The sequence below is a fragment of the Hyperoodon ampullatus genome (assembly GCF_949752795.1).
Source record: "Hyperoodon ampullatus genome assembly, chromosome: 7".
Classification (NCBI taxonomy): domain Eukaryota; kingdom Metazoa; phylum Chordata; class Mammalia; order Artiodactyla; family Ziphiidae; genus Hyperoodon; species Hyperoodon ampullatus.
This window is the reverse complement of record NC_136920.1, coordinates 28,926,886-29,071,064: the sequence shown is the minus strand read 5'-3', so window position 1 is coordinate 29,071,064 and position 144,179 is coordinate 28,926,886. Positions and strand designations below refer to the sequence as shown.

At 36.4% G+C, this 144,179-nt stretch overlaps 2 protein-coding genes across 2 annotated transcripts; one reads left to right on the top strand and one right to left on the bottom strand.

Moving 5' to 3' along the window:
* Nucleotides 1-26,191: 26,191 nt before the first annotated feature.
* EIF3M (eukaryotic translation initiation factor 3 subunit M) lies at nt 26,192-42,750 on the top strand. The gene is made up of 11 exons (XM_079708543.1): nt 26,192-26,275; nt 28,721-28,853; nt 29,672-29,810; nt 30,095-30,218; nt 30,375-30,469; nt 35,295-35,378; nt 36,504-36,603; nt 37,231-37,312; nt 41,083-41,226; nt 42,041-42,101; nt 42,556-42,750. The coding sequence occupies exons 1-11, from the start codon at nt 26,234-26,236 to the stop codon at nt 42,674-42,676; spliced, it is 1,125 nt and encodes a 374-aa protein (XP_079564669.1). The 5' UTR covers nt 26,192-26,233; the 3' UTR covers nt 42,677-42,750.
* A 410-nt stretch (nt 42,751-43,160) lies between these two features.
* Nucleotides 43,161-143,831, bottom strand: CCDC73 (coiled-coil domain containing 73; the record flags this gene model as incomplete). Its single annotated transcript, XM_079707917.1, has 16 exons — nt 43,161-43,379; nt 48,224-48,357; nt 51,389-52,891; nt 53,974-54,160; nt 58,294-58,428; nt 63,036-63,146; nt 80,275-80,358; nt 81,758-81,817; nt 82,332-82,463; nt 95,567-95,646; nt 95,891-96,026; nt 102,019-102,057; nt 114,434-114,508; nt 117,140-117,211; nt 127,207-127,278; nt 143,694-143,831. The coding sequence occupies 16 exons, from the start codon at nt 143,829-143,831 to the stop codon at nt 43,161-43,163; spliced, it is 3,177 nt and encodes a 1,058-aa protein (XP_079564043.1).
* Nucleotides 143,832-144,179: the final 348 nt, after the last annotated feature.

Below are 144,179 nucleotides of genomic sequence, written 5' to 3'. Positions count from 1 at the left end.
TCCACGCCGTATTTCAGTATATGCTACTCCCCCTTCTGTTTGAAGACCCATCACGTTCCCCTTCTAGCTTTTCGAACTTTGGATTTTCACAAGATTCTAAACTCTGCTGTCTCTCCTGGTTCTGGTCTCCCCCCTAGTTTCAAATGAGACATTCCACCTGCACAGAATCTAACAGGGACCAACCAGTCCAATCTCCCAGCAAAAAGGTGGTAGAATTCACATAGGAAGAATCTTACCTTCAACACTAGTAATTGTCATATAATAATTTGTTATGTAATGGCTTACTTAGATTCAATTTTCCTGGGACAACCTGAGAAATAATTCTTTTATTCTGTAAGACTGTTAACCCCATTTAACCAACCTCATGCGATGCCAGAAACAGGACATATTCTTACATGTCTTAAATAGAATGTATATGTAAAATATACCATGGTATGGTATTTTATGCCTCACACTTAACTCCAGGAGGCTGTCAACTGAAAAAAAAAGTGCAACGTGAGAGTTGTGAGTTAAGTTTTATCTGGGGCAAAATGAGGACTATAGCCTGGGAGACAGCATTTCGGATAGCTCTGAGAAACCGCTCCAAAGAGGTTACAGGGAAAGGTTAATACATATGTGATTTTGGTGAAGGGGGAGTACATGAAATCAAGCACATATTTTTTGCAGAAGGTTTCTGCTAGTCACGGGGAGCAGACTTCACCATGAAGGATTTTAGTGCTTTTCTAAATATGAGGAGATGAAAGAATTGGGCTCATAAAATCTTCTCCTGAAAGTCTCTAACTATCTGAAGACTTGTTCTGCCAGTTTTTCCCAGATCACAGAGTGCCTCATTCTCAATCTCCACCCTGAACTCCTTTCAGGGGGTGATGAAAGTCAGCAGCTACAGCAGCTCATAATTTAACCCTTGTAGAGGTAGATGGTAAGGGCCAATTTGTAGTTGGCAAGGCATATTGTTTGTCATGTGCCATCAAAGGCCGCTATGCATACAGCAGTGAAAATATAATAATACCCAAGATTTTTTTTTACAAAAGAATATACCTCCTGATACTTCATAAATCAAGATAAATTCATCCAATTTATACTTGGCCCAAGATTCTTTACACAGGCAACATTTTTAAAGGAAAAGGAAGGACAATGCTATTGGCATTGTACTTTATGTGTGCTTGGTTGGTGTGAGTGCATTAAGGGCATATATATGAGGGCTGGATCCATGGATTTACAAATGCAAACAAGATGGTTTGAATTTACCTATCACCAAGCAGACATGCTCAGAAGAAGCATGATCCACGTAATTTCTGTTTCCTAGTGGTAAACATGGTAGATTAGCACTCAGCAACCATCCAGCCTTCTTCTAGTAGTGTTCTTATATGGCAGGCTGGAAAACTGAAGTGAAGGACACTTCCTAGAGTCACTTGAAGCTAGGTATATTATTTCCTAGGGTTGCCGTTAACATATTACTACAAATTGGATGGCTTAATACAACAGAAGTATACTTTCTGGAAGCCAGAATTCCAAAATCGAGGTTTTGGCAGGGCTGTGCTCTTTCTGGAGGCTCTGGGACAGAATCCCTCTTCCAGCTTTTGATGGCTCCAGGCATCCCTTGGTTTGTGGCTGCATCACTCCACTTTTGTCTCTGCCTTTATCTTCACATGGCCTTCTCTTCTTTCTGTGTCTTCTCCCGTCTCTTACAAGGATATTTGTCATTGGATTTAGTGCCCACCCAGATAGTCCAAGATGATCTTATCCCAAGACATAATTATTTCTGCAATGACGTTTTTTCCAACTAATGTAATATCCTCAGGTTCTGGGTCGACATATCTTTGGGGGAGCCACCATTCAGCCTACTACACTAGGTTTCTGGATGCGAACTTGGTTCTGTCCATTGGATGCACTGCTTGAGAGTTGGAAGGCAGAAGTGAGGAGGGGGCTAGTTTTCTACTACCTTGGCTGAAGCTATTGGCAATCACAGTTATTAAGATCTTGGGATTTTCTGCAGCAAGTTAGCAAGGGCAGCTTTTAAATTTGTAAAGAGCAAGGGCAGTTGCAGGACTTCCTGATCTCTAGAAGGCAGCTCCAAACCTGTCTTATTGAAGCCAAAAGAGTCCTCCTGATTCCCACCTTCCCAAATGCAGCAAAGGTAGCAGCTCTCCTGGCAGGTCAGTTCTTTGGTGGTGTTTTTGGAGTAATTCTGGAGATCCAACCTAGAATCCTAATTAAATCACTTTCTGCTTAAATAGCAAGTTAGTTAACTAAACCCTACCAATACCTTATGGCAACTAAAAAGAAAATTTTAGTATTTAAAATAGTATAGTTTTAGCTTGAGCTCCATACTGTTTCTTATGTCTGACTCATGGTGACTAGACCAAAACTCATTTGAACAGTGAAGCACAGGGCAATTTTTTTAGGGTAGTGAAACTATTCTGTATGATACAGTAATGGTGGATAATTGATGCTATACATTTGCCAAAACCCGTAGAATTTCACAGCACAAAAGGTGAACCGTAATGTATGATGATTTTTAAAAACTCATTTAGGAGGCTGGGGGATCCTCCTGAAGAATGTGGCAAAATAGTCAACTCTATTACAATTGTATGAAACAACCTGTCTGAAGGTGCACCTTTGGAAGTAAGTAGTCTGTGAGATTAAAGGCCAAAAGAACTTTTTTTTTTTTTAAGTATCATTTAAGATTTCCTTTTTAAGTGATTATTTTCCTTCTTCATTCTTACCTGGGACATTATCTATAGAAGATATAAGGGAACCCCAGCCTTTTCTTACAAATAACCAACATGTTCTTGAAAATGCAAAATTTGTTCTTAAGCTAATGTGAAATGGTGACCCAAGGCTCAATTCAGCTTACAGACACAATTTGCTTAGTCTGCGTTGTGTTTTAAGAACAGGGCAAGTAGTTGATTATATTTCAAAATCAGGGGATTGCATATAGAAATTTGGATTTCCAGATTTTTGGAAAAATCAGAAGGTCTAGCAAGACTGAGCCCATACTTGCACCTGCAATGTGCATGGCAACAACGGACTGCAGCTAAGAAGATGCTGACCTCTTTAGACAAGACCTGCTATCCAGTTTCCCATGGTTTTCACTACTTACCTAACTTACCTTGTAACTTAAGATGCCTCACAGATATCTGAGCTAATATGCCCCATAGACATGTGAGTTTGCATCCCCTGAGATAATGGGAAGATTCAGGGCATCCTATGAAAGATTGTGAAGAGGAGGCAGCTTGTCCTTTCAGCCTACATCTCCCCTATCAACACCCTTTCCCCACCTTTCAACTTCACTTTACCCCTATTTCCCAAGGCTTCCTAACATCCTCCCTGTTTTCCCAGCGAAAAGTAATCTGACAATGTGTGACTTAACATAGCGTCCTTTGCGTTTGCAGAGAAGAGAGTCTAGAAAAGGCTTTTTCACTGAAAGCAGTGGATTTTTAATGACAACATTCTAGGCACCATGAGGCATATTCCAGACCACAAGCCTTTACATCACTAGTCTTCCTATTCATGAGACAGGTCTTGGGCACATCCTCTATGTTAAAGCTTGAGAGGTGTGTCCATTAGAATCGAGATTCTTTTTTTCTTAACATGGGCATAGTAATAGTGAAACATACTAGCTAGTGAGCCTTTAGTGTTGAAAACTACTCATTAAATATATTGGTTCTTTGATGTCCAACTCATAGCAAACTCTCACGGTTATTTTGCCAAAGGAAGTCAAAATTATCAAGTTGTGTTTTTTAATGGGGATTGATACACTTTTATGAAAGGGACTTTGCAGAATTTTAAAGCAACATTCATTTCCCTTCTTCCTAAGTACAGTAACCTTGCCGTGGCCCCGTGAGGCTGCTCGACACCAGTGTGAACTTGCTGCTCCCTCGTGAATTTCACAACCCATCCAACAAAGTACTCTGACTTTTTCACCTAAATATCAAAAACTTTCAGTTAGCCAAGAGAAGAAAACATCATTATCAAAAGCCTTTCTCATACTTGATTCTATGGAAACCGCTGACCATATATAGGAAAAATAGCAGGCCTCTGAGATTTAGATGGGGGCATTCATCTTTCCTTTGTGATAAAAAGTTCGGCTGGTGACTTGGGAACTCACTACACGCTTCATTGACAGAAATGCTCTCTTTCTGCTTGAAAGCGTGGGCACTTCAGAAGTGCCTCCCCTCGCAGGATGAGTAAAAACAATATCATTTTCCCTGATAGCTGCTGAATTGAAGTGAAGGATTATTTATTTAAACTTTTGAAGCATGAAGCAAAATGCAGCCAGTATGTACTGTGTCTGTCTTAGAAACCATAAGTCAGAGGGAAGAGTTTACGAAGCATTCGGTCAGGGGGCTGATTCCCACTTTCTCGTGTAAACCACACAGACCGTAAGGTCGCAGCACCAGCCTCTGAACGCCTATTAACGAAGCGATCGTTTTCAGCTCCCTGGTTCCTACTACGGCGCAATCCCATTACCTCCTCTTTCCTCACAAAAATATGTTTCGAATTATTCCACGGCTGGTGGTTGATGAAAAGCTCTTTTATTACTTGCTAACAGTCACTGTTATTACCAAGAACCGTGGGTCTGAGTGCCTTTGCTGTCCCGCCTCCCATCCTGCTGCCAGTCCCATCTAACCCATCACATCAGCACCTAACTGCTCCTGTGAGTTTCACACATTCCTGAAAACCTGGTGTGGCTACCTGCAGTCAGGCCTCCTGCAAATCACCTCCATTGCTGCTTGAGCCTAAGTTCAAGATGCTAAAACAGATGTGGAAAGTGAAGTTTAACAACTACGCTGTTAACTAGTCCTTTTACTTTCTTTCATCTAAATACGAGCCTCTCAACAGATCCCAGAGGACCCCTAAGGCACAACTTTTGGGTTTTTTTTCTTCTCATTTTTAAGGTATTATTAGACACTTACACCTGAGAGTGAATGAGTTTATCAGCTCGTTCCTGAGAACAGCGGGAGGGGAGCACCAAAGCATTCAGGGCTTGGTCGGAGCAGCAGGTCAGAGACGTTGAGGGAGAACAAAGCAGGGGACGAGGCCCGGAAGACAACACGACTCCCCCAGCCTGGCAGAACAGGTCTGGGGACAAACGGGGTGGACAGGACCTCCGAGAGGTCCACAGAGACACCTACTGGGTGCAGATCAGACAGGTGACCCTGGGGTTCTTGCGGGACAGCATCGCCCTGTCCCTGGAAGGGAGCTGGGAGGGGGAGCCGTCTCTGGACTGGACGCCGAGGCCCAAGGTGCAGATGAGAGCAGAAAAGCAGAAAAACTCCAAAATATATTGCCCTCCTTCCTATCTCTCATTTTAGAGTAAGTCTTTGTATTAGTTTTCTGCTGTTGCTTTAATAAATTACCACAAATTTAATGGCTTAAAACACAGACATTTATTCTCTTACAATTCTGGAAGACGAAAGTCCAAAATAAGTTTTCTGGGGCTAAAATCAGTGTCGGCAGGGCCAGTTCTTTCTGGAGGCTCCACAGGAGAATCTATTATCTGCCTCTTCCAGCTTCTGGTGGCTGCTGGCATTACCTGGCTTGTGGTCACATCACTTCCATCTCTGCTTCTGTTGTCATATCACCTTCTCCTCTTCTGTAGTCAAATCTCACTCTGCTTCCCTCTTACAAGGACACTTGGGATTACATTTAGGACCCACTTGGATAACTCAGGGTAATTTCCCCATCTCAACATCTTTAATTTAATCACAGAATTATGAAGTTTCTTTTGTCATATCAGGTAACATCTTTGGAGGCGGGATGGCGGTAACACACATTCAGCCTACCATAGGTGCCAAGTATGAAGTAATTATATTGTATTATTATTTCCTTCTAAATTTTAAACTTGGATGTTCCAAGAACACAGTGCTTTATCTAAGTAGTAACTCTCTATGGGAAAAAAATCTTCAGGAATCTTGAGAGCCCCTCTAAATGAATGGTGCTTTAAATATTGACAGGTTTTGATATTTGGATCCAGAATTTTTTTTAATTCAAACAAGTCCTAGTCCCCCTAGTCTTCAGATTGTGGTTTCTTAGTACCATTTCCCTCTAAATGACTGGATAAATAGCTGATTCCAGGTCTAGGGTAGGAAATCTACAATATGAGCCTAAAACATCTCTCTGTGAAAGTTAGAAGGTCAAGAGACAACTTGCAAAAGATCCCACTGGCCAATAATTATAATGGATTGAAATATATCAAATATATATAAGTCCATGAGTTTGAACTGATTCCTCAACATCTTTGGAGGATGCTGGGGAATCAATTTATTATTTTAAAATCTGGTAAATAAAGGGAAAGAATCATGAATTTGTCCTGCTTTTTTCATATGAACTATATCCTAGGGAAATCAAGTAGTTGATGAGAGCAATTTTCTCTTTATAGAATTATTTCAGCTGTAAACATTTAGGGAATTCTAGAATTAGAAAAATCAAGGTAACCCCTAATGAATCAGTGAATTGTGCAACTCCTAATGAATTAATGGATCTAGGCAATGATGATCCGTGGCTGCTAATGTCATAAAAATTAAAATAACCAGGTATAGATGCCTGTTGATAGAAGTACACACCTCTGAACCACTACTAATAAAACATCTTGCTAAAATGAATCTAATCAAAACTCTAGAGCTAATAACCAATTCACAGGACATACGAAGCAGAAAGGAACATGCTAAAAAAAAATACTTGTTTAGGTACAATTTGTAAAATCCACCTGTGAGGTACTCTTCAGAACCAAAATTACAAGGAAAAAAAAGAGATGAAGGCGGAACCTATAAATTAACAGAGACTCAGTGGACATTACAATCAATCACAAGGTATAGAATCTAGCTGTATCCTTATTCAAGCAAACTACAAAAATCTAACAATAAGACAATCAGGGAGACTTGAACTCTGACTAGATATTTGATGTTAAAGAAGTATGGTTAATTCCGTAGGTCTGGTAAGTTTAAGAAAGGAGTTTTTATCATTTAGAGCTACAATGATATGGTGTTTGGGTGTTTGGAATTTGCTTCAAATTAATCTGGAATGGAGTAAGGACCAATGGATGAAACAAGATTGGCCACAAATTACTAACTGTTGAAAGTGGATGATAGGTACATAAGAACTGATTATACTATTCTCTCCATTTCTGTCTACATTTGAATCTTTTCATATTTGTCTTTTGGTTTTGAGGTAAAATCTTGCTTTTGCTCTTGGCTTAAACCTAACAACAACAATAATATCAATACTACTAAACACAGATTATTCAGGGCATTTTATTTTAAGCTGAACACAGTGAAATGTCTTTAGCTGCAGTGCATTAGTAGTCCAAAATTCCCCGTGGACTTGTTAGTAAGGAACAGAAGTTTCAAGTTCAGGCATTGGGGCACTAGCTAGCTATTCCATGCACCTTGCATTCTACATAAATTTTACTTGAATGTCCCACTGTGTTTTGTTATATATTAGGGCTAGACACAAGACTTAAACATGCTATAAATCCTACCAAGTTCATAGATTGCTCTTATTACCTGTTCTTAAATATCTTGATAATATACTAGTTTATAAATCTCAGATTGGTTCCTGCCTATCGTACCTTGGCATTGGAGAGAAAATTGCAAGCAAAATTCAGCCCATTTCCTAATGCAGACTTTTCTAGGAAGAAAAGCTGAAAAATATATAAATTGTTCAAAATAACAGTATGCTTATTAGGCTGTAAGGATCTTCCACCTAAAGAGTTAGCTCTCTCTCAGTAGCAACATCCTTCTCTCAGCAAACCAGACTCAACACTTTGGAGTCATCACTGATGTGTCCCATGTGCTCTTTTGGGTAAATATTTCTGAGTGGTTGCTGTGTGCTTATGTGCTGGGCACTGTGCTTGGCACTGTGGATACAGAGAAAATACAACACATTCCAGTCCATGAAGAAATCAGTCTGGTGGGTGGGAGAGGTACATGGATGAAAATATCTGGCAAATGCTCTGATGGAAGTTCCTAAGTTCTCCAGCTTTTGTATGTTCTCTTTCCCTCCGAGTCTCAATGGATGCTGCCTGAACCACCATGCTGTGTGTCTGCAGATGGCATGCATGATCCCTTTCCAAGAGACTAGAGTTAAGTGGTTAAGAGCACAGATTTGAGTCTCCACTACTTCCTAGATATCTTTGATTTGTTTAACTTCTCTGTGCCTCTGTTTCCTCATCTATAAGGTTGGTTGTTGCTGGGATTAAAGGAATTCACATCTGTAGAGGTCTCAGAATAGTACGTACCTGACGTAATAAGGATTTTATCCATGTGTCTTAAGTGTCTTATTCATTTCTTCAGGATGCTATGTTCCCATAAGTCTACAGAACTTATAGCTGTTATAGTTGCTTCCTTTAATTCTGCAAAGCACTGCTGATAAATACTCTAGTGTTTATGAAAGCATTGCTAGAACCTAGAGTTCATTAATGACTCCCCTTTTGAAGGAAGTCAGTTACAGGGCATCTCTCTGCTCAGCCCTCAGCCTACTTTCGTATTGCAGGAGTCAGCTCATAAACCTCAAGAGGCCTGTTCTCAGGCCCCACCCAAGTCAAGCACCCCAAAATCTCTCCTTTGTCCCCCCAAGTAAAAGTCCTGTTTAAATAATAATTTCTACAGAAACACTCCCTGATCACAGCCTGACTGTCTTTTACGTTGTTATGTAAAGCAATTGAGCACCTCACCCTGAACTGCTTTATCCCAAAGCAGGATTTGCTTTTCCCTTTGCAGAACTCAAAAGGCACATTATAAGTTGTTTCGCTTACAAATAAAAGAGCAATCCTCCTTTAAAGAATTCTGCAGCACTCCGAGAACAACTGACATTACATTAATTTCATTTGGTTTAAAATTATTTTGGGCTCCTGCTACATATGTACAAAATATTATAAGCACAGAGAATGAATCCTGCATGGAAATCCAAGAAGGCTTCCCAGAAGAGTGACATATAAGGTTTATATCATCTTTATTTCAAAATTCTCCCCAAATGTCTATTAGGCGTAATGAATGTGGAGGGACTCAGAAAAAAATATGACAAAACATAAGCAATGAGTATCTCAGGGTGAAGGACTTTTGATAATTATTTTCTTCTTTTGATTTTGTGTACTTCCTGACTTGCTGCAATGCACGTGTTACATTTAGTATAAGAAGACAAAATGGTGTTTTTATTTTTTTTGTGGTACGCGGGCCTCTCACCGTTGTGGCCTCTCCCGTTGCGGAGCACAGGCTCCAGACGCGCAGGCTCAGCGGCCATGGCTCACGGGCCCAGCCGCTCCGCGGCATGTGGGACCTTCCCGGAGCGGGGCACGAACCCGTGTCCCCTGCATCGGCAGGCGGACTCTCAACCACTGCGCCACCAGGGAAGCCCCCAAAATGGTGTTTTTAAACGTCTCATATCTGCTTTTTCCCTTCCATGCCCATCTCCCCCAACCTCTCCATGTTCCATCACTTTTATCTTGACACTCCCTTGCTCAAGACCTACCAGTGGCCTCCTATTGCTTTTCTCCTCAAGCCTTAATAACTCTGCCTGACTTTCAAGCTTCTTCATAATCCATCCCACCCTACCTATCCAGTTGTACTTCCTACTACACACTCTCTGTGGGGAGACATTATCCTAAATTTCAATAGGAAAATGACTATCTTTTCCTTGTTTTGGAGGGTTCTCAGGAAAATACCCCACACTAGCTAATTTTGGGGTAGGTGGTAAGAGGCAGAACTAAATACAAAGATGCTGACATATTACTCTTCTTTCTAGAAATTGCCATTATTTATTTACAAGAGTCATGATTGCTAGTATTAATAGCTGTATTTCAGGAATTCCCTGGAGGTCCAGTGGTTAGGACTCCGCCATTTCACTGCCGGGGGTTCAATCCCTGGTCAAGGAACTAAGATCCCGCAAGCCATGTGGCATGGCCAAAAAAAATTTTTTTTAATAGGAAATAATTTTTTATAAATAGCTGCATTGCATGGATGAGGCTAAATAATTTGCTCAAGGCCATAAGGCTAGAAGGTATCAGAGCCTGGATTAGGACCCAGGTCGGCTGGATGCCAAAGCCACACTCTTTCCATTGCACCAGGCCCTTGGCAAGGGGAACAGTCATATTTATATTCACTATCAGTTGCATTTGTTGATAGATCAGCATCAAAACTAAAAAATTGTTTCTAACCAAGCTAATCACTCTCATAGCTCTTTTAGCTTATGCCTCATAATTTAGCACATTTTATACTATAGTGTATTTTTGATAACTCTTTTTAATTTAATTTATTTATTTTTAATTTTTGGCTGCGTTGGGTCTTCGTTGCTGTGCACAGGCTTTCCCTAGTTGTGGTGAGCAGGGGCTATTCTTCGTTGCCATGCACAGGCTTCTCATTGCAGTGGCTTCTCTTGTTGCAGAGCACGGGCTCTAGGTGTGCTGGCTCCAGTAATTGTGGCCCATGGGCTCAGTAGTTGTGGCGCTTGGGCTTAGTTGTTCCACAGCATGTGGGATCTTCCTGGACCAGGGCTTGAACCCGTGTCCCCTGCATTGGCAGGCGGATTCTCAACGACTGCACCACCAGGGAAGCCCTGATAATTGTTTCTTATGTGTAAATTTTGTCTCCTTAATCAGGTTATTGGTTTAATGAGGTGATGACCATGTGCTAAGTACATACTTAGAACTAACTATAGCACATTCTAAGTACATACTAAGAACTCACATAATGAGAACTCCATTTCAGTTGAATGCTTGCTCTATCAAAGTAGTATCTTAAAGATTATATAATTCCTAACTAAAAACCTTGAGTAAAAGGATAATTCACCAACTCAGAGGGTGTTTAATAAATGAAATAATGTTTATACAAAAGCTAGGGAGAAGCTAATATATCTCTTATTAAACTAATTATTACATCATCCTTTATCAATATCTCCAAAACACCAAGGATTCTGCCAGTCATACAAAGGTACACACCTTGTACCATCATCTACAAAAGAAAATACAGATGGACATAAAATTGTCAATGTAATATATTTATGGAACAACATGGGCTAGCAGGAGATAGAAAGGTAGAATTCAAAGGAGGAGACTTGCATTCAAGGAGCCTAGAGAAATATTTTAATATGCCTAGAATCTGTTTTTACCTAAAACATACTTGAGAAGGGAAAAGCAGTTGGTAGATGGACTCAAGATATTTCTGTAATGAGGTTTACTCAAATTTGTTATCAAGTAAGTCATAATTTTGAAAATGTCAAAATGTCATAATTTATTAGCATTGCTTTTGGAAAGATGATCTGTATGATGCAACCAATTATGAAATAAAATTTTCTCCTTGGTGAAATGTTTTCCTAGTTCCTCTACCCATTTCTGCCTCATCAGAGGGAGTAGAATAACAGAGATTTTGTTATTTATAAAATCATCATCTTCATTAGAGCAAATTACATGACTTCCGTTTCACATAGGGAGTCTCTCTAGACTCCTTCTATTTCTGTCCCCCTCCAGCATTTTCCTTTGGGATTGGATCATATTTTCATGTACTTGTTTTCATTTTCTAGAGGTACTATATCTCTCCAGTTAGACTATAAACTCCCTAGGGTTGGTTTTCTCCATTTTCTATAAAATCCCCTTAGCTCTTTGTACAGCAGAGGGCCGAAATAGGCATTTAATAAATTAATACTTGGGTTTTATTCTTTTAGGAAGACAGAAACGGGGTCGTCCCTCTGCTTCGCTCCTTGATTCCTTGGGCTTCTCTAAAATCACATTCCCAAATGCAGCACAGCTGAAATAACAGCAGCACCAGCTTGCATTTTTAAAGTACCATCTACTTTTCAAAATGTTTTTACATCTCTTATCTCATTTATTTCTCACCAAAATCCTATGAGGTAAGTAGAGCAGATATGGCTCGTCTCATGTGATAGATGGTAAAACAGAGGAAGGGAGAGGTTAAGTGACTTGCCCAGTCCCTCACCACTCCAGTCCATCTGCCAGAATTATCTTCCTAAAAATAAATATAAACATGACATTCCCCTGCATAAAATCATCAAAAGGACTCTGGCTGTCTACAGGGTAAAGTGCAAACTCTTTAGCAGGGCACACAAGTCCCTTCACATCTGGCCCCATGCTCCTCACCAGCTTCGTCTTCCACGGCTTGCGCCTGGTACGGCACCCTCCCCCAGCCACGCTGAACTCCCACCATTCACGTCAGCGGCTCTCAAGACCGCAGGCCTTTGCACGCGTTGCTTCCTCTGCCTGGAATGCTCTTTTGGGTTTAAACCTCTCACTACCACCTTCCACCTTAGAGATTCCTATTCAGTCCCCTATGTGTAGGTCAAGTGAAACTTCCCTTACAGTCTTGCTTCTGGCTTCCGGCCTGCGGGGTGAGTTGGCCACTCCTTTATAAACCACCGGCCCCTGCCTGCTTGCTACCTCTTATCCTGATCGGATTTTTTTTCTCAGTGGAACTTATCACCTTCCAGTATAGTATATCATTTGCTTGTTTATTAAGTCCTCTTGTCTGTCTCTCTGTGATGCAATGTAAGCCCCACAAGGGCATGGGCCTTTGTTGGTTTTGTTTGCTGGTGTGTCCCAGGTGCCCAGACAGTGTCTGACACACAATAAGTGTGCAGGAAATTCAGAAAGCATTAATTAAGCAACTGCGATTCTGGCACTGAGGCTACAGGGATGAGATACAGTCCTTCCGGCCCAGGAGAAGGAGAAAGGAACCAAAGCACCATGATGAGAGCAGGATGCTGAGTGCAGTGATAGTGGTATGTGCTGGGGGAGATGAGAGCACAGATAAGGAGGGGGCCGGGCCGGGTGTAGATGGAAACAGCCCCGACAGGAAAGGCTTAGGCTTCATCCAGAGGGCAATATGTAAAGAGAGACTTGACAGCCGTGCACAAGTTCACCGAGTTCAGAAGGAGGTGGGGAGAAATTACAAGGAATTTTTATAGCTTAATATTAGCGTGTATATGGGGGTGGGATATAAGGCCAGAGAAGTAAAATCTGTTTATATCCATATAGAAGAGGGAAACAGAGCTCCTGAGTGTGAAGGGCCAAGTCTCTGCCTCAGATTCAAATGTAATTAGGTTGTTTTTACCTCCAAAACAACTATGCTTCGCAACACCCTTTCTCTGTAATGAAAAATGCCAGAAATGATTAATTCTGATGTTAATAATTTAGAGAGGAAAAGTCTGGAGTCAGGGCATTAGACCTTGATCTCCTGAGACTTTAGAAGAAACTCCTAGAGAGCGTATCTTGAAATATTAATCCTGCTCATTCATGGAGCTTCTGGATCAGCAGAAATTTGATATGTTTTCCTTTATTAAGCTCTTTCTTTTGCCCTTTTATAGTTTGAAAAGAACTTTCATAGCTAGAGGTATATCTAGTTAGAGATGAATTGTGGTACTTGGCTTAATTTCAAGAGAGCAATATTTTTATTCTTTGAGCAGCTCAATGTTTTTAAGCCATCTGATGAGTATCAAGCACTGTGCTAGGCCCTTGCTACAAAGACCAGTAACCCAGGGCCATGGCTGTTGAGAGGCTCATAGACTATAGGGATAGGCAGACATATGAGTATAATGAAATGTTGTAGGGATCAAATATGGAAGTATGCAAGGGAAACAAAGTGCAGACAAAGAAGAGGGTGCTTCATTCCTCTGGGGAGACGGAGAGAGGGAAGTGTGCACACCACACAAGGTTTCCCAGGAGAGGTGATGCTTGATCAGAGTCTTGAAAGTTAGTGTGTGTTCATTGGTGGACAGTGGACATTCAGGGTAAAGGGAGAAGCACAAGCACAGGCTTGAGGTTATGAAACAGGCTGGTGAGTAAGGAAGTACAAACAATTCAGTGTGACTGGACCTGGGGAGTGTGTGTGTGTGTGTGCGTGCGCGCTGTGTGTGTGTGTGTGTGTGTGTGTGTGTGTGTGTAGGCGGTGAGGTACATGACCCTTTATATGCTATGTTAAGGAGTTGGGATTTCATTCAATCGGCCAGTGTTTCTCAAATTTTGATCCAAGGAACACTTGTCTCAGACTGTTTTAGAAGGTCCTCATTAAAATGCAGATCCCTGGGCTCTAATGATTCAGAATCTCAAGAAGAATGATGAGTGAGGTCAGAAAGACCAAGAGTCTGCAAAGCTGTCTAGGAGATCCCTAAGTTTGAAGACTGCTATTATAGGCAATGGGGAGACATTCAAAGTTTTAAATAGAGGACAACAATCAGATTTGCTTTTATGAGGATTTTGTTTTTAGTAGTATTGTGCAAGATCCTCATCCCAGATGCTTACATGGTCTAGGCATGTAAAATAAATGACTAAAGTAGGCTGCATGGAATGATCCGGGAGTGGTGGGCACTGAGGCAAACCAAAGAGCACAACCTTGGCTAAGGGAGTGGTCACTGTGTAGCCTCAGTCAATTACTGACAAGTAGGAATTGTAACCCAGTGCTGTCAGACTGTTCACTTTTTCAAAATAAAGTGATCATCTATATTTTCATGTAAAATCTCCCGGTATTTACATACTGGCTATATCAGTAAGGTTCTTAGTTACAAAGAACAGAAACAGATTCTGGATGATAAAGCAGAAATTACATTTATTACAAAGATGTTTAACCTAGGAAAGCTACTTAGAAAATTATTTGGCAAACATATGTATACCTCGTGTTCCAACAACCTCATCCCTAGATACATACCTAATTAAAAGGTATGTTCCCCAAAAGACATGTAGTAGGATATTCATAGGAGCGCTATGAATCTTACAAGAAATGGAAATGTCCCAAATGCCTATTAACAATAGAAAGGATAATACAGTATAATGCCTTTACACAGTGGAATACTGTGTACAATGAGAATGAATGATCTACAACTACATGCAGCAAATGATAAATCTCACAAACATAACATTGAGCAAAAGAAGCGAGAAACCAAAGAGTACATATTGTGTGATTCCATTTATATTTAACACAAAAACAGGCAAAACTAATCCATGCTGTTTGAAATCTAAATAGTGTTTACCACTATTCTGTTGTGATTGTTGTGTTAGGAGTGTTGTGATTGGAGAGGAACACAACAGGGTATTTTGAGGTTCTCACGGTGGTCTCTTAGTTTGGTTCTGGGTACATTGTTATGTTTGTTTGTGAAGATTTATTAAGCAATACATTTATGATATGTGCAGAGGTGTCCCTAGCATGTTTGTTTTTAAACACCTACTCGCTTACATGACAAAATAATTTTCAATGATAGTCATGAAATAAAACTAAAATAATAGTGGCCATAAAAGAAATGTAGATAGTGAAATCTTTCTTTACTTAAATTTTATATACACGCATATACCTATGCACACACACATATATATGTTTTTAAATAATTTACAATCTAAAAAAAAGAAATTTTGATTTTAAATATATTGTTCATATTCAGGAAAATATATTATGTATGAAGTAAAATTTACACTTACCATACAAAAATATTACATCTTGCAGTTTCCTCTCTGTTTCACTGTTTCATATTTTGAACACAAATAAAAACTTCAAGTACTCACATAGACTGATAGAACTGAAGTAATTCAAGTTCTGTTTCTTTGTTTTTACAACCACTGTACTACCAGTCATTTATTCTAAACCTCCTATTTAAATGCAAAAGTCTGTAGAACCATAATCTGTGCTGAAAGCCAGCTCAAAAGGTTTCAGGACTTTAAGATGTACTCTTGAAATGTATACATGTAACTGAGCCCACAGTTGTCAGGGCCTAACTGTATAACTGGGTGTCCTCCAAATTAACTTCTTTATAAAATACAATGCTTACTTAAGGATGGGAAATAAAACGGTGCTGATTCGACTCGTGTGTGTGCGTGTGTGTGTGTGTGTGTGTGAGTGTGTGTGTGTATAATGTATATACAGTTCTCTACATATTATATATGTGTATATATATAGTTACTTCTAAATATGTCAGTGATAAAATAGTCCTCCCTGAAAAAAATCTTTTCATGGTTAAGTTTTAAGCATTTGGTGCAGTTACTATTGAATTTTTTAATGAATATATTTATATTGATATTATATAGTTATATAATGTCATTATATTATGTTATATATAATAATATTTTAGAGAGATATATATTTTTTTAAATGATCCACAGACAAAGCACCTCATTATTGTGCCCTTTTCTGTATGCATATTATGTTTCAATAAAAGGGTAAAAAGAAGAAGAAAGAATATCTGGGGCAGCTCACACAAGTGTTGGGCAAACTGGACTAACAGGCTTGAGGCTATTTTTGTTTATTTTTTATTTTTTATTTTTTTGCGGTATGTGGGCCTCTCACTGTTGTGGCCTCTCCCATTGCGGAGCACAGGCTCCGGACGCACAGGCCCAGCGGCCATGGCTCACGGGCCCAGCCGCTCCGCGGCATGTGGGATCTTCCCAGACCGGGGCACGAACCCGTTTCCCCTGCATCGGCAGGCGGACTCTCAACCACTGCGCCACCAGGGAAGCCCGAGGCTATTTTTGAAACAACACTTCGGACCATGTGGCCCACCTGGCCTAACAGAACCATTTCTGCAGCTGCTGCTGCCCCAGGGAACGTAAGAGGAAGTCACCGCTGCCAGTGATGCCCCTGAAAGCCAGAGACCTCCACCACCACCTTTGCCCAGCAAACAGATATGCATAGAGCTTTCTTCTTCAATTGCCATATATTAGTTTCAAGTGGGTCTATCTAACTGATGGAGCCTAAGGTCAAATTTGGAGGAATTTGTCTTCTGGATTCCCCCTCAAGGGAGATGGGAATTAGAAGGCAGGAAATCATAACAAGTATGTCCAAAAAGTGATAGGTAGCCAAAAAATCTGAGAAAGTCCACTACAGCATACTTCTTTAGCTGTTCAACATTAATATGTCATTTTTATTTTTTTGCTCCAGACACGCAGGCTCAGTGGCCATGGCTCACGGGTCCAGCTGCTCCGCGGCATGTGGGATCCTCCCGGACTGGGGCACGAACCCGTGTCCCCTGAATCGGCAGGTGGACTCTCAACCACTGCGCCACCAGGGAAGCCCAATATGTCATTATTTTAAACTTAATAACAACACATGAACAATCACGATAAAATTCTCCTATTGATCACAGTGCAAATGTCCCTGATGCAAATAAAAACACTCTCCTCTGTCCCAAAGGGAGACAATCTAAAAAAAAATCTCATCCAAGTACGGTACCCAGCTGAGTCTTAGCACTCTGGATGATGTGCAGGTCCAGATATGACACCTCAGGGTCCCCTGACCTTAACACTAAAAGATAAGATAACTGCCCCCTATGTATTGAATACACAATAGAAAAGGAGCAGGAATGCAGTAGTAACTTCAGTTCAGGAAAGAGAATAGGAAACGTTGCAGCCACAGGAAATATCAAACCCTGTATTCTGGCAGTGAGAAGGAGGACTCCGTGCCTTGGTGGTGGTATAAGATCTGGTTCTGCCCTCTGGAGGAATCCTCCTGGTCCATTATTATGCATGGCCTCATGGATAATAGGCCATGGATAAGGGCTTTAAAAAGGATGCCCTTCCTGGGCACCTCACAGGACCCTCTCAGTCCACTTCTAATAGGTGTGAGTTTAGGAACCTGGGGTGGCTTAAGGCCTTGATTGAAGAATTATAGGCTGTTGCTAGACAAGTCTGGAATTTCTTTGACAACATACTGTTGTGAGACAATTTTCCTTGAGTTTCTTGTCTCTCTAATATCTTATATGCAGAGGCACTGATCACCCTTTGTCTCAGACTATCTTTTCAAGGGTGTTTGTGCAGAAAACAGCCTTGGAAGATAGAGATAGTGTTTCCCTCCAGAACAAAGGGCAAACATGCTTACAGTCCATTATAAACTATTTGGGGTCCCTAAGCTCAGGGTTACTTTCCTGTAACGTACACATCTGACACACATCTGGGCCCATCCACCCCATCTTTTGAGACTTTGCTGAAAGTGGCAAGGAGTAACCAGAATATGTCAACATGGATTATATCTACTCTTTCCCCCAACAACAACATAAAATATCATGGTTTATGTCCCAAGAAATAAAAGAAGACAGTTTTCCATGGAGAATGTTTTGACATCATTTAACAAGGTTCATGTTGTTTCTAAGCCTGAAAAATCTGGGTCCTCATTGTCAAATCCTTACTTCTTTCCGTAAGTCAGTACCATACTTTAGGTTCTCTTGTTGGAAGCACTCTACTTCTGGTACCAAATCTGCTTGGTTAAATTGGCTCCAAGTAACAAAATAACACTGACATATAGTGGCTTAGACAAATAAGGTGTGAATTTTCCCCACAAGGCTAGAAATCTAGAGTTCCCCAGGGCTGAGAGGGTGGTTCCATAGTGAACCAGGACCCAGGTTCCTTCTAGCTTTCTACTCCAGCCCTTTAGCAACTGAAATTCATCCTCAGCTTGCTACCTTGTGGTTGCAAAGTGGCTGCCCCACCTCCAGCTTCATGTCTACAACCAAGGTAGCAAGAAGGGGAAAGGCAGAAGTTAAGTATGCTTCCATTCAAAGAACTTTTGAAAAAGCCCATGTAGCAACTTTCCTGTCATTTTATCAGCCCAAAGATACCACATCCTCACCCCCAGCTGCAAAAGAGGCTGGGAAACACAATTCTTTAGGTAGGCATGATGCCATACTGAAGAAAAGACGGGTTCTGCTAGTAAAGTAAAAAGAGAAAACATGTATTGGATACGTTACCAGCAATGTCTGCCACAGCAATTAATTTTTTAAAAAGTTAAGTGCTACATAGGACAAATAAATATACCTTTAAGCTGTATCTGTGCTGCAGATTCTCTGAGTACAATCTCAGAGAATTCATGGCCAGATAGTGAAAGTGAAGGTAAGAGAATATATAGGAGACAACTTCAACAGTCCAGACAAGAAATGATGAGGGTCTGAATCGAAAAGTTAATCAAAAGGGTAGAAAAGCTGTTCAGAATTGGGGGAAAATAGTGCCTCCCTATTTCTGACGTTTCCTTCCAAGTGAAGAGAGCTCTACAGTGTCCATTTGGACACTTGTGGTTTCTCCATACCTTTACCTCCCTCTGCCCAATGGGCAGTTGAGTGATTTCTCTGACCAGTACCTGTGGGAAGAATAACTAGGAGCATTTCAGGTCCACCATTTTGCACTAGGGAGTGAACCTCCCCGTGGAGCGCAGCCTTGTGCTGGAAACTGGAGGTTTCTTTCCCTACTGGCCTTTTGTAGTGGGCAACCAGTCCATCACTGCCTTTTCTCCTCTTGGCCACAGACAGCATGAGTTCTATCCTCCTCCACTGTGTAAGTCTTACGTATCGGAGGCCTTCCTATCCAGGAGGCTAGGTGGATAAATCTTCCACATTCTGGAGTTGAGGTTTACCCAGCATATTTAGTTAACAGGTCAAAAGCCACACCATATGATCTATCTCTATCAACAATGAAGACGCTACTTCTTCCCCCATCTGCCTCTCTGTATATTATTTATTTCTTTTTAAAAACAGCTCTGTTGGTATAATTCACATACCATACACTTCACCCATTTAAAATCTACAATTCATTCGTTTTTAGTATATTCACAGCGTTGTGCAACCAGCACCACAATCAAGTTGGGAACATTTTCATCACTCCCTGAAGAAACCTCTTACCCTTTAGTTATCGTTCCCCCTTCTTCCCCTCCCAGCACACACACACACCACCAATAGAACCATACAATATGTGTTGCTTCTGGCCTCTTTCACTTAGCATAATATTTTCAAGATTCTTTCATGCTGTAGCATGTAGCAGTCCTCCATTCCTTTTTATTGCCAAATGATATTCCATTGTATAAATATACCACGTTTTGTTTATCCGTTCATCAACTGATGGACATGTGACTAATATGAATGTTTCTGGCTATTATGAATAATGCTGCTATGAACACTTTGTATATGTTTTTGCATGGACATATATTTTCAACTCTCTTGTATATATGCCTAGGAGTGGAAATTCTGCATCATATGATAACTCTGTGTTTAGCCTTTTAAGAAACTGCAGACTGTTTTCCAAAGTGGCTGTACCACTTTACATTCCCATCATCAGTGTATGAGCGTTCCAAATTCTCCACATCCTCATCAACACTTGTTATTGTCTACCTTTTATATCGTAGCCATTCTAGTGGGTGTGAAAGGGTATCTCATTTTGATTTCGATTTGCATTTCCCCAATGGCTAACGAATGCTCTTCTTCTGACCTGGATGATAGTTACATGTATATGTTCACTGTGATAATTCATCAAAGTATACACTTAGGATTGGTGCATTTTTCTGAACATGTTACACTTCAATAAAAAGTTTATTTTGAAAGCACATATTCCACATCAGGTAAGGACTTCTTATATTCTATTTTTAAAATGAAATCATTACCAAGCAACAAAAAAGGAGACAAGAGCAGCAGCTTTCAAGTGAGACAGACCTGGATAGGAATCCATGCTGACTGATGCTCTGTGTCTCAGGCTGGCAAAGCTGCCTAACTCCTCTGAGCCTCTGTTGCTTCATCTTTCAATAAAATTGTAAAAATAATAATACCTCACAGGATTGTGGTTAGTGCAGCTCATATAGGAGCTAAAAATCATGTTTTTTCCAAAAATTATTAGCTCATAAAACTACTATTGCATTCACATGGTTTGCAGTTGATACGCCTCTTGACTAGCGCGGTAAGATTTTCCCTCTGGTATAGACATGTCTTTCTGAAATCATTTTAAAAACATAAATGATGGGGCTTCCCTGGTGGTGCAGTGGTTGAGAGTCCGCCTGCCGATGCAGGGGACACGGGTTTGTGCCTTGGTCCGGGAAGATGCCACATGCCGCGGAGCGGCTGGGCCCGTGGGCCATGGCCGCTGGGCCTGCGCGTCAGAAGCCTGTGCTCTGTGACGGGAGGGGCTGCGGCGGCGAGAGGCCCGTGTACCGCAAATAAATAAATAAATGATGAATGTGTCTTCTTTGGATTCAACAGGTTTATGAATGTCTCAATAATCGGCTATGTCATGTGAAGAAGTTAACCTTATGAATTTGGGGAAGTTAATTGGGAAGATTAATGTTTTCTAACAGTCAAAGTGTTTGAGATTTAAAGCACTGTATTAGTTCCACTGCTGAATCTACAGCTCAGGTGCAATATATTTCAGTAAGCCACCAATTAACTGCTTAAACAGTAGTTGTTTCACCTGCAAAGTGACTATAATCATATGTTGTATCACTAGTATAAAATTTAATTATTAGTTATAAATCTCTGAGACCCTAAGATGATGGTTAGGGTCTTTGTAAATTCAGTGTTATACCACAACAGCACTAAGAGATATTCCAAGATTCCTACCATAAACACACATTACAAAAAATTGTTAACTTATACTTACATAAACTTTTTATTTACAAAATTATGACTTTAGATTTCAAACTTTTCTCTGTCAGTCAGGATTAGATTCAGTTGTATATGAGAGAAATCCTATATAATGGTAGATTAAATGAGATGGAGGTTTATTTTTTTCTTATGTAAAACAAGTCTAGAGGCAGGCAGTCATGGCCTATTAGTGCATCTTCCTGATGTCATCAGGGATATAGGCTCTAACATCTTTCCCTTCCATTATCTTGGCTTCTACCTTTAAGGCCACATCTTGGTTTTAGTTTGGTTACTGCAACTCCCACCATCAAGTACATGTGTTCTTAGGCAGCAAGAAAGAGAAAAGGACAAAAGAGGCTGGGTCTGCTCCTTTTATAGAACTTTCCCAGAAGCTCCTCCCAACATTTCCATTTACATCTCATTGGCTACCCCAGCCATAATAAAGCTGATAAATTTAGTTGCATGGAAGGGTTCATTGTCACATCTACACTATAGGGAGGACTTGCTACTAAGGAATAAGAGGATGGATAGCAGGCTGACAAGTAGCAGTCTGTGCCACACTTTTTTCCCCCACTCTTTTCCATGTCTTTCTAGAATGTTGTAATCATCTATTTTTCATTCAAAATTCAAAATTTAAAACAATGATCGGATATCATTGCTTTATATCTGACATATCAAATATATGTCAATTTAGTTAAATTTTATGATATCATTCACTAATATAACAAATATTTATTACTCCTTCTTTGTATCAGCCACTTCCATAAGCAAAGGAATGAAATAATGAACACATTCCCGCCTTCTCAAAGCTCCCAGGATATTGATTCAGTAAAAGGATGATGATTAAGTATTATAAATAATGCCTATTTCGAACGGGTTACCATTTAAAATATAGCATTACTATTTAGGTAATCAACTACATGTACTCTTTTAGTAGAAAAATATACTTTTATTTATCAGATGAATAATTCTATAGTTTTGAGATATTTGATATATACTTGAAGACAAATTTTGGATATCAATATCATGCAATGCATTCTTCTTGCAAAAAAATGTAGTTTTTGTCCAATGATAAAATTTCAGGTGAATATATTAATATGGTCCTTTCACATAAGACAATTAAAAATAGAGCTAAATCCAGGTTTTCCAGAATTTTTTTTTTTAATTAATTAATTATTTATTTATTTTTGGCTGTGTTGGGTCTTCATTTCTGTGCATGGGCTTTCTCTAGTTGCGGCGAGCGGGGGCCACTCTTCATCGCGGTGCACGGGCCTCTCACTGTCGCGGCGTCTCTTATTGTGGAGCACAAGCTCCAGACGCGCAGGCTCAGTAGTTGTGGCTCACAGGCCTAGCTGCTCCGCGGCATGTGGGATCTTCCCAGACCAGGGCTTGAACCCGTGTCCCCTGCATTGGTAGGCAGATTCTCAGCCACTGCGCCACCAGGGAAGCCCCTTTTCCAGAATTTTTAATCATAAAGAACAAGGAGATATTATTAGAGGGAAAGCAAAATAAATAGTAAAGAAAAACTATAAATATTTGGTTGTATTTTTCAGATTAAAAAAATCAGCTAGAGAATATTGTCTTTCAGAAGATAGGGGACCTGTTCAACATCTTGGTACTAATTCATTTTTTGAAAGTGCCTAAATATGTTTTTAAGAAACTCTAAGAATATGATACAACAATAACAGGTTGCTATTGTGGCAGTATAAATGACAACTCTTATTTTATTGCCTTTAACACACCAGTTGACCTGTATTTTATTTTGGGCATAGGATAAAGTTAAAATTGGCCAGCTCAAATTTCAACTGGCTCCAGATTTCTTCAATTGGCTCCAAACTTTTTTATCTGAAACATTTGGAACATATGGAACATGCCATATATAGAAGAATAGACAATATTTCTTGTACCACTTGTCTAAGTTAAGGGAGATTTGTCTCCTTTAAAAAGGAAAACAAAAGTCCACAGAACACTTATTTTGTTTAACAAAATAGAGCTAAAATTTTTTGACTCATTTAAAAATCAATTAGATCTGAGATATTATTTTTAAATGAATATTAGTCCCCCTCATCCAGGCAACGACAATAGTGTTGCCACTTAAGATTAGTTTGTATTTTCTAGAGATTTATATAAGTGGAATTATACAGAATGTCTGGCTTCTTTCACACAACAAATTATTTTGATTCATCCATATTGTTACATGTATCGATAGTTCATCCTTTTTTTATTGCACAGCAGTATTCCATTATGTGAATATATAACTATTTGTTTATCCATTCACTTGTGGGTTTTTTTTGTTTGTTTGTTTGTTTTTTGGCTAGGCTGCACGGCTTGCAGGATCTCAGTTCTCCGACTAGGGGACGAGGGATTGAACCCAGGGCCACTGTAGTGAAAGACTGGAATCCTAACCACTAGGCAACCAGGGAATTCTCTTCTTATTGAGTTGTTTTTTTTTTTTTGCGGTACGTGGGCCTCTCACTGCTGTGGCCTCTCCCGTTGCAGAGCAAGGCTCCGGGCGCACAGGCCCAGCGGCCATGGCTCACGGACCTAGCCGCTCCACGGCATGTGGGATCTTCCCGGACCGGGGCACAAACCCGTGTCCCCTGCATCAGCAGGCGGACTCCCAACCACTGCGCCACCAGGGAAGCCCTTCTTATTGAGTTTTGAAAGTGCTTTATATATTCTGGATACAAGTCCATACCAGATGTGTAATTTGCCAATGTTTCCTCTTAGTCTGTGGCTTGTCTTTTCATTCTCTTAAGTGTCTTTCAGAGAGCAGAAGTTCTTAATTTTGATGAAGTCCAATTTGCCAATTTCTTTTCATTCATGGATCATGTCCTTCAGAGATGTATCTAAAAAATCTTTGGTCACAAACCCAAGGTCACAAAAATTTTCTTCCGTGTTTTCTCCTAAAAGTTTAATTAAAAGTTTTAGATTTTATATTTAGGTCTAAGATTCATTTTAAGTTCATTTTTCCATATAGTAAAAGTATGGATTTAGTTTCATTTTTCTCAAATATGAATATACAATTGTTCCAGCACCATTTGTTTAAAAGATTAAACTGCCTTTGTATCTTAGGCAAAACTCAATTGACCACGTGTAAGTCTATTTCTGAGCTCTCTTTTCTCTTCCTTCGATCTAATTGTCTACCTTGATGTCAATATCACACTATCTTGATTACTATTACCATTTTGCATTCCTACCAGCAATTTATCAAAGTTCCAGTTGCTCCACATCCTCATTAGGACTTGGTATTTTTTTTTTTAATTAGCTTTTGTGGTAAGTGTGTAGTGGTATCTTATGGTTTTGATTTGCATTAAAACTGGGTTGTTCTCTTTCTATTGAGTTTCCCATCTTTTTTTTTTTAAACTTAATTTTCCCTAATTTTCTAAACAATACCCATCTTGGGTGCGTATTAAGGCCTCCATGTTGTTTTTCTTGCTTTTTCAAATAAGAAGCAAGCTTGTGATTACGGCAAGTAGACAGTCTGCCCCAGAATGTTAGAAGGCATTGGCTTGAATTCAGGCCAAATTTTGCAGTCCCCTTGAGTTCCTCTTTCTCTCACACCCCTTACCTGATCTGTCAGTAAATCTTATCAGTTTTACCATCGAGAATTCAATCAATTTCTCACCACCACTCCACCATCTTCTCTTGCTCTGTCTCTGTAATAGATTTCTAACCAGTTTCCCTACTTAGGCCCTTGCTCAACTTATATCATTTTGCAACACACCTGCCAGAGTGATCCTTTACAAAAAAAAGGTGTTTGACCTCCTCACTCCTCTGCTCAAAACCTGTTAGAGGCTTGTTAAAGTCAAAACCAAATATTTTATTATAGCCTACAAGACCATGATCTGGCCATGGCTATCTCATCTCCTATTCCTCTCCTCCTCAAATCCACCCCACAGGCTTCCTTGCACCTGCCTCGAGTACTTTCCTTGCTGTCTTCTGCATGAAAAGCTCTCCTGTAGATTTCTCCATTGGTACTTTCCTCATTTTCTTCACTTGTCAATGACACGTGAGCCATCTTCTTTGCTCACTCTATCTAAAATGGCATGCACGCACACTAATACACACACCACCCCTTTCTCTGTTGTTTTACTGGTGCTAATTAACATGTTATATCACTATTGAATAACAGCTAATACATCCAGAGTTCACCGTTTTTAATTGCTTTATATATTAATTTACTTAATTCTCAGAACAACACCATGAGTTAAGTACTTGATCTAATTTTTCCAGAGGAAGCTGGAACACAGCGGTTTAAGCAACTGCCCCAAATCACACATCCATCAAATGGTGCAGCAGGGATTCCACCCCAAGAAATTCGATTCTGGAGTCTGTGCTGTAAAACACTATGCCATTCAGGGCTGCGTTTCTAATTACTTTGTACTGTTTGTGTTCTGTGTACCTCCAATGGAATGTAAGCTGCACGTGGAGGAGCTTATTTTGAAAACTACTGCTATCCCCGGGGTAGAGAGCACTGCCTGCTTGCTAGCTAGTCCCTCAATAAAGGCTGAAATGTGGGTTAAATTATAACTCGAAAAAAAACCGCCCCCAAATTTCAAAAGGGTAGGTGGGCTCCGCAAGGCGCAAGCGGGGCGATAATACGGAACACAGACCACACCCCACCTACCGGAGTTCGAGGAGACGAGAGACCACGCAGGAAGGTAGCCCCTTGCACTCGTGCCTCCGCCTCCGCCGCGCCTCCGCCCCCGCCTCGCCCCCGCCCCCGCCCCGCCCCAGCCAGAGCGCGAGCTGCGATTGGTCTCCGTGGCTTCGCCCGTCCTGGTGACCCCGCCCCTCAAGGCCCGCGCAGGCTGACCCGGAAGCGGTTGTGAGGCGCCGGCGCGCGGCCCAGCCCCTTTTTCCGGTTGGCGTGGTTTGCGAGCCGAGTGTCCCAAGTGCTCCGACCTTCGCCATGAGCGTCCCGGCGTTCATCGACATCAGCGAGGAAGATCAGGTATGCTCCCGGACGGCGGATGCCGCCAGGGTCGGGTGTAGGGGAGGCTTAGGAGTGTGAGGTGTCGAGTCGGGGCCGAACCAGGGCCGGGCGAGCGGGACGCCGCCCCGCGGAGCCCTCCCCGGAGCCGAGAGCCGCGGTTCAGTCCTCCACACCCCAGAGTGGGGAGGCCGCGAGGCAGGGGCGCGCGTTCTCGGAGGCCTGGGGTTGCTCGCCGGCCAGCACTCCCAGTGCTGGGCCCGAGGCTTGACGGCCAACTTCCTGGTCGGCGTCGGGACTCTTCCAGCCTGGAGTCACTGCTGTCTGTCGACACGGTACTTTTTGACTCATTGCGAAGGGTATCTGCTTCCGTCCTCCAAATGCAGCCACATCCGGAGTGGGAGGTGGCGAATCTTTAGACGGCGTAAGCAGTTCAGGGAAAAATAATTTGGTACTAAAGATCAAAATGGTTTTATTATTATGTGACCACGAGGGCACAGGTGACGCCTATTTTATATGTAGGCCGTATTTTATATTTTTACTTGAGCAAGAGTGAGAGTTCTGTAACCTGAACGCATAACGTCAATTCCATCCTCATACTTTGAGGCATACACTTGGTGAACAATCTTAATATTTTTAAATTTTCTGTTTGTGGTTTGCTCTTTGGTTTGCATGGCTCATGCTTCTCATTTTCCCCATAACAAAAGTTAAACTTTAGTTGGTGGGAGTTAAACTAAACTTGAAATGATTTTCTCTAATTTTGCAGAACTGAAAATTATTCTGTGAAGTCGTTAAGGGTTGTCATTTTGTATTTTTCTGCTACTCCACTAACATGGAAATTTTGGTTTCGATAGAAGAGAAAATATCAATACTAGTGTAAGATAACTTTTAGAATTGCAGATGTGATTTTTTTTTTCCCCTTGGTAGAAATGCAGACCTTCAGTCCTGAAGAGCAAAGTAAGAAGGGGAGAGAAAAATGGGGGAACAAAAGGCTAGGGAACGAGTTGAGCATAATTGGAAAAGAAGATGTGGAAGGAAAAAAAAGCCTATCTGAGTAGGAATGGAATCACGTTATCAGCAATTGGCTATTAGGTGACTGAAAAAAAGTGTTTGGCTTTTTTTCCTAACATGGAAGAGGGTTTGTAGATGCAGGAAGTTCTTGTCATTGATTATATTAGTTTTAAAGTGTCATTTCCATTTAGGTTATGCTAATGTTCTTGTTTCACACTGGCCATTACTTTTGGGTAAATAGGTGACTGCTTTGGGAGTTAAACTTTGGTTATATTCTCTGATTAGAGTTAAGTGGCGTTCAGAGTCCTTGTTTCCTTTTCTTTGCTTCTACCACTCCATAACCACCTGTGGCCAGTAAGGTTGACAGATGAAAACAATAAACTGTTGATTGAATAGTTTGCTTTGTGGGTACAAAGCAGAAACTGAACAGATGCCTTTGGGGGTTAGGGGGGAACCATACCATGTTTCCTTCATAGAGAAATATGCGGTGATATTTTTGTGCACTCTGATATGGTGAGGTTTGTTTTATGAAACCTTGTCTATGATACCAACTCATGTGAAGTTACTATGTTATCTGAAAGGATAGCACCATCAGAGCAACAGCTTTAATACACTTAGGTAGCCAGACATATTTGTGGGTTTAGAAATGTGATGCCTACATATTTACTAATGGTATCCCTACATCTCCATTTCAGTATCTTAAACACTGTTTGCATTCATGTGTGGTTGCCATAAATACCAAGTCCTCAGAAGAATAAGTTGTTAAATATTATATATGCATTAGAGTAGAAAATATTTAAATACCTGGATGTAGTACTATAATTGTGTTTTTATAGGTCCAAAAGTGCTTTCTGATCCAGGTATGCATTTTAAAAGAGTAATTACATCGTAGATGCAATTTGATAGAAACATTTTATTCAAGGTGACATTCAAAGGCATCACCTTTTTATCTTTGTGTCTCCCACAGCGCTTATCTTAGATGGGTCCTCAAACATTTAATTAACAAATGATTACTCTCTTGCCAGGGTAATGTCTGTAACTTTTTAAAGTATTGTGTTATGTAGACCTGAGAGTGATAAAACTTCTTTAAAAGAAATCAGATCAGTTATTCCCTTCCTGCACTCCCCCCCCACCAAAAAAAAAGCTTTGTGTTATAGTAGAAAGGTTTGTGCTGTATACTGGAAGTCCAGCAGGATATATAGGTGATGTGAGAGAAATTTGACAGTGATCAGTGTGGGTCATAGTGGATCTGTGTAGCCACTTGTTGAGGAAAACCTGTGGGGCTGTGATGGTGGATGAGCTGGGGAAAAGGCACTTTAACATAATTTAAAGTTATCATTAAGTGCTGTGTTTACATTTTATTTTTTAGAAATACGTCAGAATGGTTTGAGATCTTGTGTTTTGTGATTCATAGTTCGTTTTATAGATATATAGCAACCCTATTTGATTCAACAGGCTGCTGAGCTTCGAGCTTATTTGAAATCTAAAGGAGCTGAAATTTCAGAAGAGAACTCAGAAGGTGGACTTCATGTAGATTTAGCTCAAATTATTGAAGCCTGTGATGTATGTCTGAAGGAAGATGATAAAGGTTTGTCTTTAATTTTTTGTAATATTATTTACTAATGATAGGGGACCTACTTTTAAAACTTTCATGTGAATTATATTTGTTTTGTTTTAGACCTTAGAACTTTTAAGCACTGTTGCTTTTAATCTTATCTTTGCACACACTTTCAGTTTATTCTCATCTGTTATGCTCATGAAATAAGCCTATTTTGATGAAACATCTTTTTTACATGTTTTTTGAGTGTTATTGCACACGGTAAGTATTGGTAATTTCAGAATGAACTGAAGGAAAAAATGAATCTCTTCTTTTCATAAGGTTTAGATTAATATGAGATGGAATACAATTTCACGTAATCTAAAAGCCGATTTAATTATTTGGCTGATTCCCTATTTATTGAGATAAAATGGGAAATTTTGAAAATTGGGAGTCCTAAAATCTCTGGTTAAGGTTTGAGATTAAACTTGGTGTACGATTAGTATCTTGCTAGTAAAAATTGAAACTGTATACTACATAGACATGTAAATCAGTCTTCTGTTTTACTGGTTGAAAACCAAATCTTGGGTAGTAACTTCCTCCTTCTTCAATAAAATGTGTGAGTTGCTTTCTGAATGATAACTATACAACAGAGCTGGTTTAGTTTGAATTTATGTGCACTACGTTTTTTAGTATAATGCACACCACTGAAGGAAAAGTGTTCTTTAGAACTGCTTTACAGTAGCCAGAGTACCTTGTAAGTGTTTTATGTTTAATGGTCTTTGGTGTATTATAACACTGGAAATACATGTTTAACAAGATACATTAAATATTATAGTATCACTGTTGTGTCATCCATACACGTGTAGATGTTGAAAGTGTGATGAACAGTGTGGTATCCCTCCTGTTGATCCTGGAACCAGATAAGCAAGAAGCTCTGATTGAAAGCCTGTGTGAGAAACTGGTCAAATTTCGGGAAGGTGAACGCCCATCTCTGAGACTGCAGTTGTAAGTTAAGAACTGGAAGAGGCTCAGTTTTTCAAGGGGCTCTTCATGTTACTGTCACTTAATGGTTAAAAGCAAGAATTCTAGAACTTGACTGTCACCTGTGACTTTTATTGGTGGTGTGTCTTTGGACAAGTCACTTAACTCTCCTGTGCACCATTTCCCTCCTTGTAATGTGACGTTCTTAATAGTATCCCTTTCAAGTTTGTTGTCAGAGCATATAATCTCAATTTAGTCACCATAGTTACTGATCTCCAGCATTGTTTTATTATTTGTTTGTTAACCAGGCTAAGCAACCTTTTCCATGGGATGGATAAGAATACTCCTGTAAGATATACAGTATATTGCAGCCTCATTAAAGTGGCAGCATCTTGTGGGGCCATCCAGTATATTCCAACTGAGCTGGATCAAGTGAGTTACCATGTGAAATACTTGTTCTGCTTATAAGAAGTATAATTTTAGAGCTCAAATAAGAAGGAAATATGTCTTCTAAATGTTATCTTTTAAATTGTGAAAATATGTTCACTGTGTCACTAAATTTTCTCCTTTTTGTCAATCTCATTGTAGGTTAGAAAGTGGATTTCTGACTGGAACCTCACCACTGAGAAAAAACACACCCTTTTAAGGCTACTCTATGAGGCACTTGTGGATTGTAAGAAAAGGTATTCAGAATTAATGTACTGACTTAAAACATAATGGCAATATAAGTAGTTGAGACTTTTTTAAGGACAGGTAGGGTAAGTGATTTTGCTCTACTACATTCTCTAAGGAGTTGCTATAAATCTCTTTCTGTAAATTTCACCTACTAAATTAAAGATAACTGCAAAGTTTAAAATAGTCTTTCCCATCTTTAAACTTTTTAAAAAGCAAAACTTGCTTTTGTTCTAAAAATGGTACAACTGTTAATCCCAAAGCTGTGTGTAACATTAGACTAAGTTATTTAATGGTGCTTTGATGTCTTAGTACAGGGTAGTGCTATCACTTTTGTTTAATGGTGGTGAGGGTCTATCAGTCAGAGTCATAGTCAAAGTCTCTTAATATAAACAGTGCCCCTGAGATGAAGCTTTGCAATAGACTGTACTAAATGGTACTTAGTTGTGCTTTTGCAAGGTCTTGAGTTTCTAAGGCTTGTATTCAGCCCAGCAAACTTCATGCCCAAAATATTTATTCTTCATCCAGTTTATGGGTGCTACCAAATGATATATTTGGCCCAGTTTTTAGAATTAGGGTTGAAGGAGAATCCTACCATTTTGACCTGGCTTTTCAATTTCTCTTTTCACATAGTGGTTAAAAACTTTTAGGAAAAGTAATCAGTCTTCAGTTTAGTTTTATTGCACAATTTTTGTAGTTGCTTTCAGTGCTAGGGTGTTTAATATATTAGAGACGATCAATAAGATTAATGTTTCTGTTATGTTAAAGTAATGTAAAGTTTTTGCACATTATTTACATTTAACAATACAAGAGGAAATTATATTTTTGTTGTGAAAGTTGCAGCGTTTTATTATAAAAGAAGTTAAGCAGGGAATCTTGCATTAATAGCCTATTTCATTTTGTATCAGTGGCTACTGTCTGTTACATGCTAGCACACTTGTGGCAGCATTCTAGCCAGTTGTCAGTAACTGTTAAGAGTAGGTAGTTTTATATCGGACAGTCTCAAATGGGGAGGGCATAAAAGCTATTGGAGAAAGAATCCATATTTTAATATATGCTATAAACGTGCAGGCTGTGGAATAAAACTACTGGGATTTCAAACCTTGGCTTTCCTACTTGTATATGACCCTAAATGAATCTCTATACCTCAGTTTCCAACTTCAGAGTGGAAATAATAGTAGTACTTACCTCATAAGGTTGTTGAAAAGATTAAATAAGCTAATGTACACATGAAGTTCTTAAAATAGTGGTTTCATTATTGAGAAAGCACTCAGTAAATATTGGATATTTTATTCCTATCATTATCCTTTTCATTTTTTCAAGCTCATCTTTAAAAAGTTAGTCTTTTCTGGTACAGTAATTTAAAATGATGAGTGTTACTGTTTCCCTTTGAATGTCTGGTGCTTATCAGAGATGATGACTACTCATTGGATGGTTTCTCTAATTGCTGTTTAGTAGATCCTCAGTCTTTTCTGTGTAAAAAGGAAATAACTAAGGTAACGGTCTAAAGAATTACAAAGCTAATTCTCAGAGAAATTGAGATAAGACATCATTACCCATCTTGTGCTCTCCTAGACATACCCTAATGTTAACATATTAGGAAGTATCTGTAGCATTTGTCACAGGTGATCACTCTTTCCTTCTTGAAACACTTGCTTCAGTTGGCTTTCGGGGCACCTGTCTAGATTCTTTGCTTCATTCACACCTCATTTGTGGCTCCCTCCCTTCTTTGAATCTGCTCAATTTTTACCTCATCAGAAAGGCCTTCTCTGGCTATCTGTAAAAATAACAGTATTCCCCTACCCTCGCATTGCTTTTTTCCCCTCATCCCTATTTTATTAGCGGCCCCACTACACTTATTACTAACTGACATACTATATTTTCATGTTTATTATCTGTCAGTCCCCTCTATAATGTAAGTTTCCCAAGGGCAGGAACTTTTTGTTCATTACTAGCACAGTGTCTGACACGAGTAGGAACTTAGTATATAAGTGCTAAATGAATATTTCTGAAAAATGAACATGTTGCAAAAGCAGTGGATGTAAGAAGCAGTGACTTAAGGCAGTATGAAGTGGTGGTTTATGGAACTAGAGTGTATGCTCTTCCCAGAAGCATTCAACCCGGGCTTCTCTTCTGAGCTTCAGACCCTTATGTCCAACTGCTTTCTACCTGATTCTACTTAGATGTGGCCCATAGTTGCCTCAAACTCAATGTGACCAAAATGAATTTTATCATTTTCTCCCTCTAAGTTAGTTTCTATTTTCCTAAGCAAGACATGTTGAAGTGGTCTTCTGTTTATTCTCTCTACAATGGTTTTGTGAAACAGAAATTTCAGCCTATCATTCTTTAGGTTTACATTTTTTTTAGCATACAGTACAGAATTCTTAGTTTGGCATATAAGTCCTTTCTGACATGGGCTCCTGTTTATTGCAGTAGCATGGGCTTGGTGAATGTGATGATAATACTCTTGCCATTTTTGTATGGTGCAGTGACAAACCACAAAAACTTTGTTTTCTTTATATGGATATTCCCTCCCTCCATTTCTCTCCCTCTTTCTCACATACACACAGCCCTATACCCTTCCTCTTGGTATATCATACCCTAGACATAGTGAACCTGTGTCAGCTGCAAAAGCATCCATGCTCTTTCCCAGTCTGAACCAGAGGCTGGTACCTATTTTTACATGGCCTACAAGCTAAGAATGGTATTTACATTTTTAAGTGGTTGACAAAAAAAATCAAAAGAAGGAGGATATTTCTTAGATTGTGACCATTACATGAAATGCAAATTTCAGTGTCCATAAAATTTCATTGGAATGCACCCATACTTATCATTTATGTATCATTTTTATAGAATGCACCCATACTTATCATTTATGTATCATCTGTGGCTGCTTTTGCCTAGACTTGAGTAGTTGCGGCAGAAACCAGGTGGCCTGCAAAGCCTAAAATAATCATTGCCTGGTGCTTCATGGAAAGTTTGCCTATGCTTGGTCTAGAACTACACTCAACTCCTTTTCTCTGCCTGAAATGCTCCTGCCATATTTACAGCATCCTCTACTTTATCATGGCAATTCACACGATTGGCTAAAAGGTTTATGAGGTTTTAGGCTCAGTGAAGGCTAGGAACCTTGAACCTTGTCTGTCAACCGTTGTATTCCCAGCCTGTTGGTAGTGATGGGCCCTGAGTCGATGAATGCTACCTGCACTTAAGGAACTAGGGAAGGATGGTTATTCAAATTTCTGTCATGCTGCTGATTTAAATTTTAAGATTTGGTTTTTGTCTAGTACACAGAAAATGGTCTTTTGTTGTTGTTGTTTGGTTTTTTGTTGGTTTGTTTGTTTCTGCTTCTAAATAGAATTCTGAGAGTTGCCTTGCCCTCTTAGTAAGAATGCTTACATTTATGGGTGCCCCCTTCATGATTTTGTTTATATTGGTGGTTGATGAGTGCAAATTGTGTAATATCTTCTGAGTCCTCATTATATGTCAGATATTGTGCACTTTAAATGGACCTGTTTATCTGATCTTTGTGAATTCAGATTTCTTTAACTGATAAGATGTATTAGAGTGAAGTATATATACTATGGTTGCTGAAACTGGAAAGTGTGCCTATGCTTGCAGTGTGGCACAAGATAATAATTTAATTGAATCCTGGCTTTGTGGGGAAGTTTTAGAGTATCATTTAAGTATTTAAAATAAATGGTATAGCTCTTACTGATTTTACCCAGGTTGAATCCAGATGTGGGGGGAAGAAGCGCTTTTAGAAAATGAAAAAAGGGGGTGGGGAACTGTTTCTCCTACTTAGCAAACTTAAGCTTTCTGTAACTGGCTGAAGATTCATCAGTTTAGAGGAAGAAATGAAGGGTGAAGATAAACATTTACAAAGAGTTCAGACTGAGAGAATGCATTTAAATATTTTGTACTTTTCACTGCAGTTAAAATTGATCATCTACATAATTCTAAGGATGATTCAATTGGAAGGATATCATTAGTAGAATTATTTAAATATCTGGTGTTGGCTCAACTTCAGCTGTACTATCCTAACAGTTTCTCAGACACAAAACCTTTTTCTCACCTAGGGCTTTTTTTTTTTTTTATTATTATTTTTTATTTTTGGCTGCGTTGGGTCTTCGTTGCTGCGCGCAGACTTTCTCTAGTTGTCACGAGCAGGGGCTACTCTTCGTTGTGGTGCGTGGGCTTCTCGTTGCAGTGGCTTCTCATTGCGGAGCACGTGCTCTACGTGGGCAGGCTTCAGTAGTTGTGGCACGCGGGCTCAGTAGTTGTGGCTCACAAGCTCAGTTGCTCTGCGGCATGTGGGATCTTCCCGGACCAGGGCTCGAACCCGTGTCCCCTGCATTGGCAGGCGGATTCTTAACCACTGTATCACCAGGGAAGTCCCTCACCTAGGGCTTTTATACCTGGTCTTCTCTCTGCCTGGAAACTCATCCAGCCCCCACCTTCTACCTCTAGTACGTTTCATGGCCAATTATTTTACATCCTTTAGATCTCAGCTTACATGTCATTTCCTCAGAGAGAGACTTTCCTTGCTCATTCTATATGAAGTAGCCTCCTCTTTCCTGTCTCTGCTCTTGTAACTCTATTACATCACCATTTATTTCCTTTATGGCACTTAACTTGTTAGTTGTTATTTTTCCTTAGTTGTCTCTCTTTCCTACTAGAAGGAAAGTTCCATGACTTTTTCCATAGTGGAGGACTGTGTCTCTGGGTCACCATTGTATGTATCATCAACACAGTACCTGGCACTTAGTAAATATTCTGAATGAATGGATAGCAGTAGTGATACTGTGAAATTCCTAAAGCTGTATTTCTTTTTAGTGATGCTGCATCAAAAGTCATGGTGGAATTGCTAGGAAGTTACACGGAGGACAATGCTTCCCAGGCTCGAGTTGATGCCCACAGGTAATGTTAAACACAGTGTTCCAGTGATGACTGTCAGCAGGGTAGAGGTGAGCTACACCGTTAAGTCATACAGCTGAAGTCATGTTTGCATCTACCAGTGATCCAAAGCCATTTGATACCATGTGTGCCATGAGGATTCTAATGTAGATACCAAAATTCAAGATTTGGTGTTGAAAGAAACCAAAGAATGCATGTGAAATAGCCACATGGTGTTTGCTGTTTGGGGTATTGCTGCAGTGGGGGTTCCCAACCTGAGTAGTAGAACCTAATCTTTGGTTGATTTTACCTTAATATTAAGGTACGTAGATGAGGAAAGGCTGGTGGCTTTCTGTAAAAATTAGCTCATTGCTAATGGGAATAACTGCTTCAAACAGTCCTAGATCTATTTAGTAGCAATAATAGTCAGTTTTTTAAATCTATGAAATGGAAATTATGATAACTTCTTTATAGGGTTATTCCATCGTTGATAAAATGGGTGTGATACTACTATATGTCTCTCAGGGTGCTGTGAGGATGAAATGAAGTAATACATGTTAAAGCACTTACCTTAGTGTCTGGCATAAATAGTAAAATACTGCTGCTGTTTTATTCTTTGATTACTTCGGTGGTACTTTCTCTCCAGCTGTGTTTTTGTCTACGAGTAACTATTATTTTAATTTTATTTTATTTTTGGCTGCGTCGGCTCTTATTTGTGGCACGTGGGATCTTTGTTGCCGCATGTGGGATCTTTTGTTGTGGCGCATGGGCTTCTCTCTAGTTGTGGCGCATGGGCTCTGTAGTTTGCGGCACACAGGCTCTCTAGTTGAGGGCACAGGCTTAGTTGCCCCATAGCATGTGGGATCTTAGTTCCCCGACCAGGGATCAAACCCACAGCCCCTGCATTGGAAGGCGGATTCTTAGCCACTGGACCACCAGGGAAGTCCCTCTACGAGTAATTTTATTAAAATGGACATCACTGTTAGATGTATTGGCCTGTTGTAAGCCCAGTTTTGTAGCTTTTTTAATGCAGTGTATATTGAACTCATAGATATTTTACTTAATTGAATATATTTTGCAGTCTGCAAAGGCAGTGAAAAGTACCTAAATTTCAAGACTCTGAGCTTGGATTTTTGTTTTCTAATTAAGGTGTATTGTGCGAGCATTGAAAGACCCAAATGCATTTCTTTTTGACCATCTTCTTACTTTAAAACCAGTCAAGTTTTTGGAAGGCGAGCTTATTCATGATGTAAGTAGTTTATCCTTAATGTTAAAAATATTTTCTCCTAAATCTAACATACTGAACCATAACTCTACTTTGTATTAGTGAACATGACTCTTAGAGAAATATAGAAAGAGAAGAACTATATTCATTTTTGTATCAGGAACAGACTGAAATTTAGGACTAGAATTTAGCTTTTCTCCAACCACCAAACACATGCCTGCTGTCCTTTCTCCCTTTCCTTCATCTCACTTGCCTGGCCATTATGAACTTAGAGAATACAAATTTCTTCTTAGTATATAGTGTCAACTATACCCAATTAGAAAGATAAATCTGATATTTAAAAAACAGATGAATGTACTTTTCAAGTGCAATTATAAATACATTTTGGATTATTTCTATTTGTACTGTGTCATTTTCACCATCTTTTGGGGTAGATCGTTTAGAGGACACTGTATTTACTGATTCTTTCATCTAAGTGAGTTTTAATGAAAGGAAATTTAGATGGTAATTTGATCAAACAGATTGAAATTTCTGCTTGAAGGAAATGTGGAGTCTTGTTGCTGGGAGTCAATGTCTTAAAAGTACCTTAAGTATAAATCTTAATTCTATATTGAATATTGTATCTTTGTCTTTTTGTGTTTATCTGTATAGCTTTTAACCATTTTTGTGAGTGCTAAATTGGCATCATATGTCAAGTTTTATCAGAATAATAAAGACTTCATTGATTCACTTGGTAAGTTGTGGGGATTTTTCTTTGGAGGGGTAGAGAGAGATAGGAATGAAAGATCCAGCAAATATGATCGTGGCCTTATGTGTAGGTTACCCTAACCAGTGGTGTAAAAGATCTTATTCCTTAGATGCTCGGTGATTTACATTTTTGGTACTTCTTTTAAAAAGCCATAGTCACATTTGTAGCAAATAGCTTTTTTCCTTCTAATATAGTCTTTTATACTTGGTTCTCCCCCTCCCCCCATTAACAAATTATAGAAGTATATATATACTGTGTTGCTAAGCACATCTACATGAAGCTGAAGATAGAGTTAGAAATGGAGTTGTGATTTTGTGTGATAGGAGAAATTTTCCTAACTACAGTTTGTTGAAGACAGCATAGTAAGTTTAAGGTTTATGATTTTTATCTTGGAGTTTTCTTTCTAGACCAACAGAGTTCAGTAAATGTTGCCGAATTGAATCTTATCCTCATTGAGCAAACTGCATAGTATATATTCAGTATTTTCCTTCTGGAGCATGTTTTTATCATGCTAAAATTAAAAAGGGAAAACTTAGAAAATCTGTAGTTGAACAGGTTTAAATTGTTCTAAAACTGCCCATTTTTTGAGAGTGAAGTCAACTGAAGCTAAGGTGCTTTGTTTTTCTACGGGGCAATAATCAGAACACATTAGAGGCTAGTTATATTTTCCATATTAAAATTGAATTTAGTTTTCCTGGTTGGTTGAAGTGTAGATAAAGAATACATTTATAATCTACTTTGATTATACTATTAGTCCTCAATTTGGTAATCATTAATTCCTGTCACCTGTAAATTTTGTGCAGCCATTGGAATTGGGAAGATTGAATTATTCTGAACATAAGGCGTTTGAAATACACCAAGATAAAGTAGATGCAAGCGTGTTTGTGTTGAATGCTTTGCCAGGTGCACTAGACCCAGAAAACCACATTCTGTCCCAGTTAATTTGTTTCCTGGCATGAAGCTATGTGATGGAATGTTAATGTCAGCAAGCTCTTTATTTACGCACCAAAGAAAAAGGAGTAGTAATTAACACTTTGACACTCCCCCATTGATGTGTAATTGACTGTTTCAAAGGAGCACTGGTTCATAAGCTATTGCATGCATTAAAATTACGTTTTCTATATTGCAGCATTTTAAGACAGGGGTCAGTGACAATGCAGAAATTGCTCAGTGATGCACATTTTTTTATTACTGCATTAAGGTTTTGACATATTAGTAATGAATAAATGTTTCCATAAAATTAGATTTTTTTATAACTTTAAAATTGAAATATGACAGAACACTGTGACTTCCTCTTTGAAGGTAATATTCTACTTTCATGAAACAAAGCACAGCTTCCTACGAGTCTAAACTCAGACTTCACTAGCTTAATATAAGTTTGATTTTGAGAACAAGAGTCCTAAAGGCTTTAAGTTTGGTTCTTTGTTTTACTTTAAACATCAGTTTGAAATGTTTTTAAATGCAGGTTTCTATGTGTTAGATCATGGTTTTACATAATTCATTCTAGAAACAATCTTCATTCCTCTTAAGTTTTTTGATTTACGGTAAGCTTGTCACTGCACAGGGCGTAGCAGTGAAACAAATCTAATTTCTAAAGTATTTTAAATTATATATTAAAAATTTTAGGAGTTTCTATCATTTTATCATATTAAAAGAGGACTAAATATGTCCATTGAACTGGTAATGTTAAGGAACTTTCTTATATTGCCACATATTGAGACAAATCTTTAGTATTCTCTGTGATAGAAAAAACATAATAGAATTTCTGTGCAAACCAGAAATCAGATTCCCTATTTTGCCTTTTGTTTCTCGCAATCTGTGCAAATTAGCAACCATTTATTGGAAATTTGTTTTTGAAAGATGTTTCCGGGAAAACATCTTACTAAAAGTTTATTTTTGTTTTTTAGATGTATTAAATATTTATTACAGCTGAAAGTCTGGTTACAAATGTCTAGGTTCCACAGGTGGCATCAGTTTATCTCACAACACTTTATTAACACTGACAACTTGGGCCAACAGTAGCACTATCTTGTGTCAACTGAATTGCCCTAACATGTCCACATGTAATCTGGTGTTATCCAGTTGCTACCTTCTTGCTTCGGAAAGTTAATCAGCATCTAATTTGCATTTGTTAATTAGGGTTAATGTGCACTAATTGATTTTTTGATGCTTGTAGATTTCCATTAAACCTGGTTAGCAGTACTTACTTGGGTACCTCATTCATTTGAGTTATGGTGATCATGTTTTTGTTGAATCTGTGCCAAATAGAAAGCCTGCATCATAATTACAGCTAATTAACAGACAATTATGTCCTATATTAATGGGTTTCCCTAGTCTTCTGCTAATATTCTGAATGTTATAAATTTCAAATATATTTATGGAGTGCTTAGAACTTTTTTTTAACAGTACAAACTTGAGGCTCTTAATTACTAGGGGGTACGTGATTGGTCATTTGCTGAGTTTACAGAAGTTGAAAGTTTAGAGAAAAGGAACGTGTTACGTATTTCTAAATTAACTTTAGAAATTTGTTTTTTTTTTTTTTTTTTTTTTTTTTTTTGCGGTAGGCGGGCCTCTCACTGTTGTGGTCTCTCCCACTGCGGAGCACAGGCTCCCGACGCGCAGGCTCAGCGGCCATGGCTCACGGGCCCAGCCGCTCCGCGGCATGTGGGATCTTCCCGGACCGGGGCACGAACCCGCGTCCCCTGCATCGGCAGGCGGACTCCCAACCACTGCGCCACCAGGGAAGCCCTAGAAATTTGTTTTTATAATTAAGAAATAGCATCAAATCAAGTGTGTTTGTGTGTTATAATTCAGCTTCTATTTAGGAATAGGTAATTTGGATATTCAGGATTTGTAGGTATTTGTATTTCTAGTTATTGATTTTATAAATGGACTTATTTTCTAGGCCTAGTACTGCCACCTTGTTATTAAAAAGTAAATCACTTAATCTCTTTACTCCTCAGTTTTATTGTTTTTTTAAAGTGAAAGGATCGGGACTAGGTAATTCATTGTTCCTTTAAGGTTTAACAGTTTGTGATCTGAATAATTGTAGCAGAATGTTTTATTAGAAATTATAAGGCAAAATTTGATTATTTGTACAGTTTTTCTACTTTTGCCTTAAAAAGAACAGGTATCACTGTTAATTTTATCTAGTACTAATCATTTAAAACCTATAAATGTTAAATACGCTTTTGCAGTTTTGATTTTTAAGTATTAAGTCCAAAGTGGCCTAAAGGGAAATGGAATATTTTCATAAGTGAATGTATATTAAAATATTTTAAAACTCCATGTTTGCCAGTAACATGGACACAGAACAAAGAGTAAGTAGATAAGGAATCTTGTGTTTAAATGGAGAGCTATTAGTAAAAGTAAGTTTAATTCAATTAAATAAGAATGTTTTTACGAAATGTACTTTGTATACTTTATCTCCTAAAATATATAAATAAATATTAAAAATGTAAAATGTATAAAACTTAGGGCCTAAAAATACCATTTTATAGCTTATTCTTAACTTTGAATCTATCACCTGTGGCACTGAAGCAATAAAGAAATGTAGTTACAGAAAAATAATTTTAAATGCTTCATAATTTAATTACGGGGTTAGTTTATGGTTTGTAAATATAAGAAGCTTTGTGAAAATTACTCTGTATAAGTACCCAAACACAGTGACTTCCACAATTTTACACAAGAGTTGTAATCATGCAGGACTGTAATTAGTATGGATACTCATCTGGCTTCACTACTGTGTTACTCAGGCCTACTACATGAACAGAATATGGCAAAAATGAGGCTACTTACTTTTATGGGAATGGCAGTGGAAAATAAAGAAATTTCTTTTGACACAATGCAACAAGAACTTCAGATTGGAGCTGATGATGTTGAAGCGTTTGTTATTGATGGTAAGGCAATTTGAACATTTTCGTTTTTTCCTAGAATTTCTCTTCCTACCCCATGAAACATAAGATTTTTAATCTTGAAGCTGAGCTTAGTAGATTAGCAGATTATATTTGTAGCAGAGTGAAAAAGTTCAGTGGAAATATAAATTGCTATGTGGTTTTTGGTGTGTGTCTATTCCTTGAAGTCATGTAGAACAAAGGCCTTTAGGCAGTATATCATAGTGGTTAAGAGCCTAGATTTTAGTATTAGACCTGTGTTTGAGACTAGGTCTTCCTCTGTGAAACAGGAATGTAGGAATTAATTTGTGGTTGTGAGGGTTAAATGAATTAATGCAGGTAAAGCACTCACCTCAGTGCCTGGCACATAGTAAATGATCTGCAAATATTACCATTACCAATATTTTATGACTGGCCTAGAAATAGCACCTTCTTCCTCAATAATTACATTATAAAGTGGCTTAACTGTTAATTAGTATTTTTAAGAGTAATAACATGTATTATAATATCTTAAGACACTGGCCCCGTTCCCCCCCCACCCCGCCCCCATGTGATTTCAGAGAACACCAGAATTCTTAATGAAAACCGTATGTGATATTTAATATAGATAGGCACAGCAACCAGAGGACAAATTCATGGCCTTCCTTTTGGTTGCATCACATTGCTGGGCTTGTTATTAAATTCAAAGAGCCTGTTTGTAAAATAATGTTGGAAAACTGTAAAGTTTTATTATGGCTTACTTGGTCACAGTTTCATACCTTAGGCTGTTTTCCTTGGGAATATTCCATACAACATGTCATGTAAAACATCTTTTTTTCAGCGGTAAGAACTAAAATGGTGTACTGCAAAATTGATCAAACCCAGAGAAAAGTAGTTGTCAGGTAAGACACAATACTTTGCAGCATTTTGTAGAACAATTTATTCTATTTCACTTAAATGTTTAGAGAACCAAGGTGGTGTTAGCAGTTGACTGTAGTTAAATAGTTGCTATTTATCATAATTTTATTAAAGTTCAGACTGAATGTGATTAGCTTATTTAATGAAAGAGTCCTATTTTCCAGCACATTTCATTTAATGGCTCAGTACTGGCTAGAATATTAATGACTTCCGTGTCTGGTTTATGTAGTTCAGGAAAATAGATGGTTTAGGATCAGTATGGCAAATAAAGGTTTTTAAAAAAATAAGCTTCTAATCATTCTTACAACTCTACATTATGTCTTCTCTGTGTATTTAACCTTGCTTTTAACTAGATACAAGTGTGTAATATTGTAAAATATATATATATATATCAGAGGATAAAAGGTTGAGTAATAACTTTGTTTTTAATTTTTCCAGTCATAGCACACATCGGACATTTGGAAAACAACAATGGCAACAACTCTATGACACACTTAATGCCTGGAAACAAAACTTGAACAAAGTGAAAAACAGCCTTTTGAGTCTTTCAGATACCTGAATTTTTATGCTATATAATTTTGTTCTTTTTTGGAAAATCTAAATCATAGTAAAACATTATAGCCTGAAATCTGACTACAGTCTGGATAGTTATTGTCTCAAATTTAAAAGAAATCACAATCTTCAGAGCGTACAAAGTAATAAATTACAAAGGGTCACTACGTCTGTTTTGTGTAACACATAAGTTGTATTCTGTAAGGAAGGGTTTTGGAGTGTGCAGCAAGAGCTTTGATGAAAGTATATGGAGGAAAGACAGATTTAATTAAGGGAAACTGAATGCTAACATCAAACCTTGCAGTCTTAGCTATCTTAAATGAAGCATTTACTAAGAGAAAACGTTAACAGTAACACAATTTCATCACAGAAAAAGTTGGAAAACTGACTACAGCTGTAAAGTTGTAGATGTAACAGTCGTATTCTAGTCTAAACCACATCAACATTTCAATTAAGTCAGTTCACCACTGAAAGCATTTATCAACATTATTTTAATCAGTTTTTCCTACCATCTCTTCTGCTTTTCTTTTTTTAGGTTGGTTGTCATTTTCGGAGCTTAGAAACTTTTCAATTTCATTTATTTGATTTGTTACCAAGCTCTGCCAGTCATCTTCACCAGTAGAAGACGCAGCCAAACCAGTAGTGGTTTTGATCTTGATTGCCTGAAAATGGCTTTGTGGCAGGGTTGATTTCAGAGGCTTTGTTTTCACCTAGGAAATACCAAACTTGTTTTACCAGTGAAATTTTTACCCATTTTCTAAACAATCATCAAGTTTCAAGAAAATCCTTAAGCCTCTGCAATTATGAGTATGTGATAAAAGCCACCGTTTTCTTGGCTAATTTTCAACAACTACCTTAGTAATTTTGGCACCAAAAAACTATAAAATGTGAATCTGTAGGCTTATGTAGTAGCTCTTCAGGATCCCTAATGTATTCCAGGAATACCACAAACGTTTCCTTAAAGGTCTTAAGCTTATATTGAAAGAAAACATTTAAAACAGTGCCGATAAAAATCTATTTTGTGTTCTACTCCCCTTCCCTTCCCAAACATGTCTATGTTTTGTAACTTTTATCAAAGCCAGGGGAAAATTTAAAATGCTAACGGAAGTAAACTGCCATATAAAAACTGCCTTTTACTTCATGTTTCCTCTTACGCTTCAGAACACCATTGTTGGAGAAACAGGAAAGAGCAATGAGGTATTTGGAAGCTGGCATGTTTCCAAGGCACCACATTGGGTCGTACTTCTAATACCGTGTTAAATAAGTTTTCCATTTTAAGGTTTCTTCTGATTATAAAATAATTACTGGAAATTTAGAAAATAGAGAAAAGTGTAAAGAAATTAAAAATCACTAGTAATCCACGATCCAGAGAGATCTGTCAACATCTTGGTATTGTTTGCTATTAGTCTTTCTATTAGCGTATTTGACCATTCTATCTATAGAATTTTATATCTTGGTTTTTCCCTCTGTGAGTTGTTTCCTAGGTCATTAAAATTTCTCATAAGCAAATATCAGTGGCTGCAAAATACTTCTTATGGATGTGTGATCATTTAACTATGCTATTGTTAACATTTATTTCCAATTTATCCCTATCAAAAATTAATTTCTTGAAAAAAATCTTTTATGGTCTTCTCAGATTCTCAGATAAAATCCTCTGTTGAAAGGGGATATATTTTAGAGGTATGGAATAGGATAAGAATTAGATTAAAATTTCCCAAGATTCCAGCCACCATCAAACATTTTGATGTAAATATTCAGGACTCCTCTACATACACACTTGCAAAAAATTTGTATCAGGGCTTCCCTGGTGGCGCAGTGGTTGAGCGTCCGCCTGCCGATGCAGGGGACACGGGTTTGTGCCCCAGTCCGGGAAGATCCCACATGCCACCGAGCGGCTGGGCCCGTGAACCATGGCCGCTGAGCCTGTGCGTCCGGAGCCTGTGCTCGGCAACGGGAGAGGCCACAGCGGTGAGAGGCCCGTGTACCGCAGGGGAAGAAAAAAAAAATTGTATCATTTATATCATTTTCTATGTTGGGTAAAAAAACATTTTTAACATTTCCCTCTAGAAAGAGCATGGCTCCATCATATTCCATGTTCCATAATTTAATATATTGTTGGACATTTAAGTTGTTGGAAAACATTTACTGTTATAAATTAGGCTATAATGAATGTCATTTCATAAATCTTTGTGAAGATCTTTGAGTACTGCCTTACATTAAAATCTTTTCCAATCTGATAAAAATGGCATATTTGTAACATTGTGTTTTCAAAGTGAGATTATATAGTAATAATTTTTTAAATGAGTTTAAATGTTTACATTTAACCTCAGTTCCCTAAAGGGAACTTGTGGATTGCTCTGTTGGGTTCCTGAGAATTCTAGTCAGCCACCAGTCCCCTCAGAGTCTTAGCCTCTGATCCTTAGGGTAATGCTGGGTTCATATTTGTCTGATTGCCTGTGTTCCTATGAAATAACAGATGAAAAAAGTATCAGCACAGGACCACCAAGAGACCTTAAATCGTTTAACTTTTGTGGGCCTCAGTTTTCTCAGCTTCTTTTAGTTACAAAATAATGGATAAAAATGCGCATAAATGTATATTTCTCATAATGTCTGGCATATAAGTGTTCAGGGTACTTCATGTATCTCACAGGGCCAAAATGAATGTTAGTCATCCATGCAACACTGAGAACCTGCTTCCTAAGTGCAGTGGGCAGTGTGTCAGTTCCATGCACTACTGAGAATAGTTACAGAGAAATAGACCAAATCTAAATGTAGGTTGCTACTGATTTTGGAGTAAAATGATTGATGATCTATATAACATAATGGTCCTATTTTGCCAACAAAATGCTTGAGGCGTTTTGGTGCATTTGATATCAAGTACAAATGACCCAATTTTCCAAAATCCTGATTCTTTGACTTTTAATCTTGAAAAAGGAAGGAGACATTTATAAATATCTGCTTTAGTTTGTTTCCCTTTACCTACTTGGTGGGAGGGGCAGGAAGGATTGGCTGTAGAGAGAAACAAGGTGTAATTTTAAAGTTTACACTTAATAAAACTTGTCTGATTTAGCTTAATTTAGGTTTTGCAGCCTACAGAAGTAATTCTAGCTACTTGGATGCTCCCACATATCTTTGCTCCTTCCTTTCCTTCTCATAAGAATCACTTGCCTCCTAACCTCTCTCTGCCTGACTCAAAAGATCTACTCTGGCCTAGAACTTGCCCTACCCTGGTGGGTGCATTTTAAAATTTAACGTAAATGAACCTAATATCATTGACTGTGTAAAATACGTGGCTTTCTTTGCTTACTCTGGCCCCTCTCTCCCATCCTCATTCCTGGGTATAAGCAAGATTGCAGCAAGCTACCAACCTAACCCCTGCTCTAAGAATAAAAAACACTCTTCATGTTGCTCTGGATCTGTAGGGGAAAAGTGGATTAGCTCATAATAACTACCCAGAATTTTACAGGATTGATGTGGACAGTATGCATAAAAATATTATATTCCCTTTCTGGCTATAAGTCTTCATAAAATTCACTTTTCATTTGGAACAGAAGTTGGCAAACTTTTTCTGTAAAGAGCCAGAGTAAATATTTTCGGCTTTGTGGGCCAAGTGGTCTCCTCACAACTGCTTGATTCTGTCATTGCGATACAAAAGCAGCCAAAGAACTACAGGCAAGGCAAAGCAGTCGGCCGCGTTTGGCCCGCCAGCTGTCATTCAACAGCCCCTGATTTAGAAAAGTGTACATAAGCAAGTAAACAGGCATCATAAAGAGACTACATTGGCCTGGTTTAATCCAGGGATCAAAGCATTTTCAGTAGACTAGGCAAGAGTTGATCTGCTTTTAAATTTGTCCCACATTAGATAGTTAATTGGTAATCAAGGTTCAGCTGGGACAATGATACATAGCATAGTGCTTGATGCCTAGTGAAAATCACTTAGCTAAACAGACATTTAGTGTTTTACATGCACCAGTATTTTGAGAAGAAATTTTTTATATTATGAAAATTGAGAAGGTTATGTAGCATGCAACTAAGCCAAGATACCTAGTCAAAGTCCACTGCAGACTGTGTTCCTAATGACTGGAAAATTACTTCACATTTGTTTCACTGCCTCATCTGTTTTTAAAAATGTAGGACTGTTGTGGGAATATTTCTATGAAAAAGTTTTAAATTCTATAAATATAAATTCTTAACAACATTAATTAACAGAAAAGGCATTAGGAATCAGATACAAAGAACTTCCCTTATTGGGTTTATTATAAAAATGGGCTTGAAAGGGAGATGGGAAATGTTCCATCATACCCTGTTTGAAAACAGGACAATTATCTTAGAAGTATTATGTATTCAACCCAATTAGAATGGGTGTCCAGCTTTGATACTCAAGCTTCTTTTTGCTTTTGCTTTGATTCTATGACTTATCCAATTAGCCAAGGTCAGAACTTAGATTTCCCAGTGCCCGGCCCACTGTGCTTTAGTTACCATAGTTTAAAGATTGTACACTTGAACATCAAGCTGAAACTATTTGTTTCTGTGCTCAATTATGCAAAGGTGGAAAAGGTAAATCCTGATTTTAGTTTCAACTTTCCCAAAGGGAGAGTTATGCTATCTTGAGGTTTCTCCAATTTAAAAATGGAAATTAAATGTACTGTTAGAACCTATTACTTGTTAAGGCTGTGTTAGTATTATAATTTTCACTTTAGATGTGCTAAAGGAAAAGTTGTTTAATGTGCATCTCTAAAATTTAAAATATACAATGACTATGCAGTTTTTTTTTGGTCATTTTTCCTAAACTTTTTAGGTTACCTTTTAGCAGTTATACCTGTAATTGTTTTTTAGACTTTGAACAATACAGCCTTTTTTTTTTAATACAGCCTTTTTTGCACTAAAGTTTTACACACTAAGTTAAAAAACTTACAAATTTTCCAAAAAAAAAATCTGTCAGTTGTAGTTACTTGCTTTTCATATGACATATGGACTCTTGGAGCCATATAATCTCTACAAATACTTTGCTTAATATTTATATCCATACTTGATATATTTATGAATATTTGATCCTTTCACATACTGTGTTTTAATTGAAATAATTTAAAATAGACATTCTTCCTTTGCAATAGTCAGTTTCCCAAAATAATATAAATTAACTTAAGCACTATTAAAAACAACTGAACTCTATTGATTAGATTGTTTAAGGCATCTTTTATTAAAATTTTAAATGCTCAAATGAGAACTATTTTTTTAGTAGTTTAAATAAATAAATAAATGCTCAAATGCCACTATTCCTAAACTTAGGTGACTAAAAAATATAAGTACATAATACACTACCTCACACTGTCCTTCCCAAAACAGGCTGGATTATATCTATTTGATTTATACACTGTGACTTTTTCCTGCTGTTTTCCATCAAACTTAATTGTGAAAAATGGTGCCATGTTGCCCTCTTGATATTATTTTGAAGATCAGTTAGGTCTTAAAGCATCCAGATGCACACAGTTCTACACATATCTGTAGAATTAGCTCACTAAGGTCTGCTCCGCAATATTTTTAATTGACTTACATGTTCTGTGGGAAAAGAAGAATCACAAAAAGTCTTTGCAATTGCATTCCTCTCTTCACTGGGCTGTCCCCTGGGATCTGGATGGATATTCGAGTTATTCAAAATGTCAGCAACTCTGTTAATGCTGGTAGTATCTGGTTGACAAAGAGGAAATGACAACTGAATTTTATTCTCCAGGCGCTCATTTTAGTGACTAAACTTGTTTTTCTCTGATCCTATGCTTTGTATTTAAAAAGTAACAATTTCTATTTTCTTCTCACTTTGAACACTTGTTTCCATAAACTTTGCTCTTACATTAGGCGTTTCATTTCAGAAAACATTTTTATTGCTACTTTCTAAAACCTGCTGATTTCACATTAAAATTAGTGACATGGTATAAATATCTTCTAAAGCAATATAACATACCTTAAAATGTTATCCTTATTCCCCTGGTTACTGCACTGCCTACACATATAGACATTTATATAGTGAACATCTTACCAATTCAAAGGGAAAAGTCTGAACCAACTGAAAGTCAGATTTGTAAAATATATTTAAAAAATTGGCCATGATAAAAAAATCCAACAAAGGGCTATCTAGTAGTGTTAATAAATAGATAACAATGATTTAGAGAAACATGTAAGGTTAAAAGACATTTAGGAGTATCTTTTATAAGTTTGAGTATTTTACAAGATGAATTTCTGTAGAATTTTAGTCATCTCTCCTTCCATCCTAATTTATATCATTGAGATTTAATTTAGAAGAAACGACTTGTGAGAAAACGGTATATGTTAGACCAGTCCACTGACTAACAGCATTAAACTTAACCACAGCATTTGACAGACAAAATTAATGGAATCTGAAGTTTAATACATTTTATTATATCAGGAAAATTACAGTTTGTGAAGTGAGATTTTACAGTGTTTTGGTGTTTTCTATTTTCCCCTATATTACTTCTCCATTCATGTCAGTAAACAAGATATACTTATTTTGCTTTTAATTCCCACATTTTCTTTTTAAAAGTTTCTCAATTTCCTTTTTAAAAGAAGCCTGTTAAGTCAGAAGGCCATGTAAAGCTTTCCTTGTAATCTATATTTCTTCACTGGGTCTAAACGCATATTGTTAAACAGGCAAAGTTCCCGTTAAATCTAACTGTCTTCAACAACCTCAACAACTTTAACTATGAGATTGCTATTAGCAAAATAAACATTTTTATCATGATCATACTTCTGAAACAATAGTTATTTTTAAGTTACATTTATACAGCACCTATATATGTTATGTAGTATATCTCTATGTTAAAATATCTTCAATATTAAAATTTTCAAATACATGAAAGAGTATGAATGTCAATGTACTCATCACCCACCTTCAGTACTTCAATATTAAGTCACATATTTCATCCATTTACCTCCCTCCCTATTTTTTTTTAATTCTGGAGGATTAAAAAAATTGTTTTATAATCTTTTGTTTCTGATTATTTTAAGAATGATCTAAATTTTAGGTAAACTGCAATCCATTTAAGTTTCTTTTGTTATAACTTCCCAAGTTTCCTATACTTTGGTGTGTTTTTTTTTTTTAAACATCTTTATTGGAGTATAATTGCTTTACATTGTTGCGTTAGTTGCTGCTGTATAACAAAGTTTATCTGCTATACGTATACATATATCCCCATATCCCCTCCCTCTTGTGTCTCCCTCCCTCCCTCCCTATCCCACCCCTCTAGGTGGACACAAAGCACCGAGCTGATCTCCCTGTGCTATGTGGCTGCTTCCTACTAGCTAGCTGTCTTACATTTGGTAGTGTATATATGTCCATGCCACTCTCTCACTTCGTCTCAGCTTACCCTTCCCCCTCCCCATGTCCTCAAGTCCGTTATCTACGTCTGCATCTTTATTCCTGTCCTGCCCCTAGGTTCTTCAGAACCATTTTTTTTTTTTAAGATTCCATATATATGTGTTAGCATACGGTATTTGTTTTTCTGACTTACTTCACTCTGTATGACAGACTCTAGGTCCATCCACCTCACTACAAATAACAATTTCGTTTCTTTTTATGGCTGAGTAATATTCCATTGTATATATGTGCCACAACTTCTTTATCTATTCATCTGTTGATGGATACTTAGGTTGCTTCCACGTCCTGGCTATTGTAAATAGTGCTGCAATGAACATTGTGGTACATGACTCTTTCTGAATTATGGTTTTCTCAGGGTATATGCCCAGTAGTGGGACTGCTGGGTCATATGGTAGTTCTATTTTTAGTTTTTTAAGGAACCTCCATACTGTTCTCCATAGTGGCTGTATCAATTTACACTCCCACCAACAGTGCAAGAGAGCTCCCTTTTCCTGGAGGATTTTTAAAGCAAAACTTGCACATTGTTATTTCATGTGGTGGTTTGAAAGAGTAAGACAGTCTCCACTATCTGAACTATTTAATATTGGAATGTATTAATACAGGCATATAATTATTAAGTGATTCAATTTAAAGTGTTTCAAACAATGATAAATATCAATGATATGAAAGGTATTAATGTTACACCTCACTATTACTTGCAAAATAAAAGAACAAAGCTAGATTTGTGGTGCTGAAGGGACAGATAAAAATAGAAAAATTAAGGAAAGAAGGAAAAAATTGGGAGAAGAAAGTGACAACATAGGAGAGAAACTAAAACAGTTCTGAGAGAAGGTTTTTTGTTTTTGTATGTTTTTTGGTTTTGGGGTTTTTTTAGTATAGAAAGAAAAGGAGTAAACATAACACTGGCAGAAGCCATATCAACAACTTCACTGCATTTGCTCTAGAAAGTAAAAAAAGAGACTTGGATTAGGTAGATGTTCCTAAAATTAATGACCCAGACTTGCGGTTGCTTTTGCTATTTTCAGTTCTCTGATAATGAAAGGATTTTTTTTTTTAATTTCCAAAATGCAATTGACCTCTGTACATGTTGATAATACTGGCTCAGATTTAGGTGAAAATAAGTCCACTTCCATTTAAATAAAACTTTTCCTACTTTACATACATATCAATACATATAGGGAGTCTTTTAGGTTTAGGCCAAAAAAAACATATATATAGTAATATAAATAAATTTTCATTTTAAACAATCTTGGTAAAAAATTTTTACCAAGAATAATAAGTAGAAATACAAATTTTAAAAGAATTAAAACATAACCCTTATTTTCTTACCTGGTCCACTATCCTTCCTGTCATCATCCACACCAACATTTTTACAAGGTGTCAACGAAACCATCTTTTTGTTTTCTAATAGACCTATTGGTCTCTTCTTCAGCAACAAAGGAATGCTAGATGTTGAAGTGCTCACTGTTTGACTTTCAATTTCATTTACTTTTGGCCAGGAACTGGGGTCTAAAAAATTCACATATACTAGGGTTTTCTCAGTTTTTTTATCTGAAGTTGAAAGATCAAAGGCTGACCTTCCACTTCTGTTTACTAAATCTCCAGATGGCTTTATGTGAAATGGACATGATTCTTCCAGCCGTCCTTCACTGTAAATTTTTCCTGAAACAATGTCATTTAATGACTCTGTTTTCTCTGTACTATTTAACAATGTATGTTGTCTTTCATTAGGGAAGAGGTCAATTTTTTTTACTTCAGTTATCTGATTCTCATCAATCTGACTCTCTTTACTGGAAAACTGTATTTCTGTGGAAGTTTTCACATGAATAGCAGTTTTCATATCTTTGGCTTGTGACGCATCTATATTCTCATTGTTAATCTGAAGATGGGAAACAGTCATACTGTTTTCTAGATACCCCAAACAGTTCTTAACTTGACTGTTATGCATATCATTCACATTTTTCCTATATATAGTTCTTTTCACAGGGCTTGAGTTGGGTGTCACCAACATAGGCATAATATTAACAGTTTTATCTGAATTCTTTAAAAGTACGTTCAAATTGTCACTGAAAACAGCAGAAGAAATGGGGTGGTTGATTGCTATATCACAGGGAATAGTTAGTTCAGGTTGCTCTGAAGTGTCATCACCAACTTGCTGAAAATCTGAAATTTCTTTAAATGGCAATATGCTACATTCACTTTTTTTATTTAACAGTTGTATTTGTCTTATTTTACATTGTTTATCATCTAACATAACATTACTTGAATCCGGTAAACTATATTTCTGACACTGGACAAGATTCCTTTTTACATCTAGAGATGAATCCCAATCTGCTTTGGTTTGGCAACTATTTGTAATTTCCTTCTCCGTGTCATTTTCTTGAGTCCCTGGAAGCAATCTGAATTGTTTGAATGGTTCATCTTCAGAAACATCTTTTTTATGATTTGTACTGCAAGCCATCTCATCTAAAATACTGTTAAATGCTGTTCTGTTATTTTCAACCCCCAGGTGTACATCTGCATGGTGATGATCTAATCCTTCAGTTCTTTCTGGATGTATCTTTTCTCTTTCTATTGATATATCTGCCACTAAAAAAGAAATATTTGGTGATTTAAATTCTGTACACCCATTATCTTTTTCCAAGTCCACCTTGTCTTGTATTTCTGTAGTAACCACTTTTGTAAAGTCAGTAACATCCAAGGTTTGTCCTTGACTAATTAATTCTTTTTCTATGCCGAGGGTTTTGCTTAGGGAGATTTCACTTTGATTTTCATTCTGAGGTACAATAGTATTAATTTTCTTCTTGGGGCTTTTTTCAAAAGGTTGTAAGTCTGTTATAATGAGAACACAGTAAATTTTAGGGTTATACACAAAAGCCTGCTTTTATAAGATGCATGTTAACTATTTTTATAAAAACATATTTAGCTTTAAATATTTCACTGGCAAGGTATTACACAAATATAATGACACCAATTTTATGTAAATATTGAGTTCCCTTTAATAAGCATGCTAAAATGTTCGACTCTATTCACACTAAATTTTTATTTCATAACAGCGAAAGTATTTTTGGTTTAAAAACAACTAAGTTGAGGGCATTACAAAATGGTTATTTCTCTAGTCTGCTGCTTCCTTTTGGACATACGGTACAATTCCATATAAACACAGCTGATTAGATAAAAATTAATTTACTCTAACGGTCATACTGTAGTTTCTCTTACTACCTAGATGCAGAAATTGCTAGCTGGTTTCTTCAAGGCTAATAATCATCACTTTCTTACTCACTACCTTGTAAATATTTTTAAAATTTGGAATATTTTTGGGCAAAATATATACAATATCTACTTAAGATATTAATTTTATTCATCTGGGTTTTAACCACAGATTTCAAATTTTCAGTATAGTTACAATAATCTGGACTACAAATTTAGGGCATGAAGGGTCTTTTTAATCCAATCATTCTCTCTACAACATCTCCACCAAGTGGTTGTTCAGCCTAGGTTTGAACAACCTTCAAACTACCTTCTTTAAACCACTCTTTTTCAATATGGACGAATCAGTCAATTTTTCAGTGGTTACAGAACGGTCATTTGAACTAAGAAAAGTGCTCTGGAGTCTGGTCATCAAAAGGTTATTGGTAGCTCATTCTTGGCTAATCAGTGAAGGCAGAAACCAGAATGCAAAAAGCCAATGAATAAGTGATGAGAAGGGAAAGCAAAAATGTATTTTTCCCCCTAATATTGACTCTATTGAAGAATAGCTCAAAAGACATACAAGTACTTTTGTTAAAACACATACAAATGGAAAAGTATTTCTCCAATTATACTACTAGGTCCTCAAAGCAAAGACTGTAATTGATATTCCCCTACAATGATCAATATAAAAATTAGAAAATATCAATATAACTTTAGGTTACCTTCATTACCTATAGTGATTTCTTCTATAAATGGGGCTTCTTTCTTTTCCTCCTTTTCTCTGTATTCAGTATCTAAACAACAACTCTCAGTATTTTCTTCCCTTACTTCTTGCCTGGAATTATATTTCTGTATGATGGTGTTTTCTGATTTTTCCACTGACATTTCAGTATTTACTTCTGGAAGGTTCTAGTGTAAAATAGAAAAGATTCCTTTAATGTAAAAACAGATTGTTAAAAAGTGTAAAACATTTGAACAAACTTTGCTAATGAAAGTGGAATCTATATTTCAGTTCAACCATCCAGCAATTTCTATTTGAAAGCCAAATGATTTTTTGACTAAATTTAATATACTGTTCTTTGTAACAAGATCACTGTAAGTTCATTTTGTATAGTCTATCATATTTAAATAAAATGGAGAGCCTTAGATGTTTTCAAACATGCATTCCACATTATTATATAATAACACATATTAAGAACCACTCCTTTATTAAAAGCAAAGTAGTCATGGCAGGCAAACTGTTCTGAGTGTTTGGTATTTTTATGTATCTTTAAAATAGTGAATCAATTCAACACCTTTTTATTCCCCCTAAATATTGAGCACGTATTACATGGAAGCACTGCACTAGGCTTTGGGATACAATGATGAACAAAATATAGTCCCTATCCTCAAAAAACTTATGGTCCACTGGGGAAGATAGTAAAAGAAATGACAGGCAATTTTAATATAGATGGGGATAAGGAGGCACTCCAGGGAGAACAAATGGCATTCACAGATGTTAAAAGCAAACAAAATTATAGTCTTTTCATGTAGTTTTGCTTTGTGGAACTACTTGGGATTTACTTCAGCTTGAGCTTAGATGCTGGGAGAAGAATGGAGAGAAATGAGGCTTGAACTAGGCCTAGGTCGTTAAGGGCCCAATAGGAGTTCCAACTCTACCAGGAAGTCAATGAGAAGTCACTGAAGGATTTAGACAAGGTGATTAATATGAGCTGATTGGAAAGACCACTCTGGCTGCAGTATAAAGAATGGATTAGAGTAATGTTTTCCAAACTTCACTGTTTAAAACCTGCAATAAGAAATAAATATGTTTTACAACACAATGAGCATACCAAGTAACACCAACTCAATGAGATACATTCTAATGTTTTCTATGTTACATTATTTTATTTCATTTTTAGAAGGAATGCCAGTCACGAAACCACCAAACTGATTTCCATGTATCACTAATAGGCTGCACTTAGAAGTCTGAAAACACTGAATTAATAAGGGGAAACAACATGAGGCAGAGAGATGCATCGTAAGAATGCCACAGTAGTCCAGGTGATATCAGCAAAGATGAAAAGCCTAAATAGATTCATGAATTATTTATTAAGCTAATATCAACTGTTGAATGATTGGCTATGAAAACTGAGAGGAGAGTCGAGACTAATTTGCAGAGTTTGGATTAGGTACCTAGGTGACTGGTGGGTGTTATTTACTGAGCTAGAAAACAGGAGTAGGAGGTTTAGAGAAAAATATCACGAGTTCATTTTAAATCTCTTGATGGGACTTTCCTGGAGGCGCAGTGGTTAAGAATCTGCCTGCCAATGCAAGGGACACGCGTTCCATCCGTGGTCCGGGAAGATCCCACATGCCACGGAGCAACTGAGCCTGTGCACCACAACTACCGAGCCTGCACTCTAGAGCCCATGAGCCACAAACTACTGAGCCCACACACCACAACTACTGAAGCCCATGCCCCTAGGACCCATGCTCTGCAACAACAGAAGCCACTGCAATGAGAAGCCCGTGCACTGCAAGGTGGAGTAGCCCCTGCTCACCCCAACTAGAGAAAAGCCCGTGTGTGGCATCGAAGACCCAACGCAGCCAAAAAATTAAAAAATAAATTTTTTAAAAAATCTCTTGAGTTTGAAGAGTTAGTAAGACAAAAAGGTGGGAGATGTCTAATGAACATTTAGATGTATAGAACTGGAACTTTTAGAGAAAACTGAGCTGGAAATGTAGATTTGAAAATCACTGGCAGAGAGAGGGCAGCTGAAGACATACAAGTTGATAAGACTGATTAAGAGTATATTTTAAGAAGAAAGAGAATAAAGAATAAAATGCTAATGAAAATCCCCAAGGGAGAGGCAGGGGAAGGGAAACTTGCAAAGGAGAAGTTTGCAAAGGAGATGGAGAAAAATAGTATGGTAGTTACCAGGAGCTTTGGAGTTGGATAAATATAGGTTCAAATCCTGTTTCAGTACCTATTAGCTGTGAAACCCTAGAAGGGTACTTACAGAGTTGACCCTTGAACAACATGGCTTTGAACCGCACAGGTCCAATTATACACAGGTTTTCTTCAATAGTAAATACTACAGCACTACACATCTGCAGTTGGTTGAATCTGTGGATGCTGAACCATCGATGTGGAGGAACCGCGTATATGAAGGGCCAACTATAAGTTATACACAGATGTTTGACTGCTCCGAGGGTTGGTGCCCCTAACCCTCGAGTTGTTCTGGGGTCAACCACTTTAAGAGTTATCCATTGCTGTATAACAAATACCTCAAATTTGGTGGTTTATAACAGCAAACATTTATTATCCCATAGTTTCGATGGGTCAGGAACTTAGGAATGGCTTGGCTTGCTGGTTCTGACCCGGGTCTCTCAAGAGGGTCTAGTCAAGCTGTCTGTCGTGTGAAAAACTTTAACTGGAGCTGGAGGTTCTGTTTCTAAGAAGGCTCACTCCCGTGGCTAGCAGCTGTGGGGGCTGTCGGGTGGAGGAGTGCCTCAGTTCTCTTTTATGTGGCCTTTCAACCTCCAGAGCCCCTCTTCACTATGTGGCCTCTCTGGCAGAATAGCTGGGACTTCATTACACGGCTCAGAGAGAAAGAGAGAGAGGCGGAGAGACAGACACAGACTGAGAGACAGAGAGCGTGTTCACCCACACTCTCACAGAAACCACCGTCTTCTTCTAACCTAATCTCAGAAGTATTGTAACATTGCATCACTTCTGCTATAGTCTATTAACTAGAAGCAAGTTACTAAATCCAACTCACACTCAATGGAGGGTATTACAAAAGAACATGAACACCAAGAGGTGGGAATCACTTGGTGCCACTCCTCAGTATATACCTTCCAAAAATTAAAAGCAGAGATTCAGGGCTTCCCTGGTGGCACAGTGGTTGAGAGTCCACCTGCCGATGCAGGGGACACGGGTTCGTGCCCTGGTCCGGGAAGATCCCACATGCTGCGGAGCGGCTGGGCCCGTGAGCCATGGCCGCTGAGCCTGCGCATCCGGAGCCTGTGCTCCACAACGGGAGAGGCCACAACAGTGGGAGGCCCGCATACCGCAAAAAAAAAAAAAAAATTCCCACAAAGAAAAAGCCTAGATAGCGTCACCAATGAATTGTACATAATATTTAGTAAGTAACACTAGTTCTACACAATACTCTTTCAGGAGGAAAGAACACATTCCAACTCAATTTATATGGCCAGTATTACTCTGATACAAAAAACAGACCAAAAGAATGCAAAGAAAAAACAAAACTTACATATCAATATTCCTCATCAATTCAAAACCCCTAACATAGCATTAGCAAATCAAATCTAGCCATATATAAAAAGGATAATACATATCCCAGGAATCCAAGGTAAATTTAGAAATTAATTAATGTAATTAATTGGTTAATACTGACACATTAACAGAATAAAGAAAAAAAATATGATCTCAATAGATACCGAAAAAGCATTTGACAAACTTTAATACCCACTCATGATAAAAATTCATTCATGATAAAAACTCAGCGAAAAAAAAAACAAAAAAACTCAGCAAACTAGGAATAGAAGGAAACTTCCTCAACCTAACAAAGAGCATATACAAAAAAATCTGTGGCTAACATAATATGAAATGATGAAAGATTAAACACTCTCCATCTAAGATGAGAAGTAAGGCAAGCATGTCAACTCTTACAACTTTTATTTAACACTGTACTAAAGAGTCCTAGATAGGGCAATAAGTTGAGGAAAAAAATAAAATGTATACAGAGCAGAAAAAGAAGTAAAATTTATCTGCCTTAAATTCTCAGATGACATAATCATATACATAGAAAACTCCAAAGTCCAACCAAAAAAACCTACTACAATAATAAGTTAATTAAAAAGGTAAAAGGAAAAAGAAAAGGTAAAAGTATACAAGGTCAATGTACTATGTACAATGTACAATGTATACGAATTTTTAAAAGTTGAGAAACGGAAAATATGAAGCATGGAGAAAATCATCAGTGATGGTCCTAATTTCTTTAAGAGCTTATACCCCCAACATACTTGAATTTTACCTGAAACTTCTTGTCTTCCTCAAACTTTTTCTGATCGCATAATTCGTCATAATGTTCTTGTAACTTAGCATGAGTTTCTTTAAGTGATGATAACTCATTTTTAATCTCATTAATTTCTCCATTAAGTTCTTCAACCTAATATAACATTTAACCAAAATGAACACGTATATAAATTTATTTTGTATAAAAATACTTTATTAACACAAGTCTTTGGAAATAGTAAAAAATGAAAACATTCCCAAAGTAATTACTAATATTAAAAGCTACCATTTATTGAATTGTGCTGAGTACTTAATAAATATAATTTCATACTCATAAAAATCCTGTGAGGTATTTTTAGTCTCCAATTTACAGGCGAGAAATGTGAGGCTCACAGACGTTTAAGTAACTTGCCCAAGATCATGTAGATATAAAGTGGCAGTCAAGATTCAAATCCAAGGCTAAGTCTAGGGGTTGTGCTTTCAAGTACTAGATTAAACTACCTCTTGTTACAAATGAAAAATTAATTTATTTTTAATCATAAAAATTCTATAAAAGTTACCACTTCATTGCTTTCTTAAAGTTTTATTTTCTTGTTGCAAATTAGATATACAGATTTTACCTCAATTAGATGAAGAATACTGAGCACTAAGCAGTACAATAGAAACTGACTCTTCAGCCTAATACTTACATCTACACACTGGGCTTTTACTGGCTATAAAATTTCATAATCTTTTTCTTGGGGGGGGTTCTCCTTCATAGGAACCTCAAATGTAAGACAAAGTAAGTTCCATTGAAGAGAAAAATACCTTTTTGTCATAAAATATTACAAAAGTTTCTCTTAATTTTAAATGACCAAAAATTCCACAAGTGCTCTCTATCCCATCCTCTCCTGTCTCCCCCTGCCCCCCCTTTTTAAAAAGATTTTTTTGATGTGGACCATTTTTAAAGTCTTTATTGAATTTGTTACAATATTGCCTCTGTTTTATGTTTTGGGTTTCTCTGGCCGCGAGGCATGTGGGATCTGCTCCCCGACCAGATATCGAACCCGCACCCCTGCATTGGAAGGTGAAGTCTTAACCACTAGACCGTCAGGGAAGTCACTCCCGTCTCCCTTAGAGCTTAGCTCTAGCAAAGATCTCTTCTCTCCTGCCTAGTCTCAGTCTTTCCCACTATACCATCATGTTTTCAGCCCACAAATATGCTCTTGTCACGTTCCTAACTTTTTTCTCCTTGACTCAATTACTCTCTCTCTTACTTCTTTTTTTTTTTTTTTTTTTTTTTTATTTATTTATTTATTTATTTTTTTGTGGTACGCGGGCCTCTCACTGTTGTGGCCTCTCCCGTTGCTGAGCACAGGCTCCGGATGCGCAGGCTCAGCGGCCATGGCCCACGGGCCCAGCCGCTCCGCGGCACATGGGATCCTCCCGGACCGGGGCACGAACCCGTATCCCCTGCATCGGCAGGCGGACTCTCAACCACTGCGCCACCAGGGAGGCCCTCTCTTACTTCTTAAAATAAAGTCCACTCTTACTACTTTCAAATTCTAATCTCTCACCACTCCTTAACAACCGACTTCTGCCCTCATTGTTCTACTGATTATTCTTCTCAGCTATCACCTGCAAATTAGCCAAAGGACTTGTTCCAAGTTTCACACCATTTAACAGCACTGTAGCTCGACTATGTTGACTACTTATTCTTGAAATAGCCTCTTTTCTTCATTTTCATGGTACTACTCTCTCTTTATCCTTCTACCTTTCTCACCATTCTTATCAGGCTCCCTCTCCCCTCCTGCCCCAATATACACACACTAACCACTCGCAAAATGTTGGTGTTCCCCAATGCTCTTTCTTCTTTAGCCTTCTCTTCAAGTCTACCACTCCTTCCACAGATGACCTTATCATACCCTCAAATTTCATCTTTATGCTAATAAGTCTTAAATCTATATCTCATCTCCCAACCTCTCTCCTAAGATTAGATTCACGTTTCCAAATGCATGATATACATTTCAAGTCAGATGTCCTGCCGTCACCATAAATTCATCAGTTCCCAAATTAAACTCATTTTCATCCACCAAATGTGCTTCTCCTTTCACATTCCTTATGTCAATTAGTGACATTATTATTCTGCTCATTATATTAATCTCAGAATCACAGTTTACTCCTTTTCCTTCTAAAATCCATTATACATAAAATGTCACTAATCCTGCTAATTCTACCTCCAAAATGCTTCCTGTATCTATCCCTCTTCTCTGTTCTCACTACTGTTGCCCTAATTTACACCCTCATAGGCTCGTGGTTAGATTATTTGCAACATTCTTCTTACTGATCTCTTTCCATAACGCCATTCTCCATACTGTTGCAAGAGTTATTTTTCTAAAATGCAGATCTATGTCACTTTTCTGCTTAAAAAATCTCAATGGCTTCCCATTACTTATAAAATTCAACTTCCTTAGTAAAGAACTCTTCAGAAGGTGATCTCAACCTAATTTCCACCATCACATTCTAGATCAGACTATTCATCATCCTTGAGAATGCAGTTTCATGCCTCCATCATTTTTCCCTTTCTTAAATGGAATACCCACAGAGTGGAATGGGAAGTATAGGAAGCAGGCACCTTCTGCCTGGTGAAACCCTATTCATCTTTCAAGTCCAAATTCTAGTGTCATCTTTTCTCTAAAACTTTCTCCAGCCTAGTTAAACAATATGATTTATTTTGTGCTTTCATAGTAATTTGTTAATACTAATGTTAACACTACTAAAAACACTCAACACTATTGTGGTTAACTTAATAATTACCTGTCTTTTGAGAGTGTGAGCTCTTTAAAAATCTTTGTTTTTTAGGCATCTTTGAAAATCCAGCACCTAGAATAGTGCCTAACACATAACAGATGCTCAACATATGTTGTGAATTGAATTCCTTTTTTGATACCCCCTTTCCCTAAATAATTTCTCAACATCCCCATTTATTATCTTTTTATCTATACACAACCATTGGCTGTATAACTAGCCAAATAAAAAGATACACATACCATGTTCTTTAAGACATCTCAATGAGTTTTAAATATATTATCTAGTAATATTCACTGTTTAATTTGTACAGTGTTTTCACTGTTTATTTTTTTTAAACAGCAGTATATGATTTCATCTTATTTTTGCCAGTATCTTTTAATGATTTTTAAAAACCCATCTTGATCCAATCTCAGTAGCAACATTATAATTGTCCTTCACTCAAGAATGGTGAAAAACTTATATCAAGATAGAAATACAATTAAAGATTAGATCTGACCTCCCATTCAAGAAAACTCCTATAGAACCAAAGCAGCTTTTTAGAAATTTACCTATGTTCTGTTTAGTATGAAATCATATGGAAGTGAAATGATTGTAGATGCTAAAAATACTAAGACAAAACCAATTTTATCTAAATTATAGACTGTGGCCTCACCAGTGAAGCTGAATGCTTATTTTCTTAATTCAATTGACTTTTTTTTCTTGGGGGAGGGACATACTTGAAATATCACTAGGAAAAATAAATGCTTAATTTTCTCTTATCTCAACTAATTCTTTTTGGTGTGGCTGGCATATTCAAGTTTATATTCTCTTTTTACTTCATAGTTTCCTTATCCTGACAGTACTATTTCCATGATCTTTTAAGCCGTAGAAATGAGAAGGAAGTGTTGGGGTGCAAGGTAAATTAGCTGAAGCTAAAATGAAAATTACTATGCTTGTTGCTTAATGACAAACTTTACCTATTTAGGGTCCACTAAGCATTTTATAGTATTCTGATACAATTAATTACAAAATATTTTTTGAGAATTAGGTAATGCTTATCAAATTCATCAGTGAAGATTTGATCTCTTCAAAATACAGATTAAGAGAACATGTTAGCTGCAAATGGATCAAAAAATGAAGAATTACTTACATAACAATTTATATCAAACAAAATCATCTACAGAATAGTATGCATATATATATTATTATAAAATATATTAGTATAGTATTAGAATTATATATTATAATTAGTATAATAGTTTAAAATATAATCTTACTTACCCAAAATATAGCTTTCATAAACTCTTAAATAATTACCTTCTATTTTTTTTAGTTCTTTTAAAAGAATTGAAGGCAATAAAAATAGATAATAAAGTAGAGTAATCGACTTGGGGGTTCACCAGTCTTAAAAGTGAACCTTATATTTCACAACTTTAATTTACATCACTTTTCACTTTTATTATCTACTTCACTGAAATTAAAATTTAATGTAAAATAAAGAGTGTGCTTTAAGGAAATAGTCATGTTTATAATATAACAATTCTCATGATAAAATGTTAATACTATAGAACCCAACTACTGTATATATGTTCTAAACATGGCTTTAATACAAGTCAACAAAACTGCTGAGGAAGGCTGAAGAGATCAGCTAACAATAAGACCTATATAATTCTTTATGATAATCATTTACTAAAACACTATCAATGGTTTTGTGAAAAGGAAAATTAATTTTTATTTGTCACATACGAAAAGTCATACAAAATATACATAAATACACACATATATGTATGGTTTTTCATGCACGAAAGCATTACAGAAAATTTTATTAAATTAGCTTTAAAAACATTCACTTCTTAGAAATATAAGTACAAGAAGACAATGTGTCTGACTTCATTCCTATATTATTTTTGCAATATTTTCTTAGCATTTAATAGTTATTTTAAATGTCTACTACTTCAAATATTTTAATATTTTACTATTTAATAAACCTACATGCTTTTCCCAAGTTTCTAGTGATTTCTCATGCTTGTTTTGAAGACTAAGGAACTTTTCTTCATTTTCTTTCACCTTCTCCCTTTGCAGCTCATTATCTCTTTCAAGGGTCTGCAATAAAATTAATTATCCAAAAAATAATCAATACCACATTAATGAATTTTGATGTGTTTTATGTTGCTTGGACCTTTGATTCTAACATGCTGAAAGTGCCATACAGATCAGTGATAATGTGCTACCTCAACAATAATTTTCATAAATTAACAGAAAGGTGCTTATAGTTTAGTGAACAGGAAATAGGGGGAGGTTATGAAAAAGAAATGGCTATAAAAGGGTATAAAAACATTGCCATTATTCAGTTTCACTGCATAAGTTTTAATGTACTGAAAAAGTAATATAAACTACAGCACTGAAAAATATGAAATGTAGCACAATCCAGCCTAACCCTACTAAAAATTTTTATCTACCACAGAACGTATTTTCCACATCTGTTTATTTCAGAAATTAATTGGCTAGAAAACTCTTAAATACAATTTAAATTTTTAATTTCAAATTAACACTTTTTTAGTAGAACTTCAATATTTACTATATTAACTTATTACTTCATAAATTAACTTATTATATAATCACCACCACACTCCCCTCTCCTGTTCCCAAAAAACCTTTAAAGGGTAAAAATACTACTGTTTTCTAAGACAAGGGTTTAAAAGCAATTAAATCAGTGTCACCAGTATTATTAGGTTTCTTCAGTGTCTGCTGATAATCCAAGTAAACTTCTGTAAAAGGACAAATAGTAAGAACTCTCCCTACATGTCTAATATATCTGAAATTTTTATGTTCATTTGTTTATCATTATTAAAGCTAAGTACATTCAGGGTAAACATCCAAGCCACACAAAGGATAGAAAGAAAAAGCAAAGTTTTCCTCTACTGTTTTTCCAGCTCTCCTCCCCAGAGGTAACCACTCTAGTAGTTTCTTGTGTATCCTTCCAGAAATTATCTATAAGCATACAAGTACATAAAATATAGCTTTTTAAATAGAGATGAAACCACATCATACATACCATGTTGTTCTGCAATCTGCTTTTCTAAAAATATGAATAATGTATCTTGCTTAATTTCCATATCATTATATATAGATCTATCTCATTTTAAAGGCTTCATAGGCCTAGGGGACTTTCAAGATGGCAGAGGAATAAGACATGGAGAACACCTTCCTCCCTACAAATACATCAAAAATACACCTACAGAACAGCTCCTACAGAACACCTACTGAATGCTGGCAGAAGACCTCAGACTTCCCCAAAAGGCAAGAAACTCCACACGTACCTGGGTAGGGCAAAAGAAAAAAAAAAAACAGAGACTAAAGAATAGGGATGGGACGTGCACCTCTGGGAGGGAGCTGTGAAGGAGGAAAAGTTTCCACACACTAGGAAGGCCCTTCACTGGCGGAGACGGGGCAGGGGGGAAGATTCGGAGCCACGGAGGAGAGTGCAGCAACAGGGGTGCAGAGGGCAAAGTGGAGAGATTCCCGCACAGAGGATCGGTGCCGACCAGCACTCACCAGCCTGAGAGGCTTGTCTGCTGACCCACTGGGGCGGGTGGGGGCTGGGAGCTGAGGCTCAGGCTTCAGAGGTCAGATCCCAGGGAGAGGACTGGGGTTGGCTGTGTGAACACAGCCTGAAGGGGGCTAGTGCACCACAGCTAGCCAGGAGGGAGTCCGGGAAAAGTATGGAGCTACCGAAGAGACAAGAGACCATTGTTTTGGGGTGCGCGAGGAGAGGGGATTCAGAGCACCACCTAAACGAGCTCCAGAGACGGGCACGAGCCGTGGCTATCAGCACAGACACCAGAGACTGGCATGAAACACTAAGGCTGCTGCTGCAGCCACCAAGAAGCCTGTGTGCAAGCACAGGTCACTCTCCACACCTCCCCTCCCGGGAGCCTGTGCAGCCCGCTACGGCCAGGGTCCCGTGATCCAGGGACAACTTCCCTGGGAGAACACACGGCACGCCTCAGGCTGTTGCAATGTCACGCTGGCCTCTGCCACCGCAGGCTCACCCGGTATTCCGTACCCCTCCCTCCCTCCAGCCTGAGGGACCCACAGCCCCCTAATCAGCTGCTACTTTAACCCTGTCCTGTCTGGGCAGGAGCAGATGCCCTCAGGCAACCCACACGCAGAGGCGAGGCGAAATCCAAAGCTGAACCCCAGGAGCTGTGCGAACAAAGAAGAGAAAGGGAAAGTTCTCCCAGCAGCCTCAGGAGCAGCAGATTGAATCTCCACAGTCAACTTGATGTACCTTGCATTTGTGGAACACCTGAATAGACAACAAATCATCCCAAAATTGAATCAGTGGACTATGGGAGGAACTGTAGACTTGGGGTTTGCTTTCTGCATCTAATTTGTTTCTGGTTTATGTTTATCTTAGTTTAGTATTTAGAGCTTATTATCATTGGTAGATTTGTTAATTGATCTGGATGCTCTCTTCCTTTTATATATATATATATTTTTTTTTCCTTTTTCTAAGTGTGTATGTGTATGCTTCTTTGTGTGATTTTGTCTGTATAGCTTTGCTTTTACCATTCGCCCTAGGGCTCTGTCTGTTTTCTTTTTTGTTTTCTTTTTTTTAGTATAGTTTCTAGCTCTTGTTATCATTGGTAGATTTGTTTTTTGGTTTGGTTGCTCTCTTCTTTCTTTCTTTCTTTTTTTTTTTTTTTTTTTTTTGCGGAACATGGGCCTCTCACTGTTGTGGCCTCTCCCATTGCGGAGCACAGGCTCCGGACGCGTAGGCTCAGTGGCCATGGCTCATGGGCCCAGCCACTCCATGGCATGTGGGATCCTCCCGTACCGGGGCACGAACCCACGTCCCCTGCATCGGCAGGCAGACTCTCAACCACTGCACCACCAGGGAAACCCTCTCTTCTTTCTTTCTTTCTTTTTTTTATTACTTTTTTATTAAACATTAAAAAAAATTTTTAATAACTTTATTTTATTATTATTTTCTCTCTCTCTCTCTCTCTTTCTTTTTTTTCTCCTCACTTTTCTTCTGAGCCCTGTGGCTGACAGGGTCTTGGTGCTCCAGCTAGGTGTCAGGTCTGAGTCTCTGAGGTGGGGTACTTGCGTTCAGGACACTGGTCCACAAGAGACCTCCCAGCCCCACATAATATCAATGGCGAAAACTCTCCCAGAGGTCTCCATCCCAATGCTAAGACCCAGCTCCACTCAATAACCAGCACGCTACAGAGAGGCTGCATAAAATCATAATAAGTTCACAGAAACCCCAAAACACACCACCAGATGCGGTCCTGCCAACCAGAAAGACAAGATCCAGCTTCATCTACAAGAACACAGGTGCCAGTACCCTCCACCAGGAAGCCTACACAAGTCACTGAACGATCCATACCCACTGGGGGTACACACCAAAAACAATGGGAACTACGAACCTGCAGCCTGTAAAATGGAGACCCCAAACACAGTAAGTTAAGCAAAATGAGAAGACAGAGAAACACACGGCAGATGAAGGAGCAAGGTAAACACCCACGAGACCAAAGAAATGAAGAGGAAATAGGCAGTCTACATGAAAAAGAATTCAGAATAATGATAGCAAAAATGACCCAAAATCTTGGATATAGAATGGAGAAAACACAGGAAAAGTTTAACAAGGACCTAGAAGAACTAAAGAGCAAAGAAACAGTGATAAACAACACAATAAATGAAATTAAAAATTCTCTAGAAGGAATCAATAGCAGAATAACTGAGGCAGAAGAATGGATAAGTGACCTGGAAGATAAAATAGTGGAAATAACTACCACAGAGCAGAATAAAGAAAAAAGAATGAAAAGAATTGAGTCTCAGAGACCTCTGGGACAACATTAAATGCACCAACATTCAAATTATAGGGGTCCCAGAAGAAGAAGAGAAAAAAAAAGGGGCTGAGAAAATATTTGAAGAGACTATAGTTGAAAACTTCCCTAATATGGGAAAGGAAATAGTCAATCAAGTCCAGGAAGCACAGACAGTCCCATACAGGATAAATCCAAGGAAAAACATGCCAAGACACATATTAATCAAACGATCAAAAATAAAATACAAAGAAAATATATTAAAAGCAGCAAGGGAAAAGAAACAAATAACATACAAGGGAATCCACATAAGGTTAACAGCTGATCTTTCAGCAGAAACTCTGCAAGCCAGAAGGGAGTGGCAGGACATATTTAAAGTGATGAAGGGAAAAACCTACGACCAAGATTACTCTACCCAGCAAGGATCTCATTCAGATTTGACGGAGAAATTAAAACTTCTACAGAAAAGCAAAAGCTAAGAGAATTCAGCACCACCAAACCAGCTTTACAACAAATGCTAAAGGAACTTCTCTAGGCAGGAAACACAAGAGAAGGAAAAGACCTACAATAACAAACCCAAAACAATTCAGAAAATGGTAATAGGAACATACATATCAATAATTACCTTAAATGTAAATGGATTAAATGCTCCAACCAGAAGACACAGACTGGCTGAATGGATACAAAAACAAGATCCATATATCTGCTGTCTACAAGAGACCCACTTCAGACCTAGGGACACATAAAGACTGAAAATGAGGAGATGGAAAAAGATATTCCATGGAAATGGAAATCAAAAGAAAGCTGGAGCAGCAATTCTCATCAGACAAAATGGACTTTAAATAAAGACTATTACAAGAGACAAAGAAGGACACTACATAATGATCAAGGGATCAATCCAAGAAGATATAACAATTGTAAATATTTATGCACCCAACATAGGAGCACCTCAATACATAAGACAAATGTTAACAGCCATAAAAGGGGAAATCGATACTAACACAATAATAGTAGGGGACTTTATACCATCCCACTTTCACCAATGGACAGATCATCCAAAATGAAAATAAATAAGGAAACACAAGCTTTAAATGATACATTAAACAAGATGGACTTAATTGGTATTTATAGGACATTCCATCCAAAAACAACAGAATACAATTTCTTCTCAAGTGCTCATGGAACATTCTCCAGGATAGATCATATCTTGGGCCACAAATCAAGCCCTGGTAAATTTAAGAAAATTGAAATCGCATCAAGTATCTTTTCTGATCATAGCACTATGAGACTAGATATGAATTATAGGGAAAAAATTTGTAAAAATATAAACACATGGAGGCTAAACAACACACTACTAAATAACCAAGAGATCACTGAAGAAATCAAAGAGGAAATAAAAAAATACCTAGAAACAAATGACAATGAAAACATGACGACCCAAAACCTATAGGATGCAGAGAAAGCAGTTCTAAGAGGGAAGTTGATAGCAATACAATCCTACCTCAAGAAACAAGAAACATCTCAAATAAACAACCAACCTTACACCTAAAGCAATTAGACAAAGAAGAACCCAAAAAACCCAAAGTTAGCAGAAGGAAAGAAATCATAATGATCAGATCAGAAATAAATGAAAAAGAAATGAAGGAAACGATAGCAAAGATCAATAAAACTAAAAGCTGGTTCTTTGAGAAGATAAACAAAATTGGCAAATCATTAGCCAGACTCATCAAGAAAAAGAGGGAGAAGACTCAAATCAATAGAATTAGAAACGAAAAAGGAGAAGTAACAACTGACACTGCAGAAATACAAAGGATCATGAGAGATTACTACAAGCAACTATATGACAGTAAAATGGACAACCTGGAAGAAAGGGACAGATTCTTAGAAAAGCACAACCTCCTGAGGCTGAACCAGGAAGAAATAGAAAATATAAACAGACCAATCACAAGCACTTAAATTTAGACTGTAATTAAAAATCTTCCAACAAACAAAAAATCAGGAACAGATGACTTCACAAGTGAATTCTATCAAACATTTAGAGAATAGCTAATACCTGTCCTTCTCAAACTCTTCCAAAATACAGCAGAGGGAGGAACACTCCCAAACTCATTCTATGAGGCTACCATCACCATACCAAAACCAGAAAAAGGTGTCATAAAAAAAGAAAACTACAGGCCAATATCATTGATGAACATAGATGCAAAAATCCTCAACAAAATACTAGCAAACAGAATCCAAAAGCACATTAAAAGGATCATACACCATGATCAAGTGGGGTTTATCCCAGGAATGCAAGGATTCTTCAGTATATGCAAATCAATCAATGTGATAAACCATATTAACAAATTGAAGGAGAAAAACCATATGATCATCTCAATAGATGCAGAAAAAGCTCTTGACAAAACTCAACACCCATTTATGATAAAAACCCTCCAGAAAGTAGGCATAGAGGGAACTTACCTCAACATAATAAAGGCCATATATGACAAACCCACAGCCAACATCATTCTCAGTGGTGAAAAACTGAAACCATTTTCTCTAAGATCAGGCACAAGACAAGGTTCTCCACTCTCACCACTATTATTCAACATAGTTTTGGAAGTTTAGCCACAGCAATCAGAGAAGAAAAAGAAATAAAAGGAATTCAAATTGGAAAGAAGTAAAGCTGTCACTGTTTGCAAATTACATGATACTATATGTAGAGAATCCTAAAGATGCTACCAGAAAACTACTAGTGCTAATCAATGAATTTGGTAAAGTAGCAGGATACAAAATTAATGCACAGAAACCTCTTGCATTCCTATACATTAATGATGAAAAATCCGAAACAGAAATTAAGGAAACACTCCCATTTACCAGTGCAACAGAAAGAATAAAATACCTAGGAATAAACCTACCTAAGGAGACAAAAGACTTGTATGCGGAAAACTATAAGACACTGATGAAAGAAATTAAACATGATACAAACAGATGGAGAGATATACCATGTTCTTGGATTGGAAGAATCAACACTGTGAAAATGACTATACTACTCAAAGCAATCTGCAGATTCAGTGTAATCCCCATCAAACTACCAATGGAATTTTTCACAGAACTAGAACAAAAAATTTCATTATTTGTATGGAAACACAAAAGACCCCGAGTAGCCAAAGCAATCTTGAGAAAGAAAAATGGAGCTGGAGGAATCAGGCTCCATGACTTCAGACTATACTACAAAGCTACAGTAGTCAAGACAGTATGGTACAGGCACAAAACAGAAATATAGATCAATGGAACAGGATAGAAAGCCCAGAGATAAACGCACGCACATATGGGCACCTTAACTTTGATAAAGGAGGCAAGAATATACAATGGAGAAAAGACAGCCTCTTCAGTAAGTTGTGCTGGGAAAACTGGACAGCTACATGTAAAAGAATGAAATTAGAACACTCCCTAACATCATACACAAAAATAAACTCAAAATGGATTAAAGACCGAAATGTAAGGCCAGACACTATAAAACTCTTAGAGGAAAACATAGGCATAAAACTCTATGCCATAAAACATCCTTTTTGACCCACCTCCAAGAGAAATGGAAATAAAAACAAAAATAAACAGATGGGACCTAATGAAACTTCAAAGCTTTTTTTTTTTTTTTTTTTTTTTTTTTTTTTTTTTTTGCAGTACGCGGGCCTCTCACTGTTGTGGCCTCTCCCGTTGCGGAGCACAGGCTCCGGACGTGCAGGCTCAGCGGCCATGGCTCACGGGCCCAGCCGCTCTGCGGCATGTGGGATCTTCCCGGACCGGGGCACGAACCTGCGTCCCCTGCATCGGCAGGCGGACCCCCAACCACTGTGCCACCAGGAAAGCCCAACTTCAAAGCTTTTGCACAGCAAAGGAAAGCACAAACAAGACAAAAAGACAGCCCTCAGAATGGGAGAAAATATTTGCAAATGAAGCAACTGACCAAGCAGCTCATGCAGCTCAATATCAAAAAAAGAAACAACACAATCCAAAAATGGGCAGAAGACCTAAATAGACATTTCTCCAAAGAAGATATACAGATTGTCAACAAACACATGAAAGAATGCTCAACATCACTAATGATTGGAGAAATGAAAATCAAAACTACAATGAGGTGTCACCTCACACTGGTCAGAATGGCCATCATCAAAAAATCTACAAAAGATAAATGCTGGAGAGGTTGTGGAGAAAAGGGAACCCTCTTGCACTGTTGGTGGGAATGTAAATTGATACAGCTACTATGGAGAACAGTATGGAGGTTCCTTAAAAAACTAAAAATAGAACTACCATATGACCCAGCAATCCCACTACTGGGCATACACCCTGAGAAAACCATAATTCAAAAAGAGTCATGTACCAAAACGTTTACTGCAGTTCTATTTACAATAACCAGGACATGGAAGTAACCTAAGCATCCATCGATAGATGAATGGATAAAGAAGGTGTGGCACGTATATACAATGGAATATTACTCAGCCATAAAAAGAAACAGAATTGAGTTATTTGTAGTGAGGTGGATGGACCCACAGTCTGTCATACAGAGTGAAGTGAGTCAGAAAGAGAAAAACAAATACTGTATGCTAACACATATATATGGAATCTAAAAAAAAAAAAAAAGTGGTTCTGAAGAACCTAGGGGCAGGACAGGAATAAAGACGCAGATGTAGAGAATGGACTTGAGGACACAGGGAGGGGGAAGGGTAAGCTGGGACGAAGTGAGAGAGTGGCATGGACTTACATATACTACCAATGTAAAATAGATAGCTAGTGGTAAGTAGCCGCATAGCACAGGGAAATCAGCTCGGTGCTTTGTGTCCACCTAAAGGGGTGCGATAGGGAGGGTGGTAGGCAGACGCAAGAGGAAGGAGATATGAGGATATATGTATATGTATAGCTGATTCACCTTGTTATACAGCAGAAACTAACACACCATTGTAAAGCAATTATACTCCAATAAAGATGTTAAAAAATAATAATAACAATTGGGGCTATTCTGCAAAAGGCCATCCAGCAAGTCACTCAGAATTGCATGACAGGTCCCCTCAAATGGGAACTCAACATAGAGGAACTTGCCCCACTTAGGAATGGAAAATAGACTTTACTCAAATTCCCCAAGCCCCAGGAAATTTTAAATCTGTGTTAGTGTCTGTACCTTTTTCGGGATGGGTGAAAGCATATCCCACCTGGACAGAAAAAAATCTCTGAAGTAGTTAAAGCCCTCATTATGGAAATCACTCCCTAATTTGGATCGTCTAACACCCTTCAAAGTGACAATGGACCGGCTGCTGTCTCTAGCATAACCCAACAAGTGTCTAAAGCATTGTGTACTGATTAGAAACTACATTTATCCTGAGACTACAATCAACAGGAAAAGGTGAGAAAATGAATCATACATTTAAAAAAAGAGCAATGCTAAAGTATGTCGAGACTAACTTCACTTGGGATAAGGCCTTGCCAGTTGCCCAGCTATGGATTAGAGTGGATTCCAGAAGCAAGCTTAAATTAAGCCCCTTTGAAATTTTGTGTGGCAGGCTTTTCCAGGTGTCTACCCAGGCAGAAGAATCCAGTGATGTTTTAAAAGGACCTACTACTGCTAATTATGTCAAAATTATAGCCACTATACCAACCTCTGTTTTTAAGTGTGCTTCCAATAGGTCTGCCAATCCACCTGAAGTACCCCTGGACCCTATTCAGCCCAAACACCTCATCCTCCTCAAAAGCTGGAAAGAGCAAGGACATGACCATCAGTTGGCTGTGAAGTGGACAGGATGGGGCCATATGAGGTCTTGCTAACAACTCAGTTATGAGTGAAAGCAGCTGGGGTTAAGCCATGGATTCACCACACCCGTGAAGGCAGAACCCACAACGTCAAAGCACCAAGGAGAGTCTCTAAGCTAGGGGAAACTATAGTAGACAGTGGACTTGTGAGCCTCTGAAGATTTAAAATTTCTGTTCAAATAAAGATAAGTAATAAAAGCAAAAAAAAAAAAAATAGATAAATAAATAAAATAAAATAAAGGCTTCATAGTATTCCATCTATTTAGAGTTCTCAATTACTATACAGATTATCAATATGCAAGGACATAATTATGCAAAATTATGGAAACATCTAAAAAAAGCATTTTGCAATTTTTTTTTTTTTTTTTTTTTTGCGGTACGCGGGCCTCTCACCATCGCAGCCCCTCCCATTGCGGAGCACAGGCTCCGGACGCGCAGGCCCAGCGGCCACGGCCCATGGGCCCAGCCGCTCCGTGGCACACGGGATCCTCCCGGACTGGGGCACGAACCCGCGCTCCCTGCATAGGCAGGCGGACTCCCAACCACTGCGCCATCAGGGAAGCCCCATTTTGCAATTTTAACATGAAGATTCTCCTCTAGCTCATAAAGAACTATGCACCTGAGAGCACTCAATGAATACCTATTTTGACTGCCTCTACTTTAGGACAATGCAAATATTTTTATAGAAGTCATGATTTCATCTTAATTTATAGGTACATATTATAATAACAGGGGAGTCTCTGAATATTTACAATGGTATGTATTTAATAGATGCTTAGTACTTTAACATTGTAATAAATATTTACAGTATTTATATTAATAACACTGTATTTTAAGATGGACAAATCAAAGTTTAGAGGAGACATGGGAGAGTATACCACAGACTTTATCCTAGTAATAATAAATGACCAAGAGCATTATATTCTTAAAAAGTATATTATACTAATATATATCAATCATTTCCTGTCCCTACTTATACCCCCATCTAAAAGAAACTGCCAGGTTTTCTTTCAGTTTCCATGTGTTGGAGACATTCCATCCTTCCCTTAGAATTTGAACCAATTGCTCTTTCATTCTGCTACACTGATCAGGTAATCTCTAAAAATGTCCTTTTTTCTTCTGTGATGGGTCTCCTGTTTCCTAGATCCCATGATTTCCTCTTGGTTTACTCCCTTGTCTTGATAAAGCAACCTTTCTACTACTTCTTGATAAAGGAGGCAGATATGGTATATTTTTTGAGAACCTGCTTGTCTGAAAATATGTTTATTCTACCAATACTCAACAACTTCTTTGGGTAAATACCATACAATTCTGCTTTGGAAACTTTGAAGGCATGGTTCTATTATCTTCTACCTCCAGTGCTGCCAATGAAAAGTCTGAAGTCATTATGCTGCCATTCTCATTCTGGATCCTTCCTCTGTGACCTACGTTTTTCTCTCCCACCAAGAGTTTTATAATCTTCTCTTTAAGTGTAGTATGAAATTTCATAATGATATGCACTGGTGTTAGGCAAAACAAACTCAGATCCTTCAGTTCTGGGTTACTTTCCTGCATTATTTCTTTGGTCATTTGCTCTCCTTCCATCTTCTCTGTTCTCTCTGAAACTCACCAGACCTCTTAAACTGACCCCTCATTTTCTTCCTTTCCTGTTTTCCATCTTCTTGTCTTTTGGTTCTACTTTCTCAGGTCATCTCGATATTATCTTCCAACTTTTCCATTGTACTTTTTCATGTCTACTAATATATTTATTTTAAGGGTTCTCTTTTATTCTAGGAATATTTCTTTTTTTAGACTCAATTACTGTTTTGTGGATTAATAAATATATTTCTCTTAACTGAGTATATTTTCTTAGCTTCTCCAAGTTTTTTTCATTACCCTGTTTGTTTTGTTTGTTTTTCACATTGGAGACTTTCTTCAAATATCCAGTGATCCTTAACTGCTTGTTCATATTTAACAATGAAATACTAAAAAGCTGGCTGAAAGCTTTGTCAACTACAAAATTTTGTCACTATAGTGGTGGGCTTCACTGTGCACTGATCTGGCTGAGCTGTTTCATCGGGAGAGCTTAACTGCAGCAGCTATAGTCTCTTCTCTTGAGCAGGTTAGTTGCCCCATAATGGAATCTTCCATTATGCTGCCTGGATGTTACAAGGCTAACTCTCCTCTTAAGGACTAGGCTGGGAGGCTTCAGAATTCAGTATTTAGACTTCCCAAACTGTTTTCAAGACAATACTCTTAGTACTGTGCTGGTAAATTAGGTCTCAAAAAAAAAAAAAAAAAGAAAAAAAAGCCTGATTTGCAGCACTTGGCAATTTCATTAGTGTTAAAAACCCCACCATGGTCAACTCAAGCTACCAGTCATTTAAACCAGCTTACAAAATGACAACAGCTCTAACAACTAGCTCTCCCTGGTACCAGTTGCCTCTAGCACACTACTGAATCTCCCCAACCTCAGTTGCTCCTCAAACTCTCCAAAGTAATTCTCCAATCTTCTGCCAAATAGAAGACAGGGAGTGCCTATTTGTGCAGGGTAGGGGAAAGAATCTGGATATGCAACAGCTTCCTATATAAACCTTCTAGTTTTTGGCTTCAGTTGTGCACCTTACTTCTAGAGGCACATGATGCTTGCAATTCCTGATTATTTCTGTATCTTCAACTTGGGTTTCTACTTTCTCTCATTTGCTAAGTAAACTACTAATTTTCCATATGGCTCCCACTTTTAAAACTTAATTTTTAGTTTCTTCTCCCTACTTCCTCATCCTTGTGGATTTATTAATGTCATTTATTGCAGTTTCAGAAGGAAATAGAAGGGAATGTATAGGTTCAATCCGATATGCTTAACCAGAAGCCCTGACCTAGCAATATTTGAACTTGCAAAGAGTCTGAATTTACTCATTGTTAATCATTCATTAATTTAATAAGATTTAATGAGCTCCTACTATGTGGCAGATACTCTTTTGGGCTCTTATTAGTGAAAATGTTACTCTTTTTATGGAATTGACAGTCTACCAGGAAGTTATTCGCTATTATTTGCATCTGGATTAACAAGTCTGAAAACCCTCTCTGAAAAAATGTATATTGTGGAAAATCAAAATAAAACCACCTGTCAATGCTTTAATATACCAAAAACTAAGTAAATTATTCTGGTTAATACTATGTTAACACTATGACTATAGGAGAAAACTAAATAAATAAATTATTCTTCCTAACACTATGATAATAGCAGCATAACTATACTTTTATCTGGACTAAACTATGAGTAAATCATAGTAGAAAATATTCTCTATCATGAGAATTTAGGTCTCTATGCTCCAAATTGTACTTAAAAAAAAATAAGACAGATGATAGCATGATTTCAGAGCACTGAAAAACAGTAGGCCATTATGAAGAGTAATGATCCCTTTTAGTACAGGTGGAATTAGAATGCTCCTCGGGAAAACACTTGAGATATCTATGCAGCATAATCCTCAGCAACAGTTCAACATTAATATTTTGTTATACTATATATCAGTGGCTCTCCAACACCAGTCTGTAAACAAGTACTGATCCATGACAAAAATCTCACTAGTCCATAGCAAAAAATGTCAATATAAAGTCATCAAATGTGTTCTCTTATAAAGGACTGTCCTTTATCTGATATTACATCCTTAATATACTTTTGGTGTTAAAGCGTTATCTTTTATAAAATGAAAGTGGTGATAGATGGTATTGTTTATTTTTTAATGTCCTTATCTGTTAAGAAGCTGACAATTCTATCCTGTTTTTGCCAATACTTTGTTTGAAATTTTACTATATGAAATCTAGTTTCTCCATGTACTGTCAAGGATCAGGCAATAATGAGGCTAGTAAAAGAGAGAGGCATTTGGATTATCTAAAATACTGGCAGTTATAGTTAAAAGATCCTGGAACCATAGTTACCTTCATCACTAACTCAAAGAAACACATGACTACATATATTTATGACTACTGTAGGCCCTGTAGAATTCAACAATACATAAATATTGGATTTAGAGCCAATGAAGGACAATTTGAAAGTTGCAGTCTTTGTGTAACTGATGTAACTAGAATGGCAGTTCTCACAGATCTAGGAAAAAATATCTTAACAATGTAATGTTGTAGAAATAGTGCTGAAGTAGAATCAAGACAAAGATTTAATTCTGGTTTTGCCACTAATTATAGGGCCTTGAACTACACTGCTTACATTTAGTGGATCTCTATTTCATCACAAAATGAAATGGTTGGACTGGCTAACCTCTAACATTTTGATCATCCTAAAAATCTATGCATCAACTCCTTTAAATGGATTGAAAGTTATCAGACAATCCTGATAACTGCTATTCATCAATAATTTAGATAAATTATATCATATGTTTCTTGAGAGAAGGTTCAACATCTTAGAGAAACGGTCCCAGTTATGTATCTATAGGGTGGGTAGAAGAGGGGAGGGGGGAGACACTTGCTGATAACTGGACTTTAAGAGAAATTTTTTTAAACTAATCTTTTATTGGAGTAGGTGAAAGCATTAAAAGAAGGGAGAGATTTGGCTCTAGCATACCTTTTCCCTCTCCCTAGTACTGGGGGACAGGCAAAAGAAAAGAAGAACGCAAACCTCTCTTTACATGACTAGTCATAGAACATCAATGGTAAGAAGATAAGTGTTTCATTGTTCAGGTTAAGTTTGGTTTCATTCAATGATGATGGACTCAGCATAATTTCTGGGGTCGGGTGCTAGAAATTAAAGACACTTAGATACAAAACTTTTTTTCTTTGTGGTTCCTCCCTCCCTCTTTCTCTTTCTCCCGCTCTCTTTTTTCCTTCCTATCCACCTACCATGGTGCTTTTTATTTTCTACTTAATGCTATGGTCCCCTGGGATATTCACAGGCCAAAGGCAGACCCTCACAGATGCCTAAGGGCCTCACCACACGACTTAGCACTGGGTTCTACCTCCTACAAGCTGTTAGACCTATGTATTATGTACTGGCTGAAGTTGGTGAAGTCAGTCTCTCCATCCCATGGTTCCTCTGCCCCAACCTATGGCAGGTGGGTAACTCTAAAGGACTGCAACTGCCAGGCAGGGATGCAACTCAGTACCTGGATTGGGGACTCACTCCCTGCCAAGGCACCTATCTAATGTGCCGGGGCACTGCCAACCTGGGACAGAGGATGCTGCAGGGCACATGTACTCAGCTCAGACCCTCCCTGCTACATCTAGGCCTCCACCTGTGTTAAAAGGCAACAAGAGAACACAGGCCTCTACCTACCAATGTGACCCAGTCGACTCACAGCAGTGGCAAGACAGGAGCAGGGAGGCTAAGGCTGTGCCGGGCCGAGGGCACCAAAGGGTAGAAGAGTCAGCAGCCAAGAGTGGTTCCTTGTAGGCAGTAGGAAGCAGGAGAACGCTGGAGCTGAGGCTTCAAGCCCCAGTGCATGCTCCATTTTCTCATCAGACTTAATTTACAAAACATATATTCAAATATAAAAATTAAAAAAGGGGCTTCCCTGGTGGCACAGTGGTTAAGAATCTGCCTGCTGATGCAGGGGACATGGGTTTGAGCCCTGGTCCGGGAAGATCCTACATGTTGTGGAGCAACTAAGCCTGTGCGCCACAACTACCGAGCCTGCGCTCTAGAGCCCGCGAGCCACAACTACTGTAGCCCATGCCTAGAGCCCGTGCTCTGCAACAAGAGAAGACATCGCAATGAGAAGCTGGCGCACCGCAATGAAGAGCAGCCCCCGCTCGCTGCAACTAGAGAAAGCCTGCACACAGCAACGAAGACCCAACGCAGCCAAACATAAATTAAATAAATAAATAAAATTTTAAAAAATGTTAAGACAGTGACCACAGAATATTAAACCTGAAACTCAAGGCTCCTCTGGGCTTTATGCAACTGTACTGGTTACATTCTCATGAAGCTGGCCCAGGCCTCTGCTGAGAGTGGTCTTTTTGTGGGAGGTGAATGTACTTTTCTTGGGAAATGTTCAGCTCCACCCTTGATTGCCAAGAATCCCTTCAGAGGTGCACAAATATTTTCCACTGGCCACCCCAGTGGAACATGTCCCCAACGCCTTCTCTTGAGTTGGACATCCCATCACTTGGCAGTTCCTGCTCTTCCACTAACCTCCACATGCCTTCACGTGGAGCCAAGGAACCACTATGTTCTCAATTCTGCACGCTTCCAGGGCCATATAGCATTAGAACAAGCATAATATACACTTCAAGCTCCACTGGAACAGATTACTCCAAAAACTTTCCTCCTTGAAATTTCTAGACTAGCACTGGGCATCAGTCTATATGTTCTTGGTATACACTTCAAGAAACATATGCCAAGTTCTCCCACATGAACTTATCACATTTTACTGGCAACACCACAGTGGACCTTCAGGTTTCAATAGCATCTCAAGCATCCATCTAAAAAACAAGATGGAGGTTTCCCCTTTTTGTACCCCAATTTTTACACGATTTTCCTGTAGACTCCTTCACTTAGATTCATGAGGGGAAGTGCATCTCTCTCTACTAGGGATGTAAGAGAAAAATCTCTCTTAATGAACTTTCACTCCCAAAACATCAGTGGGCATAATTTCTTCTCCTCCGCAATCATTTTCGTATATATACTGGGAAGAGGATGATGGGGTGATTGTATGGTAACAGGGCCAGTTCTATCATGTTCCTGTGAAGAGGGAGCTGCCCCCCTCCATTTCTGTGAGGTCACGGATTCCTCTCCTAGAATGTGGTGACACTTGTCACCTTTTATTTTCAGTTTTGGATCTTGGCCACAATTCTAAGACACAGGAAAAAAAACACACAAACCCATCCAATCTGCTACAAAATTAAATCAGTTACTTGATAAAACTGAACATTTAACTAGCAACCTAAATGTTAAAATAAAACATGCTCATAAATTTTACCTCAAAAAGCAAACAAAAGATCTGTCAAATACTGAACTCTATTTAATGATGCTCATGAAGTAATATGTTAAGGGTGAAGTGTACGGATGACTGCAATTTACTTTGAAATGCATATAATAAAAAAGGGGTGGAGAAACATATGATAAAGCAAATAGGTAAAATATTAATTGTAGAATCTAGGTGGTAGGTGTATGATTACTTATGATACAGTTCTCTCAACATTCCTGTATGTTCAAAAATTTTCATTAAAAAATGCTGGAGAGGGCTTTCCTGGTGGCGTAGTGGTTGAGAGTCCACCTGCTGATGCAGGGGACACGCGTTCGTGCCCCGGTCCGGGAAGATCCCACATGCCACGGAGCGGCTGGGCCCGTGAGCCATGGCTGCTCAGCCTGCACGTCCGGAGCCTGTGCTCCGCAATGGGAGAGGCCACAACAGTGAGAGGCCCGCGTACCGAAAAAAAAAAAAAAAAAAAGTGCTGGGGAAAAAATAAATAAATAAAATAAAATAAATGCTCATTACTTTGGACATTGATAACAAGCTGATGAAGGAGATCAATACTTTACCCTTAAAATTCAAAATGATCTCAGATAAAGTTGGACAGACGAATGCAACTAAATAGGTAAAGCTCATTAGATGAAAATATACTGATATATATATATATATAAAATCAGGATATGTATATATATCCTGATTATTTTCTTTTAGCACCTTCAATTCTTCTTCCATTTTAGTATTAGCTTGAGTCTGTTGCTGAAGTAACTGCTGCAATTGTTGGAAAGAAATGATGATGTCCTATAAAAAAGTATAAATATGACATATTAATTGAAAAAGTTTTAAGGCAGTAGGTATGTTTCTAAACTCATTCTTAAAAATATATTTTGTAGTTTCTTAACTTATTATTTTTACAGTTTAATTTCAATGCCATAATAAACAATATACTGAAATAAACTAATGACATATTTTATTAATTTAATATTTAACATAATTTGTATTACATGATTTCTTACAAAGTATTATTTCTAAGAGTTCCTCAAATAATTAACAAAGTTTTTGAAATGGACCACGAATTCTGTGACACTACTGAAAAATGTAAAGAATTCAAAACTAAAACTTTTGTTGGTTTTCCCCCCAAATGGTAAATATTATCACTACTAAAATATATCACTGCTGGTGGGCTAGGATGGCAATGGTATGCATTCAGAATCAAACAGAGGAAAAGCAGAAGAGAAAAAAAAAGAAACAGGAGAAATTTTCTTTCACATATCTTTTTTTAGAATAGAATAAGTATAAATATCAAATAAATGCAAATGAGAGTATAATGTCCTGTAAATGCATGCTCTAAGCATACATACATTTAAATAATTATCTGCTAGTGGTCCAAACGAAGGAAAAAAACTAATTTATTTTTATTCTTTTTATTTTATTTATTTATAAAATATTTTAATGTAATCTTTTTTCCAGTTTTATTGAGATATAATTGCCATATAACATGTAAGCTTATGGTGTACAACGTGATGATCTGATACACATATTTATTGTGATATAATTAACACAATAAGGTTAAAATCTCTATCACCACACATAATCACCAAGTTTTTTGTATGTGGTGGGTGAGAACATTTAAGACTCTCCGTATAAAATAAATAAGCTACAAGGATATATTGTACAGCACAGGGAATATAGTCAATATTTTATAATAACTTTAAATGGAGTATAATCTATAACAATTTTGAACCACTATGTTGTACACTTGAAACTAATATAACATTGTAAATCAACTACACCTCAACTAACTAAATAAATACTTTAAAAATAATATGTCTTCGGAGTCTCATAAAAAAAAATCTACTCTCTTAGCAATTCTCAAATATATGATACAGTATTTTTAACTAATGTCATCATGCTATACATTCCATCCCCAGAACTAACTCATCTTACAACTGGAAGTTTGTATCTTTTGATGAACATCTCCCCATTTCTCCTCTGATTTATTTTTTAATGGAAGTACAGGTGAGACCTGGTTAAAAGAGGTACACATGTATCCATTCAATATACACCAACTGAGTGCTTACTATGTGCTAGGAATTGACCTAGGCATGATTCCATTTGTTACTTAACTTAGTTTATTTCCCACATTGTATTTGGTTTTTAAAATATTTACTGGCTTCCAAATTATCTTATGATTGCTTGCCTGTTTTTCTTCTTGAATATGGGTAATCTCTTCATTAATCTTCTTATTTAATTCCAATTCCTAAAAAATGTGAATAATTTTAAAGTTATGATACAAAATTCAGCAAATTATACATTCAATTCAGTGCTTAACAAATTTGGGAGTGTGATGACCTATTATTACTCCAGAGAACCAATGTTTGTTTACTGTTGAAGCAGTGACTCTAGTGAACTGAAGATGGTGTTAGATACCCAGTACAGGCTGGTGCAAACTTATAAACATTAATGTTAGAAACTATAGAATTTCTCATCTCCAAAAGCTTTCCTGAGGATACCATTATACCAGAAGATTACCTGATACCATATTAAAGTGAAAATAAAGTGGTTATAGCTAAATTTTATTATCCTAAAGTTTTGTTGATAATGCCAAAAATTATCTAGCAATTTTTTAAAAATTTGTAAAATCTTTTTTACTATGTATATTAACTCTACAAAGAAGGAACGTTTTTGTATTATAATCCTCTTATTTGTTTATATATCTCATAAATTTTACAAAAATGTTCATTTTATAAACATGAATATATTTAATTAAATACCATTTTGAGTCTTTCTTGAAGTTCTTGAAATTTTTGTTCTTTAATTGTTAATCTGATGTTTTCTTCTCCCATCTTACGTTGTTGACATGTGACCTTGGTCTTTATCAAGTCTGAGGTTACTTTTTTAAGTTCCTTAATTGTAAGAAACATCAGAGAATTCAGTACATGTTTCATCAAAGCAAGGCACTTTTCTGACAGTTTTAAAGTTCATTTTAAACCTATCAATATAATTTACTATATTTCATATATTAAGATACTACTACTTGCCCATCAAGGTTCTTTTTCCCTAGTTTCCTTGCAAGATAATTAGCCAATGCTATTTGTAGTTATGGAATAGGCAAACGCAATGACACAAAGATAGAATGCATGATCTTTGTTCTTAAAAAGAATACACGAACTAAATGAACTAACCAACCAGAAGCAGGGTGTTTTCACTGATGATTTATTCAACAAAAATCTTTTAAGATAAAAACATGATATAAAAGATTATCAATTCCCAAGTTATTAGCAGCTAATAAGAAAAATTTATGTAAGAAATAATTATAACGTGATGAGTGCTATAATACAGGAAGGAATGTATAGAAGTATAAAGAATGAAACAGTTTGGTTGAGGGCATCAAGAAGGCATTACACAGGAAAGTGGTATTTGAACTGAGTTTTTAAAGATAAATTTTTGAAGAGAACAAAAAAATGAGTAGATATTCCAGGCAAAAAGATTCAGAAAGGTACAGAAACATGAAAGAGCACATTTTTCAGGGAAACAGAACTAATATGATATGGTTGGAGCTAATATGTTATGGGTAAGGGGGAGGAGTAGAGTACTAGTAGTTGTGACTAGAAATTTGGCAAAATTCAAATATTGAAAGATTTGTAGGCCAAGCTAAAGAGTTTTAATTTTATCCTATAGACAATGAGGAATTAACCACTGAAGGATTTTAAATAAGAGAATGACATAACAAGATTTGCATTTTAGAAGAATAACTCTGGCATCATTTTAGAGGATAGACTTGAAGGGGATACAAGAGAAGTCTTCACTGTGAAGTTATATGTCCACTGAGTTTAACAGATACATCCAAACACATTTAAATCCTGAAACAACTTCTGAATGGTGTGTACTTTATTGTACTGCTGTTCTGTGTATATTGACTATATTAAATACTCAAGGATCTGATTTTCACATTCTTGATTACACAGCACCTGAACTCCCTTTGAATTTTGAAGGCCCACCAGAGAAGCCAGAAATGCCAAATACTAGCTTTATAAGCATGACACCAGGCTCTGCTAATCAGAAGCACCTGTCTTGGATATTGGATCAGGAACTAAACACAGGAACAATAACTGTTGCAAACCTTTCTGTTGGTGGATAGCAGGGGCTGTGCTAGTAACTTCAACCTTCCATGGAAAACAGTGATACTGCTGTAGCAGTAGCAGTATCTACTATGGTCAACAGTGATGGTACAAGCTGCAGTGTATAACAACTTAGTAGTGGAAGTTGGTTATATACCTTCTCTTGTTTCTGACAATTTTCCAAGTCTGAGATGACCAACATCCAAATTCCTTTGCTGAAAAAAATCATCTTACAATTAAGAATCTTGATTAATATACTTCAATTTTTAAAAGGTTGTATTTAAGAACCGAAGTTGGTTCATTAGTGTGGTGATATTACAGGAAATTTTTATTTTCTTCATTTTGCTGTTAGGTGTTTTCTCTTTTTTTCTAAAATAAACACATATTTCTCATGTATCAGTTTTTAAATAGTATGTAAAGCTATGGAAACAGGTGCAGTCACTTAGTAATTAGTTAGAGGAAAGATGATGACAAATGACTGAGTCTTAAAGAACTCCAAGATTCATGGATTAAAGAAGCTGCTAATACAGAAGGCTGAGAAATACAGTCAACTGAGGCAGGAAGAAAACCAAGAGAATGTGGTACCAAGGAAGCTGAGAAAGGAACGGCAGAAAACAGGGCTGTTGATACCTCCAGAGTTCTACATGTTATAACCTCAGCCACCTAGAGGGAAACTTGCCTGACTGATTACATTTTAACCCCTAGTCCAAAATCCAGGAGAATGGATTCATTGGTCTTAGTTCACATACTCCCTTTAGATATGTGCACTACATAAAATGACTGCTAAAGTAACCGCCTGGGTTAAGAGATACGGCTTTATTCTTAGGAAAGCAGGCAGACAAAATACTGTACAAAGAGAACAATCAGCATGTACTGAATAATGAAAGAAGCTTGAATGAAGGACGTAGGCCTTGAAGAATGAGTAGTATACTGGATATCCTTCATTTGTCGCTCTTGATTCACCCTCCACTTTCTCTGTGGCCTGTGTGGCATCTGTGGATATAGCAAGCAAACTCCCTTTCCTCTGGCTTGTGGGGTTCAGTCTCTGGGAGGCATCAGTAAATCAGTATGCTGGGAAGAGAGAGAGATGGAGGTGTTTCCCCAGCTCCCTCCCTACATGACAACAAATTGGCAATAGCTCTGTACCTTTACCAAAGGTCACAGCTTCTGAACTGTAGCTTTCTTCTACAGCTTTACCTATAGCTCCCTCTAGGTTCCAGCATCTGCTTCCTTCCCTTGCCACCATCAGGTCTAGCTTCTATCCCTTGTTGGTTTCCCTTAACTCTGCCTACAACTCTGTAAACAGCTCTTTTATCAAACTTTTCTCAATTTCCCATAGCAATGTTCCATCTGTTTCCTGCCTCAATCCTGTTTATTTAATACAAGTAAGTTGAGAGAAGGCATTTCAAGTTGGGGCAGGGAATATGGAGGAGAGAAAAGGTTAAAAGATAGGGAAAATTAAGAATTATGATAATGGCAACAAAGATTTTGGATTAAACAGAATGGAAGATGCTTATTAGGAAGTAGTAGGAAACAATGTTGAAGATGTAAAATGGGACCAGGCCATGGAAGTTCTGGAAAGCCAATTTAAAAAGTTTGGGACTAAATCAACATGTTGTACACCTTAAGCTTAAACAGTGTTATATGTCAATTATATCTCAATAAAGCTGGAAAAAAAAGTTTTGGACTTGATTTGGTAGACAAAGGAAAACTATTCAATTTATCATTCCTTCTACATATGCTAAGTATCTAGCATGTGTCAGGCAAGTAGAAGCAATAATATTAAACTAGTAACTTAGTAAAGTGAGTCTAGCAAAAAGAGTGACTAAAAACTGGAGAATAGAACACTGGCTACGAGGTTATTTTATTAATCCAGGCATGAGATGATGAATGTCTATACCATTGAAAAATGGATAATAAAAAATGAGATATTCTAAAGGAAGATATAATTGAATAGACAAAAGAAATGAAGGAAAAAAGATGATTTCAAAGCGTTTAGATGAAGCTAGAAGAAATAAGAGATCATGAAATGTGAAATAGAGATGCATGAAAATGGAAAGGAAATGAAAAATCTGCTTCACTGATGAAATAGATGAAAAATCTATTACAGACAAGAAATAAGAGAGGGACAATATTCTGAGATTGACTCTTAAGAAAGCCAAAAAGCACAAATCAGTAAGCCTAAGCCATAGGCTGTTCTAAAAAAATCATTCATTCATTATTTTTCAAATTATAAAAGGTTACATATGATGAATTCCCTCAAATGAAGTTTCAAGGTATCAGTGATGGTTCACCTTCATAGGCAGCAAGATGGTTTCCTTTGAAAGGAGAGTTGTATGATTTTTTTTTTTTTTTGGCAGGGGGAGGAGGAAGGATGGGGAGAATAAAGAATCAATCCAATGGGTGACCCTGAAGTTACAGTAAGTCATAAAAGGCGATGACCTGCAGGCAGTTGAAAATACAGAACTGGAGATTAAAAGAAATGTGTGGCTAGAAATATAGATATGAAGTCATCTACATGAAGTGAATGATGGAATTAAGGAGGATGAGCTAATTGAAAAAAAGAATATGAAGAAAAGAAAGAGACGTTATGATACAGCTTTGGAGGAATCGGAAAAAAAAAAGATAATCTGGGAACCGGAGGAATTTATTTGTACCCAAAGACCCTTAAAAAGTGAACTATCACACAGATCTTCAAAATTAATACATTTTATATTTTAAACATCATTTTGTACAAAATACAATATTCTGTAATGAAAAGCATGAATTGTCAGTATAAGTTAGGATGCTTTGGTTATAACTATCAGAAAACCATACTTAAACCATTAAATAATAATGAAATATATTCTGTAGCAAGAGGTAATTTAGGTATTCCACAGCAACTGTCTCTTCCTGGAACTCTTACTAAAGAGTTAGAAATTTTTTCTTTGAACCACTTCCTGCTAGCCAGAATTAGATCACATGCTCATTCCTGAACCAAATACTGGCATAAGGAATGGAGATAATATTAATTGGCTTAGAGACAGACTGATCATATGAGGTGCGCACTAGATGTTGAGGAATTATCACAATATCCACTACATGAAGAATTTCAACTAACATTATAAAATTTATAGGTTTAGAATATTACTGACTACAAATAGTATACAGTACAAAGTGAGGATAAATGGAGACTTTTTTACAAGATGCTTGACTTTGAATAATTCAACTAACTGTTGGATCCAGTTAACGGTTTTTAAATTGTGCTCTGAGAAGTCCTAGAGGTTCCATGGAGCTCCTCCACAGCTGCTGATAGAGAAGAAAGAGCCAACTTGCATGGCTCCAGTGTTCCTAAAACTCTCCCTTCAAGCACAAGTAGCTCTACTTTGTTTTAATACTGAGCTTCCACATCTTTAGCAGAAGGTTCTACAACTCAAAGAAAGATAAAAACCAGTAGATCAGATGATCCTTATGATCCCATGAAATTTAGAGAAGATCTGAAGATGACAAATAGTTGGGAGAGAACTAGTCATTGTAGAAATAGAATATAATTCAAGTATGAAGGGGGAAAAAGCAATTAATGAGTTGGAAGAAATTTCAGACTTTCCTATCTCATAAAAAATTTATCAGATGAGGCAATCTTTTAGTTGTCTTGAAAGCCTATGCATATAACTCACCTATAGTTATGGTGCAGAAAAACTGCACCATCAAAATTTGCCTTAATTTTAACCTAATTTCACTTGCAAGTAACAATAATCCCATAAATTTCTATGCATGTTAAACTTTCTGAAGTGCTTTTCCACATATTATTTTATATTTGTTACACATATATAAAACAGGAAAGGCAGATATCATTAAATTCATATTGCAAATGAGAATATAAGGAGAAAAGCAACACTAGTATGATCTAAGTCATGTACCTCCTTAGGATGACTATAGTTGAAAGGTTTAGTTTTAGAGAAAAAAGGTAAAGTATGAGTTAAAATAAACAGAATAAATGAGAAATATTATGCAGGGAATTATGTGTAGGCAGGAATAGGCCAATGGACTGGGTGAAGTAATGGAAACTAAAAGACTAGAGGTCAATCTAAGAACAGAGTGGGGTGTGTAAATGGTACAGGTGATAGAAAAGGATGCTCTGGTTGGAGAAGGAGAAGGGCTGAATGACAGAGCCCAAAGGAAGCAGTATTTAATGATGAGTTTCAAGGTAATGGAAACACTAGTCTAGACATGCAAAGTCAAGGTCTATGGGGACCTAGTAGCTTAGGAGGATGAATATTAGCAACTTCCCCTTTTAATAAACATATACTTTCTAATGGTGAATGAAGCAGAGAAGAAATTTATGTGGATGAATTGCTTATACTGTTACTGTTACCAGTAGAATGGTTAAGATCACAGGTTCTGGAGCCAAATTTGTTTGGGTTCCAAACCTCACTCTATTTTCCTTGTTGTATAACTTTAGGTAACTTACTTAAATGCATTCTGCCTCAAGTTCCTCATCTGTAAAATGGAGATATAATTTAAAAAAAAACTAACAAAGTGCCTGGCATGTAATAATCTATGCAACAAGTATTTGTTGAACATCTACTACGTTCTAGGCATTGTTACCTGTTATTACTACTAAGGTGAATTCAAGGGATTCTATGATTATTTTCTCTACTTTTAGAAGAAAGTGGTCTGAAGTCCTGATGGTGTTATGAATAACTAAGTATTCTTTATTTAAAGAATTAAGATTCATTATTTCATAACTGATTACAATAAGAGGTTTTTTGTAGAGTATGAACTCCTCAAGGAAAAGAACCACGTTTCATACTTATCCCATAGAACCTTAACACAGTCAGGGATCTAAGAAGAACTAAAAATTTTAATGAACATAAGAAGAAAAGAGTGATGAACATGATATTAAAAAAATGTGACACCTTTGCCTAAAATAAGATTTGATGAAATCAAAGTTGATTTATTCAGGATAAAGCAAATGGCAATAAAAATACTTGATGACAGCAGTCAATGTCAGCCAAATAAGACTATTGTTAATGATACAATAGTTCATAGTCAATTTGTAAAATTGTATAGAAAGTGGTAGGCGTAGTATAGTGCTAAGTATATTGTATAGCATATAGGAAAGTACAGTGCTGGGGGTTTAATCACTGATTGAACCAGATGGCTTCCTCTGATCAAGGTAACAACCACAACCCTGTAGACCACCATGTTACAAATAGATGCTCCTCATTTAAATGTGAACAGACCACTACAATTTTCTTACAGATAATGAAAAAATAAAGCTTAGTAGGTGGTAAGTCACTAACATTATGCTAACTTTAAAAGAACAGCATATTTTGGGGCTAGAACTTTGACTGTCTTAATCAACAGCCCTAAACTTGTGAGATTAAAATGGGTTAATTCTGCATTACAAATTCAGATCCAAGAATATTCTAGAAAACAACAATTACAGACATAAGACAATATAATAAAACATTCTAGTTCATAAGCCATATGGTCATTGACTCAACAAACTTTCTGAATAAAAGAATTTATTGATCTTATTTATCCACCCTGGATAAACATTCAAAAACAGGATGATAGTTAAATTGACTATGCACACTGAAGGATACAGAAATAAAGACAGTCATTTCAGCAATTAATTTAAGTTTTTAAAAATTTAGGAGATTGGGCTTCCCTGGTGGCACAGTGGTTGAGAGTCTGCCTGCCGATGCGGGGGACACGGGTTCGTGCTCCGGTCCAGGAGGATCCCACATGCCGGGGAGCGGCTGGGCCTGTGAGCCATGGCCGCTGAGCCTGCGCGTCCGGAGCCTGTGCTCCGCAACGGGAGAGGCCACTACAGTGAGAGGCCCGCGTACCGCAAAAAAAAAAAAAAAAAAAAAATGTAGGAGATTATTTCAAAGGAAAAATATCTGTTAGAGTACCTCAAAGTTTTAATCTCAACTCAGATTTTCAGGATGTTTGACTAATATTTTGACTAATATTTATGTTATTTAGTCAAACACCACCTGAGTAATAAAAAATCTTTTATGCTGAACTGATTTTTTTAAAAGACACCAATGATATTAGGTTTAAAATAATGTACATCTTGCTTTGCTTTGCACATGGTGTTCTAAAACCTTGCTTTCAAGCTGCTTTTTTGTGCACTAAAATGGTAATTTTTAAAAGAAAACTTCCAACAATTTTTCTGAATTTTAAATTTTTTTATATTGGGTTTTCCTGGAGCAAGATACACCTGTATAAAGTAAACAACTTAGAAATTAATTAGATGGCTTGTTTTAAATTAGTGATCTGTTCTAGATTCACTCCTAAGATACAATGTCCTATTGATAAAAATATAATTAAACTGAGGTATATGGCTAAAACTTAAAGTAGTTTACAATTCTCTGAATTAAAAAAAAGGATTGGTTTTCTAAAAGTTTTTCTTCTGTCTAGGTTACAAAGTGCAACAAATGTCTTATGTCTTTCTGTCAATACATTTTTCCACAACTGAAAGCGTGGAGCTGTTGTAATCAGCTAAGTTTTATAGAAGATACTCTAAAATACATAATTCCTATTACAATAACTGTTATGAAACAACAGGGAAGTGGGAAGGGAGTGGCAAGGGGCAAAAACCCAGTATGTGGCTGACAAAAGTAAAAACTAATCATTTCTTATGTCTTTCTTTTTCTCTTATATATTAATTATGTAATCTTAAGAGCATATTAAATTAAAAGCAGAGACCTTCACAAAATGATTTTCGACTGAAAATATGTTTTTGATTTTATAGCTCTTATAGCTTTTAAATACCCTGAACTTTTAGTACATTGTCTGTTTTCTAACCATTTTATTCAAAGCTGTTAGTGCAGCAAATAAGCATGCAGCACATGCTTTGATCTCATTAAATTACAACTTATAGTTCCTAGAGTCATAAATATCAAGCCCTTTTCTCCTTTACCCCTCCTCTTCTGGTATGAGGTAGTCTGTTAAATATCACTATCTCCTTGAGTCCTCTGACGTTTACTCAGACAAATAGCAGAGGTTATGAATGCTGCTCACAGATAGTATCAGGAATTCTTCATGATTGCCATAATGGTGAACCCAGCATTCAGAACTGTAATACTTAGTTTTATCTAACAATTAAGTTTGGTCTGTTTAACTTTGCTCCACAAAAGGAAAAAGAAAAAAAAAAAAGAATTCCATCTTATCACAAACCAGTAACTTAACTGTCCTGGACATAATCATAGAACAGCATAAAAGAAAAATAAAAGTTATCTTTGGAAAAATTAATGATTAAAAGTGTTAAATGAGTAATGGAAAACAATGTTAGTAGGCTTGATTAGCCTCTGAAAAAGAAAATCAAAACAGAAAACACTTTTCTTAAAGTTAAAAATTAAGGCTACAGTAAAAACTACAAAATTATTGTACCTAGTATGTCTGAAATATTAAAAACTATCTGTTAAAATATATTTGTAAATTCTTACCCTTTCAGCTTCTCGAACTTGGAACTCTCAAAGGTAATAACATTCTCTCACCTTACCCTTCTCTACAATCTCTCTTCCAAGAACTATTTAGCAGCATGATTACTGACAATGCTTTCTATAGAGACAGAGGCCACCATCACATGACACCTCAGTACATTAAGGTAGCCCTGGCCAAGGCTGCAAGAGCTGGGAAAAGGGGGCAAGTGTGCTCATGAGCAACACTATTCCACTTGTGTACAGAGAAATTCTTTACTCCTTTCACAAAAATCCAGCAAGGGAAACGCTCCATGGATTTACATGAGCCTCATCTCCATCTACAGGTCAGTCTTAAACTGTACATTAGAAATACAATAGTCTATTACGTTACAATGCAACATTTGTCCTTATTTAATGAAAAAATACATAATTTAATAGAGAAATTTATGAGGTATAATATTTTCATAATAATGCAAAAACTAACTGAATAAAGCACAAATGACTATTTTAATATAATCATCAAATTAATGATCTAACCACTTAAGACATTGATAACAATATTAAACAAAAAAGAAACCAAAGATATATCACTGAAAATGTGCTTATTCACAACTACTCAGTATTATTTATTTATATTTGCTTTCAAAGTTTATACTGATAAAAATGAATGGTCTATTTAACAATTGATTTGAAATGACAGACAAAATTTTCAAATTACAGCTTTTTCTCCTTATATTGTAAGAGCCATCTCTAATATTCTTAAATGTGACTGAAAAGAAATATTCTTTACATATAAACTGTCCTCTTGGGACTTCCCTGGTGGTCCACTGGTTAAGAATCCACTTTCCAATGCAGGGGATGCGGGTTCGATCCCTGGTCAGGGAACTAAGATCCCACATGCCAGGGGGCAACTAAGCCCGCGCGCTGTAGAGCCCACACACCACAACTAGAGAGCCTGCACGCCAATTAGAGAGACGCCCGTGCGTCGCAACAAAGAGCCCACGCGTCACAACGAAAGATCCCCCATGCCACAACAAAGATCCCGCACACTGCAACTAAGACCCGATGCAGCCAAATAAATATATAGATAAATATTTTTAAAAAACTGTCCTTGTAGGTAGTTTGCTAGATAGACAAGACTTTTAAGGGCGAGGGACATACACTTATTACCATTCTAATATTCTGTACTGGGCTACCCCTATGCTCTTACTTTCTGATCCCTCGGGTATAAGGAGAGAGTCCAAGGAATATGAAACCAATTTATTGGCAGTTATAAGAACAAGACCTAGATATAACAGAGTTACAAATATTAATGGTCTTTGAACTCTGGCTTAGCATTTAGAAGTCACGTCAATCTTTAGCCCACGTGGTCCTGCTTTCCTTGAAATGGTACTAAAAGATAAAGTAGTAAAATTTCCTGATTTCTTGAATTATATATTAAAGTATATGTCATTCAACTGGTAGCACAAACACTCCTCTTCAAAACTTAAGCCTGGGGCCTCCCTGGTGGCGCAGTGGTTGAGAGTCCGCCTGCCGATGCAGGGGATACGGGTTCGTGCCCCGGTCTGGGAGGATCCCATATGCCGCGGAGCGCTGGGCCCGTGAGCCATGGCTGCTGAGCCTGCGCATCCGGAGCCTGTGCTCCGCAACGGGAGAGGCCACAACAGTGAGAGGCCCGCGTACCACAAAAAAAAAAAAAAAAAAAAAAAAAAAAAAACTTAAGCCTGTGTCTCTGTAAATAATAAGTTGTCTTAATAAATTTTTAATTTTTGTAAAACTATAGTTAAATATAAAAACAGAGGGTCTTCTGGTTTCTGGTCCAGCATGTAATGAGCTTAGCTAGAAGTTTCCACTTGATCCTACCACAAGTAAAAAGCTGAACAAACTGAAAATCAACAACTCCTCTTACATCTGCTAGACAAATGGGGTCATAAGGCAAACTGCTGCCTCAAAAACTGGAGAGATGGACAGGTAAATACAGAGAATCAGAAACAGAAACCTCCACAGGAACCAGTGCCAGGGTAGGAAAAACTGAACTGTAATTGACTAATTCCCAGAGGCTCAGAGTGGATAATTCAGAGTTAAAAAATTCAGTGGGACACAGTCATGGGGGTCTCAAACTTTTGTGAAATTTTACCTCCAGGTCCTCTCATAGTGAATATCAGAGAAAATTCCCCCCTGCTAAAAGCAGGAGGAAAAGGAGAGAAAAAGTAACCATTTTGAAATACACCAACTCATTTTTTTCTTATCCACAAGTCCTGCCCTCAGGAGAAACTATTTGACCTGAGTCTAAACTACCTGAGGGAAGGGTAATACCCAACTCTAGCCCTCTCTAACCATCCTTGTGCCATATAGGGTGGGTGGGCAGGGACTGAGAAGCACTGGTGAAATTCACAGTCCAGGGGCAACAGACTCATCTAATCATCGGACACCCATCCCCCTACCTTACCACTACATTACCATACGCCTACTGACTTCAATTTCTTTCACCCAGTATATCATGTCTGCCTTCCAACAAATAAATTACAAGGCATACTAAAAGGCAAAAGACACAATTTGAAGAGACTGAAGAAGCCTCAGAACCACAGTCAGATATGGCAGGAATATTAAAACTATCAGACCCGAAATTTTTTTAAACTATGATTAATATGCTAAAAGCTTTAATGGAAAAAAAACAGACAAAACATGGGAGAACAGATGGATAATGTAAATGGAGAGATGGAAATTCTAAAAAAGAATAAAAATGAAATGCTTCAGATCAAAAACCCTGCAACAGAAACGAAGAGTGACTTTGATGGTCTCAATAATAGACTGGACAAGGCTGAGTAAATAATCTCTGAGCTTGAGAATATAACAATAGAAATTCCAAAACTGAAAACAAAGAGTAAAGACTGAAAAAGCATAAGAGACAATCCATCACCTGCAGGTAAGCTAATGTAACATATGCAAATCATAACATATACATAACGGGAGTACCAGAAGGAGAAGAAAAAGAAGCAATATTTGAAGCACTGATGATTGAGACGTTCCCCAAATTAATGTCAGACACCAAACCACAATCCAAGAAGCTCAGAGAACATCAAGAAGAAAAAGTGACTAAAAAAATTAAACCCAGGCATATCATATTCAAACTTTAGAAAATCAAAGATATTTAAGTGACACTCAGTAAATGTTGTTTCAAAGCATTTATTCAGTGTCAGTAAAGACAGGTACTTAATTCTCTCAGGGATAAGGAGGTGGTCCAAAGTGGTATTATTTCAGTTGGGGCTTTGAAAAGATTAGGAAAAGGAAATAAGTCATTCTCTGTAGAAAGAACAAGCCTTTGCCTACTTCACCTTGCTCTCATAACGTTCTCCCCTGTTATCAGTGGGGATATTTTTAGTTGCAAATAATGGAAAATTAAACTGGCCCTAAGGAAACCGGCTTAAATAATAATGCAGATTTACTGGCTCACATAACTGAAAAGTCTAGAGGTAGGGCAAGTGCAGGGTTGGTCCATTCAGGAACTCAAAAATGTCATCAAAGAACAGGTTTCTTTATATCACAGCAATTTGGCATCCACATTTCAAGTTCCTCCTTTTTAGCTTCTCATGATTGTAGGATGACTGCTAGCCCCAGAAGGAGTTACATTCTTCCTGGTTTATAATCACTGGGTAAGGTCATTTATCCACTCCTGAGCCAAAGACTGTGGCTAGAGTAATGAAATATATTTATGGCCTTCTGCCAATTTAGGGCTCCTCTCTAAAGCTGAAGGCATCAAAACAAAAATCTGGATAAGTTTAGGAAGGAGAAAGGGGATATTGATGCTCAGTAAACTACCAATAAATATCCAATGCACTCCTTCAGTCAAAATGCTCCAGCCATACCAGACTTTTTCTTGTTCCTCAAATATATTAAACTCTTTCCTGTCTCAAGGCTTTTGCTGTTCCCTTGCCTGAAACATCATCCTCTTCCCTCCCCCACCACTTTACCCCCAATGTAATGAAGTCACCTATGATAATGTCATCACATCCTCTACTTTTTCTTCATATCACTTATAACAGTTTTAAATTATTTGATCTGTGTGACAGTTTTATATGTAACTCCTCCATTGGACTATAACTCAAAAAAGCAGGAACATGTTTCATTTTCTTCATACCTGTACCCTAAGTGCCATATAGTACCTGGCACACAGAGCCACTCAAAAGCTGAATGAATGAATGAATGGTGCTAATGAGATTAACATATAGTCAATGCTTATTGGTTATTCATATCACCATAAAAATGCATGCCACTGCTCACAAGTCAAAGAAACAATATTTTGAATGGGTTAGAACAAATTCATTCATTGCATTTATTGAAATCATAACTCAAAGTTTATAAATCTATATTTAAAACATTTATCTTTATACAAAAAAAACCCACCCAACTTTTCTGGTATTATTTCATAAAACTAGTTTTATATAATACAATAAACTATATCAATCATACCTTCTTTAAACTGCATATTTCAGATTCTTGTTTTTTATTTAAAGCTGAAAGTCTTTTGTTGAACTGTATCGCTTCCTGTACTGTAACATGAAAGACACTTAGGAAAACATTATATTCATTGTACATTTTAAGGAAATATTACTAACATGGACAAGGAAAATAGCCTCAATGCAATATATATATAATTATTACTGAATTTAATAATATTAATTAAACTGCCATTTACTATTACCAGTATCAGATAAGTTCAATTTATTCATTATAAATAAGTCCATTTAAACATTTCCTCTTAAATATGTTAAGTTTAAATAAGATAGCACCTACCATTTTGTTCTAACTTTTCATGATTCTCTTTTACTAATCCAAATTGACTTGTTATTGTAGCATAGTATTTCTCAATTTCATTCAGTTGCTTCTGATGATCATCTTTAGACAGAAAATGTAACTGGACTTTTTGTTCCTATTTTGAAGAGTTATTTTAAATGTTATACATATATTACACATACATACATATATATATACACACATATTTATTAAGCATACATAACAATTTATTGTTTTTAATAACTGTTGTTATTAACATAAGTATGTCATGAAAAAGTACTCTCTGAGTACACCTTAGGGAGGAAATATTAGTTAGGTTCTAAATCTAGGTAAAATTAAAGCATTTTTTTTTCCTGTAACAAAATAGTCACTTAAGGTCATATTTTCCTTGTTTATAATTTCTTTTTCAAAATCAACTGGTTGTTTTATTTACCGAAAAGTTAATTAGTCCAGTACAGCACTAAGTAAAGTGAGGGGAATATTATTAAAGCAATACTCCTGATAATTTAGGAAATAACTTTTTTCTCTAATAGCTGGCATAATCATGTGCATTATCAAAACTCATATACATTTTCTGAGATTAATATTAATGAATATAGCACCTTCTCACTCATTAAAAACTGAAACAATGAGAACAATATCTATCAGTGATAGGGAGACAATATAGTATAGCAGAAAGTTTACTTAAACTAGGAGACACAGTTGGTAAAAATTGGACCCTATATATAATACAATATGGGCCTTCACTGCTTTCAGCTAAAGGAGCTTGTTTTACCATACTTAGAAAAATGACTTAAACGTTTTAAAAGAAATATTATGGTAACAGAATCAATAACACTCTTCAAAAGTTTTTATTTTGGCATTAGCAGAATCATTGATTGATTTCACAACTTTCATTCATTGCTGCCACACACTTCAGTTTCTACTGAGAGAGGATAAACAAAGAACAGTGTAGGCCCATCAATAGGCACTCAGTAATTACTTTCTGAATGAACTGTTGTCTCATAAGAGTTCTGACAGTGGCATTTTGTTAGATTTGCCTGGACAGCATCTATTTCCCTTACCCAAAAGTAACACAGTTTCGAGTATTTCCTTGAAGTACTTCTTCATTACAATCTAGTAGACCAAATTCAGGGGTCCTATTCTCCCCTAGTCAAGTATAGGGCATATTACTCCAAATAAACCAATTGATTTCTACATTCTTGGAATTTGAATCTTAAGCAAAAGAGACCATAAAGCTAAAGAAGTTCAGTGGTGATCCTATCCAGACTGATATGAGACCTCTTCTGTCCTGGGTTCCTACATCCTGCTTCTCAAATCCTGGAATTAACCTAGTCCCTGTTCATTTTCAAAACCATTCTTGACTCTCTGATTGATTCCAAGTGTCTCCACTAAATTTCCTTTTGCGTAAGTTAACCAGAGCCATTTCGTACTGCTTAACACCAAAGTACAGGCAGTATAGTAGAATGGTCAAAAGCTATTCTGCCTATGTTTAAATCTTGCCTCTGTAATTTAGTTGCTGTGTGACCTCGGGAAAATTATCTACCCTGTCTTTAAAATAGAGATTATAACAGTATCTCCCTCATAGGGTTGTTGTGAAGATAAGACAAATTAATGCCTACAGAGCACTAAGAACAGAGCCTGTCACATACCAAGTACAATATAATGTTTTGTTATTACTATTCCTTAAATGATAAAAGTGCCTTCAATAGCCTAATTAAATTTTATTTGGACTAAGAATAGCCCTCTCTAATATTAATAAGGAACACACATCATAATTTAAGTTGTACCTAACTATATTAACTTGGCAAATATGGTGAAAATCTTAACTTTTTCAAAGATTTTTTAAACAATTTTAAGCAAAGTGATAAGTACACTGGCAATGGTTATGAAAGATGAGTTAAATTTTTCTCATGCACTTCTATGGGCTTTTCAAATTTACTACTTAGTCATTTTAATTAAGCATGCAGCAGTTATAAATTCAAACAAGTTGACAAGTGCACTTACCCCTGAGATCTTATGCTTACCTGGGTAGTCACTATTATCAATAACTAAACAATGAACAATAATGACCCATATTGTGTTCCTCTCAAATACCACTTAATTCTCTAGAGAATTATACTCCTTTCAGGAGATGTGTAGAAACCCAATACAATTTCACTAAAAATTGGTCTAAAGACATTTTTTTCAATTCAAGGAATTCTTTCAATTTTTCAAGTCAAATCAATTTTTAGATAGCCTTTATGAGAATACCATCCACTACATAATACACATTAATACTGTCAATGCCTGCAAAGGTTAACTAATCCCGGTAAGTAAAAATGCAGCAAAGATCAAAGTGAGTTCATATGTATTCTCTACATACATAGAGCTCTGTACACATTAGATTAGTTTATAACATACTCTATCCCAACATCCTTTGCTTGAAGCCAAAGTTGAATTAAAATGCAGTTTCATTTGTTTGCATGATACAATTCTGATTTTCAAATACATTAGTCTATACAATGGCCATGATAAATGCTATAAAGACATTTAAATCACAATGGGCACCTATAGCTCATTAGCTCATACAGGCCTATATGCGACTGTTCACATATGAACCTACTTGGCTGCGCTGATTTAGTTTTGATAATGAGATGAAGAGGGCAGCTTGCCACTAACTGCATGACTGTCAGCAAATAGTTTAAATTCTTTGGGAAGCAACAACAAAAAGCAGATTGGTAACACCTGCCTGAGAAAGCTAAGAACATTATAAAGAATAATACAACTAAATTGATGGTGTTATTATAACTTTAACGTTACATACTATAGCATAATAAAGATTATTTTATTGCAATGACTAAGAAATGGTTAAGTATGTAGTGTTTTTGTTCTTTTTACCTCTCTGAATTGGGTCAAGTTATTTTCTCTTTCATACACTTTTACTACTAAATGCAAAGACTGTCAACAAGAAAATAATATCAGGATTGCCTGCTTTCCAAATACATATGTACCTCATTTTAAACAATTTTAATCTTTGAAAATCAAGATTAGAGAAAGACAGCACATGCATAATTACAAGTGTGTGTTTGTGTGTGTGTGTGTGTGTGTGTGTGGTGTCTAAAAGTTTACTTAAAAGCCTCTTAAGGCATTTAAAATAGGAATAATTTAAAAATAACATTTACACCCAACTTTTAAGAACTATACTTACTAATAAAAACCATAGCTGCTCATTTCCCTCATTTCTTATTTCCTTATAGAGATTGATTTGAAAACTTTTGGAGATAAAATTAATTTCCCTTAAAACAATTAGTTTGTTATAAGTAAATTGTAGAGAAAAAGATTCAAAACCCAAAAATAAACTTCATATATTCCTCATTTCTATTTTTGCAACTTACCTTTTAATTTCTTCAATATAAACCCAAAATAAATCAATGGGTTATAAAACTCACTTTTTAAAAACCCATGGCATCTTTCTTAGGATATTGATACTTTTACCTTTTTAGTCACAACATTAGGTATATACTACTTAAAAAAACTAAAGTTACATATTTTATGTGTACAGATGTATATAATTATTATAATCATGAAGATTACTTCCAGACAAGTCTTGAGTCTAAACATATTCTACTCTGAAAGAAAATATGTGGTAATTCCAAATCTCATCAAAACCTTCAATACTGAAAAATTGTTTTAATTTAATAAAGACAAAATAAATCCTTCTTATAAGTCTTTTCTTTAAAGGAAAGTGATATACAAAAAATAAATAAACTATAACTAAGAGATGGTTGGATAAATTTTTATTTTGTTCGTTAAACTCTATTGGCAACTCAGTTACACAACATAGTCACCTACACAGTAATTATGGGAACAAAGCAGGAAAGATTTTCATCAACGACCAAATCAATTTTGATGTTCTATAGTTTATTTTTATCATATTTAGTTGCATTCGTTTTATTGGTAATGATCAATGTGATCATTTGTTCAAGAGATTTGGGTACTTTTAGAGATAGATGAATCTTTCCATTCATAATTGCGTTAATTTATCTAGAGACATACCACCTCTACGTGAAAATCACCTTATTGAATTCCCACAAGACAGAAATTTACTAGTAGTTAAGAGCTTGCCTATAGGAAATCATGAACTTCTTTAAAAGTGTCTTAATACTATTGTTTAAATTATTTCTTTTGGGACACTTATCAATTGCTCCCCAAAGTCCTGCCTTGGCACAAGTGACCATCTTGTTTCATGTCTTGCACATAGTCAAATAATATCAATATAAAAGGGTAATGTGCTAATTTGAATAAAATTAACTGGATTACTGAATACTGTTTAGTACTTTGTATAAAGAAAAGGTCACCTGAATTATATAAGAATAATGTAAAAAGAATAATGTAAGAATGTTTAGAAAAAGGTTTATTTTTAACTTTTAAATCCATCATCTAAAATATACATAATATTCTGCCAAAATTGGCATGAAATATTGTATATCTATCAATATATAAAATTATTTTAATGCAAAGTGATTTATTTAATGCTTTGAACTGTCAGAAAAAATATAACTATAATTCAAATTTTAGTAGGTGCTTAAGAGTCTTAAATTCACATTAATAAAATGCTCAAAAGTGACCAAAAACTATCAAAAGTATATTGCATGTTTCCATGTTTTTTTAAGATTATAAGTATCTGTTTGATGAAATTTTAAAGTGGAATAAAATAAAACACATTTTATGTTGCCTTTGATCTTTAACTTGTAGCCTTATCTCCCAGGTCAGAGGGTACATTATTCAATTTCACTATATTTTGTGTAAAACCACTGTAGCGTTGAAGATGACTTTCAGTACAAATGTCATGGTACTTAAAGCTAAACCAGAATCTAGTTTTTCAGCTCCTTAATTAAAATCATAGTTTAAAATAGTCTGACAATATTATCTGTAGTCTTTCCAGTTGAACAGTGACAGAATTTTCACATCTTTTATTCAATCAAGCTTAGCAATCTTTCTATGGCTCTTTTATTTTCTAACACACCAAAACATTTCAAGAAGCAAAATATTTACTTTATATTTTTGTATTTAACGTCATAAGGAATGATCTCTCATTTCTTACTTCTCATAGATATAACACATAAACCTTCCTCAAAAATTATTTTTACTTGCCTTACAGTCTGCTCCAAAGAAGGAAGAACGAAATAGCATAAACCCATCCAAGAAGCCCACTGAAGATATAAGTAGATATGGGAGAATTTTGCTCAATCAAAAATACAGAGAGGGCTTCCCTGGTGGTGCAGTGGTTGAGAGTCTGCCTGCCAATGCAGGGGACATGGGTTCAAGCCCTGGTTTGGGAAGATTCCACATGCCACAGAGCAGCTGGGCCGGTGAGCCACAATTACTGAGCCTGCGCGTCTGGAGCCTGTGCTCCGCAACAAGAGAGGCCGCAATAGTGAGAGGCCTGCTCACCGTGATGAAGAGTGGCCCCCACTTGCCACAACTAGAGAAAGCCCTCGCACAGAAACGAAGACCCAACACAGCCAAAAACAAACAAATAAATAAATTAATTGAATTAAAAAAAAAATACAGAGAAAAACATTCTTCTGAATCAAACAGGGATAGAAAGATAGAATATCAAAGTAAATATTTCATAAAATGTTATGCTGTAAAAATGTAAATATTAATTTTAATATACTACAGAAGAGGAATGCACAACAAATTAACACTTGTTGAATGACAAAGGATGAGTACCATATCCCAAGTGTAGTATTCAAATGCTACTTCATATTATTTCAATTTTTCAGGCTAAAAGTAATAACTACGTGTTTACACAAATACCTAGAAAAGATATTATTAAAGTAAGGGGTTTCAGAATTCTGTTGTTTTCACTTCTTTGTTGTTCAATTTTCATATAAGACCTCTACCAATAATTTGGGAACTGTGTTAAATTTATTTTATAACATGTAAACACTATCTGGAAATAAATTTGTGAAATAAATTCATTTAAGCTATATCTGAAATTGTAATTCAGCCCTTTAAAGGGAATATTAATATCCAGTTTCAACTTTTTTTTTACAATAAATGTCACATTAATATTGACAAAAATACTGTGCACATTATGTACTAATCTGGGGTGGGTGTATATTTTGAAATTTCCTTACCATTTCACTCACTTTCTTCTGTAAAGAATATTTAGAAACCTTGAAAAAAATAAGGGGAAAAAAATCTCATGAAAACTTTTTAGTTATTTGTCATAAATTCCTTCTGATATTAAAATTGTATGTTATATAATGCGACGTGTATCTTATATGCACTTTTTTCCAGTGACACTTTTTCAAAATGTTACTTATCATAACTTTATTCCCTATAACAAAAACAATACATTTATTTATTTATTCAACACATATTTATGGAGCACCTACTATATGCCAGCCATTTTCCTAGAATCCTGGGATACAACAATGAACAAAGTCCCTGCCCGTAACAAGCTTTCTGTCTAGTGGGGGTGGTGGTAGACAGACAATAAAATATATGTAAAAAGTACAGAAGTTTAGAGAGTGACAACTACTATGAAGAAAAATAAAGCAAGAAGGACAGCAAGAAAATCTTAGGAGAGTTTGCTACTTAATATTAGCTCTTCGTTGAAAAAATTTTGATAAAATAGATAAGCATAGGGGAAAAACATTGTCTTAAACAAACCATCTCACAACCCAGAAATAACAATCATTAATACCGTGGTACTTCCAGATATTTTTCTATGTATTTATACTTTAAAAGAGAGTCAGTAGGGGGTAGAATAATAATACATGTACTCTTTTGTAACCTATTTTTACTTAATATATAGCAAACATTTTTATATTACAAATTAATCTACGACGCAAGTTTTTAATGGCTACACAGTATTCCACTGTTTAACTTTATACCATAGTTTATCAAATCACTCTCATTTTTGTAGATTTACCGAGTTTTCAGTTCTACGAAAGAATTCTGAAATAAACATGTTGTACCAAGAAAACTCTGTAGTTATTCATTTTAGCATAATAAATTCCAAGGAGCAGGACTCCTAAGATTTGTTCATTTTTATAGACTTAACAATTGTTATTACACGCATAGTCCTCCAGAATGGTGGACCAAGTTAAACTCCAACTAGCCATGTATGAGTGCTTATTTACTTAAACTCACCTAATATTTGCTAAAATTTAAGCAAAAGTTCTTAAAATTACTTCACATTTCCTGTGAAATAAATTTTTAGCATACTGCCTTGAACAAACTAATAATTTTATTTCATTTTGGTGGAATGAGTTATGTGTGATTCATTTCTTCAACAAATATTGAATGTTTACTATAAGTAAAGCACTAATGTAGACATTGGGGGTATAGTATTGGACCAAAAAATCCTGTCCAGCTTAAATTCTGGGGAATGTAGATAATTAGCAATATAAATAAGTTAAAATATATAGTTCTATTAGATATTGATAAGTGCTAAGGAAAAATAATAAATCAGGGAAGGGGATTACATAGGATGGCCAGGAAAGTCCTTTCTGAGAGGGCAACTTTTGAGTAAAGACTCAACAGAAAGTAAGGAAGAGTATTTCAGCAAGTGCAAAGCCCCTAAGGTGGGAAAATGTCTTGTGTGTTCAAAGAACAGCAAAGAAGCCAATGTGGCTGGAAGATTTAGTAAGCAAGGGGAAGAACAGCAAAAGATGAGTTCACAGAAGAGTAGGAGAGGAGGTAGGGCCAAATCACTGTAGGTCTTGTGGTGCATAATAATGGTTTACTCTGAATGAGACAGGAAGCCACTGAAGAGTCCCAGACTCTGTGACAGAGCCTGACTTACTCCTTGAAAGGATCACTCTGACTGTTATATTAAAACTGAAGGAGAACAGAAGTGGAAGCAGGAAGAACACTTAATAAACTACTGCACTTGAGATGAAAGAGGATGATGAAAGAGGACTAGGGTATTAGTAGTAGATGTAGTGAGAAGTGGTCAGATTCTGGATATACTCTGAGGGAAAAGCTGAAAGAAATCTGCAACAGGAGTTGTAATTAACAAAAACAGAAAAGACAAATAAGTTAGTTAGCTTTCAGGGCAAGATTTTAGGAACTTAGTTTTGGACACGTCAAGTTTGAGATGTCTTTTAGACATCCAATAGTCAATCCAGGCTGGAGTTGGGGCTGGAGATATATACATTTGGAAGCCCTCTGCATGTAGACCCCATTTTAAAGAAATGAGACTGGATGAGATCAGAGTATTTTTAAGGCATACAGACAAAAGCAAAGTAAACAGGTAGAGGTCATCTGGAAAAATAAGAGGAAAAAAAAAAAAGACTGGCCTTGGGACTCAGACTGGAATTATACCTCCAGCTTTCCAGAATCTCCAGCTTGCAGACAACAGATCATGGCACTTCTCTGTCTCCATAATTGTGTGATTGTGTGAGCCAATTCTTCATACTCAATCAATCAACCTCTTTCTCTCTATATATATACAGGTTCTGTTTCGCTGAAACTTCACTAACACAGCTACCATTAGCCAAAGATAAAACTGATAAATGTAGAGCAAATTTACCAAATTCTTTCAGGTCACCGTTCTTCAAACGTTAATATCTCTGCATTTTATTCTTTCTGAACCATGATTCACAGCTCTATTTTATCAACACCTCTAGAGCACTTTCCAACTTAAAAAACTACCATGTAGCTGCTTCCTGTGTCAAATAAGTCAAATTTGAAAATAACATAACTAGATTGACATGAAATCTTTTTATAGATGTTCTGTATAATGATTATTCATTCTGAAATCACATAAAACTGGTTTATAATACCAGATATAGGCAGCTTTCTAATACCGGAACAAAACTATACTAACACTAATTAGTGTATTAACAACAGAAAGCAATTTGAAAGATAAAGTACAAATGTTTTCCTAGTTATAGCTATCCGTCACTTTTTGGAAAATTTTATGAAAAGTTGACTGTAAAGTACATTTGTTTAGAGCAAATCTATTTTCCCATTAAATTAACGGGATTTATGTTACTTGGGAATAAAGTCCTTTAAATACTGTACTAAAAATATTTAACCCCTCCTCTTCCTGAACAATTCAGTCCCGAGTTCATTAGGTGGGGAAGAGGTGAAGGGGTAGTGCTGGCAGCATTCCAGAACAGGGTATCAGGCCTGAATGGGGAGTCAAAAGCTGAGTAGGGTGCTTAGTAGGCAGTGCTGAAAAAGGGCAACTCAGGTATCAGAGTTGAAGCAGGGAGAAGAAGGCATCCACATTAGGAAGGAGTAGCAGAATGGTGGCCTGGTCACATACAGGGTAATTTGTCAAATAAGTAAATATATTAAGAATAAAGAAAGTCATATTTCTTACTGTAACAGAAAAGAAATATATAAATATGGAAGGGAAATAAATTAAAATTAACCTTATGGTTTTGGATTAGAAATGGAAGTAATGTGAATTCATGGTTTTTGACATGTATAGATTGATAGAGAAACAAACATAATTATAAATGTGTGTTTATATATTTGTGTGTATATAAATACATACATAGATTCCCTAGCTCTGTCTACTGAGAAGGTCTGAGACCAATGACACCCCAATAGTAGTGAATGTAACAGTGCCCAGATCTGGGTGTCTACATTCCATTTTCCACTAAAAGGAACCAGGGCAACGTGGAGAAATGCTGTATTCCAGGGCAAGGTTACATAAACTACAAGGTGATCCTGGAACATTTTGTTTTTACCTGAGAGCAGGAAAATGTTGAAAGAATGATAAAGTCATGTCCAAAAGACTAAAAATCAGCCTGAATGGACTCCTACTGGCCAAACTAATGATAACGTGAGGATCAAAATAAATAATGATAGTCACAGATTTTTATCCATTGAATAAAATAAGAAACTACGATTCTAAACTGACATAAATAAATGAATATATTAAATGTTTGGAGAGAAACAGAACATTTCTATTCAAAGTACCTGCCTATAAAATACTCTGGTTAGAAAGGGAAAAAGAGTAACTTTCCAGTGGAGAAACTTGTCAGATACCACCTGAATCAAATGTTCAAAGTGAACATCACCAATAATAAGACAAACTGAAATCATCAGCTATCTGATAGAATTCAATTATAGGAATAAGGCCTTATTTCTGTAATATTCTTGCCAAAAATGCATAAACTATCTCTATTCATGAGGAAATATCCAAACAGAAATGGAGGGAGATTGGTACAACACTGTAAATCAACTATACTTCAATTAAAAAAAAAACCAAACAGAAATTGAGGGACATTCTATAAAATAGCTAGACTGTGATCTTCAAGAGTTTCAAAGGCATTAAAATCATACAAAGACTGGGGAACTGTTCCAGACTGAAAGAGATCAAAGAGACATGACAACTAAATGCAACATAAGATTCTAAACTGGATCCTTTTGCTAGGACAATTGGTGAAACCTGAATGGGGCATGAGAATTAATTTACAATTATATATCAGTGTTAACTTCCTGATTTTATGGTTGTGTTATGGTTTTGTAGGAGAATGTCCTTGATTATAGGATAGATATTACAGTATTTGGGTGACAGGGCATCAGATTGGCATACTACTTTTATTTTTTTTTAAATATTTATTTATTTATTTGTTTATTTGGCTGAGTCGGGTCTTAGTTGTGGCATGCGGGATCTTCACTGCAGCATGAGGGATCTTTTAGTTGCAGCATGTGAAGTCTTAGTTGCGGCATGTGGGATCTAGTTCCCTGACAAGGGATCAAACCCGGGCCTCCTACATTGGGAGCACAGAGTCTTAGCCACTGGACCACCAGGGAAGTCCCTGGCGTATTACTTTTAAATCATCCAGGAAAATAGTTCTCTGTAATGTATTTCTAACATCTCTGTAAGTTTATGATTCTCCAAACTACAAAATTTCCAAATATCTAAGAATTCCTTAAGGATAAATGCGCAGTCAAAGCTCCGGGAATTTAGTTCCCTTTTATCACTGTGGTTAGGTAAGGTGTAATAAGATAAAGATTCAATAGTAGAAATAACACATTATGTATTAAATAAGTCTTCAGTTCTGTGAGAGGAATTAATGTCTTAATTTATAAATTCAGTAAGTTTAAAATTAAGTGAAGTAGAGTAGAGAATATGATGTTATTGCTTCACAAAATGGTCTAGTTTGGGAAATGCTAATGTATTTCAATTTCCTCATTTTACCTAAAGGAAAATCGAGGTTCAAGAAGACAAAGAGTCTTACCACAGGATCATGTATAATAGTAAGTATTTAATAGGCAGAAATAATTTATTTAAAATCTACAGGACACTCAGCAAAATTTAGCCCTTAGGCATACTGTTTACATAAACAAAGTTTAATTTGTCAGGTAACTTAGATATAAGCAGGTTGCCCTGCTCTAACTAATCCTTTTATTATTTTTTTAATATGTATATATTTTTTAAATTATTTATTTATTATTTTTGGCTGCGTTGGGTCTTTGCTGCTGCACGTGGGCTTTCTCTAGCTGTGGTGAGCAGGGGCTACTCTTCCTTGTGGTGTGCGGGCTTCTCACTGTGGTGGCTTCTCTTGCTGCAGAGCACGGGCTCTAGGCGTGCGAGCTTCAGTAGCCGTGGCTCGCAGGCTCTAGAGCGCAAGCTCAGTAGTTGTGACGCATGGGCTTAGTTGCTCCATGGCATGTGGGACCTTCCCGGACCAGGGCACAAACCCGTGTCCCCTGCACTGGCAGGCAGATTCTTAACCACTGCGCCACCAGGGAAGCCCTAACTAATCCCTTTAAAATCAAGTAACAAGGTACCATTTTAAATAGAAGTTAAACACGTTCAAAGAATCCATTAAAGGAAAAATAATTCAGCTTTTGGTGTGTTGTAGTTTTGTGTCTGTTTTATTTTAGAATTTAGTAGGTAGAGTGGCTTGGCTATGAGCTTTTCAAGAAAAGGTATTATCTGATTTCTTATTCCTGCACATGGTAGGCACAACCTCATGAAAGGAAAAAAGTAGCAACCTAAGTAAAGGAGGGAGGGAGGTTCCTACATGATGGTTAAGAGGCTGTGAACTTTCTTTGCCTAATGGATTTATATCAGATCCATAATTAAAGAGGAAGGTTTTTTTCTTTAACTTGGAGGGGAAACACCAGAAGTATCTTCATTGTTCTACACTGTTCATATATCATGTTCATCCAGCCATAAAGTAACATATACATCACCTGTGCTATGTCACGGGCTGAACAAGGCAAAACAAATCCTTACAGCTCTTGCACAGAGGGTCAGCTATATGAAGACATTTGTTTTGATTTGAAAATACTCATTACATTATCCAGATAATTAAACATGCATGAGTGGTATCAAATGAAACAATTTAAGAAAAAGTGCTAAAATAACAAAGCACTTATAACAAAATTGGCATATTTCTTTATTGACAACATTTTAGTAGGAAAAAAAAGTAACACTTTTTCAAGATTTATTCAGAAATAAGAAGTAAGTTATGCCTAGTTCAAGATACTGTAAGAAAACACATTAGAGTCTTCTATAATAGCTATAATGGTAATTTCAGTGTACTCAATTATAAGAACAACTTTTTAATTTAAATAACAAAAAAAATGTTTACCTACTGGGATCATTTTAAACTGGATATATGAGGTATGATAAGAATCACTAAACTGTATAACTACATAAACTTTAAATAGTAGCCTTAAACCTCTATTTCTTTTCCATCAACTTTAAAGAATATTTCTGGATATCACCATCAACTTCATCTCACTGCACCTTTACTTTTTCATCAACAAGGTTAGTAACATTTAAGTTTTGTTCTGTAACCATAATTAAGTCTCCCATGCTTTGCTTATAGGTTAATTCTAAAAACTGGAAGTCAACAGTGTTTATGTTCTTACAATCAATATAGATATTGCTTAATGCAAAGCCCAACAGGGTGTTAATACCACATTTCCTTCATATAGGTCCAATGTGCTACATGAAGGATGATTTTACTAGGGTCAGGACCTAAATATCTTCTCTTGTTTTAACCCATCAATTGCTCAAAACCATCCCAAATTTTAATTTACTTTATGCCTTAGTTATACGGTAATCTGTTTTCTCTGGAGTTTCGAATCACTTACTGCTTTGTTGCTGTTGTTGTTGAACAAACAAGATGTAAGGATTCTTTACTATATCACTAATATCTTCCAGCCTCTAATTCATCCAAACTGAGGCATGGAATCCATGCCCTTCTTTTTATTAAAAACATTCTTCTTGGAACCAATTGACATTTTGTTGTACTTAATTTTTATTCACTTTGTTACATCAAAGTAACAAATGAAATCCAAAATAAAAATTGCTTAATATCTGAAATGAGGAGAATCTAAATAGTGTTAAGACAACTGAATAACAACCTGAAAAAATATAGACTTAGATCCATATCTCATACTGTGTTACAAAGATAAACTTCAAATGATCAAAGATCTAATGTAAAATTTGAGTACTTAGATGTAATAAAAGAAAACATTGACAAATTCTTTTTATAACTTTGTAGCTGTGAATGCCTTTCTAACCATGACAAACTCCAAAAGCCGTAAAAGGAAAATAAATAATTTATAGCAAATGTTAAACAAAAAGCCAAACAAACAAAATCAAAATACAAATGACAAACTGAAGAAACAATCTGAAGCCCAGAATATAAACAAAAAGGGCTTATTTCAGAGAAATATGAAGAATTCATGGGAGTGACATCAGAAAGATGGTAGACCAGGAGGTCCCAGCCTTCCCACCCCACCACATGATTTAACAAGTACCTACAAATGAAAATAGTTCTGGAAGAGCTCTGGAGTATAATTAAGAAGCTGTGGCAACCCAGTAGAGCACAAAAAAACAAGGATGTCTGAATAGAAAAGTATAGGAAGCATTTCACCTGTGTCATTCCATCCTCGAGGTTCACACAGCTTGGCACCAAAAGAAATGCCCTCAGCAACAACTCCCCCCAAATGGGAGAAAAGGAGTGCAGGAAGACACCAGCAGCCTGCACCACCAAGGACCTCAACAGCCCTCATCACTACCATGGACACCAGCAGCTTTCACCTCCAAGGACACTTACACTCTTTGCTAATGTCTACACCTACCTGAGCTGATGGAGCTGCCTGGAGCCCAGGCCACTGTGCCCTTTCTTGGAACCAGAAGCATCACTGCTCCCCAACCAAGCCAGAGCTGCTAGACCCAGCACTACACCTGGCACCACCACATATGCCACCCAGCCAGGATCCTCACATCCACCAGTAGGTCAAGGTTTATACCCACCAGAGCTAGTCCAAAAACTCTGAAAGAGGTCACTGCTCCTTCAATGCACGAACACCAACAAAGGGCTACAAGGAACACAAAAAATCAAGGAAATATGACACCATCAAAGGAATACTACAAATTTCCAGGAAGTGTCCCCAAAGAACTGGAGATCTATGAACTACCTGACAAAGAATTCAAAATAACTGTTTTAAAGAAGCTCAGCAAAACACAAGACAACACATATAGATAACTCAAAAAAATCAGGAAAATATTACACGAATAAAATGAGAAGCTCAATAAAGAGATAGAAGTCATAAGGAAAGAACCAAAAAAATTCTAGAGCTGAAGAACACAATGAATGAAATGAAAAATGTAATAGCTTCAACAGCACACTCAATGGAACAAAAGAAATAAACCAGTGAACTCAAAGACAGATCATTTTAAATTATCCAGTGAAAAGAAAAAAGAATGAAAGAGGGTGAAGAAAGGCCATAAGATTTATGGAACACCATCAAAAGATAAAGGGAGAAGAATTTTAAAAATCACCATAAAAAACATCAAATAACAAAAGAAGACAAGAGAGGAAGAGATGTGCAACACAACTAAAACAGAAAACAATCAACAGAATGACAACATTAATTCCACACCTATCAATAATTACTTAAATGTAAATGGATTAAACTCTCCAATAAAAAGGCACAGAGTGGCTAAACAAATTTTTTTTAAATCCAGTGATACATCTGTAAGACACTCACTGTAGATTTAAGGACACATGTAGACTGAAAGTAAAAGGATGAAACAGATATACCAAAGAGTAACCAAAAGAAAGCAGGGGTGGCTAAACTTATATCAGATAAAATAGACTTTAAGTCAAAACTGTCTTTAGAGACAAAGAAGGTCATTCTATAATGCTAAAGAGTCAATTCAACAGGAAGATATAATAAGTATATATGTACCCAACATCAGAGCACTTAAATGTACAAAGCAAACATCAACAGATCTGAAGAGAGAAATTGACAAAACTACAATGATAGTAGGAGACTCCAATACTTCACTTTCCATAATGGATAGAATATCCAGACAGAAAATCAATAAAGAAACAGTTGATGTGAACATCATTACAGGTTAAATGGACCTAACAGACATATACAGAACTTTTCACTCAATAGAAGAATACACATCCTTCTCAGGCACACATGGAACATTCTCCAGGATAGATCATATGTCTATCATATGGTGTATCACAGAAAAGTCACCTTTTATGTGATAGGTCATCAAAAAAGTCTTAAATTTGAGATCAAAATCATTCCAAGTATCTTTTCTGATCACAGTGGAATAAAATTAGAAATCATTAACAGTAAGAAAACAGGAAAATTCCCAAATACATGGAAACTAAACATACTCTTGAACATTCGTTATGTTTAAAAAAAGGAGAATTTTAAAAGTATCTCAGACAAAAAAAACCAATAACACAACATATCAATACTTATGGATGCACCAAAAGCAATACTAACAGGAGATTTCATAATGATAAATGCCTACATTAAAAAAAAAACCTCAAATAAACAACTTAACTTTACAACTCAAACAACTAGAAAAAGAAGAACTAGGCCAAAATCAGCAGAAGGAAGAAAATAATAGAGATTGGAACAGAAATAAATCAAATAGCAAATACAAAAACAATTGGAAAAAACCAACAAAATTAAGTTGGTTTTTTGGAAGAATAAGCAAAATTGACAAACTGTTAGCTAGACTAAGAAAAAGACAGAAGAATCAAATAAACAAAATTAGAAATGAAAAGGAGACATTACAATGGATGCCTCAGAAATAAAAAGGATCATAAGAGTAGTCTCTTGACTACTCTTACGTAGGCATCCAAATCACAAAGGAATAAGTAAGATTATCTCTATTTGAAGGTAACATAATCATACATATAGAAAACCTTAAAGACAACAAAAAAACTGTTAGAACTAATAAATGAATTCAGTAAAACTGAGGATACAAAATCAGCATACAAAAATCAGCCACATTTCTATACACAAACAACAAACTATTTGAAAAGAAAATTAAGAAAATAATCACAATAGCAACAAAATGAATAAAATATTTAGGAACAAATTTAAGCAGAGTGGTTAAGGTCTGTACACTGAATATTATAAAACACTGATAAAAGAAATTTAAAAGACACAGATAAATGTAAAGGCATACTGTGTTCATGGATGGAAAATTAAATATTGTTTAAATGTCTGTATTACCCAAAGTGATCTACAGATTCAGTGCAATCCCTATCAAAATCACAATGCCAGTCTCTACAGAAATAGAAGAAACAATCCTAAAATTTATATAGAATCATGAAAGACCCTGAAAGGCCAAAGCAATCTGAGCAAGATGAACAAAACTGAAGACATCATACTTCCTGATTTCAAAATATATTTCAAAGCTACAGTAATCAAAGCAGCATGGTACTGACAAGAAACAAAATGAAAGCAAAACCAAAACCAACATGAGACATATCGACCAATGGAACAGAATAGAGAGCCCAGAAATAAATCCACATATCTGTAGCCAACTGATCTTTGACAAGGACACCAAGAACACATAATAGAGAAAGGATAGTGTTCAATAAATGGTGTTGGAAAAACTGGATATCCACATGCAGAACAATGAAACTGGACCCTTACCTCATGCAATAGACAAAATTTCATACTATAAACAAAAATCAACTCAAAATGGATTAAAGACTTAAACATAACTCCTGAAACAATAAAACTACTAGAAGTAAATTTAGGAAAAGAGCTTCTCAACATTAGGCAATGATTTTTTAGACATGACACCAAAAGCACAGGCAACAAAAGCAAAAATACACAAGGGGGACTGCATGAAACTAAAAAGCTTCTACAGAGCAAAGGAAATAATCAACTGAGTGAAAAGGCAACCTACGCAATGGGAGAAACATTTGCAAATCATGTATCTGAGTAGGAGTTAATATCCAAAATGTAGCAGGAAGTCATATACACACTCAATAGCAGAAAACCCCAAATAACACAATTAAAAAATGAGCTGAGGACCTAAACAGACATTTCTCAAGGAAAGACATACAAATGACCAACAGGTATATGAAAACATGCTCAACATCACTAATAATCAGGGAAATGCAAATCAAACTCACAATGAGATTACCTCACACCTATCAGAATGGCTGTGATCAAAAAGACAAGAGATAAGAAGTGCTGGTAAAGATGTGGAGAAAAGGAATTTTTGTACTACTGTAATCAGACTAAAGGAAGAAAGCTTGTCAACTGCTTAAACAAATCCACACTACAGTGTGCATTACCTGATTCAGGTAGTAACCATCAAGATCCTTCCACTGTAAAAAAAATTACTTTGCTCTTTGTAATTAATATTATCTATAGGGTGATACTCTGAAATCATGTGAATATCTTTTCCCCCAACAATCTCTATTTTACTTTTTATCTCTTTTTATTGTTTGTCTTCCCCATTAGAATGTAAACTCCACAAGGGCAGAGGTTTTTGACCCTTTTACTCACAGCTGTATTCCCAGTGCTTAGAGCAGGGTTTGGCACATAGTAGACCTTCATAAATGTGTATTGAATGATTCATCATCTGTTGTATACCTCTGTATTCTGTTGTATACCTCATACCTCTGTATGAGACTGAATGACTTAAAGGCAAAGTGATGTTTCCTTCATCTTTGTTTTTGTAGAAAATAAGCATAGTACTTAGCAAATAATAATAACAATAAATGCTTTTTTTTTTTTTGCGGTATGCGGGCCTCTCACTGTTGTGGCCTCTCCCGTTGCGGAGCACAGGCTCCGGACGCGCAGGCTCAGCAGCCATGGCTCACAGGCCCAGCCGCTCCGCGGCATGTGGGATCTTCCCGGACCGGGGCACGAACCCGTGGTCCCCTGCATCGGCAGGCGGACTCTCAACCACTGCGCCACCAGGGAAGCCCAATAAATGCTATTTTATGTTAATTTTTAAGGACCATGGATAAATCAGTTATAATATATAGGCCTAACTTGCTTTTGTCATTTATAAAGTGCTAAAAATAACATATATCTAATTATATTACTGTGAGAAATAATGAAAGTTATGTTAATATTTCCTTTTAAAATAAAAGATAAAGCAAAAATCCTATTAATTTGAAATCCAAGGCTCTCAGGAAAAAGTACTAAATTATATATGATATATGAATTTTTTTCAGCTTCACTTTGCTACACTACATGTTTACAGAATTTTACTGATATAATGCTAAAATACCAAATTACTTTTCAAGCAATACTAAGTTACATTACCTGTAATGCCTTTAATGTTTCCTTCAATCCTTCTATTTCTTTTTCTTTTATTTCTGTAGCAAGTTGATATTTTCCCTTCAAGTAAAAAACTATATTTCAGTACTTTCCAATGTAAGTGACATTATTAACAGGGAAAACAAGAGTTCAAGAACCAAAATCTCTACTTGAAACCTAATACTTCACAGAATTTAAAAATGTATCTGTACTACAACTTATATTTCTAATGACTTCAAGATATCATAAAATTACAATAAGGTCTATACAAGGTTACAAATATCAGGAAATGGAAAATCATATTATAACAATAAATCATTTTATCAGTAGAGCATTCCTGAGAACTTATGGATACTATATAATTAAGTATTTAATTCATATGGCTAGAATAAATATATTCTAATCAATAAGACACAAGTACATTTGTTTTATAAATATAAGGATATGAGAAAAATTTTAAAAGAAAGTCTTTTGCTAAAAATACTCTAAGTTTTAATATTATAAATGACATGTCCTTTGATATAATAAAAACATGTATGAACTACTGAATAGCTAGAGAAAATATTTAATGCCAGATGAATTTCTAGCATTGTTCAGAGTTGTATACTCTTTTCCTGTTGGTCTGCATGCAGATGCAAATCATCTTACTGTTTTTTAAAGAAGGTAATTTCATTGAACACGGCACTAAAAATATATAATACTTAATAGAAACACTGCAGTATAGTGGAAAGAGCATTAATTTAGGGGCTGAAGAAATCTAGGTTCTAGTCCCAGCTTTGCCACTTCAAAATGGGAGCTTCAGGAAGACATTTATATCTTACTAGACCTCAGTACTCTCAAATGTAAAATGCTAAGAGCTCGAGTAACATGATTCCCTTAGAACCTTTCTGTTTCTAAAATTTTAAGAAATTAACAGTCTCTATTTGTTTATTACCAATGCTCCTTTCCATTATGGTGAACAACTGATAATTAAATGCATTTAAACTATGTTTCAAATTATTAAAAAATTAATATATACCTTTTCTTCTTCCAAGGCACACATCTTCATTTGCAACTGATAAAGAATTTTAAAAATTAAAATACAGGTAAGTGAAATGTTACCAGTGATTTACACTGGTCAGTGAGACTACAGAAATGTTTTACATGTCTATATTGTTTGAGCTTAGTACAATGTGATTATGCTACTTTTACACTGAGAAAATAAATAATAAAAGGTATAAAAGGGGGAAAAAAGATAGTCACCAAAGAAAATGAACAATTTAATCTCACAATCAGAGCATCAATCATCCTTGAAAGTTCACTTTTTCCCTCCAGTTTTTTTAAAATGTTTCAATATTTTGCCATCTACTCATAAACAATAACATATAACATTTTCTGAAGGCATACTTTTATAAAATTGGTATCATTTGTATTTGCACTGACAGTATTTTCTGAAATTTTTTTTAAATGCATGTGTTAGTCTAATAAATAAATAATGACATTTTAAAACAGAAAAACTAAGGTGAACTTGCCAAAGGAAACTAATTAAATATTCCAAGCAACACAAGGATACTAGGCAAAGTTGTCAAGAAATAAAATTTTTCTTTGGAATTTCTCCATCTCATTTTCCATATTCCTCACTTACCTTCAAGAATCCTTTTTTTTAAAGAGAAAGAAAAGAAGAAAAGAAATTAAAAAAAAAAAAAAAAAGAACCCAGTAGCACTTTCTCTTCTACCCTTCAATTACCTGGATATTCTTTCTTGCCCAGAGTCCCTTGTGGTAACAGAGACATAGAACTGCTCTCTCCTAAAGAATACTATGCTGTACATTTGGTTTCTGCTTCCTTATCCTTCAATTAAAACTCTCATAACTTAGGTAAAGCCAATTTCAGACTATAAGGAAGTTTATCGTCTGCTTAAACAAATCCACACTACAGTGTAAATTACCAATAACCTTAACCCACTAGTGATTAGGTTATATAGGTTTATTTCTTTTTATGCATTTCTCTCTTAACACACACACTTGTATGGAGATAAAAACAAAAAAGGGGGAAGGAAAAAGGGAAAAAAAATGGTGATGTTGGCATGGCTATAAAGAAAAGCACTTCCAGAGTACATTTTCCATAGGCACATTTCTTACACTTACATTTTATAATTAGAGACTGAAGAGAAATGTGAGGTAGTAAAGAAGAGCTATAGAATTCAAAATAACAGAAGGAGTTGTTCTTCATTTCTTTAAAATATTTTTTTTTCAATTCTTCTACTGATCTTTCTTAGTTGTTAGTAGTTGATATTTATGGAGGTGCATGATAATCACATATCTTCATCCTTTATATCTCCCTACTTGCATTTCAGCTTTTCACCAATGTTATAATGTTAGCTTGGGTAAAGGAGTAATGTGGAAAAGGTAAGCTCCTAGGATATGCTAATTAAAGACAGAAAAGGGAGAAGGGAGAGAAAGAGCAAGAACACACATATCACTAACATATTTTATTTAGGACCAATAAAAACACGTTTCCAAGAAAATAGTATTCCTAATTTCTTTCCTTAACTAAATCATTCTACTACATTACATTATTATCAGTTGTGATTCAAAATAACCTTATTTCCTGCTTCCAATAATAACCCTTTTGTCTTCAGTGAGTATGGAGAACAACCTGCCATAATATTCATGAGAAGTGGGAAAAGTGCAATATTTAAAACTGTAATGTTTGTCTATCCTTATGAAATTACCTGCTTTTTAAAAACTGCCATTGCTTCTTTGTGTTGCTTTGTTAATGTTTCCTTTTGATTCTGAAGAGCTTCCTATTTTAAAATCATGAAAAGTTAAAACAGATTCTAGCCACTTTCAGTTTTAAATTTTAATTGGGTTCACAAATTAAACATATTCATTGCACATATTATTTTATGCTCTTAAAATGCAACTTATGACAATTTTATGATTTTTTTAACTGTCATGGACTCAGCATACAATAATTTTGCTTCCAGTTGCTTCTTCATGATAAAACATATTGCTCTCTAAAATTTTAAACTCTGAAATATAGCTTACTTTAAAGTTTTCTTCAAGAAAATATCTTTCATCAAAAGTTATTAAAATTAAGTCTAATATACAAGCAGACTATAGTCTTATTACAGTTTCAAAAAAAACCAATTTTATTATCTAAGCACAAATGTTTACATGGTAACATATGATTCTTTAAATTCACTGAAATAATTTTTTACAAAACCAAAACTACCACAGGGCATTTTTGAAAAAAAATCCATGTATACAATTCCATTTCTTTCCCCTCCACCTTTTTTTGGTAGAAGTTGTGTGTCCTGTCCTTTAGATTCAAGATGAATTTTTTCTTCTATCTTTATCAAATAATTCTCATAATTTAAAAAATTGGAGCTAAAACTGGCAACCACTTTCAAATGCTTCTGTTATTTTACTCCATGATTCTACAATTTAAAAAATTTATCTACTGACCTCCTATATGATAGCTTTCTTGTACAGCCATAATCCTACATGTCCTCCGTCTATTCTTCCAACAGAATTATATAAAAATTGTGGCTTAAATCAATAGTCAGTATTTATACTCTTATAACTGCAATTTTTATTCAATGCTAAGCCATATGGTATATCATGATTACATTTCTTTTTTTTTAATTAATTTCTTTATTTATTTATTTTTGGCTGCGTTGGGTCTTCGTTGCTGTGCGTGGGCTTTCTCTAGTTGCAGCGAGCGGGGGCTACTCTTCCTAGACCCAGGTTTGAACCTGTGTCCCCTGCATTGGCAGGCGGATTCTTAACCACTGTGCCACCAGGGAAGTCCTATGATTACATTTCTATTCTTATACAACTTTTATTTTTCCTGAAGTTAGCAATTACTTTAAAATATTTTAATTCCCATAACTAATTTTGAAAAATAATACTGCCAGTTCCAAGGTCTGTATCAATTGGTTCATATGCTCAGAGGCAAAAAAAAAAAAGAATAGAAAAGGCAAAGTGAGAAGATCCCAAGAATGACTTAGGAAATCCCGAACTGCATAGGAAAAGACATTTTTTTTTTTAATTTTTAGATTTTTGGCCATGCCACGCAGCTTGCAGGATCTTAGTTCCCTGACCAGGGAATGAACCCAGGCCCTGGCAGTGAAAGCACCAAGTCCTAACCACTGGACTGTCAGGGAATTCTCCGGAAACCAGACATTTAGAAAAGCTGTAGATATTGGACAAAATTTTTCAGAGGATATTGCCCAGTTTTCTTATGAAAATATATTAGACTCTACTCCTGCAAACAAGGAAAGAATGAAGTTATAGGACACTTCAGGGATAAATTCTTTGAGGAGCAGATTCTGAAGTAAATATGAACTCCAGCTCTCTCCCGGTTTTTTGTGAACAGTCGTAAATCTAGAAATAGGAGATTTAATACGCAACAAAAACTGGAATGGAAACAGCCCCATTACTAGATCTCCAAATTCAGATCTTCAAAAAGCCTTAGAACAAAAGAAGAATAAACTGGTACCCTTACAGATAAAAAACAATTTAATACTCCCACTCCAGTCATCAAGCATGAGAGGAGTGAGTCTCATGGTAAAGACGCCTGTAGATACTTATTATAAGCAGAAAAGACACTGGGGAAAAAAAACATCCTGAACTAGCTAAGAAAATGAAGGGAAAAAATATCAGGTGGGCAAATCAATGTCACTGCTCTGACACACACCCAGCTTCCCATTTATTCCTCAAACTTGCAAAGAGCAATTTCTCTAAATATTAAAAGAAACCTTGAAATTTTATTCATACCATAAACTCTGGCAACATCACATAACCTTTCCCTCAGGGTCAATGAGCTACTCAAATAGGGCGTATATCTAATAATCCAAAGATACTTGCCCCATTTTAGCCTATAACCGTTATCCTTGGATTCTCAAGTGAGGAATATTATTTTCTCCTTTATGATGCCACACCCATTAACTTAAGAGATACGAATCTACTATGCAAATAGAATTGAAAAACTAAACTCCTGTTTTTTGGGAGGAGTTTTTTTGTTTTTTGTTTTTTAAGATTCCTGGGGATTCGACTCACAATCACATCATAGCTTATTTGGATATTGACTTAGGTACCTATGTGTACCATGGAACCAAATGAAAGATCTCGGACTCTTTGTGTGCAAAATGTCTTAACTGATATTGGTAGCAGGGTTCAGACCGACCCATCTAAAGCTCTACTTAACTTTACATAATACCTCTAAAACCAGAAACGAAGAAGAACTAAAGTCAATTGTCCTAAAGCCTAATAAAGAAAGGATGAATCAATCATACCTATACCAGTTTTAAAATTTTGACTTGTTCCCCAGTCAAAAACCCAATGGGTGAAGATTTGTTTAAGACCTTAAGGCCATAAATAAAATATCAATTTCCCCAATTCACTGAGCCCAGATACTATTTTATCTTCAGTGCCACCTGACTCTACATACTTTACTACTATATATTTATCTGTGTTCTGCTTTTATGGTGTCCCTTTAGATCAAAATAGTTTTACCTGTTTGTTCTGTCCTGGGAGAGTCAACAATTTACCTGGACAGTTATGCCTCAGTGGTTTACTGAGGAACTTAGGGACCTTAAACCTCCCTGTAAACTCTACACTTATACAATATGTGGGCAAGCTTTCGTTATGTTCTAAATATGAAGAGAGCTCTAAGACTGACTCCATTTATCTACGTACTGTTTTAGCTCAGAAAGGACATGAGAATTCCAAAAAAAGTTTAGTATTTTGTAAGAAGAAAGTGCATTATTTAGGGTATAATTTATCCCAAGAGGGTAAATCTATTATTCCTGATAAATTATGAGCCCTTCAATACTTTCCAAGGCTGGTTACTAAGAGAAAATTAAGAAGTTGTCTAGATTTCACTGGCTACTGTAGACACTGGGTTCCAAACATCTCTGAAACTGACACACTTCTATATAATTTAAGTCCTCAACATTGGAACCTTTCCCTTAGGAACTTAAACACGGACAAGAATTTTGTGATTTAAAAATAACTCTCAACAGCCCCTCTCGCACCCCTGCAATTGGGGCCCTCCAAATTGTCATAAAGCTTTCTATCTATTTGTATTTGAGCAATGTAGACAAGTCCTTAACACTCTAACAGAACACCACAGGTATCATCAGGGCCCAATTGCTTACTACAATCTTCCGCTCAACCCAGTGAGGGGAAAATCCTACTCCTTATCTAAGGATAGTAATAAGCAGCAGCCAAACTAGTAGAGGCCTCTATTGACTTGGTTTAAGAATCTTGTTTAAATTTGATGGTTCATGCTGTACAATCCTGGATGCTACTGAAAACACACTTCTTGGCAGGCAGGCTTACATCCTATGAACTTTTCATTATTTTCTCCCTCACACATTTCAACTCAGTGCTATACTTTAAAGATTGCTACTCTTTTCCCATTACCCAAAGAAGGGGAATTCCATGAGATCTAACCTCTGTCCAAACAATGACTATGCCTCAAATGGATTTATTAGAAACTCCTCCTAGAAAATCTAGGTTTAATATTATTTGTTGATATATCATTTTTTATAACTGAAATGGGAACTATCAGGCAAGATATACTGGAACAGTCTCAACTGACCCCTAAAACATGACTCCTTACCAGAGGTAAAACCAGTCCTGATGACAGTACTTACCCTCTCAGCAGAGCTTGCCAATTGTCAAGAGATAAGAGAGTTAACATAAGACTAATATCAGGTATACCTTTTGGAGTAGTCCATGATTTTGTAACACTGTAGAAACAATGAGAGTTTCCAACCTTAATAGGAATCCCAATGTAAAATGAACAACAGTTTTAAGTACTCTAATGCTTCCTAAGGAGGTGGCTATCATGAAGCCACACTATTAAGGGATAACAAAGGCTAAAAGAAATATCCTAGGTTTATCTTTATGACACACAGGCAGCCCTCAATCAGCTCCTGGCCCCATTATACTCTAAAAAGCTAAATCTTTCTGGAGATTAAAAAATCCTATTTTGGAATGCCCACAACTGGCTCCAGAATCTGAAAAGAATACATGGTTGTAGAGTACAAGAGAATCCCTGGCACTTTCAGGACAGACACTTGGTGGCACCAGAGAACCTTGACGAAACTCTGCAAACATATTTTACAAGGAATTACCCATCAGAGCAAGGACATATTGAAAATGACATTCAATTAGCATTGGTGGGGAAATTTTACTAAGATTTTTGAGGATGTCTCTGGTGCAAATCTCATCTGTCTCCCTCACAATCCTAGTAAAACTGTTATACTTGTAAATCCAAGTTTCAGGACCCCACTGAACATGTCCAAATGGACTTCCTAAAATAAACCCCTACAGTGGGTTCTGAATATGTTCTGATCATTGCTTGCTACTTCTCTGGATGGATTAAAACTTTTTCTTGAGAGAGAGCTATAATTATGAGAGTAAGAAAAAAATTACTTGATTTTGTGTTCCCAATATGAGGATCTCCAGTAACAGAGGCATTCATTTTATTGGACCTGTTTTTAGAGAACTCTGCAAAGCCTTGTCATTTATTTAGATATTTCATTGACCCAATCATCCCCAATCTTGAGGAAAAGTAGAGAGAATTAATGGCACCTTAAATCTGACACTCTTGAACTTCCATAACCAAGAAGGTTATGTCTAACTCTCAAGACTATTAAGTCCACACTCTCCTATACTGCACTGGCTTCTACCATACACACCTATTAGAGGTTACCACATGAAACTGGCTACGTGTGCCCCAATCTTGGACATTTTCTTACTTCAGACAAACCTGGCAAAGTAGTCCAAGGACTCAGGAAATATACTTCATAGTCTTATCACCATCTCACATAAGTTGCCTTTCCTCTACATGATCTAAAACGCAGATAAACATAAGCTGAGAAAGTTCATTACCATTAGACCTGCCCTGCAAGAAATGATATGAGTCCTACAGGTTGAATTGAAAGGACATGAGAGAGTAACTCAAAGCCATATGAAGAAATAAAAATCTCAGTAAAGGTAAATACATGAGCAATTTATAAAAGCTAGTATTACCCTAACAGCAGTTTTTATTTCTTTTTTAAGAAACTAATACTTAAAAAAAAAAGACAATTATTAGGCTAAAAGCTAGTATTACTGTACCTTTGGTTTGTAACTCCATATTTGCTTTCTACATAATTCAGAGACTAATGCATTTTTAAAACTACTAGTTTATTCTCTTGAGCACACAACATATAAAGATGCAATTTTATAATATCAACAACTGAAAGGGGTGTAGATGGAGTTATAAAGGAATAGAGTTCTTGTATGTTATTGACATTAAGCTGATACAAATTCAAATTAGAGTGCTACAATGATAGATGTTAACTGTAATCTCCATGATAACCATAAAGGAAATAGCTAGAGAATATACACAAAAGGAAATGAGAAAGGAATTTAAACATCTCACTACAAAAAAATCAACTAAACACAAAAGATGATGGTAATGCAGGAAATGAGGGACAAAAACTATCAGACACATGGAAAACAAATAGCAAAATGACACAAGTTAATTGCTCCTTATCAGTAATTACTTTAAATGTATATTTTAACTCTCTCACCTAAAGACAAAAATTGGAAGAATGGATAAAAAACATGATCCAACTTTATGCTGTCTACAAGAGACTCACTTTAGATCTAAAGACACAAACAGGTTGAAAGTAGAAAAATGGAAAAAGATATTCCATTAAAATAATAACCAAAAGAACAGAAAAAAACAAAATTAAAAATGGCCTTTAAATTTTAAGAAGTTACATTAGACAAAGAAAGATATTATATACCCATAAAACATTCAATAAGGAAGAAGATATAACAATTATAAGCATTTATGAACCGAATGACAGACCATCAGAATATATGAAGCAGGGCTTCCCTGGTGGCACAGTGGTTAAGAATCCGCCTGTCAACACAGGTTTGATCCCTGGTCTGGGAAGATCCCACATGTCGTGGAGCAACTAGGCCTGTGTGCCACAACTACTGAGCCTGTGCTCTAGAGCCTGCGAGCCACAACTACTGAGCCCACATGCCACAACTATTGAAGGCCGCATGCCTAGAGCCTGTGCTCTGCAACAAGAGAAGACACCACAATGAGAAGCCCTCACACTCCAAGAAAGAGTAGCCCCCGCTCGCTGCAACTAGAGAAAGCCCATGCACAGCAACGAAGACCCAATGCAGCCAAAAATAAATAAATAAATAAATTTTAAAAAAAGAAAAGAATGCGAGAGATCCCCCTCCCTTTAACAGAACAGAAAAACAATAAAGAAAATCAGTGAAATTAAAAATTGCTTCTTTGAAAAGATAACAAAATTGATATACCTTTACCCAGATGGACTAAGAAAAACAGAGAAGACTCATTACTAAAATCAGAAATGAAAGTGGAGACATTACTACTGATTCTGCAGAAATAATAAGTATGATGAGAGTACTATGAACAATTGCATGCTAACAAATTGGGTAACCTAGATGAAATGGAGAATTCCTAGAAATGCAAAACCTACAAAGACCAAATTATGAAGAAATAGAAAATGTTAATAGACTATAGGAGATTGAATCCATAATCAAAATCTCCCAATACAGAAAAGCCCTTAACCTGATGGCTTCACTGGTGAATTCTACCAAACATTTAAAGAACTAACAGCAATCCTCCTCAAATTTTTCCAAAGAGTTGAATAGGAAGGAATACTTCCTAACTCATGCAATCCTCCTCAAATTTTTCCAAAGAGTTGAATAGGAAGGAATACTTCCTAACTCATGCTTGATGCCAGTATTACCTTGACACCAAAGCCAGATGAAGACACATCAAGAATACTACAGACCAGTACCCCTAATGAATACTGATGCAAAAATTCTCAAAAAAATACTAGCAAACCGAATTCGAAGCATATTAAAAGGATCATACACCATGACCAAGTAGGATTTATTCCTGGGATAAGAGAGTTCAACATACAAAAAAATCAGTCAATGTAATACACCACATTAACAGAATGAAGGCAAAAAATCACATAATCATCTCAACTTATGCAATAAAAAGAATCTGACAAAATTCAGTACCCTTTCATGGTAAAAAAAAAAAAAAATTCAACAAACTAGGAATAGAAGGAAACTACCTCAACATAATAAAAGCCATATTTGAAAACCCCACAGTGAACATAATACTCAATGGTAAAGGACTGAAAACTTTTCCTCTAAGATCAGGAACAAGGCAAGGATGCCCACTTTCACAACTTCTATTCAACATAGTACTGGAAGCACTGGTTAAAGCAATGAGGCAAGAAAAAGAAATCCAATTTGGAAAGGAAAAAGAATTATCTGTTTGCATATGATATGATCTTATATGTAGAAAACCCTAAAGATTCCACAAAAAACCTGAATAAATGAATTCAGCAAAGTAGTATGATACAAAGTCACACAAAAATCAATTGCATTTCTATACGCTAACAATGAACTACCCAAAAATGAAATTAAGGAAACAATTACATTTACAATAGCACTAAAAAGAATAAAATACATAGAAATTAACTTAACCAAGGAGATGAAAGACTTGTACAATGAAAACTACAAAGCTCTGCCAAAAGAAATTAAATTAAAAATTAAAAATACACACACATCTTTTGCTCTGGGATAAGAAAACTTCATATTTGTAAGATAATACTATCCAAAGTTATCTACAGATTCAATGTAATCTCTATAAAAATCCCAATAATATTTTTTGCAGAAATAGAAAAACCCATCCTAAAATTCATATGGAATCTCAAGGAACCCAAAATAGCCAAATAATCTTGAAAAAGAAGATCAAAGCTGGGGGACTCACACTTCCTAATTTCAAAACTTACTGTAAAGCTCCAGGAATCAAAACAGTGTTGTACTGGCATAAAGAAAGACACATGGACCAATGGAATAGAATAAAGAGCCCAGAAATAAACCCTCACACACATGGTCAAGGGTGTCAAGATCATTCAATGGGGAAAGAACAGTCTTTTCAACCAAAGGTTCTGGGAAAACTGGATATACACAAGCAAAAGAATGAAGCTGAACCCTTACCTAACACTATATACAAAAATGAACTCCATCAAAACACCACCAAACAACCTGCTAATAAAGCAAAACCATGTTTATTGGAATTCATTGCAGTAAGTGAGGACACTACCTTGACAGAGTCTTAGTAGTATCTCAAAAGGAACAAGTTAGAATTGGGTTATATAGAAGGTTATGGGATTTAGGTGTTTGGGGGAACTTAAGATACTTTTAATTTACATTGCCAATAAGAAATATATGAAAGTTCTATTTTTCTACAACTTTGTAAAGTAAGGTAGGAATCTGGTTTTATTTTTCTTCAGATGGTATACCCAGTTCTAATATCATTTCTTGAATAATCTACTTTTCCCCACTGATCAGAAATGTCACCTTCATCATTCACTAAATTATCTTATGTATTTGGATCTATTTCTGGACTCTATTATAGTCTATCTGTTCATGTATACTACCAAGCTATTTTAACTATTATAGCTTTATAATATATTTAAGAATCTAGTGTGACTAGATTCCTTTTCAAAACTTTCACAGCCACTCTTGTAAGTTTATTTCCACATAAACCTTAGAATCAGCTTAAGTACACCAAACACACGCTTGGTATTTTGAATTGGATTGTATTAAACTTACTGATTAACTTAAGGATTCTGATAATTTTCTACTATTGACTCTATTCAAAACAAGATATGACTTTACATTCTGACTCTACATTCTGACTTTATGTCTGCTTGGAGCTTTAGATTGTATTTGGTGTTTACCTGTTTTTTCTCTCCACAAACAGGTCTCTTTATTTGACCTGTCCCTCATATGTAACCCAACTCTGGTTTCACTCCCATTTCTACACAACCTTGGAATCTCTCTGGCCTCAAAATTCCCATCATTGGCCTATCCTCTGTCATTTGAATTCTATTTCTGACATGTTATCTCCAAGTTCCTGTTTCACTATTGCCAAATACTGAGAAGAAGGGTCATGTTAATTAAGCTTTCAATTTTTAGCTGTTAAGATTACTTTGGTGGGGGACTTCCCTGGTGGTCCAGTGGTTAAGACTCCACACTCCCAATACAGGGGGCCTGGGTTCAATCCCTGGTTAGGGAACTAGATGCCACATGCTGCAACTAAGAGCCCGCAACCCGCAACTAAAAGATCTTGCATGTCAACAAAGATCCCACGTGCTACGACAATAGACCTGGTGCAGCCAAATAAATAAATAAATAAATATTTTAAAAAAGAAAAGATTACTTTGCTGGAAAGGCAAGAGAGGCACTATCAAAAATGCCTCTATATGGATAAGGATCAAAAGAGAATCAGATATGATACCATTTTTTTTTAAGATTTGGTTATAGTATATAACAACAGCCTAGGAAAATACGGTACTATTCTGAAGTTTCACTTCTTAAAAAATATTTTGACTCCTCTATAACACACAATATGTTTCTCAGATATGAAATAGTTCATAGTAGTTTTCAGAGTTATCCTTGTCTATTTTCTTTTCAGAAAGCCTGGGGAAAAATGGTTATTCTCACAGAAGAAGCTAACACAACACTGTAAAAAAAAAAAAAGTTATTCTCAGTTTTCTGGAAGCCTAAATGTTCTTAACAGTTTTAGTTGGAATTTTCTTGAGACTCTAAAATGATGCACAATTCCCCAAACATGTTTAGGAAATTTAAAAACTAACTTCACAATTAAGGATTAAAATACATAAAATAAAATGCTAATTAGAGGGGGGAAAATACTCACCTTTTGCCATTTAAGTTCCTGCGTCTCCATAATAATTTTACCAATCTGCTCTTCATACTGAGCTTCTGCTTCCTAAGTCAAAAAGAAGAAAAATACTAGGAAAATTAGGACTTGAAAATTTCCAGTTTCAGCTCTTTCTAGAGAGATAAAAAGAGCATCCTCCCACATATACAACAAGAAAAAGGGCTGGAAAATTTGCAAATTAAATAGCCAAATCCATCAGAGAACTGAGGTCCCAGATCAACCAAGTAATCCAAAATCTGGAAAGAGAAACGGGTTACTGCAGGGAGAACAGACCCACAGCATTTGCTTACCTGGGACATAAGCCATTGAGTACTGATTAAAGAACTCAGCTAAAAGTCCTTAATAAATTTCTAAAGGCAGAACATGGGCTAGTGTAAGAACATGAATCTCCTGAGGGCCCCAGAAATAAGGAGGCTTGTATCTTCTAGAAATAAGGAGGTTTATACCTTCTAACAGGTTTTTCTTCCATGAAACCCACCAGGTGGTTACAGGGAAGGATGGGAAGAATCTGAGAAAGCTTTTCCCTTGTGGTACTGGCTGGGGAGGAGAAAAGCAGTCACAAGCCTTCTTCCCTAAATCTCCTACAGACCAAAAACCTTAATCTGCAGGGGATAGGACAACAAAAACTATATCTAAGGACACTAGTGGAAATCCTCTGCAGCGGGGAAAAGGGACCAGCAGACACCACCGAAAACTCTACCTAGACAGACCTGTCTTTCTTATCTCCTCTAAGGAACAAAAGCCTTAATCTACAGGGGGAAGGGCAATAAAAACTAGCCCATGAGAGCACTTATGGAAACCCACTGCAGCTGAGAGGAGAAGGCTAGAAAAATAAAACAGCTCTATCTTTGGGGAGGGGAAGGAATACATGCTAGGCCCACAATTAAATAAAAAAGAGGGATCAGAATTCTTGTGGAGGCCTCACCTTGAGACTTGGGTTCACCAAAACTGAGGCTTAATAGAAACCTCAGAGAATGCTCCTATTCCCCACCTGCCACCACCACCCAACTAACAAGTGTCAAGTAAAAAACAGTGAGACATAGCTGGGAGAGCTGAAAGGATAGACTCTCTCTGGGAAGCAGCACAAAAGGAAGACCCAAAGTCAAGGGGGGAAGCCCAAAGCCAAGCAAGAAGCAGTTATTTAGAAAAACCCTCTGATTTCATTTAAAATATTGTAATACTCTTGAATTAGCCCACACAATAAACACAAGGTATCACTAGAGAAATCTGAAGCTTCTGTTGGAAGCTTCAATAGGTAGACTTGAAAGCTGCCCGGTTTAGTGTTGAAGGCATACCCCAACACACACACACAGAGCTCTTCTGCAAAGACTGAGAGTTTTTTTGTTTGTTTTGGTTCCAGGTATTTAAGGAAATCTATGTCAAACAAAGCATTAGCTGATCACTAAGCTAAGAGCACATGACAAAATCTGAAGACTTAACACAATTATTTCAGAAAAGTCACTACACAAACAAATAATGACAAAAACAAGAAGCAACCCTGAGAAGAGGGAGGAATCTTATTTCCAAAGTTGTCACATATTCAAAATGTTCATGTCCATTTCTCAAAAAAAATTTACAAGGCATGCAAGTAAACAGGAAAGTGTGATCCAGCGCTTCCCTGGTGGCACAGTGGTTAAGAATCCACCTGCCAATGCAGGGGACACGGGTTCAAGTCCTGGTCAGGGAAGATTCCACATGCCGCAGAGCAACTAAAGTCATGCACCACAACTACTGAGCCTGTGCTCTAGAGCCCACGTGCCACAACTACTGAAGCCCGTGTGCCTAGAGCCCGTGCTCCGCGACAACAGAAGCCACCACAGTGAGAAGCCCGCGCACAGCAACTAGAGAAAGCCCACGTGCAGCAATGAAGACCCAACGCAGCCAAAAATAAATAAATAAAATAATTATTAAAACAAAAAAAAAAGAAAAGTGTGATCCATACACAGGAAAAAAAAACAATTTAATAGGAACTGTCCCTGAGCAAGTGCAGACAATGGACCTAGACAAAGACTTTAAATCAATAATTTTAAATATGCTCAAAGGGCTAAAAGAACCATATACAAAAGTCCTAAAGCCATTAAAAAGTTAAGGGAATGCTACAAACAAGTTTATGCTCATAAATTTGACAACTTACAGAAACAGACCAATTCTTCTAAAACCACAAACTATCAGACCTCAACCAAGAAGATAAATAACAATCTTCAAAAGCCTTATAGTCATAAATTTAAAAGCTCCAAAAAAAGAAATGTAGAGGTCCACATAATTTCACCATAGAATTCTAAATGATAACGCATTCTGAAGTATTTAGGAAGTGCACTGATGCCTGCAATTTACTCTGAAACCATCAAAAATTAAGCTGAAGGAGGGATAAGTAGATGGATAGACGTGACAAAACAAGTACAGTAAAATGTTAATGGTGTATGAGCGTTCACTGTCAAATTCTGTTAGTTTTGCTGTATGTTTGACAATTTTCATAACAAACTGGGAGAAATCAAAGAGTGGATGTTAACAGGTAAAATACATTTTGTTATGAAATATTTTCCTACGACTCTCTCACATGTTCTTTGCTTTATTACACACAAACATACACACACTTATACAATGGTATTCAAAGAGGCTTTCATGAAAGCTGTCTCACTGAAAATGCTTTCAGCAGCAAGTAGCAACAACAAACCCCGACTCACAATGGCTTATGGGACTTATTGTCTCACATGACAAGTCCAAAGGCAGAGTCCTTCTAGAATTTATTTCAGTGGCTCAACAATATCATCAAGGACTATAATTCTGCCCATCTTTCCATTTTGCCATTACCCAAGTGATTTTCCTTAAGCTTTTTCACCCCTTGGCTACTTTAATTTTAGGCATCAAGGATGGAAAGGACATTAGCCTACAGTAGAAAAAGTGTAATCTCTTATTAAAAGGATAACAAAACTTTTCCCAGATGCTTCCTAATCATATCTTCTAACATCTCATTGGCCATAACTAGGTCATATGCCCACTCCTAAACCAGCTGCTGGCTGGTGAAATGCATTGAACCTTCGTGAGTGGTTAGGACAGTCAGGATTTACCTAACTCATATTGGTGAGAGTTGGACCCTAAGACACAGTCAAGGTTCTTCCAGCATGGAATAAGGGACAGAATGTATACGAACAAGGTACGCTATGTGATAAATAAAGTGAGGAGAGAACAGAAGCTCTCAAAGTAATATGTACCTATAGTCAAAACATTGAAAAAAGAAATAAGTGTATACACATTTTTGGGGGGAGGTGTGTAGAACATATAACATGCATATCTTCCCAAAGCAGGTGGATTGAAAATGTACAAGATACAGCTTTCTTCATGTGGGCCTGGTTATACACTTCTCTTTTGTTTTTTATTTGTTTTAATTTATTTTATTTTTGGCTGCACTGTGTCTTTGATTCTGCATGTGGGCTTTCTCTAGTTGTGGCAAGTGGGGGCTACTCTTCGTTGTGGTGCATGGGCTTCTCACCACAGTGGCTTCTCTTGTTGTGGAGCACTGGCTCTAGGTGTGCGGGCTTCAGCAGTTGTGGTGCGTGAGCTTCAGTAGCTGTGGCTCGCGGACTCTAGAGCACAGGCTCAGTAGTTGTGGCGCATGGGCTTAGTTGCTCTGCGGCACATGGGATCTTCCGGGACCAGGGCTCGAATCCATGTCCCCTGCATTGGCAGGCGGATTCTTAACCACTGCACCACCAGGGAAGTCCTACACTTCTCTTTTAGTGGCTACAGGGGATTCTCAGATCTTACTATGATTTAGATATTGTTCTAAGCACCTTTTATATATCAATTTAATCTTAGATATAATTTTATGCGTTACTTGTATTCTTGTTACTGCCATTTTATAAATGAGGAAACTGGGTTATCAGCAAGAGGATAAATAACTTGCCTAAAGTCATATAGCAGGTAAACAGCAGAGCAAGTATTTGAACCTAGATGATCTGTCTCCAGAGTCTCTTAAACATGCCATTATATCACCTTTAAGAAACTGTGGGTGGTGTAGGACAGTATGAATTGCTATAATATACTCCTTTCCTTCAAAAACCTCAGAATTTAATCTTCATATCCCATAAAAGTTAGAAAACCATTCAAAATCACACTACCTATTTTAAATATACAAGTACATTCTGATTATTTAGTCAAACACTTCAAAATAAGAAATATTTGTTGAAAGGAAAGGCAAAAAACGTTTAAATTGTTATGGATATTCTAATATTAATATTTTTCTATTTGAGAAGTCTTTGTAATAGATTAAGTTGACTAACATGAAAACAGTAGTTTAAATACGAACTAGGAAAGAGATTTTTTTTAAATGTGAACTTTTAGGCTATGCCATGCATATGAGAGATACTTATCTTGGATATTTTGTAGATAATCAAACCAAGAAACTCTCAGAAAGAGAGATTAGTATTGTATTAGACAACATGAGGAACTGAATTGGGCAATTTCGTAGGAGGTGGATTATGAGTTTGAAAAGGAAAATAAAAGTACCCAGTAACAGTTTTGGCTGCTTGGACAAGTGCCTGGTATGTACTATGTCCCTAAATCTGTTCAGGGTCAAGAATTGAAGAGGCCTGACCAATACACAGCCCATCTTGTAAAACTACAGCCTGAAGCAAGTACTTTAAAAAAAGCATGGCACTTTCTAAAGGTTATAAAGAGCAAATAAACCATCAAATTACTCCTCTTTTATTGTTTTTATAAAAACACGTAAATCCTTGTAGTCCTAAGGCAGCTAATAAAAAATAAACACTTTTAAGGTTCTATCTTGTATACTTTATTAAAGTTACACATGGGATTTTCTTACCAAATTTAATATATATTTTCTCATTGACAATTTAATAAGAATTTTTGTTAATAACTTTTGAAAGCTGCTTGAATGAATAAAATGAAAAGTTCAAATAAAATGTAAATAATAATTTTTAATAAAAAGCATGAAAAATCAAAATCCTAATATAGTAGAAGCATATTATAATGTTATCTTTCAGCAATGTGGATAACACTCATTTTATCAGTTTTCCATGTAGTGTAAAGATACAGATTCTACAAATCATTATAATTACAAAGGGGTATGACTTCACTCATAGCGTAACTAATTTTATGGGGCATTAAAATGCTGCTTAATGTTATTTACCACATATTATACCATTAATTACCCAGTTTCCTTCACAATTTCCCTAGCAAATCATTGTGGGGTTTTTTGTTTTGTTTTGTTTTGGCTGCGCCCCACCAAAAGGTCAAAAGACCAAAAATGAAGAGAAAAAAAGATACAATAGAAATGGATCTACAAGGGGTCCAGATATTGGCGTTTATAGACACAGACTTGAAATAGATGAAACAAATATGCTCAAGAAATTATATGACAAAATCAATTTCAGCAGATGAATTAAAGTTATAAAAGTAGAACCAAATGAAAATATTAGGACTGAAAATTTAAGAAGTGAAATTAAGAACCCAATAGATTGACTTAATCATCAGATTAGGTAAACTGAAGAGAAAATTCATTAACTGAAAGAAAAAAAAAAAACCAGACTGAAACATGAACAGAAAAAGAAAAAGAAGGAAAATATAGACAAAAAATCAATAATTATATAGAAGATTTGAACAAAACTGACAAAGTTGACCAAATTCACAGTCATAGTATACTGCACCCAAGAAATACAGAATACATATTATTTTCAAGTTCATCTATGTTGGAATATTTACCAAACTTGATTATATGCTTGGCTAGAAAGAAAAGCTCCAAAAATATGAAGTGATTGAAATTATATAAAGCTTATAATCTGACATAGTAAAATTATGCTAAAAATCAATTTTTAAAAGTTAATAAAAAGTAAAATTAAAAAAAAAAGTAAAATAAAACTCCCAAATATTTATAAATGAAGTAGTACACGTCTGAATAACGCATGGGTCAAAGAATAAATTACAATGAAAATTAGAAAGTAATTTGAACTGAATGATAATGAAGATAAAATCTACATAAATTTGTAGAATCCAGCTAAAGGCATGCTAAGAGAAAAGTTTAGAGCCTTAAATACTGTATATTAGAAAAGAAAAAAAGGTTAAAATTAATAACTAAATACCATCTTCAAAAGTTCAAGAAAAAAACAACAAATTAAAGTAAGGAAATAATAAAGATAGAGCAGATAGTAATAAAACATAAAACAAATATGCAAGAGAATCATCAAAGTCAAAATTTAATTCCTTGAAAAGACTAACATAATTGATAAACCCTTAGAAAGACTGATCCAAAATTCCTACTCATTCATAATATCTCTGCATGAGTTACTTCTTCCATGAAGCTTCCCTCACTCTCCTTAGTAAAGTTAGGCATTTCCTTAGCCACACTCTCACAGTATATTCTGCGCTGCTTTATTATTACATGGTATTATAATCTCTAAAACCTGTCACAGTAAGTGCTCAGGAAACATTAAATGAATGACCAAATATAGTCTTGCTTGCTTAATATCTCTCAAAAATAAAAAAAAGAATCACATTAATTTGTACTATAGTATTTCTTGAATTTTCACTGTTTCAAAGTCCTAATTTCTTTTTACAAACTTTTTATTTTGAAATAATTTTAGATTTACAGAAGACTTGTGTAAAGATAGTAGAGTTATTGTATACCCTTTACCCAGCTTCCCTAATGTTGAAATCTTACATAAGTAGGATAAACTTATCAAAGTTAAGAAAGTAACATGATAACAATATTATTGATTACACTACAAAGTTTATATATTTCACTAGTTTTTCCACCAATATCTGTTCCAGAACACAATACGGGATACCATGTTACATTTAATCATGTCTCCTTAGACTCCTCCAATCTGTGAGAGTTTCTCAGCCTTCTTGTTTTTCATGACCTTGATACTTTTGACAAGCATTGTTGAGATATCTTGCAGAATATTCCACATATGGGGTTTGTCTGATATTTTCTCATGATTACACTAGGTTTCGGGGAAGAATACCACAGAGGTAAAGTTCCCTTCTCATCACATCATATCATGAGTACTTGATATTCACATGAATTATTGATACCATACAAATTCTTTCTGGGGAACTTAACCTTAATCACTTAGTTAAGGTGGTATCTGCCAGGTTTCTCCACAGTAAACTTAACTATTTTTCCCTTTATACTTTCTATCTCTTAGAACTTAGTCCACAATCAAGGCAAGGGAAATTAAGCTCCACTTCCCAGAGGGAGGAGTATCAAACAATATGTAAACATATATAAAACCACCACAGTAACTTACTAAATAATTTGGGGAAGATATTGTGTGACTATGCAACTATTCTGTTTCTCCTTAAAATTTCATCCACTAATTTTAGCATTCATCAGTGGATCTTCCCTGCAGGAATTATTACTGTGATGTCCTAAGGGTGGTTTCTATTTCTCTGCTTCCTCCTACATTTCTTAATTGGAATTAAAGATTTTTCCCGAACAACAGCCAGCTCTACCCACCACCAGTCGCTCCATTCAGGAAGCTTGCACAAGCCTCTTAGATAGCCTCATCCACCAGAGGGCAGATAGCAGAAGCAAGAAGAACTACAATCCTGCAGCCTGTGGAACAAAAACCACATTCACAGAAAGGTAGACAAGATGAAAGGCAGAGGGCTATGTACCAGATGAAGGAACAAGATAAAACCCCAGAAAAACAACTAAATGAAGTGGAGATAGGCAACCTTCCAGAAAAAAGAATTCAGAATAATGATAGTGAAGATGATCCAAGACCTCGGAAAAAGAATGGAAGCAAAGATCGAGAAGATGCAAGAAATGTTTAACAAAGACCTAGAAGAATTAAAGAACAAACAAACAGAGATGAACAATACAATAACTGAAATGAAAATTATACTAGGAGGAATCAATAGCAGAATAAATAAGGCAGAAGAATGGATAAGTGGGGACTTCCCTGGTGGTGCAGTGGTTAAGAATCTGCCTGCCAATGCAGGGGACACAGGTTCGTGCCCTGATCTGGGAAGATCCCACATGCCATGGAGCAACTGAGCCCGTGCGCCACAACTACTGAGCCTGCGTGCCTAGAGCCCGTGCTCCACAACAAGAGAAGCCACCACAATGAGAAGCCTGCACACTGCAATGAAGAGTAGCCCTCGCTCACTGCAACTAGAGAAAGCCCGCGTGCAGCAATGAAAACCCAATGCAGCCAAAAATAAAATAAATAAACTTACTAAAAAAAAAAAAAGAATGGATAAGTGACCTGGGAGACAGAATGGTGTAATTCACTGCTGCAGAACAGAATAAAGAAAAGAGAATGAAAAGAAATGAAGACAGCCTAAGAGACCTCTGGAACAACATTAAATGCAACAACATTCGCATTACAGGGGTCCCAGAAGGAGAAGAGAGAGAGAAAGGACCCGAGAAAATATTTGAAGAGATTATAGTCGAAAACTTCCCTAAAATGGGAAAGGAAATAGCCACCCATCCAGGAAGCGCAGAGAGTCCCATACAGGATAAACCCAAGGAGGAACATGCTGAGACACATAGTAATCAAATAGGCAAAAATTAAAGACAAAGAAAATTATTGAAAGCAGCAAGGGAAAAATGACAAATAACATACAAGGGAACTCCCACAAGGATAACAGCTGATTTCTCAGCAGAAACTCTACAAGCCACAAGGGACTGGCATGATATACTTAAAGTGATGAAAGGGAAGAACCTACAACCAATGTTACTCTACCCGGCAAGGATCTCATTCAGATTCGATGGAGAAATCAAAAGGTTTAAAGACAAGCAAAAGCTAAGAGAATTCAGCACCAAACTAGCTCTACAACAAACGTTAAAGGAACTTCTCTAAGTGGGAAACACAAGAGAAGAAAAGGACGTACAAAAACAAACCCAAAACAATTAAGAAAATGGTCATAGGAACACACATATCGACAACTGCCTTAAACGTGAATGGATTAAATGCTCCAACCAAAAGACACAGGCTTGCTGAATGGATACAAGACCCATACATATGCTGTCTACAAGAGACCCACTTCAGACCTAGGGACACATACAGACTGAAAGTGAGGGGATGGAAAAAGATATTCCATGCAAATGGAAATCAAAAGAAAGCTGGAGTAGCAATACTCATATCAGATAAAATAGACTTTAAAATAAAGAATGCTACAAGAGACAAGGAAGGACACTACATAATGATCAAGGGATCAATCCAAGAAGAAGATATAACAATTATAAATATATATGCACCCAACATAAGTGCACCTCAATACATAAGGCAACTGCTAACAGCTCTAAAAGAGGAAATCGACAGCAACAAAATAATACTGGGGACTTTAACACCTCGCTTACACCAATGGACAGATCATCCAAAATGAAAATAAATAAGGAAAGATAAGCTTTAAATGACACAATAGACCAGATAGATTTAATTGATATTTATAGGACATCCCATCCAAAAACACCAGATTACACTTTCTTCTCAAGTGCACACAGAACATTGTCCAGGATAGATCACATCTTGGGTCACAAATCAAGCCTCAGTGAATTTAAGAAAATTGAAATCATATCAAGCATCTTCTGACAACGCTATGAGATTAGAAATCAATTACAGGGAGAAAAACGTAAAAAACACAAACACATGGAGGCTAAACAATATGTTACTAAATAACCAAGAGATCACTGAAGAAATCAAAGAGGAAATCAAAAAATACCTAGAGACAAATGACAATGAATACACGATGATCCAAAACCTATCAGATGCAGCAAAAGCAGTTCTAAGAGGGAAGTTTATAGCTATACAAGCCTACCTCAAGAAACAAGAAAAATCTCAAATAAACAATCTAACCTTACACCTAAAGGAACTAGAGAAAGAAGAACAAACAAAACCCAAAGTTAGCAGAAGGAAAGAAATCATAAAGATCATAGCAGAAATAAATGAAATAGAAACAAAGAAAACAATAGCAAAGATCAATAAAACTAAAAGCTGGTTCTTTGAGAAGATAAACAGAATTGATAAGCCATTAGCCAGACTCATCACAAAAAAGACGGAGAGGATTCAAATCAATAAAATTAGAAATGAAAAAGGAGAAGTTACAACAGACACGGTAGAAATACAAAGCATCCTAAGAGACTACTACAAGCAACTCTATGCCAATAAAATGGACAACCTAGAAGAAATGGACAAATTCTTGGAAAGGTACAATCTCCCAAGACTGAACCAGGAAGAAATAGAAAATATGAACAGACCAATTACCAGTAATGAAATTGAATCAGTAATGTAAAAACTCCCAACAAAATCCAGAACCAATGGCCTCACAGGCAAATTCTACCAAACATTTATACAAGAGTTAACACCTATCCTTCTGAAACTATTCCAAAAAATTGCAGAGGAAGGAACATTTCCAAACTCATTCTATGAGGCCACCATCACCCTGATATCAAAATCAGACAAAGATACCACATAAAAAAGAAAATGACAGGCCAATATCACTGATGAACACAGATGCAAAACTCCTCAACAAAATACGAGCAAATCGAAGCCAACAGTACATTAAAAGGATCATACACCATGATCAAGTGGGATTTATCCCAAGGATGCAAGGATTTTTCAATATCCACAAATCAATCAGTGTGATACACCACATTAAAAAATTGAAGAACAAAAACCATATGATCATCTCAATAGATGCAGAAAAAACTTTTGACAAAATTCAACATCCATTTAAGATTAAAAACTCTCCAGAAAGTGGGCATAGAGAAAACCTACCTAAATATAATAAAGGCTATATATGACAAACCCACAGCTAACATCATACTCAATGATCAAAAGCTGAAAGCATTTCCTCTAAGATCAGTAACAAGACAAGGATGTTCACTCTCGCCACTTTTATTCAACATAGTTTTGGAAGTACTAGCCACAGCAATCAAAGAAAAAAAAAGAAATAAAAGGGATCCAAATTGGCAAAAAGAAGTAAAACTGCCACTGTTAGCAGATGACATGATACTATACATAGAAAATCCTAAAGACACTACCAGAAAACTACTAGAGCTCATCAATGAATTTGGTAAAGCTGCAGGGTACAAAGTTAATACATAGAAATCTGCTGCATTTCTATACACTAACAACAAAAGGTTAGAAAGGGAAATTGAGGAAACAATCCCATTTACCATAGCATCAAAAAGAATAAAATACAGGGACTTCCCTGGTGGTCCAGTGGTTAAGAATCCACCTTCTAATGCAGGGGATACGGGTTTGTTCCCTGGTTGGTGAACTGAGATCCCACATGCTGCAGGGCAACTAAGCCTGCATGCCGCAACTACAGAGCGTGTGTGCTCTAGAGCCCATGTGCCACAACTAGAGAGTCCACGTGCTACAACTACTAAGCCCACGTGCCACAACTAGAGAGAAGACCATGCACCGCAACAAAGAGCCTGTGCACCACAACAAAAGATCCCGCATGCTGCAATGAGGATCCGACATGCCGCAACTAAGACCCAATGAAGCCAAATAAATAAAACAAATTTTAAAAAAAATATAAAATACCTAGGAGAGGGCTTCCCTGGTGGTGCAGTGGTTGAGAGTCTGCCTGCCGATGCAGGGGACGCGGGTTTGTGCCCCGGTCCGGGAAGATCCCACATGGTGTGGAGCGGGGGGGCCCGTGAGCCGTGGCCGCTGAGCCTGCGCGTCTGGAGCCTGTGCTCCACAACGGGAGAGGCCATAGCAGTGAGAGGCCCGCGTACCACAAAAAATAAAAAATAAAAAATAAAAATAAAATAAAATAAAATACCTAGGAGAAAACCAACCCAAGGAGACAAAAAACCTGTACTCTGAAAACTATAAGACACTGATGAAAGAAATCAAAGATGACACGGATGGGAAGATATACCATGTTCTTTGATTGGAAGAATCGATATTGTCAAAATGACTGTACTATGCAAGGCAATCTACACCTTCAATGCAATCCCTATCAAATTACCAACGGCATTTTTCACAGAACTAGAACAAAAAAATTTTAAATTTGTATGGAAACACAAAACCCCCGAATAGCCAAAGCAATCCTGAGAAAGAAAAACAGAGCTGGAGGAAATAGGCTCCCTGACTTCGGACTATACTATAAAGCTATAGTCATCAAAACATTATGGTACTGGCACAAAACCAGAAATATAGAACAATGGAACAGGATAGAAAGACCAGAAGTAAACTCATGCACCTATGGTAAATTTACCTACAACAAAGGAGGAAGAATATACAATGGAAAAAAGACAGTCACTTCAATAAGTGGTGCTGGGAAAACTGGACAGCTACATGTAAAAGAATGAAAGTCAAACATTCCCTAACACCATACACAAAAATAAACTCAAAATCGATTAAATACCTAAATGTAAAACAGGGTACTAGAAAACTTCTAGAGGAAAACATAGGCAGGACAGTCTTTGAAATAAATTTCAGCAACATCTTTTTGGATCCGTCTCCTAGAGTAAAGGAAATAAAAACAAAAATAAACAAATGGGATCTAATTAAACTTAAAAGCTTTTGTACAACAAAAAAATCTATAAACAAAACAAAAGACAAGCTACAGAAGGGAAGAAAATATTTGCAAATGATGCAACTGATAAGGGATTAATCTCCAAAATATATGAACAGCTCAATATCAAAAACAAACAAACAAACAACCCAATCAAAAACTGGGTAGAAGATCTAAATAGACATTTCTCCAGGGAAGACATACAGACGGCCAAAAGGCACATGAAAGGATGTTCAACGTCCCTAATTATTAGAGAAACGCAAATCAAAAACTACAATGAGTTATCACCTCACACCAGTCAGAATAGCCATCATCAAAAATTCTACAAATAGGGCTTCTCTGGTGGTGCAGTGGTTGAGAGTCCGCCTGCCGATGCAGGGTACACGGGTTCGTGCCCCGGTCTGGGAAGATCCCACATGCCGCGGAACGGCTAGGGTCGTGAGCCATGGCCTCTGAGCCTGCACATCCGGAGCCTGTGGTCCGCAACGGGAGAGGCCACAACAGTGAGAGGCCCGCGTACCGCAAAAAAAAAAAAAAAAAAAAAAAAAAAAATCTACAAATAATAAATGCTGGAGAGGGTGTAGAGAAAAGGAAATCCTCCTACACTGTTGGTAGGACTGTAAATTGTTACAGCCACTATGGAGAACACTATGGAGGTTCCTTAAAAAACTAAAAATAGAGCTACCCTATGATTCTGCAATCCCACTCCTGGGCATATATCCAGAGAAAGCCATAATTCAAAAAGATAAATGCACCTCAATGTTCATTGCAGCACTATTTACAATGGCCAAGACATGGAAGCAACTTAAATGTCCATCAACAGATGAATGGATAAAGAAGATATGATATAGATATCAATATATAAATATACACACAATGGAATATTACTCAGCCATAAAAAAGAATGAAATAATGCCATTTGCAGCAACATGGATGGACCTAGAGTTTATCATACTAAGTGAAGTAAGTCAGTCAGAGAAAGACAAATATCAGATGATATCACTTACATTTGGAATCTTAAAAAATCATACTTACAAAACAGAAACAGACTCACAGACATAGAAAACAAATTTATGGTTACCAAAGGGGAAAGGTAGTGGGGAGGGATAAATTAGGAATTTGGGAGTAACATATACACACTACTGTATATAAAATAGATAACCAACAAGGACCTACTGTATACCACAGGGAACTATACTCAATATTTTGTAATAACCTATGTGAGAAAAGAATCTGAAAAAGAATATACACACACACACACACACACACACATATATATATACTCACACACATATACACATATATATACATACACATACCTATAACTGAATCACTTTGCTGTACACCTGAACCTAACACACATTGTAAATCAACTATACTTCAATAAAAAAATAAATTAAAAAAGAAAGAAATCTAAAATGTTCATACTGAGCTAAAATCAAGGTGTTGGCTGAGCTATACACCTTCATGAAGTCTCTGTGGGGGAACTCCTTGCCTCTTCCGGCTTCCGCTTGCACACTTTGACTTGTGGCTTCTACCCTCCATCTTCAAAGCCAGCAGTATAACATCTTCAAATCTCTCTTTGACCACACCCTCTGCTTCTGTCATCACATCTTTTGCTCTGATTCTGATTATCCTGCTTTCCTCTTATAAGAACCCTTGTGAACAAATTAGGCCCGTCTGAATAATTCAGCATAATCCCTCCATCTCAAAATATGTAACTTTATCACATCTGTAAAGTCCCTTTTGCCATGTTAGGTAACATATTTACAGGTTTTGAGAGTTAGAATGTGGACATCATTGGGGTGGCCATTATTCTCCCTACCTTAGTGGGTATATGGGTGTTCACTGTGAAATTCTTTCAACTATTATGCATTTTTTTAATTTTCCTATTAAAATATGGATGAAAAATAAAATCCAGCAATATGGATAAAGTGTTGCCATTATGGTAAATGTGAAAATCATAACTGTCATTTTCCAATGAAAGGAGGAATTTCCTCCTTTTTAAGAATAAAGTTCTCCTTTCGATGGGGAATGTTATTAAAAGTAGTATACATTTGGGACTTCCCTGTTGGTCCAGTGGTTAAGAATCCACCTTCCAGTGCAGGGGACATGGGTTTGATCTGTGGTTGGGGAACTAAGATCCCACATGCCACGGGGCAACTAAGCCCATGCACTGCAACTACTAAGTACGCGAGGCACAACTAGAGAGCCCTATGTGCCATAACTACAGAGCGCATGCACTCTGGAGCCCATGCACCACAACTAGGGAGAAGTCCAAGCGCCGCAACAAAGAGCCCATGCACCACAACGAAAGATCCCGCATGCCACGACAAAGATCCCTCATGCTGCAACTAAGACCCGATGCAGCCAAAAATAAAAATAAAATAAATAAATATTAAGAAAACGTAGTACACATTCCTACACTTGATTACTAAAAACCACTGTTCCTACTGTTACCCTGAAATTTTTCAGAAAATTTTTAAGGGAAGCTTATTTTTCAAGTAAGAAATATAAACAGACAAAAATATAATGTTTAAAACATAATAAAACAAAATATAAAGCTTTAAATAGTTACCTAAACTTGCTTTACTTAGAAAAGATAACATCTTAAGCTAATTTTATAATAGTAGTTATTTTCAATGCTCATCTAAGATACCTTTTTTTAGTGGGATTTCTTCTTTGTTTAATAGAGTTTTGTGATACTGATAGTAAGTAGCTTTATTTTTATTTATTTATTTTTTTAAAGTAGAGGGAAGGATTTTTTATTTATTTATTTATTTTTGTTTGTGTTGGGTCTTCATTTTGTGTGAGGGCTTTCTCTAGTTGCGGCAAGCAGGGGCCACTCTTCATCACGGTGCGCGGGCCTTTCACTGTCACGGCCTCTCTTGTTGCGGGGCACAGGCTCCAGATGCACAGGCTCAGTAGTTGTGTCTCAAGGGCCTACTTGCTCCACGGCATGTGGGATCTTCCCAGACCAGGGCTCAAACCTGTGTCCCCTGCATTGGCAGGCAGATTCTCAACCACTGCACTACCAGGGAAGCCCATAAGTAGCTTTATACACAATGAACATTGTGGTAATTAAATTTTCTTATTATGACAACAAATCTCAATATTTTTAAATCCTAGAACAGCGTTCATATAATAAAAATGTTGTTTCAGATCTCTTTTTCTCTCACTTATACCTTATTTTCAGGAAGTTAGCAAATTCTATTGATTCTCCTTTCTGTCTCTTTTGTTCTATCTTCAGTTACACATAAGTCCTAGTGACCACATCCCTAGATCATTATTACAGTGTTTTAGAGTTTATTTTCTTCTTTTCAGAATCTTACCAACTCCAACCTATCTAATAGAGAGCTGACAACATGCTCTGCAAATTCAGACCCACAGAATCTCAGAAATGAAATGCTTTTAAGGGTTTTTGTCCAATACAGATCTCCTGCTAAAACCAAACATCTTTTACAATTTTATACTAGATATCTCCTTTCTAAAAATCTCAAGGTTATCACTTCCAAAAATAAGGATATTTTATTATTTGAACTCAGAATACTTACTACATACACTTATTTTGTCACTTAATCATGTTACTTGTTTCATATTTAATCATTTCATTGGCACCCATCTTACAGCCGTAACAAAACTATAATCTCCTGAAAGAGCAGTTCTTTTTTTTATCAGCCATAGTATCCAACTATAATGCTATCTATGCATTCCAAGGCACTCAGTACTAGCTGACTTACCAAATCTCTGTTTTATTTTTCACTTTAGTTTATAACTTCTTCTTTTCCATCTCCTGATGTTGACTAAATCTGACCTTTTCTCTTTTACTCCATTATCTGGGCTGTATTTCTTCTTTCTAAATAAGAGGTTATTTCATTGCCTTTTTTTTCCCCTTAAGACAAAAAATTGGACAAAATCAAGTTTTCTGATTTAAAAAAGCATTTTAAAAAGAAACTTACCCTTCTCATACGTAACTCTTCTAATGCTTCCAGTAAACTTGTTTTGAAATCTAATAGCTGAATAGAAAACAATGTCTCTGAAGGACTTTGAAGAGTGAAGACAGATGATGCTGACTCAGTCTTAAAATCATTCTCCATATTAACATTTATTTCCTGTAATATAAAAAGGTTTTTTTTCTTTTGCAATTCAATTTATCTGCTGTTTTACAACTTATATTTCCAAAGGCTTTACAATGTCACATTTTCTTGTTTTTTGATACAATGCTTTAATAGTTCAATCAAGAGAGATATCATATGATGTAATATTTAGCTCCTCCTTGAAGCTGGAACTCAGCAATTTATTTCCTATGAAATAACAATGGAATACATTTCCTTAAATTGGTTGTGTAACAGATTCAAGATGTTATACAGAGAATCATTACCAATATCTTTAGTTTCCATTTTTAGGATAAAGCCAAAGGTCTTGACATTTTGCCTGAGCTTGGT

Excerpts from the sequence above, each read along its gene's own strand:
- EIF3M (XM_079708543.1), top strand. The coding sequence starts at position 26,234 with ATGAGCGTCCCGGCGTTCATCGACATCAGCGAGGAAGATCAG. Across the intron at positions 28,854-29,671 it reads TCTGAAGGAAGATGATAAAG|ATGTTGAAAGTGTGATGAAC; the intron begins GTTTGTCTTTAA and ends ATACACGTGTAG. Across the intron at positions 36,604-37,230 it reads AAGGCGAGCTTATTCATGAT|CTTTTAACCATTTTTGTGAG; the intron begins GTAAGTAGTTTA and ends TTATCTGTATAG.